Source organism: Micromys minutus (genome assembly GCF_963924665.1).
Source record: "Micromys minutus genome assembly, chromosome: 12".
NCBI lineage: Eukaryota > Metazoa > Chordata > Mammalia > Rodentia > Muridae > Micromys > Micromys minutus.
This window is the reverse complement of record NC_137981.1, coordinates 51851533-51995711: the sequence shown is the minus strand read 5'-3', so window position 1 is coordinate 51995711 and position 144179 is coordinate 51851533. Positions and strand designations below refer to the sequence as shown.

At 38.8% G+C, this 144179-nt stretch overlaps 1 protein-coding gene across 1 annotated transcript; it reads right to left on the bottom strand.

Annotated features, from left to right (window-relative positions):
- Nucleotides 1–45221: 45221 nt before the first annotated feature.
- Nucleotides 45222–132480, bottom strand: ADAM7 (ADAM metallopeptidase domain 7; the record flags this gene model as incomplete). The annotated part of the gene is made up of 23 exons (XM_080926759.1): nt 45222–45347; nt 101706–101762; nt 103315–103377; nt 106572–106671; nt 107038–107143; nt 107630–107708; nt 108425–108505; nt 110311–110497; nt 111411–111513; nt 111928–112123; nt 113310–113399; nt 114762–114936; nt 116804–116931; nt 118690–118774; nt 121339–121508; nt 122401–122472; nt 123060–123113; nt 124517–124706; nt 125676–125752; nt 126999–127077; nt 128333–128409; nt 131390–131493; nt 132429–132480. The coding sequence occupies 23 exons, from the start codon at nt 132478–132480 to the stop codon at nt 45222–45224; spliced, it is 2451 nt and encodes an 816-aa protein (XP_080782885.1).
- Between the last annotated feature and the right edge of the window lie 11699 nt (nt 132481–144179).

Here is a 144179-nt window from a genome sequence, read left to right as displayed (position 1 = left end):
ATGGGCTGCATGCGTTCAAGGGTGGCTATAAATGTAGCCCAATAAATTGGCAGATGACAGTATCCTATCCAGACATCAAAATGTTAGATGAAGCTTCAGTGCCTTGATGAAGGCTTCAGTGCCTCAGGATATAGGAAGAAATTCTTGTGTACCCAGCTTTATATATCCTGGATTCTCACACTGTGTTCTTACTCCAAGGCAGTGGTTCTTAGTGGATCCTGGGTTCTCACACTATACACTCACCTGAGCCTATGGTTCTTAGCAGTGCCGTTCACTCTTTTGGGGACTGGCCTCTTCAGTGTGCATTCTTTATGTCCCTAGGCCAGCCTCTTTGTGGCAAAGACCAGCAGAAGGGACAGTGACCAGGAGATGGTTTAAGAGGTCAGAAATCAAGGACTTCTCTGTCTGTACTGAATACATTTTCTACTATGACTGTGACTTTCTGAAATTCTTACCTCCCCTTTCTATTGTCATCTCTAGCATCTCTTCTGTTTGCTTAGGTTTCCGCACCAACTGTCTGCATTTGCTTTTATGAGATACCTATCCTGCCAAGAGAACTTAACTCTCATGATGTAATCATGCACAAGGTCTCACCTCTACATAGCACTACATTAAGACTGAGCATTCAGCATGAAAATTGAGGACACATCCAAATATTCACTCAGAGTCCCATCTTCCCACTATGTTCTTTTTATTTTAAAAAAATTAAAAGTTTAATTAAATTTTACTTTATTTTTGCAACTGTATCATTGACAATTTATCAATGATATCTTTATATCTTCTTATACCTTAAATATATTATTTGAGTAAATTTGACACAAGTTCTGCTTTATCAAATTTTTCATGCTTTTAAAGTCATTATCATGTTCTGGTTAAATGTTTGAAATTAGATTTCAGATGAACCCTGAGCTCTTTTTCTCTATTACTTGTCACAACCTGAGAAGTTTACTATTCTCTTGGGACTTTGGCTTTGCCTGTGTTAAAAAAATGAAATTATTCATAATGTTATAATTGCTTATTTTTATGTTCACAGTAGATAAAGGCATACCCTTGTCATGTATATGTTTAAAATCAACATTATTCTGTCATTCTGTGCCAGAGACATTTCTAATTGCAAAGTTTGCTTATCTTCCAAACAGGATTCTTATTTGAAATCTTATATGTTCTTTTTAGGGCTCTTTCCGTATTCATGTTATTTAATATAATTTTTAAAGAGATCTTCAGTCTAACATTCTACTACACTATGCGAAGCCCTTCTTGATATTGCTGGTTTGTTTAGAAGAAATCCTTAAAGCAATCATCACTGTGCCCAACACTCAGCAGAGTTTGTATGAATGAGATGTCTGTTCACTGAACTGGTAAATTGCAGTATGTACTGACTCCTGTTCAGTCGGACTTTATGTGGCATATTAATCTTTGAGTATTAGATAATGTAAGCCCTGAAGCAGTGGTATTTCAATTCTGTTCTCTCACTGTGGTAGTTCAGAAAACAGAAAATGGATAGTATTTAACTATTCACTATTCAGTGTGACTCTGGTTGTCTCTAAGCAGCTGACAAGATGCTGATCTAAGAAGGTGGAGAGGGTATCAGGAGTTTCTGAGATACGTGTGTGTGTGTGTGTGTGTGTGTGTGTGTGTGTGTGTGTGGTGTGAGGTGTGTATGTGTGTGTCTGAGCATGTGGAATGTGTGTGTGTGTGTGTGTGTGTGTGTGTGTGTGTGTGTGTGTGAGCATGTAGAGTGTGTGTGGTGTGTGCATGTGTCTACGTAGATACTTTTGGGCACAATAATTCACTGTGTAAAAGCTTCTGAGTGTGTACTTTCTATCAATTACTTTATGTCTCTACTAAGTTTTGAAGAACACAATTGCTTAACCCACTGTTAATAGATGTCCAAACCAAGGGATAGGGAGATGTCTCAGTCAATAAAGTTCTTGCCTGGTAAGCTACAAGTACTTGAGTTTGCATCTCAAAATTACTGTTGATTTTTTTTTAAAATATGTGTTGTGTTGCTTGTAATCTCAGCACTTTTGGGACTTGGTAGCTGTCCAGTCTAGACTACTTGGCAACCCAGGTCAGGATAAGACCCTGTTTTTTGTTTTGTTTTGTTTTTTATTAAAATGGTGTTTAATATCTGAGGAACAACACCAAAATGTCCTCTAGCTTCCACATGCATGTGCAGACATGTTCATGTGTACAGGCACACACACACACACACACACACACACACACATGCACACACAGAAAGAAAGGAAGTTAAAAGAAAGAGTGGAAAAGAAGAAAAAGGAAAAAATTTACACATAATAATTTGAATTTAGAGGACTTAACAAAAAATTCATCACCGTGCTTATTCATATTTAGCAATATTAGCTGATTATAACTAAAAAATAGTACCTCTTCATTAATCTTTTTATTTGTAGATATATTTATTTGCCATCGGGTTACAGTTGCCAACAGAGATCAATACAGTGCCACGGTACACAGCTTTGTAGTGTGTGCACAACAAACCATCCCATAAAGCTTTGCCTGTATCATTTGGGTTTGCATAAATGCACGGTGTGATGAGCCCACCTAAGGCTTCACCTTTATCAGCAAATTATGCTTTTTAAATGGGAGTATATAGTCTGCAGTTATTTTTGTGACTACATTCTTGCAACGTAAGTTACACTAGTGCAACATAACAGCGTTTCTAAGGTCAGTGTCTCTGAGGTTCACCTGTTCTGTGGTGCATGCCAGTAATTTGCCTCATTAATCACCATATAAGAGGTCACTGCAAAGAAACACAGATTTTATTTCGATAGTCATCCATCAGGGGACTCTCAAGCTGTCTGTGGTTTTGTGCTATGGTGAATAATGAACCTTAACGTACAAGAGTTTACTAATTTGTTTTCATTTCTCTTCAGTAGATACCTTGGACAAGTTACTGGCTCATGTGAACTCCACATGTTTAAAATTATGAGCTACCATCCAAAGCATTTTCCAAATAGTTGCCAGTGACTTTTCATTTTGTACAATGGTCATTAGTGACCCACCAGGCTTCATCCCTGACTTTTCCGTACCAGCTTACACTGATGATCACTCCTTTTGCTTAAAGTCTTTCCCACCTTAGTTTTTTATATTTGCTCACCCCACACCTGCACCTTGTCTTTTCCTAGATGCTTTCCTTTCGCATACGTTTTCTTTTTTGCTGGCTTCTGGCCCGTTCTCTCTACCTTAGCGTTTACTAAATGGTATTCCACTTTCTAGTTTTGTGGGTCTTTCTCTCCAATAGAGCACCACTGCGATTTCCTGGGTCCTGTTCCACCTTCTCAGCATCTTGTTCAAAGGGAGGCTGCGCAGAAGAGGGATCACTAAATGTTTTGCCAAACCAGTGTTTTTTTTCTCTCTCTCTTCCTCTCCTTCTCTCCTTCCCCCTCCCTCTCTCCTTCTCTCTTCTTCTCCCTCTCTCTTTCTCTCTGTCTTCCTCTTTCTCCCCCTCTCTCCCATCTCTCCGTTCCTCTTTTGCCCTCCTCTCTCTGTGTCTCTCTCTCCTTGCCTTGTGCTTTATCCTTACTGTTTCAACTCAACTTGAAACTTCAGTGCTCTTATGTTTTCCCTCTTCCTTACTCCTTATGCTCAGTGTTCCAACGCCTGCTTATTCGATGTGCCAATCAGCCCAGAGACAGATCCCTCTTCTGCACCACTTCCTTACCACACTGCCTCATTTATTTATCTTCCATATTTCTTCTCAGCTGTTCTACCTAATTATTTTATTTCCTTTTTTTTTTTCTATCACAGATGGAACATACTTGGAGTTAAGAAACTAACCTGGGCTCATAGGGGCTCACAGAGACTGAACTGTTCATCAGAGAGCATACATGACAGATTACATGTAGCCTTGTCCCCAGCATATGGAGACCTCAGATAGCAGGAACAGGGGCTGTCTCTGACTCTGTTACCTGCCTTTGGATCCCTTTCCCCTAACTGGGTGGCCTTGTCTAGCCTCTGTAGAAGATGAGCCCCATCCTGCTACACACAGCTTGATATGCCAAGTTGGGTTAGTATCCATGGGAGGTTTCTATTCTCTGAGGAGAAAGGGAGGGCATAGGGGGTTGGGGCTGGGATGAGAGGAGGGGACAGAAGCTCCAATCTGGGGTAAAGTAAATAGATTCATTAATGAAAAACAAGCAAACAAACAAAAGTGTTCAAGCACATTCCTCTGCCTTCTCTTTTGAAAATGTTCGGAGTTTCTGTGTTATCGTGTAAATAAAGATCCCCAGCTGTGCGGCATCCTTGCTGATGTGTTTACTCTTGGGTAATCAGTGGTGCTGGGGTGCATTTTCTGCTTCCAGCTTTGCTCACATCTCTCCCCGGGAAGCCCTACTGCTTTTCTCTACAAATCCATTACTCAAGGTCCAGATTCCATGTGTCCTTCTGCACATGGAACATCTATGTTCTCACTGACCCAACTTTATTACTTATTTCTTTCAAGGTTCCCAGAGTCATTTTCAATTATTTGTAACAATTGCTTTGTACCTATTTAATCATCCCTCCTGAAATCAATGGCCTTGAGGGTAGAAGCCACGTGATATACTTTATCACAATTAGAGAAGCTACTATATAGTTATTGTTAGGCACAATCTGAGCATCAAACTAAGTATTTTATAAGCGAATCTTCTGTAATTACAAAAAACCTTCAAGGTTCTCACCATTTTTTTTTGCCTTTTCAAGTTTTTATTTTTATACATTTTTTTGTATTAAAAAGAAAAGCATAATAATTACCACCAATTACATAGGACTAGAGCAGGACCAGAATAATGAATGAGTCACTTCAGCCTGGGAAGTAGACAGTCTCAATAATACTAATGTTATAATACAAGCTCATTCAAGTATTTTACATTTTTTTTTGTCCTGTTGAATGTGATATCCTAGCACATGGTAAAGACAATGTACGAGCGTTAAGGTGGAACCTGTTCTGCAAAGCCCATAAGAGTTTTCCTTATATGAGAACTGGGCTTAACATTTTTTTCTGCCTCTGCCATCGCCATGGCTGGAGAAGAGGGTGGGAGCTGGAGAGAACCTAGGGGCCCTTTAACAAGAGAGACTCTGGGGTCCCATCCAGGAGGACCAGACCAGGTAACCCAAGCCTCTAGCACTCCCCACCATTAGCCTTGTCTTCATGCCCTTTCCCCCATGTCCAGACCTTCCAAGCAGCTTGCTTGCTTTTGCAAATGTCATCAAAAAGGAGTGGGAAGGAGCTACAGAACAACACACTTAACCTGACACCATTTTAAATCATTTCATCAATGAGGAAGTTAATGTTTAAAGAAAACCTGTATCTTTCCTGAGGCTAAACATATACCTAAACAGCAAAGCTAGGATTTTAGCCCAGACTGGCTTCATTAAGTCCTATTCTTTTCTTCCCAGCACTTAATTTAGCAAGTGCCGATTAAATAAATAAAAAGACAGCCAATTGATAGTGCTCAAAAGAAGCATATGGCTTAGGAGTTAGGTATTGGCTCAAAACAGATGCTAACGCTCTCTTACATGAGGTATTTGTCACATGTGGTGTGTTCACTTATTTATAAGGTAGATGCTGAACCCATGAGGACAAGATGAGCTTGTGTACTCAGTGACGCCTGACAGGTAGCTATGTTAGGTGGCAAATGTCAGGCAATGACAAGAGAAATAAAACACTATATTTGCTGTTCATCCTTGGAATAGCAAGGTGAATGGGCAGCCATGCCACAAGCAGTAGCTGTAACAATGTCCAAAACCCAGTCTATCAGAGAAGGAAAATTTTGTTCATCATGAATCACCTGCAGTCTCTGACCTAGGATGAAAATACCAGAACGTGTGACCCTCCTCATGAGGGTTATTTTTAATTGATGTTTCTATCAGTTTCTATTTACCATCTGTCTGCCTAGCAACCATCTATATATGATTTGTGCAGTATTGTATCATTATTAGATGGGCAAGGTAAATCTAACCTCATGTTACTCAGAATCACATGCACATAGCTCAGTCTGCACTGGGACACTGACCTTCAAACCTAGATTTCCATTGTTTTCCCCTTTATATCACATGGTCTCAAACATGGAAAAGAGACATGATCCTCATTGTCCCAAATGCCAGTGTTTCCTAGAATAGCATCCTCACTGGTAAGGCCTTTTATCAAGGGAAAACATCAACTTATGGAATACTTACATTAAACTATAGTACTCTATTACTGTCATAAAATAAATGCCTTTGACTTTCAAATAAGCTCATCACTAATCAGTGGTTGAAAGAATACTGAGCCTTCTGTTCACATTTCCTATAAGGTGATCCTACGCTCAGCTTCCCATATCCCATGAAAGCAAATCTTGTTTAAAAGAGCTGTAAAGATGGAAGGTCGTTACACGGTGAGTAAGGTAGAGAAGGACAATTAATTTGATGCGGAAATATGAGAGTTAATTTTTTGGTTGATCTACTCCATCCAAATAAGGGTAAAGTTTGTTAAGATAACATCTTAAAGATGGACTTTACCAGTGTCTTCAGGTTTTAGAACTGTAGATGGAGAATTCTTGATGCAGTTTCTACTCCACTGGCATTCAGGGGGGTGAGGAGGAAAAGTGCTGTATCTATCTTTTTAAATCATAGTGCCATTTGCAATTCTTATGTGCTGTCTTGATTTATTTGTTTGAGTTTTATGTATTCTAATGGGAGCTCGAAAATTTAATGTCCATATCCAGGAAGCATTTCATAAGTGCAGGGTGCAATTTAAAATATTGTGTAATTTTTCAAAAGCTTTGCAGTTCAGGGGACTTTAGGACCACATCTGCAGTCAATTTTCTAATAAAAGTTATTTCAGAATTAGTAGTTAAGAATTAAATGTCATTTGCTCTCATCGCAAGGAGTTTTTGCTGGTACAGGGGACACTTTGCATGTTTAGAATTTCCCAGAAGAACACTGTTTCACTGATCTGGAGACGAGAACTCCCTGCAATGAACAGCAACTCAGGGTTGTTTGCTTTGCACTTAAGTCTTTGTCAGGTGCCCTATAGAGACATATATGCTGATCAGGCTGTAGGTGAGAAGGGATGGGGCCGAAGAATATGGCAGTCTTCTGATCTTTAAGGGCATCCCCTATCGGTAGTCCTGCAAACTTCACACCCCAATGTCTTCAGTAGAGAACAGTGAGCTCTAGTCCCACTCACCAGAATAGTAAAGACACATACTTAGGAACACACAGCTAGTTATTATTTAGCCAGACCTACCATGATTAAGCTACTTGTGCCATCATGGAGAAAGATTTCTCTCCCTGTCAGTGATTTAGACAGAGTCCTGTGAAAAGATAATGGCACCGTTAATGTAAGTTGTCAAACTGACACAACCCCAAGTCTCCTGGGAAAAAGGCAACCTCAGTCGAGGAGTTGCCTAGATCAGATTGGCCTGTGGCCATGTCAGTGAAGTCTTATCTAGGTTGCTATTTGATGTAGGACCTGCCATCCCTTGGCAAGTGGGCCTGGGTAGTGTGAGAAAGTTACTGAGCAAGTCAGGATGATCAAGGCAGTAAGCACAGTCCTCCATGGTGTCTGCCTAAGTTCCTGCCTTCAGTTTCCTGCTTTGAGTTCCTTCCTTGGTTTCTCTCAATGATGAACTGTGTGCCCTGTCAGCCGAATAAACTCCTTTTTACCCCCAAATTGGTTTTAAACAATGTTTTACCACAACATCCAAAAGCAAACGAGGACAAGTAATGAAATGTGGCAAATTCTTCTAAAGTTCGAGTTAGAACTAGGCTTCTTTTATATTTTGTTAGTGTTTTCGGTTGCACAGATAATCCACACTGTTGCTGACAGCAGTTTTGAGGTTTTTGTGCACAGGAATGAAATATGGATAGAAAATAGTCAGATCTAAGGGTAGCCAGCAGTCCACATCTAAGTTCTTGTTCCAGCTTAGCTCCTTGACTCAGTTTCCTTTGTCAGAAGTAGATGAAGCTGCTATTATTTCCCTCTGAAGTGGAAATGTAGATAACATTTACACACATTTATTAAGAAATTAAATTGGAAATTTGAAACTCAACCTCAAATCTTGATTCTGCACGAAGTAGGAGTAATAATCGCGCGTAAAGACAGATATTGTTGCGTGTGGAGTAAAACCCTCTGTGCACTGCAGCTGAGCTCTTACCTCACACACTGTTCAGTGGAGGGTGAATTGTGAGCTCTAAGCTGTTGAGTCTATTGGAAGGACTGTGGTTCTCCATAGCAAAATGCAGGAGGTTCTGTAAACATATGAAAGTTTTGATAGTAGCCTTATAAATAAGTTTTTGTTGAGATTGTTGCAACTTTGTGGGATAAGGAAAGCTCATCATAAAACTTAAATTTAAAATGGGAAGCATATTTTCTTTAAGGCATCATTTTTTCCCATTACTAGGAAGCCATCAAGGCTGTGCTCCTTCTAGTTTGCTTGCAGGAATTGGAATTGAAAATGTCTACTTCCAGAAGCATTGGCTTGCCAGCCTCAGACTGGAGATACTGCGGTGAATGGTGCAGCCACTTCCCCCAGGACACGCAGTCTGGATGGAGAGAACAGAGCGTGGCTCTGGAGTTATGATTTGGAATAGAGTTCCCTGATCTGTTTCTTCCCACAACCTTTTTTATCTGAGATTTATTCCATACGTATGCAAATAAAACACTTCTGCACAATCAACTGAAATAAATTTACTTATTTTTTAACAATTTCTTTGGCTTACATATAATTTTACTATTCACTAAAGAGAAAAATCATTTTTTTTTTTACAAATTTGATGTAATTATTTGTGCATCTTGACTTTAAAAATTAAGGATTGGCTGGGTACTAGAGACTGCAGGATATAGAACATATTTGACATTTTTCCAAGTTAACCAACGTTTTCATTTAATAATCATCAGTGCTGGGAATTCTACTGAACATATGCATGTTACACAAAATGGCATGATTATGCTTAGAGCCATTTTAGAAAGTATTAGAAAATTTCCAAAGCTGAAACTCATTTGACTATTTTTATGCAATTCAAGTCAATAAACTCAAACATCAAATTTTAAAAGGTTCTAATCCAATGTAATTTAAATACACACTAATTTAGTACTAATATATCAATGTATGACAGGAAGGAAATGTTGAGTATTTTTCTTTTCTATTATTAAACCACTATGCTTACACAAAGACAAAAAAAGCCTGCATTTCAAAAAAACGCCTATAACAGACAATATTCTTAAATAGATTCCTTAAGACTCGTGTATACGAAACTTACAAGGTTTAGGAAGCACAATTTACAAGTCTCTGGAAGCTCCTGAAACTTACAAAGCCCTATATATGTTTAAACAACCACTCTTAAGAGCAGGGGAGAGCAGGCTCCTTGACCACAGCAGAAAGGTTTTGGGCAGTGCCTATCAGTGTTATGCTGCATGGCCTCAAAGGATGTTCAGTGTGAAGTGCTGCTCACGATGTTTGTTCAGGGCCAAGGTTGCAACAAAGCTGTATGTACAGTGAGCAATGCTTGGAATATCTTAGATTCATAATGTCTTTAGTTTCTTATGTTTGAATAAGTTTTGGCTGTACTGCATTCAGAAACCTTGCACTGCTGTGTAAAATAAAACACTAGGCTTATAATCTTCTAGAGATGAGCTATCCAGAGAACTTTTCAGAATAGCAAAGAGTGAACTGCTTGGAGAACTGTCTCAAGCAGAAAACCGAGCAAGAGCTTTCTGGAGATCACCAGAGAAAGCAGAACGAAGGGAAATCAATCCGAAAAGCCATCTCGAGCAGGAAATGGCTCATCAGCTTGGACCCACAATTTGATTTGAGTCATTTGTTTACCACTCTCAAACACCCCTTCTCTCAGAATCCTCCAAGCTGTGGCTGGTCCTTGGCATACTGGTTTTGTGTTTGCTTTTTGATACTGAGAGAAAGGGTGGTAGTCTTATTCTGAGACTGTGCCCCTCAATAGACGGTTGTCTAGCGTCTTTGGGAAAATAACTTAGGCTTTATGTATACTGTCTTTTTTTTTCCTTTTTACAAACCTACTGAGTAAGGGTCATCATTGTCATGATTTTACACTTAAAGAAATACAAAGCATATAAAGAACAGTTAGTCTAAGGTCTAAGGGGGAGGATATCAGAGCTGAGGCTTAGACTTCATTTTCTGTTTCCTGCAGCAAATATCTCCCAGGGCTCACTCAGTTTTGGTTTGGAGAACATGTTAATATTTTAGACCTTAATTTGGTGGTGCAGTCTGGGATTCGTGAGCACTGCTCTGTTGGTTTGTCGTGTGTTAGTACACTGGAAATTATTTTGTTGCCCTAAGGAGAGCACGTGAGAGTCAGCCCCTGGTGTTTTTGGACCCTGTAGTCCTATTCGTATAGCATTTAGCAAGCTGTGAGTTCTTGTTTTACAATGTGTGAGCAGCAGTGTGTTTACACTTCTAGTACTGTGGCATCATGGTCCTCACTGCTACTTGTCCCTCTGGTCATTTGGTGACATTTTAGGAATGAAAGTGTCAGGGATGTTTTTATTCAAGATGGTACTATTTTAGGAAGTTCCTTAATCTCTTTTTAAAGTAGCTTTAAGGTATCTTAGTGAATCCCAGGTTCTACCATTTATTTTAAGATCTCAAGTTCTCAGCAGTGTACTGTTGAGTATTCTCTCGAATTTCCTCCTAGTACGTCATAATTCATCCTGGGAACTAGTTATCCCATGGGTTCCCTTCTTATTTTTGTAGGCAGGTGGCCAGTTTAGGCCTTTATTCTGCGTTGACATTTGAGTGGGAAAATATTGATGTTGGTTGTTGGTGCCATAGTTGAGAGAGAAGCTCACCAAGGTGCTAAGCCTTTATTTTCTGAAGAAACAGAAGGTTTCATCCTTCTTGGGAAGACAGACACCTGGCTAGCTCACTCCAGTTTCTTTACTCAAATATTATACAAAGTTAATTGGGTTGGGAAAGGTTCCAGATACCAAAGTTGTCTTTTTTTCACTGCCCGTGAGAATAGACAATCCACATCAATCTCAGTCTTTTTTTTTTTTTTTTCTTCTTTGATTATGGCTAGTCATAATCTCAAAACATTTTCTCAGCCTCTACTGATTAACCCAAGCATAGTGAAGGTTTTGTTCAAATATTTCACTCAAAGCTAGACACAAAAGCTTTGCTATACATTCCACACAAGAATTTTAATTAATTAATTAATTAATTTAAGGTCTTTCAAGTCAGAGTTTCTCTGTGTAACCTTGGCTGTTTTGGAACTCTGTAGACCAGGCTGGCCCCAAGCTCAGAGACCTGCCTGTGTCTGCATCCAGAGTGCTAGGATTAAAGGCCTCAGCCACAACTGCCCGGCCAGTGAGATTTTTTAAAAAGATGTTTAAAGAGCAATTTATATTCACAGTAGAATTAAGAGTTAAGATAGAGATTTATCATGTGTCATAATCCATGTCCCCCCCACCCCACACACCAGTCAATATGCCAGAGTGGTACAGTCTTGCAACTGATGGAATTACACTCCTGTACCCTTACTACTGACGGACTATAGTTCACACTATGGAGACTCATGGCAGGTATTGTTTATTTTATGGATTTTGGCAAAGTCACAATGACATGGATTTGGCATGACAGAATCACTTAGAATAGTGAGCCCCCCCAAATGTTCCCCTGGGCTCTGCCTGTTCAACTCAGTCTTTAATCTCTGGCAGCAATGGAGATTTCACTGTCTCAAGACTTCTACCTCTTCCAGAACGTCCTTTGGTAGGAAGTCACGTTTTTGAACAAATAAACAAATCTTCATTTGTTGGATAAATAATGGCAGTCTTTCAGTCTAATGCTTTTCAGACATGAAGATAACTTGCACAGGCAAACAGGCTCTCTCCTTATCTTTCCTCATCTTCGGATGATGGGACATCCATTTGGTTTATTATGAAAAACACTTAAAAGATAGACATTATTATCTAGTTGTATGACATGAGTGTCCTTTTGTTTCTTTCTATAAAATGAGGTGGTTGAGTTTTATTAGCTCTTCTTCCTTTCAAATTGCCTTAATTTTAGTTGTAAGAGATTAAATACGCTTATTTTGCCTCAAGCAAATGGAAAGAAATTGAATAGCGTTTCTGCTTAGGAAACTAGATAGCAAAAAAGGGAACAGTGCAGGCACAAATCTGCTTTGTGTAAAGAGTTACTTTATACCCCAATATTATATTTGAGTATCATAGACTGGCCATCTGGGAAACTTCTGTTCTAAAAGCCCACGGCCTTTAAAGGCTGTGGAAGAAAGGAATGAGGTGGAGACCAGCACACTTCCTTAGCATCTCTTGTACTCTTACTAATATAGATTTTCATTCTCCCTAAAAGCAGCCCTTAAACTCTGTGTAGCAGAAGATATTTGACAAGTCCTAAAAGGACTTTCACAACACACAAGGCTGATGTGAGAGGACAGAGAGTCTAGGTGAAATTAAACCTAGGTTGGGAAGCTGAAATTCATCATCAGCTGTTCTTGGAGCTTAACGCATTATAAATTTATGCTCTGCATATGGCGAGTGGGGGGTGGATTGGAGACTCTAGCAAGCCAGACTTCCTGCACACGAGCATATTCCTTTCCCTGCAGAGCAGCAAAGTATGTAAAGGAGTCGCTGAAAAAGCAGAAGCAGTTGCACTCGTCTGAGAATTAATTTCTGGGCTTGCGCGGACACTAAGATGTCCAAACATCTTTCCCCACAGTTGCCTCTTTCTTTGTGCTTGGTCCAGGAGGAATGCTCAAGGACATTCCAGGGGACTGCACAAAAACGGCTGAACAAGAGAAGAGTCTGCTTGGGTATATCCAGATCTCTTTGCAAATCAAAGTATATTAAATGCCCAAGTTTGGCAATAACAAAAAAAAAAAATCATGCATTAATGTAGACCAATATTTATATGAGGGAATGATTTAAAAAAAAAACAATCCCTGAACCTAAAATAATTTGAGGGCCAAGAAATAATGATTTGTCATTTGTGTCTCATTCTAATGAAAATGTGTAAGTGAGAGCTCCTGGGTGCATTTGATACCTTGAGGTCCTGCTGAGAATGCAGCTCCTGGTTCTCTATATAGACCCAATTCTGGAGCAGAGGGAATAAAACATGCACACCACAATAATGAGATTACTGGGACAGATCCCAAATTGAGACAGCTGAGCCAAATCGATAGATGCAATTTTTCTTTCCCTTAAAGTTGCTGAGCCCATTAGAAAGGCCAATATACTTCATGGTTAGACCCTGGGAGCTTTGAGAGCATGTGTCAAGCTCCCTCTTGCATTTTGCAAATTAAAAATTTAAATGCAGGGATGATTCCAAAACACAAGCACACCATCAAAATGATGGTTTCTCTAGAATAAGCACCCTTAGTTCTCATTTGAAAAAAAAAATGCCCTTACTCATTTTGAATGTGCAAACTGCAAAAACATGGGGGCTTCACTGGTCTGCCGCAGGAGGATGGGCCATCACATCCTCTAAAGCAAAGGGCAGAGAGTTGTGTGTACCATAGACTATAGATTAGAGGGAAGACCCCATCTGCACTGGCTGTGTTGACTCTGCAGAGTAAAATAAATGGATCTCCTTCCCTTCTGTGGAACACTGCAGAGCAGGGAAGGACAACATCTAGATGCTGTTTTAGAGAAATAATGACATGGATATATGTATTTAGTTCAAGGGTGTTCTCTTTATCACACTGACAGTTAAATTAAATTGCAACAATTGAAAAGCAATATTTACCGAGAAACGTTTGCTTAAATTAACTTTGGTAGGGTGAGCAAAACATGAAGATATACTTAGCTAAATTTACACTTACAGAACATTTCATGTGATGGAAAGAGACCCAGGATGTAGCATTGATTTCACAAATAAGCTGGAGAGATGACTCAGTGGCTACCAGCATTTACGGCTCTCGTAGAGGACCGAGATTTGGTTTCCAGCATCCACACCAGGCAGTTCAAGGCAAGTCACCTGTAACTAATTTTATAGCATCTGAGGCTGTCTTCTGAACCCTGAAGACCCCTACACAAGCCTGGTACATATAAACTAACACATAGACATAAATAAATAAACCTTTGCCAGGTCTCCTGCCACATGACTACAGCCTCAGTACTCTGGAGGCTGAGAAAAGTGTACCTCTGTGAATTTTAGACCAGCCTGGACAACACAGTAAAGCCTTGTCTTTAAAGGAATCTGTAATGCATGTGATGTGTGAGTTCTCACACTATGGTTTTATATATGGACATTTATGTATGAGGATTTTTTTTTTTTTTGATTTTACTGCTTTAGCTCCAGAATTAATTCTCTGTATGGGTCATACACAACACAGAGACACACACATGAACAAACACACACATAGAAAAGGCCATTAGCTAGGCATGGGTATCAAGTCAAGTGTGCACAGAAAGCATTTAATTAAACTGTGGCTATCTAAGCAGCATGTCTAAGGATCAGATTATTCCCTTGTTTCACCTCTGTCTTACTAAGGTCTCCTAGACCTTAGAATGTTTATAATACAGTTGAGTTCCTCCTCTACTCACACAATGAGGGATAGTTATCAATATCCCATAGACATAGAAACAGAAAATGTACATTTGTTGGCATTACCATTTCTGTCTATATAAAGTCCCATATTATAAAAACAAAGAGAACAAACGAGACACTTTCCCTGTGCCCAAACAATCTCTGATTTATGGAGTAGCATATATAAGAGGAGATGCTGCCTGTAATCTTAGCATGAAGATAAATGCCCAATCTCAGAGCTGGAAAGATGGCTCAGTAGTTAAGAGCAGTTGCTACTTTCATAAAGGACTGATATTTGGATCTCAGCACCCAAAGTGTGTTGGTGGGTCACACTACTTAGAATTCTAGCTCCAGGGGATTAGATGCATTCACTCCTCTAGTTTCTAAAGCTCCCCCTTCCACATTTACATGTGGAACACACACACACACGCACACGCACACACACACACACACACACACACACACACACACACACAAATAATTAAAAGAAAAATGAGCCCAGGACAGGATGGGAATCAGTCACCTGCCTTGTATCCATCCATGTAGTAAAAAAGCAGTAAGTATTTGTTTAGCTTCTATTCCAAAGTTCTCCCTCATTTGTCACAGCTGGGCCTGGCAGTGAAGAACATGGTCATAACTATCCACTGACAAATTAAAAATGCTTTTCTGTTGTTGTTGTTGTTTAAAAGACATGCCATGCATTTAAAAGGTCACTGTTTTAAAATTCCCTTCTATTTCCAAATGTGGATAAAATCATATAGACAGAAGTGACATTTAAAGTTCAAAAAAACCCCAAAACAATATTAAACCCAAAATATAAGCAATACCCCCAAATGCATCCTGCAGTTACAGTGCTCTCTCACGTATTCCAAGACTGTTTGCATTTACTTTAGCTTTTCATCAGTCTTGTGAGTCAGCAAAAAGCAACAGCATTCACTTCATTCAACTACTAATAAAAAAATGAAACACCTGGGGCCCAGTGACAGTCTTCAAAGCCACACAAGTGGCAAAACTGGTTTAGGATCCAGGCCTCTTAACCCCCAAACTGTCTTATCTCCATTCTATTCCAAATATATTTTAAGGTCTAGGATGATGTATCTGACTTTTACATTTGGAAATAATAACCGTGGGAGAAGACCTCCAGTTTTCAGTCTGGTTGAGAGAGGTTTCATTCAAAGCCATTTGGCTTTGTTAAGCCTGAATTGCAGGTTATCCCGCGCACCATGGCTTGCTGCATTTCACACACTGCTGGCTCATTCCCCTCCAAAGACATTCTGGAACACAGAGCACAGTTTAAGCACTTCCCATCTTTCTCATCTACTTTAGTACCAGAAGCTCACAGGAGCCTTTCTCTCTTTAATGCTCCAATGCCCTCTGACTGCACCTGAAAGCCTGCCTCTGTGGCTCCTTGGTATTCCTTGAAATGCTCCTCTTGTTTAGAGCACAAGAGGACAGCTTGTGAATAAAGTTGGAGCTCTCAGAAGCATAGGTGTGAAGCACATGCCCCAAGGCTGTTGGTAGATGATGATCACGGTAACATTGGCACCTCTGCTGGGATGCAGAGAATCTAGACTATTGTTTTCTTCCCTCTTTTCCAAACAGCAAAGACATGACTTTTGTTACAGCGGCTCCATGTAGGCAAAAGAGAGGACTATAAAGTTTACCATCCTCAAAGCTTGAATCACTTCAAAGTTACTTCCTTCTAAAGAAAATTCATTAATAAACCCAAGAATTTAAATATAATTTAAATGTGAAATTTTAATTTTTAATATTATAAGCTATTATTTTCATTAAACATGAAATCATTCTCTATAGAATTATAGTCCACCCACATAGATATTTTTATTAAAAATAGCACACATTAAAATTTTAATTTAAAACCATCACACATGCATATACTCATTAGCAATTTAATAGTAATTGATATATAAGTTTTAAAAAGCACAGAGAATAAGACAAATACTTGTAGCTATACTACAAAAGGGAAATTGTTAACTTTTAGATATTTTCAGAGGACATTTTATTTCTGTCAAGTCTTTTTATTTATTTATGCCTTGTTAAATATTATGTCCAAATTTGTATTTATAAAATCAGAAGCAAAATGTCTAATTTTATATTCTATTTTTATTTTGACATAGATTTTTTTCCCTTAGGCAGTGGTTGCTAATGGCATACTAGAGAGAACTGATCTTGGTGTTCTTAGTACAGAACACTAAACAGGATTGCTATTTTGACCCATATCCTATTTAGCATAATGTAAATTTTGGATGGCAATTTCTATCCAACTGAATTTGATATATTTAGCCTGTATTTATGAGTTCATGTGCCATTTTACAAAGTATCACATAGAACTGAATAGGCACACATGGAATTGTGTGTGTGTGTGTGTGTGTGTGTGTGTGTGTGTGTGTGTGTGCAAGCATGCATGGCTATGCTTGTGTATAACTTATTTTCTAATGCATAGATTTTCTCCGGAAGTCTCCATTGTATAACTTCTCTCTGTCTCTCTAACTTATTTTCTAGTGCATGAGTTGTTTTCTATGAGATCTTCCTTTACATTATTATACTGCTACTTACACATCCCCTTCTTCTCTCTCCCTGTTCAGCCAAGACTAATCTCTTATCGGGCTATACCAATTAAGTGTAGGCGTTTTGTCATGAGGAAGGAATCAAGTCGTTTTCTTTGGGTATAGTGATTGCAGATCAGAAAATCTCAAGCTGAAGTCTCAGCTCTGCTACTTAAAATTGGAGGCTCTAATTTGGGTATAGTTTGCCTTCGATCACCCCAAGCTGTATATTCACATGTTAGAATCTTGAATCTGAATGGTAAAACTGTTGTTAAGAGGTAGCACTCTGTAAGTGATTTGGTAGGTCACTAGGGGTACTGCCATTAGAAGAAGTTGATGTTAGCCTCATAGAATGGATTTACTCTTGGGTCGAGAAGACTGAGCCTGGGTTCTTCTGCTTCCTTAGTAACATGATCTCTTTGTCACACATCTTATTTTTACTGAGTCCCTCACCAGAGCCAAGCCCACACCAGTGGTGGCACATTCTTGATTCCTCTCAATTGTGAACCAATTGTTCTTTACAATGTATCCAGCACTAGTTGGAGGTCACCATTGCTAATGGAATGAGATAAGGTGTGGTCAGAGATCTTCCATGCCTTTGCATCTTTCCAATGGAAACATTAGCTTTATAGGATTTATGTAAAGATAATAAAGGCTATTTTAGGAGTTCAGTAGGTCAAACCCTTATTATAAACAAAACAATATATTAAACATACATAATTATCATTTTTTTGCAGTAAGGATATTTAAAATTTACTCTCTCTCTACATAGACAATTCATTCCTCTTAACCATAGTCTCCAAGTGTGATGGTTATTCTTAAATCTCAAGTCCATGGGACTTAGAATCATCATGGAAACACACTTCTAAATGCATCTATGAGGGTATTTACAGAAAGAGTTAAATACAATGAGAAGCCACACACTGAGTGTGGGTAGCACCATCCTGTATACTGCGACTCTGAACAAATATAAAGGAGAAAGTAAGATGACCACAAACATTCATCTCTCTGATTCCTGACCACAACTACACTATAACCAGATAGAACCAGCCACTTCACATTTCTGTTATGCTAGCTTCCCCATCATGATGGACTCTACACTCCATCTGTCTATGAGCCAAAGTAAACCATTCCTTTCTAAATTGCTTTGTAAAGGTATTTTGTCACAGCATTGGGGAAAGTCATGTGTAGACACTGACAACAACACAACTTTCTGAGCTACCCCCCATAACTGAGAATTTCTGTCTTTTGAACAACATTTCTACAACACGCTCTCCTACCCCATCTCTAGAAAACATGACTTTGCTCTATACTTTTAAGAACTGACTTTATTTTGATTTGACATATAAATGATGTTACATGGCTTTGTATTTCTGTATCCTATTTATATTTATCTATATGTGCATCTGTCTGTCTATTTGTCTATGTATCTATGTATCTATGTATCTATCTATGTATCTATCTATCTATCTATCTATCTATCTATCTATCTATCTATCTACTTACCTACCTACCTATCTACCTATCTACCTACCTACCTGTCTGTCTGTCTGTCTATCATCTATGTATCTATGTATCTATGTATCTATCTATCTATATACATACCTACCTACCTACCTATCTATCTATCTATCTATCTATCTATCTATCTATCTATCTATCTATCTATCTTTCTACCTACCTTTCTGTCTGTCTATCTATCTATCTATCTATCTATCTATCATCTATCTATCTATCTATTTCCCAGAATATCGTTTAGTAGTCTTTTCTGTAATAACATATGTTTCATATAGATAGCTATCAGGCCAATATGGAACACTTTTGATATATTTAATGGGTGACTCAAAGCCATTCTGGCATACAGATGAGAATTACCAGAACCAAGAAATGTATGAGTTGGTTGTTAAAGATGACTAATGGTCAAAATTAAATTATACATGCTTTAAAATTAAATCATATCTTTAAGAGAAAATACTCAACCCCCTAATCACTTTGCTATATTTCCTCTATTTTATATGTTTCTGAAGTTACTTATAAATCTTGTACTGACACCGTTGTAAAGGAATATGATGCTCTGTGTGTGTGTGTTGTCTACTGTGTGCATGGGTACATTGGCCAGTGAAAGAAAGTCTGACAAATTCCCTTTGCTCTTTCATTGCCCCATTAGCCAACAGATGTATTGCAATTATACTTGTTCAACAAATGTAAATCCAAGTGTAGGGTTAAAAGTGTCAGAGCTCAGAAAATTCAAGAAAACATCCTGGGGCCAGTAATGGAAATGAGGAATATTGTTTGAAAAAGTAAGCTACCCATAGCTATGGCAGATCTATTTATGTTTAAAACATTTGCATATATACAGTCATATCTTTTCAGAGACTTATAAAATCTTCACCGATTAAACATGGCTTATAGTAGAAACTTAGCAAAACACAGGTTAATGACAAAACATTTTTCATTGTTTAAAGATTTTTTAAATTTTAATTATGTGCATGGGGGTCACGGGGTAAGTGGAGTGTGTATCTGGGTACATGTGAGTAGAGGTACCTGTAGATTTCAGAAGAGAGAGTTAGATCCCCTGTATCTGGAGCTATAGGCAGTTCTGAACCTCCCTATGTGAGTGCTGGGAACTGAACTCAGATGCTCTGCAAGAGCCTTATATGCTTTTAACTGCTGAGCAACCTCTGAAGCCCTGACAAATGTTGACTCATGCTTCTACATGTTTCTTATCTTTCACAGAACATCCTTCTAACAAGAGCACTGGGATGCTGTAGTGATCCTGAGAGCCTGAAGGGGAGGAAAGAGCTGAACAACAGACTGCCTCATAAGAAGCTGAATTTGGAGATAGAAAGGGAGAGATAAGGGGTCCTCTTGTGTTTTTATTTTTCATGAAGATTTCATTTTATGAAGAGAGGCTTATTTACAAGCTGCCTTGAGTAACATTTATTCTAACTTGAACTTGATCTGTCCTCTTAATCATAGACTTTCATTTTGACTCTGGCATTAGGATGTGTCTTAACTTAGCTCTTTTGTCCACTCTTTTCCTTAGAAGCAAATTTGAATTGCCATATTTTTCTCCTTTGTATGGAAAAAATGTTTGCCTTATAAGCACTTGTGTTGAGTGTGTTGAGAAGACTCGTTTCAAAGGAAAATGGCTTGATCACGACTGTCCCCAATCTCTGGATTTTCCCTATGTGGCATGAGAAATATTCATTTGCTGAAACCACAGGCTATTATTGTAGGAGGTTCTCAGGGTACTGGTCATCTCATATTAAGTCAATAATATATGCTAAACAGAGAGTTAAGAGGGATGATTTCATCGCCTTCTAGTCTTGTTATCTTGAGTTTCTTTACATGTGTTGTGCTTCTATGACTATCTAAATAGATGATTTCAGTAGATGATTTCTTTTTCTTTCTTTCTTTCTTTCTTTCTTTTTTTTTTTTTTTTTGGATGGGGAGAAAACAATGACTGAGCCAAGCCTACCTTTCTCTTCCTCTGTGTTCCTTGTAGTAACCACTGTTCATTTATTTCTAGAATTTGAGTACATAAACTGAGAGAGGGGGAGAGAGAGAGAGGGAGAGATGGAGAGAGAGATGGGGGAGGGAGAGGGAAAGGGGAGAGGGAGAGGGGGAGGGAGAGAGAAGGGTCTGCAGTCTGCTTTCCTCAGGCCCTGTATGCAGACAGGTTTAATGAATTCTCACGCTAGCTCTGCAAACCTATCACTATGTATCCTTTCACAAGTGAGCTAAATGGAAACCAGGAAGATTACAGAGTGTAGGCCATGCTGAATGCGAACATAGCCTTCTTACGCCAAGGCTTGTTTGTCTTGTAAGAGCCACACTATAAGATTTCTTATCACTGTCTTTACTGTAAGGAATCAGCAAAATGAAGCAGAAAATAAACAACAACAATAAGCAAAAACTGTGTGTAGAGAATCAAGGGGCAGATTCGAACTGTCCACTCTAGAACCTGGCTCTTGAAAGACTCACTATTTTGGTAAATTCATGTAAAAATTTGTACTGGCAATACTTTTGCTAGTTGGGCATGCAAGCTAGAAGATGCTTGAATTTAATTGGCACTGCTGAAGTTTCCTTAAACGAGTTTCCTTATATTTCCATGTTTCTCCTAAGGAAATACTGCATGTTTCTTTCATGAAGAAAAATGGATGTAAGTAGCAAGCAAGCACCTCCAATCCCAGACTAACTCAGGAATTGATGAATGCTTGTCCTCTTGAGATGAAAAACTGATTGCATTTTGTTCCAAATTATGTTAGCACAACATTCTATCATCTTTCACTGTTTTGCACTGATTGATAGCAAGATACTGTTATCATCAGTAAATGGTATTTTTCCTTTACTGGAAAAAAGAAACAGGAAGGAAATGTAGTTTTCTGTATGGATGGGTCATCCTTGGGGTGAGTCTGTGTCCCCTCTTATTTATTACCATGGTTAGTTACCATGTTTCCTAACATGTATGTAGTGGAGAGCCAAGTGCCCTGTGCAGAGGAACAGCTGGGATGCTCTGACAAGGGCATGACCTCATCCTGGAGAGAGAGCCTAGAAAGAGCCATCAGTCTAATCAGGGATTGCTTCCCAGGCTGCAGAGTCAAACAATCTCCTAGAATTCTGCAAGAATTAATTCATCAAAGGAAGAGCAACCAACTACTGTGTGTGAGATCATTCTTCAGCAGTGAGAAATACTCTGTAAATTATCTTTGTTTTTGTATTTATGTAAACTCATAAGGTTTGTATTTGAGTCTACATATTGAACCATGAAGTTGCACCATGACTCCTGTATAAATCTTAGATTATCTCTGGAAGGATGCCCGAAACAGGGGTGGATCCTTAAGTTATCACTCAGCCAATTTGTAACTAATTGTATGGACTTTTGATTTTGTACCTGACACTTTCAATATGTTTTGATATAACTTATTTCCTTATTGTGTTTTAATAACAAACTTATATGTACACATATGTGTGTACGTGCGTGTGTGTGTGTGTGATTATTTTTAAATGAGGAAATTGAGCTAAGGTCCAAGTTCACTCAACTAGTAAGTGAGCAAACCAATGAATATTGCAATTTAGATATGTTGGACTCTGGAAGTTAACAATTGAACACAGCCTCAAGCTTCCTTTTTCATAAATTAATGTTCAAAGTTTGTGACTTATCCTGTGGTTGTCTTTCTCAATCCATCCTGGTTCACTCTTTCTCAGTCACTGTTTCAGCAGACAGTTTTATCTTCACTTGAATTCTTTGCAAATGTTTCTCATGTAGTGGTCTTTACACATTCATAAGACAGGAATCAGGCTGATTATTCCTTTCCTTAAGATCCTCCAATCTGACTGTCTAGCACTAGGCTTGCTCTTCAGTCTAGAGAACTCTTGAAGAACTCCAAGAGTAGTCTGCTTTTCCATGAAAACTTTCAAGTGCCCCAAGACTAACCAGTTTGGAAGCCTGTTCCACCAATTCCATCCCAACTGGATCTACCCACCATCAACCAGGGCATACACTTCAGAGTAGGGTCCACCCAGGATACGATCTACAGAGTGGGGTCTGCCTGAGGCACAGCCAGCAGAGTCAGGTACCCTGACCTCCATTGTCTGGCCCATGACTTCCTCCACCTTCCAGAGAAGACCTGCTACCATCAGGATCATCCAGCCAATGCTGGGAAAAACTAGATCCCCAAAGGACAGTGTAAAAACACAATCAACAAAACCCAGGGCAATATGGTACCACCAGAGCCCAGCTATCCTGCTACAACTAACCCTGGATGACCTAATGAAACTGAAGCAGAAGAAAAGGATCTTAAATATAATCTTATAACGACTACAGAGGATTTAAAGAGGAGATGAGTAAATCCCTTAAGGAAAGACAGGAAAATATATTCAAACAGTTAAAACATTAAAAGAGGAAAGAAACAAATATAAAGAAATATAAGAAAATACAGTCAAACAGGGGAAGAATACGAATAAAATCATCCAAGACCTGAAGAGAAAAATAGAAGCCATAAAGAAAACACTAACTGAAGTAATCCTGGCAAAGGAAACCCTAGGAAAGAGAACAGAAAGTACGGACATTAACGTCACCAGCAGAATAAAAGAGGTAAAGGGGAGCATCTCAGGTGTAGACATACAGTAGGAAAAAATCGATTTATCAGTCAAAGAAAATGCAAAATCTAAGAAGCACATGATACAAAACATCCAAAAAAATTGGGACACCATGAAAAGACAAACCTTAGAATAATAGGAATAGAAGAAGATTTCCAGCTCAAAGGCCCAGAAAATATCCTCAGCAAAATCACAGAAGGTAAGTTCCCTAACATTAAAAATAAAGATATTTATAAAGGTATAAGAAGCTTACACAACACCAAACAGACTGGTCCAGAAAAGAAAATCTCCTGCCACATAATAATCAAAACTCATAATATACAGAACAAAGAATTTTAAAAGAAGCAAGGGGAGAAGGCCAAGTACCGTATAAAGGCAGACCTGTCAGAATTGCACCTGATTTCTCATCTGAGAATCTAAAAGCTAGGTGGGTCTGTGAAGAGGTCTTGCAGACACTAAGTGACCACAGATGTCAGCACAGACGACTCTACATAGTAAGGCTTTCAGTCACCATAGGAAACCCAAGATATTCCATGACAAAACTGAAGCTAAACAATACCTTTCCACTAACCTAGTACTAAAGAGGATACTAGAAGGAAAACTCAAGCTCAATGAAACTAATTATATGCACAAAAAAGAAATAAATACTTTTACACTAGTAAAACCAATAGAAGAGAAATACACACATACACACTCAAACACACACACACACACACACACACATACCACTACTACCACCACCACCACCACCACCAAAATAATAGGAAATAAAAATAATTTCTATAGCATCAGTTGGGACTCTTCAGTGGAGGGATAAGGACAGCAACCCACCCATAAAACCTTCGATCCAAAATGTGTTCAGCTCGTAGGTCTTACGGAAGAGTTGGGAGAAGGATTGAGGAACCCAATAGGGCAGGGACTTTACAGGAAGACCACAGACTCAACAAACCTAGACCATTGGGAGTACCCAGAGACTTTATCATCATCCAAGGAGCAAGCACAGACTAGACCCAGAATCCCTGAACATATCTAGCAGATGAGTAGTTTGGTCTTCATGCGGGTGTCCCAACAATTACAGCAGAGGCTGTCCCTGAACCTGTTGCCTGCCTGCCTGTGGATCCTGTACTCCTAAATGTACCACCTTGTCTGGCCCCACAGGAACTTGATGTGTGGGGTTGGGAAGTGGGAGGGTGGATGGGGGTAGAGAAATGGAAGGTGGAGTGAGGGAGGACTTTCATGAGGGGATATTGGGAGGAGAGGAAGGGCTGATATCCGGTTGTAAAGTGAATAGATACATTCTTCAGTCTGAGGTGACTGTGCAGACAACAGTACAATCAAGTCCAAACTCAGCAGGCCATGTGACTATTTACAATGTAGCCACAGTTCTTCTTTATGTCCTTGCTCAGTAGTCACCGCCACTTTTTCCAAGAGAAGAAAAACAAACAAACTAAGAACAAAAACAAAGCCGGTGATCACATTTCCAAACACAGGAGCTTCCTGTCTTTTCATGAACTGTGAACTTTCCCACTCTTTACATTTTGGTGTCTGTACTTGAGGGGTCATGAGTCAGGAAACTATGTCAGAAGACTATAGCTCTTGTGGGAGAGCTATGGGGGGGATATTCTATTGTTTAATAAGGGAGGTATTGGGGGTGGGGGAGGGAAGCTACCTTTTTTTTTTTTAATTCTTATTTGTTCACTTGTTTAAAATGAAAGAAGGTCACTGGGCCAGGGACATCAGGAGAGATTTTTGCATGACATATTGATTCTAGCATAGCACTGTCAATGCAGATGTATGTAGGCCTGAGGTCTGTTATGTGTGTGCATTCAATAGACATGTAAAACAACAAAGCTCTGAGTGATGTTACAATTTGAGCCCCCAGATTAGCACGTGACCTTTTTCATTCTATTTATGGTAAGTTAAAGTATTCCATTTGGAGATTCGAGTGTTACTAGGAAAAGATGAGCGTGTGATGCTAGCTTGGACCTCCTGAGGACTCTAAGAACTGATGGTAACAGACAAGTGGAAGCCTCCTCTCACTATTTTACATGCCTTATTTTATCTGTGATGACATGTATTAGTTTCCTAGGCCTGACATAACAAAGCCCCGACTGGAGTAGTTTAAACAACAAGTTACTGTCATGAAGTTTAGAGCCTGGAACTTTGAGGACAAGTTATCAATAACTAGACTCCTGAAGTCTGTAGAAAGAAAGATATGGGCTCCAGATCTGTCATCTTGGCTTAAAAATGCCTATTGTCTCATGGTTTCTATTGCATTGCTGAAACACTATGACAAATGCAACTGAGGGAGATAGGGGCTTATATCAGCCATTGCTATAGTCTAGCATGGAGAGAAATCAAGGCAGAAACTCTAGGCAGGGATTTGGAAACGGGATCTGAAGCAGAAGCCAAAGGGCAACACTGCTCACTGACTTGATCGTTTTTGGCTTGCCCAGTCTGTTTTCTTACAGCATCTTGGACCATCTGCCCACAGGTGGTACCATCTATCATGATCTGGGCCCTTCCACATCATATTGTCCTAAAAATGACCTACTGGTTTGTCCATAGAAACATCTAGTAGGTGTATTTCTCAACTGAGATGTTCTTTTCACAAATGACTGTAGCTTACGTCAAGTTGAAATAAAACTATCCAGCATTCCTGTGTTCTGCTTTGCATGTCTGCATGCTGCCACCTCATTATTTATGTTTGCAATGTGTGTCATAAAAACAAAACAAAATATAGGTTCATCTGAATATATATGGAAACACCTCACATTCAAAATGAGTTGAGGATATGAGCAAAAATGGAACCAATATAAAAATTTTGAACTAATGTATAAGACCCAAGCCATTAATCAGATACATTTATATAATAAACATAATAAATATAATTGACCAGAAAATTTCTCTTGAGTTTTCTTTTAATTAAGATATTCATTCTTGCTTCCAATGAACACTGTACAGTAGCCCTTCTTGTTGCTATAAAGCAAAAATGCAATCCAAAGTTTTATGTTTTGAGCAGAAAGATACTGAACTCTATGTAATGTTGGTATTGGTTTCTAGAAAGGTTCTATGGATACAACTAAGTTCATAAGCAACTGTCAGTATTGTTTATTACAGAGTAAAAATAAACTCATTTAAGTATTTTGACATATGAAACCAAAGACATATATTCTTAAAAAACACAATTCATAATGGCTTCAAAAGTATTAACTTTTTGCACGTACATTTAAAGAAACCCATGAATGATATCTATACAGGAAATGAAATTATTATTGAATTTTGAAAGTTCTAAAGTTGGTATGCAATCCCCATTTGTATAATTAGAATGTTTTAAATATATCTATACCCCCAAATTGATCTATAGAACATATGCTATGTTAAAATCTCAGTAGTGGGACTGACAGGTTCACCAAAAAATTTATATGATTATTCAGAGCATAAGGGTAGCAGCTAAGGCAATTTTGAAAAATAACACCCTGGGTAAGATTATCTATAAAAATAAGCAGAGTAAAGCAGTGTGGCATTGGTACAAATTGGGACATTAGACCAGCGGAACAGGACGGAGTGCCTGAGATCATGTGCATTCATGTGCGTCTTGTTTATAGAATAATGATTGACAGGATCCGCCATCTCATTCTGTTTTCAAAGTACAAAGCTTTATCACCTCACTTTGTCAAACTTTAACAAATTTACATTTTTCTAGTCCTCTCAGACTTCTCAAATATTCATTCCTACCCGTAATCTACAACCTTTGAGTTATTAAAATATTGGTAGTTCTCTATCTGCACTCTAGCCTTGGTTCATTATATTGGTCCATTTTATACAGCTAATGATGATGATGATGATGATGATGATGATGGTGATGATGATAAAAGTCCACAGTGACAAGTGTTCTAACAGCCAACTGTAATTCTAAATACTTCAGACAGCACCTAAAGATGTGTTAATATATTTAATCTGGATGAGTAAATCTATTCCCCAATTCATTATGCAGATAATTTTCTCCACTAATGGTTTAAAAAGAATAATACAATCTATAAGATCGTATTCAGCAAGACTCAGTAATTATTATGTTAATATTTGCCCAAATGAAGCGAAGCCTGAATCTCATAAAAGATCACTCTGGTATATTAATTTTATTCATTTATTTTGCTACCCCATGCACATTTTTAAAGAACTTATATCTCAGTGACTTTAGTTATAAGGAACAATGCTCTTCCATTTATTGTTTAAGCAAACAGGGCACAGCTAAATGAAGTTTCCATTCTTCCTGTGGGGTTGCTGTGCCTGAGGAAGTAGGCTTGATACCTGACACTCCTCAGACATTTAATTTATCAGAAAGAATAATTCAGTTTTGGATTCCCTGACATAATGCAGGGATACATATGTATTTAGCTAAATATATTAGGTAAAAATATTTGAAGCCATTCTAAAGCTGATACATTTGTATGTGACATATGGCTTTCACATACCTGAGGTTGGGTTGGTGCAGGAATCGTGTCTACTGTATGTGACAGACCTGTTGGAGTCTCTCCTTATATTTTGAGATAAGGTTCAAACCTCAGCACATTTAAACCAGCAGAATTCTTCAGTAGGACCTCCCACACACTATGAATAAAAACTTATTAAAAGTGAATGCTTTAAAATTACAATCAATAATTGCAGAATTAAAAAAATGTAAATATTTGGAAATTCTTAGAACTCGTGTGCCCTTTCCAAAACCTTTGTGTACATGGCCTTTAATCTACAAAGATGATTCTGTCAGCTTGATCACCAGAGGCAATTTGAAGTTCTTAGCTCTGATGTGAATGGCTAAACATGGTAAGAAATGTGCATTTTCAAATTGGTTTTAGCCTTCGTTTGTTTCTTCTCCTCCGTACTATCTCCAATTGGCTGTTTGATGGCTGGGGTTAAAGGACATGTCTCCAAGTCCATGATAACAGCCATTCCCAATATAATTTATTTCCCTAGGTTTTCAAACACAAAGACTCACATCTGAGCTATTTCTTTCAACAGCCAACTTCAAGACTTTCTTTCAGGGTCACCCCTATGCAAAGGTAGAGGAGACAGGTGTTTCCAATACACCTTACTACAGGGTTGCTTATTCCAAGATACAATTTATTGTTCATAATGATGATATGAGTTAAGCTTCAATACTTCTGTTCCAGGCAACACCATTACACACAGTGCAGGCCCTGGTCAGTGTGCTTTGTGTCAATTGAGTCATTTAATTCTACAGTCATCACAGGGCACAGGCATCACGGTTCCTTCTGTTACTCAGTCTGAAGTACATTTGCAGTAAATCCTATCACAGTAGCTTCCTTTATTAACCTAGATCTCCAGTTCAGACAATTACCACTAGTCTGAGTTTTCCTTGGGGGCTCTTGGACTCTTGAGAGCTGATAAATCTTACTGGGCTCCTCCTCAGTCTATCAGAGACTCCATGAAATGAGAGAATTAGGTTCTTAGTCACTTTTCATACAAATTCTCTCTACCATGCGTTTTGTGACCTCGAGTCTGAAGGCTGGTTTCACTCAAGGGAACTGAAAGGAGTCATCTTTGTGGGTGAGTCGCAAGAATCAATTGCATTCTTCCACTGACTGATCAGGCCGTGATAGTGGGCTTTTCTTGCTGCACTCTTTTATGATTAGAAAGCACCTCATAGGTTGCTTTAAAAAAAAATATATATATATGGAGGAGAAGTCTGGAGCAAGTAAAAGGATTTCTTTATTTTTGATTTTTGATTTTTTTTAGCAAATAATAGCAATTTCACCATGGGTTGAATTCTAACCTTCAAATTCAGATGACCAAACCATAACTCCCAGCATATAGACTCACATGGAAAAAGGACCATTTCAAGTGTGTGGTTTAAGATGCTTTCACATTGGAGAAGGAATCCTAGTCCTAGTTCAAAATGATTGGTATTCTTATAGAAGTGAGAAACTAGGACACAGGCATGCCCACAGAAAGGACACCGTGAACTCAGCTATCTTTATGCCAATGAGAGAGAGAGAGAGAGAGAGAGAGAGAGAGAGAGAGAGAGAGAGAGAGAGAGAGAGAGAGGGAGAGAGAGACAGAGAGAGACAGAGAGAGACAGAGAGAGAGGGGGGGAGGGAGAGGGAGAGGGAGAGGGAGGGAGAGGGAGAGGGAGAGAGAGGGAGGGAGGAAGGGAGGGAGGGAGGGAGGGAGGGAGGGAGGGAGGGAAGGAGAGATTCTTGAAATGAATCTTTGTTTCCAGATCCCTGCCGATACATGCATCTCCCATCTTCATGATTTGTGATAGATTTGTGAAATACACGCTATCAAGTGTGTGCTATTTTGTCTTCAGAGCAAACAGATGCAGATCCCTGTTACATAGGTGCTTTAAGGACTTCTTGAATTCATAGTGGGTATGGAGTCCAGATTTCAATATTTCTGAAACTTCATCACATCCACACAGATAGCAAAAGTTAACAATATAGGGTTATATTAAGTTCATATCCTGAACTGCTTTACCAAGTTGAAAATGCCATCCCCGATGCTTCATTGTAACACACAGCCATTTCTCTTGAGGAAGTCAAGAAAAAATAATGATCAGATAGAAAAGATTTAAACAGAAATGGCAGTAGTGGCACATGGCTTTAATCCCAGTACTCTGGTGGCAGAGGCCTGTGGATCTCTGTGAGCATAAGGTTAGCCTGGACTACACAGTGAGTTCTGCAACAGTCAAGGCTGGATAGAGGAACTCGGTCTCCTAAAACTACAAAAGAAAAAAGGAAGAAGAGGAAGAAAAGATGCAAATTGAGAAGGCACATATGATGTTAAAGAAGTTTGGGGTTTTGTGATCGATCACAATATACAGCCTCCAGTAGACTCCAGAGAAGTAATCAATCCTCTGCCCTTCGAACACCCCCACTCCCAGTGTAGTTCAATGTGGTCCTTCTCTGAGCTCTTCAGAACCAACTCAGCTCTAGGCGTCCGCACCAGGATCTATTTTAACATTCACTTTGCCTACGTGAATGGAAAGTTTGCAGGATTCTTTTAGATTTACCCCAATTTAAAAAGCAGAGTAGGCGGAATGGTTCTCTTCTAAGAGAACCTGTCAAGATTCATAGATATTGTTTGTATTAATAACCAGGAGAACTTCATTTGCCTGAAAGTGTGAACATTGCAAACACAAGACAGCATGCTTGCATACCTCTGAATTGGGCCTGCAGACTCATTTACCACAGGAAATGAAGCAGCATCCTATGGGGCTTGTGTTCTACTGGAAGATTACCTATGTTGTTTGTGCTTTAATAAATCTACAACTAAAGAGACCAGATACTTTCCCTTTCATCCGTCTTCCCAGCCAGTCCCTGAAGTTGTTGTCCTAGGTATCATCTGCACATACTATTTTACTTTCTACAACTAAAAAAAAAAAATATAAGGAGAAGACACGTTTTATTTAAAAAATGCTATTTCAAACCTACTATACAATTTCATGTAGACAGCATTTGTGAAATAGTATAAATTTTGCAAACAGAGTCCTGTTACAGTGAAGGCACAAGGAAAACGTCTAGTCTGTAAAAGTCTAGCAACACAGAGTCTTCAGCAATTAGGGAAATTTGAGTGTCTTGATAGCGGTGGTAGTTGGTACCCTAGCCCGAGATTTTTGTTCTCTTGACCAGAAGGTACATGAGTGAGCTTGCGAAAGTTTGGCTCCTTCTGCCTTTGGCTCCCTTCTGCCTCTTAAACTTCCCCGTGTACATCTCTCTGTTCAAATGTGGATCTTTTTCAGAACCCAGGCTCTAAGGGCATCTAAGAGATTTTAGAGAGATTTGTATTTTTTTTTTTTTTACTTTCTATTCTTGTGACACAAACCTGAATATAGAATAGAGATGTAACTGGATGTCAAGTGCATTAACAATAGCTTTATCCTGGGTTGACTTCCCTTCAGAACAGCACTCCATCTAAATATACTCTCTCACTGCATCAGCTTAGTGGTTCGCCCGCCATCAGTCCCTGCGCAAACTGCAGTTCACCCACCGTTTCTCTTCTTTTTGATATACGCCAAGAACTTTTAAAAATAAAAAAATCGCTAATATGCTACTCTATCTATTGTCTGCCTTACCTCAAACCACAGTGTTACCTGAAATTTTGGCATGGTTCCTCTATGGTTACCAGAGGGTACCAATAAAAGTAAGTTCCCTTCTTACTAATAGAAAATAAAATTCAAGAGCTGACTAAAATGAAAATTAAAAGACATTTTAATTAGAGTTTAAAAGAAAAAAAAGTATGGTCAGCTATGAATCTCTGCAGCTATCTGGAGAAGGAGGATGGGAAGAAGGAAAAAAACTTAACAACCATGCTGTCTGAGTAGTTGGCTTGGAGATCAGTTTCCTGGAGACAGAAAGTCATATGACAAGGAAAAGGGCCTTAGATAACGTGTAAAGGAGCCCAAAATGTTAAAGTTCTAAATGCTTAGAAAAGACACGGAGAAAAGAAAGAAAGAAGGTAAGCTTTACTGAGAAATTAATAAAAGTGGGCAGATTTATGAAGCGGTTTAGCTGTGACTCTGAACGGTGCTAGGAGGTGGGAATCATGGGAAGGAAAAGCACAGCATCTTATTAGAGGGGATATCCTGCTTCTCCTGTTAGCAGTGCTTAAGGCAAGCTTATTTTTATAGGGGCCTTCCTGAGAGTGGTCGCTTGGCCAGGTGATTGACTAGCCCAGTTGGAATGTTAGGTCCTTGCCCTAGTCTTAGATTTCACTCTCTTGACCCGGATAATTTTCTCTCAATGGGTTTTCCTGATGCTGTGTCAACAGCTTTGTCACTGTCCTCCAGACATTCCATTTGTCTCTATGAATCAAACTTTTATTACAGTCTGCTTTCATCTCTCCTAGTCTTGCAATACATCTTGTTCAATCTGACATTTTTTTTTTTTAATCTTCTGATTCCTCCTTTTTGTAGACCTTTGGTTTTATGTTTCTTGAAAAAATTTACATTTCAAATGGTATCCCCTTTTTGTTTCCCCTCCAGAAACCCCCTATCCCATACTCCCTTCCCCTGCTTCTATGAGGGTATTCACCCACCCACCCCCTCCTGCCTTCCTTTATTTCAACCTTCTCCTTACTTGTCACTTGCTTCCTTGATTTTTTTTTAATTGCCAAAGATTAGCCAAGATGCTAGAGTTCTACAGTGCTGCCCGTTCATTCCACTGCATAAATGCTCTCTGTGATGCTTTCTAAAATTCAACTCAACACAAGCAAGAGTCACCTGGGAAGAGAGTCTCACTACAGGAATTTTCTAGATCAGTTGGCCTCTAGGCTTGTCTGTGGGGAATTGTCTTCATTATCTTGTTCGATATGTGAAGACCCATCCCAATGATGGGGGGAACCATTCCCTAAGCTTGGGGTCCTAGACTGTTATGAAGAGCAGCTGAGTCCTGGCATCCTAATAAGCAAGCAAGTGGATGCAGGGATTACTCCTCTCTCACCTTGATGGCCAATGTGATATGACTGGTTGTCTCAAGCTTCTGCCTTGGTAGCTTCCGCAGTGATCAGCTGATGCTTGGAACTGTGAGCTAAAATAAACCCTTCTCCTGTAAGTTGCTTGTTGTCCAGATGATTTTAATCATAACAACAGAAATGAAACTAGAACATCTTTTAAGTTTTTTTTTTACTAATATATCTACTTAGTTCTATATTCACCATACCTTTAGTGTACCCTTGACTTGCATTTCTACCTGGTTCAACTTAAAATTTTATCTCTAAGTATTTAACTTTAGTATTACAAAATATCTAACTGAGGTGCCATACTCAGTGCATGTTGGATTATATTTTTATGATATTTCTATATCTAGTTCCCAGACCATTCATCATTTTCCTATCAATACCTTTCTATTTTCATCTCATATTCATTCACCTGAGAACTTGAGACTAATCACTTGAAATATTTAAAACTCACCAACTCATTTTTCTCATTTTTCTCTCCCACCTATTTAATAAAACCCACAGTGAATGTGGAAAAACAGTAGATGGGAATGTGTCAACATCTAGCTCCATTTTATCAGTATCAGATTGTCTTCCTTATAGCATTTGTGAGCTACAGTCTCCCTATCCTTCAGCTCACTCAAGCCATGGATTCATCACTACTCTCTCCTCTACCTTATACAGTTTTAGGATCTCTTATTTTAAAACTGTAATTAGTATGTCAAGTTGTAGTAGCTAAACAGCTTTCTTGAGAAATGTACAGCTCTGAGAGTCTGTGAATGATATGACTTTGTTGACTTCTGGACTTCCAAGTTTGTTCTGTCAATTTCGTTAGATCTTATGATGCTAATTATTGTCTAAGGACAACAGAGCCCACAGGTACTTTCTGAACACGCTCCCTCTTTATAGCTGGCAGGGCTCTATAGATCAGTTATGGACTCAGCAGGAAGTTAAGCAGGACCTAGTTCTAACAGACCGTTGGCCTATCATACTTCCTGAGAAGCAAATAAGCACTGTGAAGATCTCACCCAAATATCTGTAGCAGTCTTCATTACAAGATACACTTCTTCATCACATTTTACATTTTAAATGTCTTAGCTGTAATATAGAGGTTCTCACTCTTCCATGCTGTGACCCTTTAATACAGCTCCTCATGTTGTGGTGACGCCCAGCCATAAAATTATTTTGTTGCTACTTCATAACTGTAATTTTTCTAGTGTTATGAATTGTAATGTAAACATCTGATATGCAGTGCATATATGTGATATGTAACCCTCAACGGGGTCACAACCCACAAGTTGAGAACCACTGCTTGAACATATACCTTTCTATTAGGGATAAAACAATTTCTTTTTAAATGATGGGTAACACAGGCCAATATTTAAAGTTAGTAACATGAAAAGAACTAAAAGGGTGAACTGTCCCTCAAATTTGTGAAACAACAGCTTCCTAAATAACACCAGGGTGGCAAGTGAGTTGGAAGTGGCTCTATTTTACCTGTTGTTATGTTGTGTTTTGTTAATGCTCACTATGACTTTAAGATTTTGTGACAACAGTTTTATCAGAATATATCTATTTTATAAAACAAAATACCCAGCCCAACCAAACAAAATACTCAACACAACTAGCCCCAAAACCAGAATGAGTCTCAGCTTTCTTAAAGTCAGACTTTCAGTTTATCCTAGGGAAGCACAAGGAGACAGACCCCAAAGTTAGCTCTGGTAAACATGCTTCTCCTGGAGTCTTCCTATACGGCATACCTTCAGCAGCTCATTGTTTTTATGATTTCAATTTCTTAGAAAACACTTATTGCCTAGTTAGCCTCAGCCCCTTCATGTGTTGTTCTTCTCTTAACCTTAAAGCTTTATTGTAGTGTGTTTAAACTATTACTGGTAGAAATTATTTGAAAAATAGATTTTCTTCCAGTAGGCATGCTAGTTCTCAAGTATTTCTATTTTGAGAATTATAAATTATTCATTTTGGCTTACAGCTTCAGAGGCTTTAGTGCATGGTTTTTCGTTCCCATGAGCTTGGGTAGAACTTTATGGCAGTGGGAGCATACATGAAACAAAATTTCCACTTCATGGTGGTCAGGAACAGATTAAAGCAGCTAACATGGCTGATAGGGACCAGAGTGAACAGGATACAGGAAGGGGCAAAAATAATAACAGGCCTCCAAGAACAGACCCTTAGTTGACTTACTTCTTTCAGCCAAGTAGAAAATTCAACAACTTCTCAATAATCTACTCACTTTTGTATCCATTAATGGTCATAGCCTTTGTAAGTGAATACTCACTGGAAACAATCTGATAGTCCAGCAGAGGTGTGTTTAATTATCTTCTAGGTATTTCTTAATGAATACAAATAGGATTGGTCATTACAGTAAGCTGGTCTTTCTCAAAGAACAACCCATTTGCTGCAAAGCAGTTGAGGCATTCTTGCTGTTAGTTTCAGTATATATATATGTATATCTCAGAATTGATAAACTACCAACAGTATAAGTACAGTCATATTTATATTTAAAAAAGCCAGGTTTGGGAATCAAAGTTTCTAATATATTCAGGCTGTGATTTGGGAAAAATTATTAACTTTTTAAAATTTTAATATTTTTATTAGGAAAGTGGATAAAAAGTATGATAATGCTCACAAAGACTAATGGAGATCAAATGATAAGAAGTGTGAAATGTTTTACAAATTGTAGTGGTCAGGAGTATTCGTTAGCCTCCAAGACTTGTGATTTCACTCTCTGGATTCTCTAGAAGTGCTATTTAGCTCATGCTATTTGCATGCTTGTTGTTTAGATGCTTTATTAAGGTCACATCGCCTACAACAGAAAACAGACCCAGAAGTTCAAGTTGCTATCAGGAGTAGTTCATCTGATGTGATTGATAGGCCATGTCAGTCTCGTTGGTTGAAATGATTTCATGGGAAATCATAGGATCCCTGATTTTCAAAATCACTGTTATATAAAAACAAATTGAGCCCGACTGGAGCAGGAGTTCTCTTCAAATCCATGTGATGCTGATTTGGATTTTTCCAGGAGCTGTTGCACAAATACTTTCAGATTCCAGCTGCTCCAACAGTTGCAGGGTCTACATCTTGGTCCTTCCAGTTGCTTTCAGTTTATTCTAATTTGATATGTCCTCCAGCTGCTTTGGGAACACTTTAAAACAAATAAAGCATTGCTGGAAGACCTCCAGGGAACCATCCTCTGTAGCATCACTGTTAAATCCTTCTTAGGAGATTTCCCCCTAACTAACCCAACTGTATTCTAATAATTTCTTTAATTCTTCTGCACTAGGGTTAATTTTCGTGTAATGGATCTGATGAGCAGTTTTACTCTGTTTTCTACTTTCCAATTTATTGCAATAAATTATGGATGGTACCTTGCTTAAACTACATGAGAGAATATTTATGAAATATCCAGTGGATCCCAGACAGCATTGAATGCCAACTGATTGGATACTCTCTTATTATCTAGGAGTTTATATTCTGCTTTAAAATGTAAGATATATATGTCACTAAATATTTAGCAAGATTTTATCAATATACAGGTCTCAGAGCTCAGGAAAATTATGTTGTCATTTAAGCCTACCATTAATATAGAAGGTAACACCACACATGGTTGATTAAAGAGTGGTGGAGAACAAACTTGAAATTCATGTTTTACATGTAACTACAACCACTGATAACAGAACACAACACATGTGAAAGCATAAATCAGTCATGTAATTGCAGTGAGGTTTGGATTTAATTCCATTGGACATTGAAAACAGATTTAACAACAGCTATCCCATACAGGAAAGAAACAAAAATGCCACCAGAGGCTGTCCCCTGACACACACCATTCTTCCCACAGCTCTGCCTGCCTTCTTGAGGAGTACTGCTGGAATCAGGAATTAATCTAGCCAATACCAAGGACAACCAGATGGCCAAAGGCCACACAATTAAGAAGAACACAATCAATAAGTAACATAACAATATGGCATCACCAAAGCCCAGCTATTCCACTGCATCAAGCCCTGGGTATCCTAACACAGCTGAAGCGCAAAAAGATGACCTTAAATCTAATCTTATAAAGATATAGAGGGTTTAAAAGAGAAAATAAAATAAAGAATGCCTCAAAGAAAGACAGAAAAATACAATCAAACAGGTGAAGGAAATGAATAAAACTATTCTATACTTGAAAATAGAAATAGAAGCAATAAAGAAAATACAAACTTAGGGAATCCTGGAGATAAAAAACCCAGGAAAGAGAACAGGAGCTACAGATACAAACATCACCAACAAAATACAAGAAATAAAAGAAATAATCTCAGGCACAGCAGATATGATTGAAGAAATCATTACATTGATCAATGAAAATGCTAAATATACAAAGTTTCTGACACAAAATGTTCAAGAATCTGGGACACTATGAAAAGACCAAATCTAAGGATAATAGAAAGAGAAGGACAAGATTCCCAGATTAAAGGCCAAGAAGATATTTTCAACAAAATCATGGAAGAAAATTTCATGACATGCCTATAAACTTACAAGAAGCTTATAGTGCAACAAACAGCATGGGCCAGAAAAAGAAATCCTCCTGTAACATAATAATCAAAATACTAAGTATAGTGAACAAAGACTACTGAAAGCTGGATGGTAAAAAGGACAAGGAATATATAAAGACAATCTTTCCTAATTATACCTGACTTCTCAACTGAGACTCTAAAAGCCAGAAGGGCCTGGGAAGATGTCTTGGAGACTCTAAGAGACCACAGATGTTAGACCACTAGACTACCACACCCAGCAAAACTTTCAATCACCACTGATGAAGAAAATAAGATATTCCATGATAAAATCAAATTTAAACACTATTCACAAATCAATGCCTATGGAAGATACCAAAGAAAAAACTCCAACCAAGAAGCTGACTACACCCAAGAAAATAGAGGAAACTAATAACCCCACATTAGCAAACCAAAGAAATGGAAACACACACACACACACACACACACACTACCATCAACAACATAAAAACAACAGGAATTAACAAACATTGGTTATTAATATTTTTCACCATCAATGAGCTCAATTCCCAATAAAAGGCATAGGCTGACAGAATGGATGTGAAAATAGGATTCACCATTCAGCTGGATACAAGGAATACATCTCAGCAATAAAGATAAACATTACCTCAGAGTATAAAATGATCTTCCAGGCAAAAGTACTCAAGAAGCAATCTGGAGTAGCTATTCTAATAGTTCTGTGACTCTAGAGAACCCTGAATAATATACCCCTCAACTTGCTTTGGTCAAAATGTTTTGTATGGGAATAGAAACCCCAACTAAGACATGAGTCCGTGAATACATTAAAAATATCATCCCATGATCTAGTAAACTTCATCCCAAGAATAAAGGTTGGTTCAATATATCAAAACCCATCAATAAAATCTAACTTATAAGCAATCCGAAGATGGGGGGACCCACATTAGATGATGAAAAATCCTTTGACAAAATCTAACACCTCTTCATGTTAAAAGTGTTAAAGAATCAAGGATACAAAGATATACATAAACAAAGTAAAGACAATATACAGCAAGCCAATAGCCAACATCAAATTAAATGGAGAAAATTTTAAGCTATTCCATCAACATCAAGGACAAGGCATGGCTGTCCACTCTCTTCCTATCTTTTCAATATATTATCTGAGGTTCTAGTTAGAGGAATAAGGCAACTGAAGGAGATCAAGAGGATAAAGTTTGAAAAGGAAAAAGTCAAAGTATCGCTATTTGCAGATGATATACATAAGTGACCCCCAAAATTCTACCAGAGAACTTCTTCAGCAAAGTGGCTGAATACAAAATTAAGTAAAAAAAAAAAAAAAATCAATAGCCCTTCTTTATGCAAATGATAAATGGGCTGAGAAATAAATTAGAAGAACAACACCCTTTACAATAGCTGCAAATAATTTAAAATATCTTTATGTACCTCTAATCAAGAAAGTGAAATATCTGTATGACAGGAACTTCAAATCTCTTTAGAAAGAAATTAAATAAGACATCAGAAGATGGATAGTTCACCCATGCTCACGGATCAGCAGGATTAACATAAGAACATGGCTAGCTTACCCAAAGCAATCTACAGAGTCAATGTAATTCCCACCAAAGTTTCAACACAATTCTTTATAGACTCTGAAGGAGCAATTACCAATTTCATATGGAAAAATTAAAAAGCCAGGATAGCTAAAGCAGTTATGTACAACAGAAGAACTTCTGGAGGTATTACTATCCCTGATGTCAAGTTGAACTACAGAACAATAGCAATAAAAATTGCATGGTATTTGCATAAAACAGGTCGGTCAATGAAAGTGAATCAAAGACCCAGAAATAAACACACACACATCCATAGAAACTTGTTTCTTTTTTTTTTTCAGGGATTTTTTTTTTGTTTATTGTTGACAAAGACAATAAAATCATACAATGGAAAAACAAGCATGCATAACAAATGGCCCTGGTCTGACTGGATGTCTGCATGCAGAAGAATGCAAATGTATCCATACTTATCACCCTGCACAAAGCTCAAGTCTAAGTGGATCAAAGACTGAAGTAAAGAAGCATATCCACTAAATCTAATAGAAGAGAAAATAGGGAAGTGCTTTGAAAACATTGGGATAGGAGACACCTTTCTGAACAGAACACCAATAGCTCAGGCACTAAGAATGACAGTTAATAAATAGGACCCCATGAAACTAAAAAGTTTCTGAAATGCAAAGGGTAACAATAAGACAAAACAGCAGCGGTCTACAGAATGGGAAAAGATCTTCACCAGTTCTACATCTGACAGAGGACTGATATTGAAAAAATATTTAAAAACTCAAGAAATAACACACCAGCAAACTAGATTAACCAATTAAAAGTGGGTACAGAGCTAAACAGAATTCTCAACAGAGGAATTTCAAATGGCTGAGGAACACTGAAAGAAATGTTGAATGCTCTTAGTCATCAGAGAAATGCAAATCAAAATGACTCTGTGATTCATTTTATATCAGAATGGCTAAGATCAAAACTCAAGTGACAGTACATGCTGGCAGGGAAGTGGAGCAAGGGGAACACTCTTCCATTGCTGGTAGGAGTGAAAACTTGTCAAAGCACTTTGGAAATCAACTTAGTGGTTTCTCTGAAAATTGGGAAGAATTCTAGCTCAAGGCACAGCTATATACACCTGGGCATAGACCCTAAAGATGCTCCACTTGTGGTAATAGGGACACATACTCAACTATGTTCAGATCAGCGTTACTCATAATAGCAAGAAACTAGAAACAGCCTAGATTTCCCTTAACAGAAGAATGGATATTGAAAATGTAGTATGCATACACAATGGATATTGCTCAGCTATTAAAAACAAAGACATCAGGAAATTTGTAGGCAAATGGATGAATAGAAAATATTATCCTGAGTAAGGTAACCTAGACCCAGAACGACACACATGGTATGCACTCACCTGTAAGTATGTATTAACCACCATAAAATACTGGATAAATACATTAAAATCCACAGACTTGATGAAAATAAATAAAAGGAGAGCCAATGGAAGATGCTTGAATCTCACTCAGAGGAGGAATCAAAATAGTCATTGGAGGTGGATGGAAGGAGGGAACTGGGTAAAAGGTGAAGGAGGAGGGAGGGAAGTGGGATGAGTATCAGGTGAGGTTCTATGGTAGAGTCTATGAGGGTGACTATAGCTGAGACTCCTAGCAGCTGAGGATATGGAGACAGAAGTGGCCACCTCCTTCAGCCAGGCAGAACCACCAGTGGAAGGTGGTGAACAATAACTCACTCACAAAAGCTTCAACTTACAATATGTCCTGCCGACAAGCTATTTAGGGATAAAGATGGAGCAGAGATTAAGGGAACGGTCATCCAATAACTGGTCCAACTTGAGACCCATACCATGGGAGGGAGCCAACCTCTGGCATTATTAATGATACTCTGCTATGCTTGCAGACAGGAGCCTAGCATAACTAATTCCCGAGAGGCTTCATCCAGCAGCAGATAGAAACAGATGCAGAGTCCCACAGCCAAACTTTAGATGGGGCTCTGAGGAGTCTTCTGGAGGAGTTGGGGAAGGACTGAAGAAGCTGGAAAGGACACCACAAGATGCATGGGTTGGATCCAGGCCCCTCCATATTTGTAGATGTGTTGCTTGGTTTCCATGTGCATCCCCTAACAATGAGAGGAGGAGCTGTCTCTGACTCTTTGCCTTCCTTTGGATCCCTGTTACCTAGCTGGGCTGCCTTGTCTGGCTTCAGTGGGAGAGGATGTACTTAGTCCTGATGCAACTTGATATGCCAGGGTGTGTTGGTACCTAGGGGTCCACTCTTCTCTGAGTAGAAGAAGAAGGAGTAATGGGGGAAATGTTTCTTGAGGACAGGACAGAGAGAAGAGAAGGAAGGGGGCTGTAGTCAGGAGCAAATTAATTAAAATTAACCAGTTAATTGATTAATGGAAATAAAAGAAATCTTTTCAAAAATTACCACCAGAAACAGTTGAATAGATGGTGATATATTATTGTTACCCAGTCAGCAATAATCTGTGAGGTTGGGTGTGTGGTGGGTTGTATTGGTGCCCTTGCTCATGGGTTATGTAATGTAAAGGAGGACTTGTCTTTGAAGCCACACATTAAAGAAATTGGATTATGGTTTATATCTTATTAGCTGGTCCATTTGGAAAATTTCTTTTCAACCTATTTTCTAAATTACTTTTCTGGCCCACATTCTTGTCTCTAAAATGAAGATGTTTATTCAGAGGATTTTTGAAAAAAAAAGTTAAGTAATACCACAAAGATATAGAAAGTATGCAAGAAGTGATAAGAATTTTATTTTGTTAAGGGGCCAGAGTGTTAGTTCAATGTTCACTATATTGGATTAACATGCAGGTATGTTTTTGGTCTCATGAGGTTATTGGAACAAAGTTTAATCATAACAAATAAGTAAAGAATAAGCCACAAACTTCTGTGCGTGGAAACGGAGCGGTTGGAGAAATCACTGTGGTCTCCATCCCCAGAAGAGACGTGGGAATGGGAGAGGCTATGAGGTCATTTTCACAGGCAGAATGGTGAACTCAGGCTAGAAGTTTCTGACACTTTACAGAAGGTTCCAGAACCCCCAAGAGTCAAGGCACAAAAGCTTCTTTGGGACCATTTTCAGGGGTGTTTTGGAATTAAACAATAAACAATCTAGATATATCAAGAGAGGACAAGATGAACTGAAGACACAGAAAGCAGATACCAAGCAAAGTGAATAAAGCTATACATCGTGTGTCCTGAAGTTTCTATTTAGTTCTCTAACTTACATATTGTACGGGGAGTTTGTCCTTGCACCATAAGTTTAAATCATCCATCTCTGGAGGTGGTGTGTAGGAGAGCATGAAGCATCTGGATCAGACAGGTTCAAAGTTCTGTTTCCTGATTCTCCTGTAACCATCTGACTTTGCAAGCTCTACCTGGCAGTTCACTCTGATTGATGCTTGGGCAGACACAACAGGTCCTTCTCATCCTCATCTACTGGAACCACTGGGGCTGGGGCTAGTGCCTGATAAGATCTGGGACATTCTTCTGAAATTTAGGCGTGAGTAGAACTATCCTTTTTCATTTTCGCTCTGCTGAAACGGTGTGAGAACGTGATCTTTTGAAATACAATTAACATATTAATATGAACCTGGAAACCCTGAGATGAGATTTTAGTTTTCTTTTAGAACTGTACATGTGTGTGTGTGTGTGTGTGTGTGTGTGTGTGTGGTATGGAGTGTGTATTGTTTATGTATGTATGTGTTCATGTGTGTGGATGTGTGTACAGTTGCTTTTATTGTATCTATGGACAACTGAAGTTTTAATAAGTCAAGCGATTTAGCCAATGTTATGCAATTTGTCTTTTTAAGTGTATGAATAGGTCACCCCCTTCTTTCCTAGTCCTTTAATCAAGCACCATTTTGCATTCTTCAAGATGCCTAGGATAATTGTTTCTACAAGCGTCCTTAAAAGCAATCTAGGTTGGCAATCGAACCCCCTAGTAGCTGAAGTAGTTTGGAACTTCTGTTGCTCTTGTGTGCTCTGTGATAATACTGAGATGGTAGATGTGAACTACCGTGCTACCACTCAACCAGTGAAGGTGGATCCCCAGCAATGGACTTAATTTTGATCTCTCCTGGGAAACAGAAATACGTGGGAGAACCCAGCATCCCAAAAGATTAGCTGTTCAGGGTGTGGAACGAAAGTCTCAGTGGTTTAGGACTTCCTCAAACTTGAAAGATAAATAACACTATATGACGTCATTTTGTTTTTGCCTAAAAGACAAAAATAGTTGACCTAAGTACACTATGAAGTCCATTAAGTTGTGAAGGTATCAAATGAGCATTTTAAAAATGTTCACTGGCAAGTTTTGTAATTCACACGAAGTGCTCTCCTGTGACCTGATTCTTACAAAGAAACGTTCCCTTTCTAAAGCTATCTGAAACCTTGTTGCTGGTCTCCGTGGGACATTTCTCAGTGCAACATTGCTCAGTGCTTCGGTCTTTCTTCCCTACTAGTAGTGTCTGGCACAACAATGCATTTCTTCAAACTATTTCATGAAGTTTCAAGGGGGAAACAATCAGCTAGGGTGATAAATGCAGTACCCCAACTTCTGGAGTGCTAACAATCTGTACCATGGCACCCCGTTTCAGGAAATGCTTTAAATACAACATTACATTTCAAGATTTTTGATTTGTAGAGGTGCAAAGCCGAATTGCTTCTGTCTATTTGCTCTGTCTGTACATTAGGAGATTACTCCAGGAGAACTTGGTTAAACCAAAAGGCCATTGATTTGGACTTTTTCATCAAATGGGCATATTAGGCTGAGGTTTTGGGTTTTATATTTCTGAAGAGAAATAAATTTATGCTTATTTTAGTAATATAAGAAATGTGAAGATTTGACTTGTCCTTGAAAAAGCACAAGGGATGTCTTGAGGAGGATTACACCAGGAAAGAGCTGTGGGGAAGAGAAGCAGTTTGTCTCACTCCTTGGGGCACACCGAGCCTCTGTTTACTTACATATGTTCCCATTATGTTCCTAGATCTAATGGCCACACTAGGGCAAATGACTGTTTGCTCCTTTACTGTGTAAAATGGTGCCTCACCATTTGAGGGTTAACAAATTGCTAAAGTTTTAAGGTCTCAAAGAGTAGCACAGATTTATCAGGAAGAGAGAAAGGGAGCTTCTGCTAACTAGGTCTCTAGTTAGCTCCACTGTCCACATTTGTGCTATACAATGAATACTCTGTGGTGTGGCAGAGGGGATGTTGTCTGTTTGTGGTTGAGCAGATAAAAAGATTAGTTCTATATTCACGGCTTCCTTCAATCATACCATATTTCAACCTGACATTTGTGGCACAATAAAAGTAAGGGCCACGGGGCATATAAATACCACTTTAACATTTCTGCCAGTTACTTTCATTGGCCAACGTAGTCAGAGATTTTTAAAAAGACAATGTACACACACACACACACACACACACACACACCACACAGGAGTAAGTGATTGCAATGAGTTAATGGTGGGATCCTGGATCTGTTGGTAACTGTGAAAAGAGTCCGGCTACTCTGGGGGATTGTAACAGAGCCTCATACAAGGGAGAGAAGGCAGACACAGGAGGTGGCAATAGAGATGACAGCTGAAGACAAGAAAAAGGTCACAGGTCCTGTAAGCGATAGACTGTAAAGCCCAGTCTAGGGAAAAGACTGATAGAAAAACGTAGACAGAACAAAACACCTTATACACTTAGTGACTAGGCGTTTCCCACAACTTCATACGCTGAGTCTTTTCGGAGATGTCAGAATGAGTCAAGAGTGATGGTAAAGACCAGATCACAAAGGGTTTTGAAAAAAAAAAGATTTATTTGCTTTAGGCTTCAGGGGAAGGGAGGTCTATGATAGCTATTGGAAACAAACAATTATAATTTGTATTTATATGTCTGCTAAGATTGTTGTCTATAACTAGAAAATATTAAAGGAAGTAGCTGGTAAGGCTCTACTGCAGCTGTACCCCTGAGGATGCTGAGGAGAGTGGTGTGGGTCCTGTGGGGGTGGGGGTGTGCTCACACTTGGGGTGTGCTCACACTTGATTAGTAGATGCAGGAGAGGGAGAAAGGACAAGATAAGTCAGTCAGGTGTGGAGATACAGGCTCAGGATGAGTGTGGTCTGAGTGTATGTATGTATGTATGTATATATATATATATATATATATATATATGTGTGTGTGTGTGTGTGTGTGTGTGTGTGTGTGTGTGTGTGTGTGTGTGTGTGTTGTATTCAATTACATTATATACATTATACTTCAGAGTCTTGATTAGATACAACATCCTCAGCCTGAAGTCTCTCACTCACAGTATAGGTATCACTGGTTATTACTACCCCTTTAGGAAATATTAGTAAGTTAACTCTCAGAAAATTAATGACATTTCAAAATATTACAGGTATAGAGACAGTTTCTGCAAGTCTGCACTAACTAAGGCCATCCTCCCGATTTATTTCACACTTCGCTTTATTATAGAGATTGCAGCAGGCAGTCTTTTCAGCTAACGTCATACCCATTCCAGCCATTTTTCTGTCCTTTGTTTCCTTCGCTCAGCAGATGCTGGATTCTCGTGCAGTAGCAGCTGTAGAACGATGTTCCAGGTGCCTGCATGAAGCCTGATTCCTACAATAACCACACGTTAAAGGTTTGCTGGTTTACATCACGGGCGTGTGCACACCTGCACTGTATGTGAATGTGCCCCATGTGTATGACAACTACAATTTTGGAACTACCTCTTTCCTTATCTTCCTGTCTTCCTGGAATATGTAGATCATGGCTAGTCACCTTGAATTCACAAGAATCTTTAGGAATCCTCAGAATATCACTGAACCTCTAAAACAGTCCTAATTATGGGGTAGAAGCAAAGCTTTTTGAAATTTCCCATTTGTTGATTTATCTTAATTTCGGGTATATGTATTCTTAGTTGACAACCACCATATAGAGCTTTAGATGAAAAATACAAATTGTGAACTACAAATACTAAAATCCCAGAAAATAACTAAATTTACTAAATAATTTAGAAAAAATCCCTCTCACAAGCAATCCCTGGTATTGATAAACACATGCAATAAAATTTGCCCCATGCAAACATGTGGACACATACCTATAGATGATCATGCATTTCTGTGGAGACCATAGATTGATGCTGAGTGACCTCTGCTTTCATTCTCTATCTGTTTTTGAGGCAGCATGTCTAAATGGACCCAACACAAAATAATTGGCAAGCCTTTATTATAAGGACAATTAAAGAAGCTGTGTTTTAACAATCTTAATTATTTATATCCATGTCTCTACTACCAACAGTGTTTCCCTAAAAGGCTGATCTTTGAAGGCACAAGTATTAGTTTCCCTTATACAATGATCTGACTTGACAGGTCATTGCCAAACTCTTGCTTGAAATAATACTTATGGGGCTGAAGGGATGCTCTGTGGACAAGGTGAATGTTGCAGAAACATAAGGATTTGAGTTTCTTCCTCCACACTCACATAAAAAAGCCAGGGGTTGTGGAGTGCTCTGGAGGTCCCAGGGGTGAGAGTTAGAGATAGGTAGATCTCTGGCCTCCATGTGAACACACACACACACACACACACACATACACACACACACATACACACACACACATACACACACAGACACACAGACACATACACACACACAGACACACACACACACATACACACACGCAGACACACACACACACACACACACACACCATACCACACCAAACCAACAAAACAACCCAAACCCAAGCCCAAAACTCCTTAATTTCTACAGATTAGCTTTTTAGTTTATCCAGGTTCACTGGGGCTTCTTCCATATGGCCAGCAGTAGTCGAACTGAGCAACTTTGGTTGCCCTAGCTGGACTTTCTCACAGTGTTGGGGCTTTGGCGGAAACAGCTGGACTGATTCAGGGCTGCTTTGTGTGGTGTGTTACCTTCCAGCAGATGACTTTGAAAAGAATCTTCTGGCATAGATTAATTTCCAACAGGAAATGAAAGAGTGGGCAACATGACTAGACTTCTAGCCTTGGCTCAGTGTTATGCTCATCACATTGTGTTGGCCAAAGGAAGTCACAAGGCTGGCCTATGAGTGAAGGAATAAATACCCAATGAATGGGAGATACTGCAAAGTTGTATGACGAAGGATATGGGTGTGAGGGGTCTTTCATTGATCATTGACTTTCGAAGTTACACACCGTAATAAAAGCATGAGTTAAGTGTTTTCTAGGAGCTCTGTTGTCAATTTTTTAATAGAAATAATAAAACTTGGAAGGTATTAACACTTCCCTTATCTCAGAATATTAGGTCCAGTAAGGTTGTTATTCTTCAGTGCCTTACAGAGAGGTAGTTATCACACGTTGCCATGGATACGCATGAGTGAGCATTTTACTTCTTGAAGTGATGTGCATTCATGTGTGTGTGTGTGTGTGTGTGTGTGTGTGTGTGTGTGTATGTGTGTGTGTGTGTGTGTGTGTGCGTGTGTAGGGACATATGGAAGTGTACATACACACCTCTTCTTTGCTGATTGTGGTTGTGTGTGGGACACAGAGGATGTGCATCTTGATGTGATTCAAAGTATGCCAGTCAGGTGTTGCCTTTCAATTGCTATCCCCCATAGAACATATTCTTGAAATGAGATCTGAGTAGAGAAATCCCATAGCTGTTGTACAGAGAATATAAAATACATTTTATTCCAAAAGTTCTGGTGTCAAATTGTATCAATAGTATCATTGTAATCATAGCCCAAGACTAACTCAGATTATAAGCAACCAGACTGGCCATAATGGATTTCTACAAATGGCGACCAACTTGTCAATGGGGTACAACTTAAATCAGCAAAATGTCTTTTATTTGTCATGGGTCTCTCTTCTTTAAGATCCCCTTCTACTCTCTACCTGTCAAACATAGCTGTTGGAATTCCACTGTTATTTATTCTGTGACATCTGCAAGATCACTCACTTAGTTCTTAATCTCTTAAATCCCCATACTTTATTGTCTGACCCGGCTACAAACCTTCATGGGCATTCCACTGTCAAAGTCAACCTTGCGATACCGAATGGGTATCAGTATCCTTAATGCATATGTGCTTAGCCTTGGTTTTCATGTTACTTATAAATTAGATTTTTTGAGAGCAAAGATGATGAATATCTGTAAATAACTCTACCTGTGGGTTTTGTGTGTTTTTTTTTTCTCTGCCATTTTCTTTGGTAATGAAGAAAGGAAAGGAAACTGTGGAAAGCCACATGCTTCCAAGGTCTTCACATATTCAGCTAAATAAAGATATGCATAGGGTGCAGGGATGTACAGCCAATTTGCTCTTGGTACCTTGAAAGGAATTCCCAGTCTTCATACTATGCCTCCACGCAGTCATGTGCCTATTTGCAGCCCCAAAGAGACGGTGTGAGGATGTCCCCCAGTCTACTGGTATTGCTTATTTTCATATTGTCGTTGATTCTCAGCTCAGAAGAGAGTTCTTCATTCCTCTGCCATTTGCATATCGGATGCATAGTGGTGCCATCCCTGTTGCTCTGTCTGCTTTACTGCATCCCACATGCATTCAAAGTTCAGAATGTTTTAAAGCTGTAAATCAGATATGCCGTTTTTCTTTGTGAATCCATTTTTGTTGAGGTGCTTGCAAACATTCTAATTTCAGATACGTGGCACATGTTTTTATTCTATTGGAATATTTAATAAGTACCTTCCTTGTAGTATTGTAACTTAGTGGGAATTTTAATGTAGAAAATCTTTTGTTCCCGTGGGAGCGTTCCTGTATTATCACTTTTCCTGATTTCTTCCAATTTTCTTTGTTCCACTTGACTTCCATTTTCTTCTATTTCATTTCTAGTTTACATTAGACAGTCTCTTCACTAGGAAGACTGAGATGAATCACGAGGAAGTTATTCCCAAACTGCATTCTGAGGACAGTGGTTTTAATGAGCTTCACTCTGGAGAGACTTTAACACACTTACCCATCTAATTAAGAGACAAGCTATGATAAATTTTAATTTTTCTTCTAGGTATCACTTGAGTAATTTCAATTGTCTCATTTCAAACTGTGGGCTTGCCAACAGTTTAACTTAAAAAAAATTACCTAGATATGTGCTCACACCATGCCCCTCTTTTGTAAAGCAGTGAAATAAATTGGGTTGTTAGAAGTGAGGGCAAAGTGCACGACAGTGTATATTTAGAAAGTAGGTCAGGCCCTACTTCTGTGTTGAGGATGTAGAAGATGAATCTCAGATTCATAAAGGGAATATTCAGTAATTGACACAAAGGGAAGGCTCCCCAAAGGCAGTAATTTTTCATTTGGTTGGTTATGGGATTCTGAAACTCTAATCAGCAACACCAACTCCAGGGAAGGCAACTCCCATCTGTTCCCTGTGGAATTTTGCATGATAAGAATTTTTAGTAATCAGTGAGAGTAAAAGAAAGGGGTGGAGAGAGAGAGAGAGAGAGAGAGAGAGAGAGAGAGAGAGAGAGAGAGAGAGAGAGAGAGAGAGAATGGAGTGGCAGGAAGATCACTGGTTCAGAAAGGAATCTTGAGTCTGCTCCTGGTAATAAAGAGGGCAAGATAAAAACTGTACCTTGGGGTTGGCCACAGAATAGGGACGTAACAAAAATTGTATTTTTGAGAAACATGTGCTATTATAAGCATTTATTTATTGAATAACACACAATTCCTGTAACATTGCATGAGCCATTGGCTTGCTTTATTTACTTAGTGTTCAGCTTAGAAAGCTTTGAAAATGAAACTGAAGCATTGGGAAGGAGAGAAAAGAAAGGCTTGCAAACACTGACCTGTGAAACTTAACAAGCTAGGTGAGAATTTGTGATGACTGCCCAGAGAGATGCTGATTTCTGCAAAGGTTGCTGTGACTCCCCCCTCCCCCCCAATAGATGCCAAAAACACATTAGTTTAATGTGTCAAAGACTTTTCACATTGTTCTTTGTATTCTCCTTTGTGATGAGTTAGGAGAAATTGTACCCCAGAAGCAAGTGTTTTACAAGTTAATATTTCTCAATTTTATTAAGAAATAAAAGATGGAATGTTAGCTAATGGGTAATAGTACTGAAGAAAATGTGAAGTTTTATTTATTGAATTAATGAATCCCTTGGTTGATATTACAATTCTGTGTGGTATCTAATTTAAGAGACTCTGGGGAGACTTCTAAAGATCGTTAGTAGAAAATAAGTTAGTGATAGCCTTCTGAATTATTTCCCAAGTACATTACATTTAGAATATTCAAGTATTTGAGATATACACCTCTGAGTATTTCTACCCAATTTTGCCTCTGGATAAATCCTCTTCCATTCCACACCAGCTGTTTTTATTCCTTTAGTATTTAGTATAAATGTTTAGTATCAATGTCATCCCTTAGGAAAACATTAACTGGTTGTCACTTTTGATTTAAACATAAACATTTATGTTTACATGCTATTACTCATATGACATGATACTTGTTATGTGTTTCCAGATCATACTTAGTCAGCTTCTGTTCTTTCATTGACTTATGCAGTCAAAACAGCAAGATTTTAGGATGTTTTCCCAGTTTCTGGCACGATCTCTGGCATGCAAGCTATTTAGGCCATCACTGAAATCAGTGAAAGCATGGATAGACATTGTCACTGGAAGACCTGCAATAATGGAGTCCTCATTCAGTTCACTTCCTGTCTTAGGTAGGGTTTCCATTGCCATGAAGAGACACTATGACCAAGGCAACTTTTGAAAAGGACAACATTTAATTAGGGCTGGCTTACAGGTTTTGAAATTCAGCCCCTTATCATTATGGCAGGAAGCATTGCTGCATACAGGCAGGCATGGTGCTGGAGGAGCTGAGAATTTTACATCTTCATCCAAAGGCAGCTAGGAGACAGGTCTTAAAGCCTCCACCTCCATAGTGAGACACTTCCTTCAACAAGGCCACACCCACTCCAACAAGACCACACCCATCCCATCAAGGCCACACCCCCTAGTAGCACCACTTTGTAAATATGGGCCGAGCATATTCATGTCACCACACTTCTATTTCTTACATTTTTGGATATTACTCCCTGAGTCCTCCAAGAATTTGTGAGATTCTTAGTTTTCTAAATTTCTCCTAGCTTCCTGCATCCTCTCAACTACCCCTTTCTTTCTGAAAAGGAGGGCCTCAGTTTGGAGCAAATAACCACACAACAGTAAGCAGTTATCATGAGGGTTTGAATGATAGCTTCTGAATTGGAAAGTCCACAAGAAAGCAGCTTGCTTTCCCTTTAATGCATTGGTGGAACTCAAAATGTAAGCAGGATGGGAGTCTGAAGAACCAAAGCCACATCTCAGATAAACAAAGTAGACCTTTCCACATTGCCCAGATACAAATGCTTAGTTGGAAGAGGCTGCCTTGGGGAAAAAAAATGAATGAAGCCTGGGATCCTCCAAAGAGAATGGATTTACAGAGATCTAACTCTGACACCTTTTCCAGGGACGGGGTTGTAGATGTGGTTAGAGCTTCACCCCGGTAGAAGATCATCACTATAGATGAAAAACAAAAAAGCAACTGGTGTTTGCTTAGAAACAGAGTGAGGATTATGGGATCCACGGATGGTCTTTATACACAGTGAGCACCCATCTCAAGATAACTGCCAACTTTTGATATGGCAGGTGGAGCTGAAGAACTGAGCTGCGAATCTATGAAAATCGGAGCAGAAATCCCTGGAGATTCTGATTGCTGGGAAGATAGGCACACGGGGATCTCCACTGGAAATCAAGAAGTTCTATCCCTTAGAAGCAAGTGCACACAAGAGGCTGGCAGAGTCCCAAGTGGTGTATGGTCAGAGTAAAGTGATCAGCCTTCTTCGAAGCATTTGGCAGAACAAAGTAGAAAGCTTTTCTTGTGTAAGGTGAAATCATTAGAAATGTCTGTGTTTATTCATTTATTTTTACTTCTCAGGGTTTGTTATTATTGGCATACACTTTGTATAGAGTACTGAAATTCACAATGAAGAAGTTTCCAAGTATGTAATGCATTTTGACCATATTCATTCTTCCTGCTTTTTCCCTGTGAGTCTCTCTCTTCTCTAAGTGGCCTTTTCTCTTTCAGACCTCATAAATATAGGAGCGTAGATGGAGGTGCATATCCTGGTGGGGAATGTAGTGTGTCTTTATGTAGCTATGTATAATTTTGGATCCACAGTTGATTAGAAATGGGTAATATCTGCCTTCCAAAATTTGTTTTATTTTGTACCAAATTTCTCAAAAATGAAAAAAAAAGTTTCTTTTTAACTGCTTCTTTATATGTTTTACACACACACACACACACACACACACACACACACACGCCTATCCATTTACAAACACCTTCACTGATTTGATAAGTTGCCTTTTTGGATGGTGTTAAAAATAAACACATTGGCTTTCTCTGTTGACTCTTCTCTGAGTACTCCGCCAAGAGTGGTACTGCTAGGTCTCATAGTGGTTCTATTTTTAGTTTTCTAAGGTTTTCATCATTGGCGGACCAGTTTGCATCCTTACCAGCAGTGTAACCCACCCAGCCTCACTATAACTGACTGTCTCAGCATATAAGAGCATTGTTTCGCAGAAACTCTTGAATTCTCCAGCTCTACAATCTTTTTACCTTCTTTTCTTTGTTGTCCTTTGGGTCTTGGGGGGAGTGATATAGTTGTTCTATTTATGGCTAAGCACCTCCTAGTCTTTTATTCTAAGCCTGCTGGCCAGCTTTGAGCCTCTGCATTAACCAGCACCCCCCACAAACAGCAGCAGTGCTAATATAAGAGAATTAACAGAAATATCTGAAGGACCCTTTCTTTGCTCCTGTGCCTATGTAGTGTAATATTAGTTATAAGCTGACATAGATCCAGTGACATCTCCAGCCATAAATTTTTGCACAACTTTACAGTGCCAGGTGTTTCTTTCCATAGAGCACACTTGGAATTCAATCAGAAAGTGGTTTGTTGCCCCCAAACGATCACACCATTTTGTCACTCATGGGAGCCTGTTGCTTGTCAGGGTGGTTTAATGATTCTTCAGACCCATAGCAAGGTAAGATCATTGATGCCATTTCTCCCTCAGAAGCATGCATATAGCACCCTCTGGATCTGTGAGTTCTTCCCAGTGGGTGGAGGCATCCAGTTTTAATCCGCCTTGATTCATCTTTGTGCTGCATTCCCTGCTTGTGGAGTCTTCAGCATTTCTTACCCATCACTTCCTGTGAGTGTGCAAGGTCAATGGCAACAGCATCAGTTTGTTTTGTGAGCCTCTGAGATGATAGAAGATCACTAAATAGTTTGCTTTGTATCGCCTTGACTGTTAAACCTACCACTTCCTTCATGTGCTTACTGAATATTTATGCTTCATGTTTTGAGAGCTATCTGTTCATTTCATTAGCTTGCTTATTGACTGAGTCATTTTATACGTACATGTATATGTGTGTGTATATATATATACATATATATATATACATATATATATAATGTTGGTATTTAGTTTTGTGTCAGTTATTTATATATCTGAGATATTGATATTTTGTCCGATGTATAGATTGTAAACCCTTTGCTGTGCAGAAACTTTTTCATTCCATACCTTCTCATTGATCAATTCTGGGTGTCATTTCCTGAGTGGCTGAGTCCTTTTTAGAACATCTTGCCTGTCCCTTTGTATTTTGACCTATCTTTTCCATGCTATTCTTACACACTTTAGGGTGAAGATCTATACTAATGTCTGATCAATTCTGTGTGTATTTTTGCACAACAAGAGTAGGGTCTAGTTGTATCCTTCTACACATGGCTGGCTGTTTTCCCCATTTGTCGAAGACTCTGTTTTCTACTTCATTTTTTGGGCATTATTGTCAAAACTATCTTATCAGAGCGCCGGGGTTTTATTCTGAGTCTTCTGCTCCCATCGGGAACCTGTGTCTGTTAGTGTGCAGGACCCATGCTGCTTTTATTGCAATGACTCTACAGTATAACTTGAAATGATGGATTGTAATATTTCCATCATTGCTCTTTTTGCTCAAGATTGCTTTGTCTAACTGGGGTATTTGAGGATTCCATATAAAATTTGGGGTTACTGTGTGTTATTTCTGTGAAGAATGTCTTTGGAATCTTTATGGATTTGGGATTGAATCCGTAAATCACTTAGCCATTTTCAATACATTAATCCTACCTATTTAGGAATGCGAGAAGGTCTTTTCAACCTCTAATATTACTTTCAATTTCTTTTTCTCTTGTTTTAAAGTTCTCATTGTACAGGGCTTTAACTTCTTTGATTAAGTTTATTCCTAAGCATTTTTGCTGTGTTGAACTTGTGAATAGATTGCTTTATTAATTAGTTTTTCAGTATGTTTACATGGAAAGCTATCAATTTTTATGTGTTGTACATCCTGGAAAAGTTCATCAGCTCTGAGAGTTTTCAAAAGGAGTTCTCAGGTCTGTTGTGTTTAGAATCAAATCATCGATAAAAGTGAAATTTCAATGTCTTTTTGTTCTGGGTGTATCCCTTTATTTCTTGTCTTATCTAAATTGTCTAAGTCAGAGAAAGTGGACACCCCTGTCTTACTCTTGATTTTAGTAGAAATGTTTTATTTTCTCCCTCTCTGTAATGTTTAGAACATATTTGTCATATTTGACCTTTGCTTTGTTGGGATATGTCTCCTCTATTTCACTGTCTTTGGGGCTTTGATATGTACAGATGTTAAACTTTGCCTTCTCAATGGCTGTTGATATGACCATGTGGTTTCTGCCCTTGAGTTTGTTAATTTCTGGTCTCACATTTGCATGGGTTAAATCATCCCCACTTTCATAAAATGAACCCACTTCCTTATGGTGAATGATAATTTTCATATTTTGATGAATTTGGTTTCCAAGGATCTGATTTAATTAAGAAATTGCATGCATTTTTAACAGGAAAATTAGCTTTTTTCCCTCTTGTTCCCTTACTCTGTTTTGTATTAGGGTAAAACTAACTTTATAAAATGTGTTTGATGGATTTCCTTCCATCTGTATTGTACTGGATGGTTTGAGGGGCATTGGTTTTCAGTCTCTAAAGATAAGTCTAATTCAGCAGTGAATCCAACTGGAGCTTGGGCTTTTTCCTTAGGAGATGTTCTTAAGTGACCATTTTAATCCTTTTGCTTGTTATAGATCTTTACAAATTGTTTGCATTCTTTTGCTTTTACTTTTATAAGCCATATATATCTTGAAATTGATCCATTTTATCTGTTTTAGGGGTGCTGGGATTTTTCAGTGTGTGCCTAAGGATTTTCTATATGTTTCTGGTATCTGTTAAGGTTTGCCAATCTTGTTTATTTTTTCAAATCACTAACGCAGACTCTGAATTCTGCAGATTTTTAGTATTGTTATTTTCATTTCTGTGCCATTCATTTCTTCCGAGGCCATTATTAACTCCTTTTATCTATTGGGTTTCAATTTGGGTTGTTTGTGTTTTTCTAAGATCTTAAAGGGCAGGATTAAGTCATTTCTTTCATTCATTTCTTATGTCTGGAAATGTTCCTCCTACAGTCATGTTCCTTGTGCCCCATGAGCTTTGGTGTGTAGTTTCCATTTTCATTCTAGATTAATTTGTTAAAGCTTCCTCCCTGATTTCCTTAAACGTGTGTGTTCAGTTTCCATAACCTTTTATGTGTATTATGAAGGGTGTAATGGTGTTGGCTTTAGTTTTGTTGTGTATAAGTAACACCTAAAATGTCTTACTCAGCATGTGACAATAATAAACGTTGCTGAGCATAAAAATCAAAAGGAACACAGGACCAAATTTTAGGACAAAAGTAGATAACAAAAGCAAATCATTAACTAATCCACACAATAGCAGCCATATTAGTAAATATAAACTAAAGGACATTTGGGCACATGAATATATTTTCCTAACTTTACATATAATATAATTTTGAGATGGGAAAATCATGAGCCATCAGAAACACACACACACACACACACACACACACACACACACACACACCAGTAACATGTTACTTTTAACGGAAACACTTGACAAAAGACTTTTTAAAAATTTTTGCTAAACTGATGGAAGTTAGACGAAAATACATGACATTTTCAAAGTGACAAAATGCTGAAAAATGTCAACCTAGACCTCTACATGCAGAAAATATGTCCTTCAAAGTCTAAAGTGAAAATGAAATATGGTCCCAAGAGAATTGAGTGAATTTGTCACTGCAAGCCTGCATTGCAGAAGAAATACAAGAGAGTTTGAAAAGAAAATAAATCAAATAGGGGTGGTTAAGGTAGGTTAGTGAGATGGCTCAGCAGGTACAGTCACTTGTCACAGTCGTCTGAAGATGCTAGTCTGAGTTTAAGGACATGACGCAAGGAAAAAAAAACATACAGAAGAAAAATAGTTTCTTAACTTTCAAACATGTGCATGCACACAGCTGGATTCTCAAATAGAGCATATACACAGGTACATAGCATGTCCATGCTCACGAATAAGAACAGAAGATTTTTTACAAAGGAAATTTAGTCATATAAAGAAGGGTGAGGGCCCATGTGTAGGTAAATGGATTGCAGTAAATGATTCATAATATTTTTAGGTCTAAACAAGCGCACAGAATTAATAAGTATGACAAGACAATATGAATGATAGGAGAAATATACATACAAGTTTTATCGTTATTGGAAAGTACAAAATGTTTTATTTATGTTATATTGGCCTAACTCAAAAATGCTTGTTATGATGAAATGTAATGCTTACTAAAACAATAAAAGTGGAAATAATAAATTAAAGGGGGAAAAACAGGTCCTTCAGGTCTGAACTTGTGCCCTGGGCAGACCTGGGACACTGGCTCTGTATCCAGTCTCACAACATCCAGAGGAAGCTCAACTCTCAGGTGCTCCTAACATGCCCAGGATCACAAGTGAGAAGGCCACAGCATCTGCCCCAACACCCAGAATAACTAGGTGCCCCAGGATCCAGAAACACAGGAACCATTGCCCAAGCCAGTGGTTCCTCCCAGCCTGAACCTGCACCCAGAGCAGACCTGGGGTACCGGCTCTGCATCCAATCTTACAACACCCAGAGGGAGCCCAAGTCACAGGTGCTCTAAAATGCCCAGATTCAAAGAATCCTAGGCTCACATGATCACAGAAAAAGCTTCACTCTCAGAAGCATTGGAACTGTAACACACCCAAGATCACAATTGAGGCCACAATATCTTTCCCAACATCCAGGATAACTGGGACCCACACAGGAATCAGGGAAACACAAACCCCCACCCAGACAGAAGCAAAACTTCCTTTCAGCTTGTACCTGTGCCCAGAGCCAACCCAGAGCTCTGGTTCACCACTCACTCTTGCAACACTCAGAGAAAGTTTGATTCCCAGGAGCTCTGACACAACAGGACCTCAAGAGCTTGGTCACAAGAGGATTTCAGGATCCCAGAGGCAGCTTGATTCCCAGGAGCTTTAGTACCCTCAGCATTGCAAGATCACAGAATCCCATAATCCCAGGATCACAAAGACAGCTGGACTCTGAGGAGTTCTGACACAACCTGGATAACAGGAGGGACAGACTCTAGTCAGAGACAACAAGGGCAGGTAGCACTAGAGATAACTAGATGGTGAGAGGCAAGCAGAAGAACTTAAGCAACAGAAACCAAGGCTACTTGACATCTTTAAAACCCAGTTCTCCCACTACAACAAGTCCTGAATACCCCATCACACCAGAAAAACAAGATTCAGATTTAAAAATCACATCTCATGATGATGATAGTGGACTTTAGGAAGGACATAAGTGACTCCCTAAAAGAAATACAGGAGAACACAGATAACAGGTAAGAAGCCCTTAAAGAGGAAACATAAAAATCCCTCAAAGAATTACAGGAAAACACAACTGAACAGGTGAAGTAATTGAACAAAACCATCAAAGTGATAGCTAGATTTTAGTAAACTATAGCTTATAGAATAAGTATATAATATTCTGTGTTTTCCTTTAATAAAATATTATTTGAAAATTGTATATATGGGTGTAATGTTTCTTGATTATGCACATCTCCTTCCAAGTCTATTACCTCTAACATTTCCCTTCCAACAGAGCTTCTGCATGTCTTGTGCAGGAAGAACAGCTACTGTGAGTTCATTTCTTCAATGGATATGCCACATGCCAAAAACAGCATTCCACAGCTCACAGCTCATCTCCCTTCTCCAGCTCTTACACTCTTTTTACTGTCTCGTCCATGATATTCACTAAGCCTTGGGTGTGAAAGTTGATATAGATCTGTGGCTGAGCACTCACAAGTATTTATTCTCAGTACTTTGAACAGTTATGAATCTCTGCATTAACCATTATCTACCACAAAAGAATCTCCGACTAGAATTGAGAATAATAAATCTATGAACAAAAACATATATTGGCATATATATGGCAGTTAGACAACAGTATTATTTTGCAGACCAACGTCAATAGAGTTGCTTAATGTCTCTGTGGGTATGTTTTTTTTTTTTTTTTAGCCATGTTTACAGTACCAGTCATGAATTCTATCACATAAAATCAAGGGAGCATTGGGTACACCCATTAACAGCTATGTGACTATTGCTTTGCTCTGGAAGGTTCACCTTTACAGGCATGTCTGCATTATAGCATGCAGAGGCCAGCACTAGTAAAACCTTTTCTTTAGCATCCATTTGCAATGTGCACTCCAGTACAATGAAAGCTAGCCAACAGGGAGAGAGCTTCTGGGTCAGTTCAAGATGGATTTCTCTATGTTCTATAACACAAGTATATTGTGGCATCTATTGTAGGGTCTTTCCATCTAAGTCTGGGTTAGTAACCACAAACAATTGCAGTAACCTGTGTCTGAGATGCCTCTGAGAACTCCCTGGTCAATAACTTGTAGTAAGGTGACACACTGGCACTGAGATTTTGATTTAGTAATCTATATCATCTGAGAGCAACATTGTTCCTCTACGTAAGACAGTTTTAGTCAAACTCTATTTTTTAATTATATTTGTACGTATATAAGAGACCCTAAAGTCTTTAACAAAATTCTTTAATATCTTTCAAACTTGAAGTTAATAAGGGCATTGTATCCTAGTATTTATAATAGATATAAAAACAAATGTGCTAACCTTAACTTAGCATAGTAAATACAATTAAAAGTAGAAAAAAAGGATATCTCTTGATTAAGCTAGTTTTATTATACATGTTCGAGAGTATAATAACTTGAAAATTAACCATTACATTTTGTACACTCTTAGAAAAATAAAGTTGTAGTAAATGTCACATAATTTTCTGTCTGTCTATCTATCTATCTATCTATCTATCTATCTATCTATCTATCTATCTATCTATCACAAAAAGCAAAAACACAAGGAAAACAGTTACAGCAAGCTAGAAATAGAAAAGCATTTCCTTGCTCTGGTAAGTACTGGTGAATTTGTTATTGTTTCAAAGTAAAGCCATGAAACAAAAATCGATAAAAATATATTAAATAAAGTTCAAAATCAAGGAAAAACAAGCTGTGCTGTTATAAGTCTTGTGTTTCTTGTTGTGCTTTCAGAACACAATACAGTGGGTTGTGTGACTTTAACAATAGAACTTTATTCTTTTCAGTTCTGGAGGCTGGAAGATCCGAGTTCAAAAGGTCAGCCAGGTAGATTTCAATGACATCTTCTTGTCTTCCCTTGGGTTGTAAGCTGCCACTATTTTATTCTGAGTTCACGTGCCATCTTCTTGATACATTTGTAGAATAGGAGACAAAGCCCTTTTGTGTCTTATAAAGTCACTTCATTCTGAATGTCCTACCTTTAGAACCTTTTCTAAACCTAATTATGTCCCAGAGGCCTCCTATGTCAATGGCATCACATTTGAAGACAAAGAATGAAGGTGTGAATGTGAAGGTAAGACAAAATGTTCATTGCTTCAGGAGGAGAGATAAGCTGTGGTGGAAAGTGAATTTATAGAATGCTGGTATGTTCTTCCTGAACAGATCACTGGTTACATGGACAGTGTTGTGTGTGTGTGTGTGTGTGTGTGTGTGTGTGTGTTTCTATTTGGAGTGACCTTCGAAAGCGTAGACCTAGTCTGGCAGTCTCAGCTACTAAGAAGAGACTTAGTACATGATAGCTCTGATCTGAGCAGTGAATTAGCCCAATTATGGATTCTTTACTTGATGGCGTTATTGGAAGGGGCTGGCAGAAGGAGCCAGTTCAGAGGAAGGGCGTATGAAAAATCATGACTATGAAGAATATCTTTTCCCTGACCTGCTTCCTTGCAGTCTTCATTCCCACATTCCTGAAGTCGATGAGAGGAGGTGTTTTACTCTCTCATACACTCCCGACCATAATGTGTCAGCCTCATGATGCTCCCAGAGAAAATGAAATTCAAAGACCATGTTGAGCCCTCAGACATTATGGGGTGCAAAATACACCTTTCCTCATTTTAAATTGCATTTTTCCTCATGTAGTTTATCATCACAATGAAAATGCTAACGTGTATTGCTCATGTAAAAAAAAGTCATGTGAAGAATTCTGTATGATATTATTTTCCATACTGTGGTGGTTTGAGTCAGTATGGCTCCCACAGAGAGTAGCACAATTAGAAACTTTGACCTTTTTGGAATAGGTACGGCCATTTTGGAGGAAATGTGTCACTGTGGGGGCAGGCTTTGAGATCTCCAGTGCCCAAGATAGGCCAAGTGTGGCACACACAGTCTCTCTTTGCTGCCTGGGGATCAAGATGTGGAACTCTGAGCTTCCCCTCTAGCACCATGTCTGCCTGCTCACTGCTGTGCTTCGACCATGACAGTAATGGACTGAACTGAAAGGGTAAGCCAGCCCCAAGTAAATGTTTTCTTTATAAGAGCCTCTGTGATGGTTTCTTTTCACAGCAATATATCCTAACTCACACACACACACACACACACACATATATATTATAATCTCATTGCTTCTTGCTTCTTTTTAGAACTGGGAAACCTGCCAGCATAATACACAGAAACTTTGATCAGTTTTTCTACCTTAAAATAGGCCTAGTTACCATTTCCTAACAGTTACCCAGCTTTCTCAATATAATGCTTATAATGCAATATAATGCTTTTAGCTTACAAAAAAAAAAAAAAGAACAAGATAGCAAGAACTTAACTTCTAGGTGACCTTTATGAAAGTATAAGACACCTCTCTCTGCATCTCTCTATTTCTGTCTTTCTGTCTCAGTGTCTGTCTGTGTCTCTGTCTGTTTCTCTCTCTCTCTCTCTCTCTCTCTCTCTCTCTCTCTCTCTGTGTGTGTGTGTGTGTGTGTATGTGTGTGTAATACCTATGACATGCATAGATACCTATAAGCTATGTCCTTGTTTCTCCTGGGAAACTGTAGACAATTTTGATTTATATTGTGCTTTTAGGATGAGGTCAAGTCTTGAGTGAACTGTTCTTGACCAGTCTGTGTGGACAACTCAAAAAAGAATTGAATGCAAGTCTTCTTGGGAATGATAAACAAGGGACTCTTCAAAAGGTAACTGAAAATTTCCCAAAGTTACATCTTTCTTTTTCTCATAAGGGAATGAATTCAGAAGTCTGCATTTCCAGGATACCTGACCACTGGCCTGTGCTGTTTATACACAGAGACTGGCTAGGGCAATCTCTGAGGAATGCTGTGTTTATTTTGCCCCATTTTCCAAAGCTTTCTTAATAAGTTTTGGAGCAAAAAGTTCTACATAAACCTTTGTGTGTGAAATTAAAACCTGATGCATGAAGAGATATTTCTTCTTTCTTAATGACACTAACCCAGCAGTTTAAATTAAATCGCTCTATTAATCACGAGTCAGATTTTCCAGATTGCCAAGTAAATATTTATGTTTTGTGACTGCAACATAATTGTGGAGGTCCCCATTGTCCTTTGAAGGAACATAACATGGTGGGTGTCTTAATACTTGCTTAACTGTTACTTTAACTCTTTACCTTAACTTTAGAAAAGATTTACTTTATTATTATTATTATTATTATTATTATTATTATTATTATTATTATTGTGTGTGTGTGTGTGTGTATGGGTGAGCGTGCATGCATGTGCATAAGCATATGTATCCACATGCTTTTGGGTTCTTAGAGGGCCCAGAAGGGCTAGCAGAGCCCTTGGACATGGAGTTAGATGGGTGCAGGGAATTGAACTTGGGTCCTTTAGAAGAGCACCAAATGCTCTTGACTGCTGTGCTCTTTTTCTGATTCTGAATCAAGGTTTCTTGTGTCCCTGTGTCCCTGTTCCATTACCTTCCTCTTAGCTCCCACTTTGCTTTCTTATTCTCCTGTGTGTGCATCTCTCTACTGGTTGTTATAGAATACAGATCTGAGAATGCCACTTTCTTCCTTACAATCTTTTTCTCTCATCCTCAGTATTTTTAGGGGGGGAGAATTCACCATCTGACTGGTACCTTTAGCATTTTTTGGCCCTTTATTATTTGGCTTATGGTGAATTACCAACATCAGTGACTTAGGCAAATTCATAGAACTGCGTGTCATAGTTTTCTCCCACTATAACATGGGGATGTGGTATTTCTGCTTCAAAGGGCTACAGTGAAGCTCTAAATGGGACAACGGATATACCAGGCTTGACTTCATGAATGACATGAAGTAAAAACTCAAGAGATACTGTTGCTATAGATATGTTCAAATCTCCTACCTTTTTGTCAAACTGCAATCTATGGTCTGACCTCTGTTAATGAATATAAATGCTATGCTTCCCACTAACCTGCGTTTGTAGCACAGTGGTATTCTCTAGGGCAGGAGCTGGGAGTAGGTGCCTGTGGATGAATAGGGAAAGCATCCACATAGGAAGGTTATGTGCAATAAAAGATTCAAGGGTCACAGGTGGCAAGCTGGAACAGAGACATACTCTGTCTAGAGAGACACCGAAATCTTGTTGGGAGTGTTTGGTCCCAACAGCTGGACTGTGGGTTGAACCTCAGTATGGCTCTTCTTGGATGAGCAGCTTCAAACTTGACATGGCCATGGCAGGGTGAGGAGGATGACACCATCTCCAGCTGTCCCGAGCAACAGCAGAGGCAACATCCAATGCCCTCAAGGGAGGCTCAGAGCTCCTGGCATTTCTAAATCATTTGCTGCAAAGGAAGGCACATTTAATCAGTGCAGATGAGATAAATCAGGCTGAGCTCATTGGAAGTGCAAACATCCCAGACAGCCTTGGCTGCAGTCATCTGCCAACAAGGGCGATTCATCTTGGCATCTGCTGATCAAGGAGAATCGGTGGATCCACATCCTTGCATGCCCTCTGCTTTTTTTTTCTTCTTTTCATCTATTCTCCTCTCATATAATGCATCCCAGAGGCAGTTTCTCTTCCTTGCTCTCATCCCAGTAACTCTGACCTATACCTCTCCTCACCCCACCCCCAGATCCACTGTTACCCTTCAGAAAAGAGCAGGTCTCCCAGGTGTACCAACCAAATGAAGCATAACAAATTACAATAAGACTAGGCACAAACTCTTATATCAAGATTGGATGAGGAAACCCAGTAGCAGAAAAAGGGTCCCAAGAGCAGATAAAAGATCCAGAGACACACTTATTCCCACTGTTAGGAGTCCCACAAAAACTCCAAGCTAATAACTATAACATATATGCATAGAACCTAGTAGCAGACCTATGAAGGCTCCGTGGTTGCTACTTCAGTCTCTATGAGGCCTCTTTAGTTGATTCTTTGGGCGGTATTCTCTGCTTTAGAGAAAGTGACCAACAGACAAGGTTGCTAACAAAGACTCATTCTGTCTTTCTGGGGTGGAGGGTAGGGGGGCTGGGACACAATGATCACAGTTCAAGGACAGCCTGAGTAACATACAGCCTATCTGAAAATAAAAACATGCTTTAAGAACATGCTGGAGGAGAGAGTTCAAAGGTAGGATATAATCAAATATGTGCAAGTCCCCGATCCTCAGCACAAAAAAAAATGAAGAAGAAAAAGAAGAAGAAGAAGAAGAAGAAGAAGAAGAAGAAGAAGAAGAAGAAGAAGAAGAAGAAGAAGAAGAAGAGGAGGAGGAGGAGGAGGAGGAGGAGGAGGAGGAGGAGGAGGAGGAGGAGGAGGAAGAGGAGGAGGAGGAGAAGGAGGAGGAAGAGGAGGAAGAGGAAGAGGAGGAGGAGAAGGAGGAAGAAGAAGAAGAAGAAGAAGATGACAAAGAAGAAGAAGAAGGTTAATAAAAAATTAAATATGACTAGGGAAAAGCCCTGAAACTGCAGCAAACTTATTTACTTCCATTGCTTAGGTATCCACCCAGCCTTCCTTATACCTCCCTATACCTTGATTTATTGTTACTGGAAGTTTTCATTTTCACTATCTTTTTTATTCTTTTAGAAAAATTTCACATAGGTTATGACTGCTTCTGTGGCCTACATGAAATCTTGTCATCTAAGCCCCAGATCACTTCTCTGGTCAACCATGGTGGGACTGATTCTTTCTATCTAGGCTGTACTAATATCCATGTCTCCTCACTAAGCCATAAGATCTTTGGCACATTTACTTTCATCTCCCTCTAAGTTTTCTTAGTCATCATATAAGGTTGAACCCCATATTACCACATTTGGCATGGTGCCTAAGACAAAGGCATGGGGCATATTCAGAACCAACAATTCAGGAAAATGACTTAAAATGTTTGGAGTCTCTAACCACATTTTTTATTTCCTTACTTAACCCTCTCAACATGCAAACAATCTATATAATTTTATCACTGAAGTATTAGAGAGAGCCAAGGGAGGTGCAGGCCAGCCCTAGCTATATAATAAGACCCTGTACCCAAGAATTGTATGAAGAAAGCACGTAACAGTTGGGAAGTGGCCAGTGTAACATCACAGAGCTTGTAGAGAAGGTTGGCAAATCTGAATCATATATAAAGGGTCTTAAGCTTAACCATTCATACTGTTCAGCTAGCCCTGAATTGGGGCATAGAATTTGTTCTAAAACAACATGATTCTAAATGATTCAATTGTAGAAATAGTATAGTCTTTTACAACACTGTATGGTCTTACCACTGGTGAAATAACCTATGGGACAAATTCTACACAAGAAAGTTGCCACCACATAAGCACACAAAAGTAAATCCTACCTGTAAATGTTCAAAAGGACTTGGGAAAAATGCTTTGTAGTATCTGTCTTAAGCTGTTGATACTGCCTTTAAAATATTTCTGTTAATTGTTGTGTATTTATCTAAACGTACCATTTTGGTGTGTCTCTGGTGAATTATAATCCTAGGCTATCTTAATTAGCCAATGAGAAACATTTCTTTCTTAAATGAGCAAAATAACGTGATCAATTGGATTTTTATCCAGAAAATAATATTATTAAAATGCTAACGATGGTAGTAGTTTCTGAAGTTTACTTCTAGCTCATCAGTAATGATAGGAGAACCCACCGCTGTAGTATTTTGAAGTGAGTAGTTATCTGCCACTGTGAATGGTGGCACTCCTTGCTTCTCGCACCTAGATTTTTCTGTCTGCTGTCTATCCATTCATATCAGATTTAGTATTGCTTATCATTCCTGTTCACTCCCCATTTCCTCCAGGGCCTGTGAGATGGCACAGAGGGTAAAGGTGATTGCTGCAAAAGCCTGGAAGCCTGAGTTCGATCCCAGGAACCCAGGAAAAGGTGTAAAGAGAGAACCAGCCCCATGAAGTAACCAAATAGGGTATCGTGCTTGTAATTACTGAGCAACATATGAAACCTCAACAAATATAAATTTGTGTGGATAAATATGTTGAGGCCATAGATAAATAATTGATACATACTAACAGTGTAAATTCTAGTTTTGAAATGTGAGTGGAATTTGGCTTTCCTTATGTAATAATGTCTTTGCCCAATTTGTACAAAGATCAGCTCATAATTAAGACAAACGAAGGACATTTATAAGTGTACAGTGTTGTAAAATTAAATAATATGCAAAGAATGTTTGAGACTATCAGAGTTTCAAAATTCTTCCAGGGAATCTAGAAAGAACCAGTTTCAGACACCATTATTTTAAAACACCATTACATGTATTAATTTTTGCTCCATCTTCTGGTCACCCCTCCAAGAGTCCTTCACCCCTCCCTCTTTTCCTTCACCTCTGAGAGTGCTCCTGGATCCCATCCTTCTTCCCTGTGGGAATCAAATCTCTACAGGAATAGGAGCATCCTTTCCCACTGAGGCCAGACAGGTCAGTCCTCTGCTACATATGTGTCTGGTGCCTCAGACCAGCCCATGTATGCCCTTGGATTGGTGGCTTAGCCTCTGGGAGCTCCAAGGATTCAAGTTAGTTGACACTGTTGCTCTTCCTATGGGGTTGCCATCTTCTTTAGCTCCCTCGATCCTTTCCCTAACTTTTCCATAGGGGTTGCTGACTTCAGTCTAACCATTGGTTGTAAGTGTCTGGATCTGCCCCAGTCAGCTTCTGGTAGAGCCTCTCAGAGAACAGTTATGCTAGGCTCCTATGTGCAAGTACAACACAGCATCAATAATATTGCCAGGGTTTGGTGCCCACCCATGGGATGAATCCCAAGTTTGGCTGGTCACTTCACTGGTCAATCATTCCTTCAGTCTCTGTTTGACTTTTGTCCCTGTATTTCTTTTAGATAGGAATAAATTTGGGTCAAAAATTTTAAAGGTGGTTTGGTGTGCTGGCTGATTTTATGTGTCAACTTGACACAAGCTGGAGTTATCGCAGAGAAAGAAACCTCAGTTGGGGAAATGCCTCCATGAGACCCAGCTGTAAGGCATTTTCTCAACTAGTGATCAAAGGGGGAGGGCCCAGCCCATTGTGGGCGGTGCCATCCCTGGGCTGGTAGACCTGGGTTCTATAAGAAAGCAAGCTGAGCAAGTCAGAGGAAGCAAGCCAGTAAGCAACATCCCTCCATGGCCTCAGCATCGGCTTCTGCTTCCTGACCTGCTTGGTTTCCAGTCCTGACTTCCTTTGGTGATGAACAGTGGTATGGAAGTGTCAGCTGAATAAACCCTTTTCTCCCCAACTTGCTTCTTGGTAATGATGTTTTGTGCAGGAATGAAAACCCTGACTAAGACAGTTGGTGACTCCATCCCTCCACTGGGGTCCCTATCTATCTACTGGAGGTGGGCTCTTCAGGTTCTGTCTCCCTTCATTCTTATTTCTTACACATTCTTTTTGATAATATTTCTCTTATTTGGGAGGGACTTAATTCAGGAGTGACTGTCTTGTGGTGAAGGTTTGGGGTCTGGCTGTTGCTTAGATCCATTTTTAGAGGAGTTGGCAGCATCCTTCCAGCCTTAACTGCTTGTATCTGGTTCGCTTGCAATTTACTGTTGCTATTTTAACTGTTCCCAGAAAACCATTAGAGAATTTTACCTAGAGTGTGCCTATGAATATTCACAGGCAGCTAGCCTCTGTATTGGAAACCACACCCACATCTCTGCAGTATCTGCAGCATGAATCAGAGCTTCCTCTGGGACTCACAAGGCTGCATGAAGACTTGATAGCAGCAGCCTGCAGAATGCACAAAAGGTCTGTTCTGCAAGATTGATTTTTTTAATAGGAAAAAGCCTTACTAATTTATTTTTATGCATGTCATGAAAAAAATTTTAAGCTTCCCTAATCTTCTTGGAATGACTCAGCTATCACAAGTGGCCTCACAAAATTAAAGCTATTATTTTCTGTAGCATTTGGGCACATACAGCAAAGGAACATTTTATGTCTAAACATGACAGTAAATGTAGAGGAGCAGTGACATGTAGACAGGAAAGATGGTTCACAGGAAGCATTTCAATGAGAGCATCATTCTGAATTTGAATAGGATGTGCAACTGCAGAGGCATATGCCTGCGTGTCAACGTGTGTATAAACATTAGTGACTTGCCTAGGACCCTAGCTAGCTAGACTCAGATGTGTTTCTTCATATGCCTCCTTGGTGTCTGGTATTGTATAACTGAGGACAACTGGAGCCTTCCTGCCCTTAGGGATGCAGGGAATCGTCCAGATAGTTTTTGTGTCCATTATAGAAACCTAATTTCCCATGAGCTCCTCTCGTCTATCTGATAAAGATGGTCTTTTAATTGTACTGAATAACTGAAAGTAGAAATGAATTGCTTTTTGAGAACTGGCCACTCCTCTTCCCTTTGCCAGACAATAAAGCCACAAAGAAAACATGCATGAATCTTGCACATCGACATCACTGAACTTTTGTTCCTTTTATGGAATCTTTGTCAAATTCCCCTCCCAGGTTCTCTCTGATCTCAATTCTTTTATAATCTCACACGTATTCATTTCTAATATATTTATTATTATACATTATTTATTTGTATATTGGTGTAAGCATGTCATAAAATACCTGTGGAAGTCAGAGGACAGCTTGCAGGAATCCTTCCACCAGTGCAGGTCCCGGAAATCCAACTCAGGGCCTCAGGCTAAGTTGCAGGCATCTTTAACATCTGAGCCACCTTGAGGCTCCATCTCTTATTAAAAAAAAAAAAAAAAAAAAAAAACCTAATTTTAATCCTTCTCTCTCTAATTTGCAGAGTAATTTAGCAAATTTGCACATCTCATTAACTCAATTCATTCTCTGTAGAAACAGTTGAGTGTGCATAAGGAAACCTAATCTTCACAATGTTTTGCATGCACCTCAACAGTTTGTGTTCTTTCAGAGTATACTTGCCTTGCTGTCTTTTCTTCTCCAGTGATTTAAACTCTTGTCTCTTTTACAATTGCAAATTCCTGTCTCCATATCTACCTCCTACTGTGCCACAAACCCACACAAAGATCTGAACACTAGCCTTGCCCTGTTCCTCACCAGATTCAGAGCCAATCACTCTGTGCCTCTTTTAGCTGAAATCTACAGTAATTTTCTCTATTCTGCTTATAATAGTTCATATCATTATTGCCTTATTAGACATTAGAGTCTTTATTAAGCTGCACTAGCTTCATGTACTTAACACAGATATGTTGAAGAAAACTGTCTATCTCTATAGTTTCTGTCCCCATGAAAGCTCTTTTCTTTGGCTAGCATTAATTCTCTCTACAGTATGTCTTATAGCTTATTCCCCACTTCAAATTACTCTGCAATTATTAACCTGCCCCTTGGTCTCTCCAAGTGAAGATCAATTCACTTGAGTTTATTTCTTCTGCATTTAGAGCAGTGTCTGGGGCAAGGACTGTGGGTGTCTGGGGTTTTTTGTTTGTTTGTTGGTTGGTTTTCATTAAATAATAAATGATTCATATTTGATTTTTGATACTTAGAGACAAATGTATTTCAGGTGAAGTCTTCTGATACCTTTTAAGAAGACAAAGATTATGTCTCCACGAAGCTTTAGTCAACCTTCTTTGAGTTGTCTTCCAGACATAGCCTGGCTCCTCTGCACTGTCAAAGCTTAACTTGGTCCACTTTTAGCAAGAATCTTGTTAATTCAGGTTAGCCATGATCCCTGTGATCTGGGTATCTCCTCTTTTGACTCTTTTCCTTTGCTACTCAATACTTACCTGTCTTTCCTTTGCTTTTGGAGGTCATCCCTTTCTCCTCTACTAGAACATTCTCAACACCCCAATAGTCCCAAACAAAATCTTTAATAGGAATCTGAATAACTTCCCTTTAACAAATATGCCCCCACGTGTTCTCCCATGTCACATGAATGTGGATTTTTGAAAGGTGGACTGATTCTTTTTTGAGAGTTTAAAAAATTCTAAATACCTAAAATCAATGAGTTACATCTCTATGAGTTACTAGTTAACTTGTTTCTGGAGACTAGCTTACTCATATGTCAGAACTTAACTGTCTACAGTTGGTGTAATAAATTGTAAGAAATGACATTTTCAAAATCATGCTATACCCATAGTATATACACCCATAAAGTAGTATACCTATGTTCACACATAAACACATTAGAGATTGGCTTTATATTGAATGTAATTTATTTCCAAGTTATTAATCAAGAGTCTCCAGCAAAACATAATAGTAGTTAAAGGTAGAGGTGGGAAATTTAGTATGGATATTTGACCAACTGACTATGAAGGCAAAAAGTCCCCAATATATGCCATGAGCATGCTGTATTCAGTCTGAGAATCGAAGGTGCACAATGCCAAGGCTTTCAAAATAGAAACATACGAAGGGATAGGGAGAGGTGAAGTAGCCTATGTGTCTGAGTTGCAGATGTTAGAAATAGTAGAAGAGGAAGTGGTTAGGGTTACCTAGGTCATGTTGGTATCAAATTACATAGTATCTCAATTTACAGTCCCTGGCATTTTTCTAGATTGCAGTCAGCAGAGATTTGGAGCAAAACAGTGATATAGCTCAGGACTGTAGAAGAATCACTCTAGTTTCTGTGTGAACTGTACAGGGGCAGAAGAAGCAGCAGCAAAGAGAATAGGAAGGATGTTGTTGCATCTGTTAGGGGATAGATAGACACAAACTTGACCAGAACAATAGCAGATGAAATGGTGAGAAAGAATCCAGATTTTAGATCTTTGTTAAGACTTGTATGGGATTTTTTTGATAGATTTGGAGTTGAATGGCAAGGAGTTTTGATTCAACAACAAACATTGCATTTAATAAGCTGGGAGTTAGTAAGACTCCTAGACATTTGCTTTTAAGTATTGGAAGATTTATAATAAGCATGCCATCTCAAATGAAGAATCAAATTCATTGTCTTCTTGCCAAGGTAGCAGGAGGCTCAGACTGGTTTGATTTATAGTGGGGTTGTGCGGTTAGATAGTTGGACACTGTAATGCTCATTTCTAAGGCCACTGGGCTGGAAGATGGGAGCTAAGACCCTCTGTGAAAGACCTCCTATTTCTATTTCGTGAACATAACAGCAACATTTGAGCTAGATAGTTAAGCCTTGAGGCAGTTTGGCTCACCTAAAGCTCTACCTAAAGAAACCTTGCATATTTCTCCCTAGCCGTGAGACAGAAGGTCTCCTCAGCTCCAGGGATGTTTTGCCATGGCTTCCTATGCATGCTTCTAAAGGCTGCTAACATTGTCTCTGAAAGAAGATGTTATTAGTGTCACCTTTCCTCAGAACACTTGAAAGTCAAGGCAGAAATGTACTTTCAGAGTTCTTGTACATACAGTATTTAACTAGATATCTTGCATACACACCCTATGAAGTTGATGGATCTGATTACTTAGTCTTTGTCACCAAAAGAAGGTAATGTCTTAAAGAAAGAAGAAACTAAAGAAATCAGCTCTCCCAACCTTCACGTAAGAGTGAAGGTCGGACAGTTAACTGAGTTGACTAAAGTTTTACTATAGTTCAATATTTTCCCATCATCGTATTCAAATATAATTATTGAGAATTTAAGGTTATTTTTCTCATTTTCTTATGTAGGTTTTCTTCTGGAACAACCAGAATTCATTGCAGTCGAGTTTATATTTGCGTGGTGTTGGGCAATAATTCAAGGAGGCTATTGGCAAGTTGCAGAGGGACTTGCTTTTATTGAGTGATCATAAAATACCTTATATAAGCAATTGGAGCCTATCCAGTTTTTTTTTTCCTGGTTGCAGAGAAACCAGTTGTCCTCCAACTCCTGGAGATAGGAATCTCAGACTCAACCAATTGTAGCTCAGTCATAAGGCATTACCTCATCAGAAGAGTTTTTCATTGGCTGCTTATTTTCCAAGGAGTTTTAATACAGTTTCTAATACTTTAACCCTTGTGGGTATAAACCTATGTAGTACAGTGTAGGAGCTAACTGCTAATGCTAAAGACCTTCTGAGGTATTCAGATACCATATGGCTATATCAAAGAAACAAATGGTGCTCCTTTCTATTCAAAATGTGTCAGCAGAACTGAGAACTTAAAATATAACTTACTTTTCTTCTTTTGCTGACTCATGCATGGTACATTCATTTACCTGCTAGAAACAGTAGGTCCTAAAAGAGAAAGAGCAAAGCTAACTATATTTTGCAGTCATGCTATATACCCCAAAGCCCACGGCTTCTGAAAGAACCACTATTTCCATGGATTATACCTTCTTGCCCACCTCTCTTCAGACAGCTGGAAGATAATATTGGTTTTAGTTGCTGAAAGAGAGTTAGGCATCTGTAGATGTGAGGGAAATGATCTGTATACCATAGACTTAATGGTATAAGAAGCCAGGAATGAGAGATCTCCTAGACTAAATCATGAGCAGGTCTTGACATCTGGTTCATGGTTTTTCTTCCCAACCCAACTGATCCTTAAGGTCAAAGTAAAATCTCTCATTTTTTACGGTTTACATTTATGTCACTTCCCACTCTACTGTGAACCCCTCTGGTGTGGTTTTTGTACTGAGACTTGAGAGTTGCACACCGAAGTTGTGATACGACTATATTGTTAGCTAATAAACTTTATTCTCAGTCACCATTGAGGTCTAAGACTCTGTAACTTCAAGATTTAAGAGTTACAAGTTTTTGCATTGTTTAGAACCTATCCTAACAGACCCCTGACAACAGGATAATGTGCAGATGATTCTACTCAGAGTCAGGAATAGGCCCAAAATTGATCATATTTCTTAATAGCTGAGAGGATGATGGATGGAAATCAGTCCAGAAAAGAAGTACTGTTTCCTTTGGAATCGAGGGACTTAGTTTCTCAGAATTAGAGCAGTGGGTGAGGTGTCAAAAGGGTTGGATTTGGCTACCTATGTCATTTCATGTCATAAGTCACTGAATTCTCATGGCATTGATTTTATTTGTTTATAAAACTAGACAAAAATGGGATCTAACTCACAGAGCAGTCAGCAAGTACTCTAGTCAGGTAGAAAAATGCCCCCCATCACTGTCTTCTTGCCCTCTATCTCTTATTTGCTCTGTGTCTGCTTGATTCATCTGTGCTTAGGAGTAATTTTTCTGGCCTTGCCCCTACTTTACTACTTTTGCTAGGGATTCTGTTGCTGGCTTGACCTCCTTCCCTGTCCAACTTCTCCTCCAAAGAGAAAGAAGCCCTTTGATGGCATCCAGCTTCTGACTTGAGGGGGTCTTGAGTTTCATTTGTCATCATTGAGCCTCTATATTTACAAATTTTGGAGTTCTCACTTCCACTTGGCCAAATCTCATTGTCCTGTTAAACTTTTGGCATCCATGATGAGGGGTGAGTCCTCATACTCAACTGTGGTTCATACAGTTAATATGTAAGCACTATTCCCACCATCTGCATCTCTTCAAGACAGAGGTGTGCTATCTTTGCACACAAGAACACGTGTTTTATGAAGCACAGCTTTGACTTGCTTATATATTACCTGGAGTAATTATCTACCACACCTATCACCTCTTTGTACATTTCTTTGTATTATTATAATGAACACATCTACCTCATTTCCTTCTGCCTTTTTCTATATTTCTGCATTTACATTTTTTGTCTGTGTGCACATAGCCCACTTTGTATCTTGCCTAAGCTCTATGATACAGAGATAGACAAATTAGCATTGTTTCCACTGATTTTGATCTGGCCATGTTTCAGCTTTACCTCAAACTGCATTTTTTCCCCAGCATGACTCATACATAAATCTGAATTATCCTTAAATGTTACCTATACTATTCATAGAAAAACGTATTCAACTGGGAAATGAAAATGTTAATAGTTTCCAATGCATATTTGTAAGTTTCCAGACATTTTAAATTTATCACTAAGCAAACTAAGAAATAATAGTTGTTGTAAAAGTTAGGAGACAGGCAGAGTAGGCCATGTGGAGCAATCTCCAGAAGTGTAGTTAAAACATTCACTGGCTTTCTTAGTAGCGTTAGAGAGTGGAACAAGCTTACTAGGATCCAGTTCTCTACAGGAACACTTTACATTAATAGATAGATGACTTGTTATGGGCTTAATCATGTTAATGGAAAGGATCAAAACCTTTCCAAATATTTTTTTGATTTTACTTTAAAAATCAATACCCTGCTTTCCATCAAATTACAATGAGAAATGAAGCCAATATATAGACTTTCCAAAATCTGCCAGAATGCCCATTTCAAATGATCTCATGCAGGTTAAATTACTCTAATATGCATTGTGATGCCCCAGAAATTAATCCACTGGCATTCAGACTCATGTTCATTGAGCTAAGCCTAGCAAGAACAGGGTACACCAATGACCTGTCTCTCTCTCTTTTCTTTCTTTCTTTCTTTTCTTTTTTTTTCTTTTTTTGGCTAGACTTGATATTACATCATATACATATTCTTTGCTATTCTGACCTTGGATCTGGTCTACAGAAGTGAGTCCGCATCCCTTTCAGAAACTCAGCCTCACATAAGGCCCCATTTACTCTCTGCCTGTTTCAGATCTATATACCTTCAAGTTTAAGGTGATGTTCTGTGCAGATGATGTATCTGAGCAACAAGTATTTGTTGAATAATTAAAACTCGGATTGTAATAATATCCAGACAATAGATATTTAGTAAGAAATTGTATTAAATATGGTGAATTATACTTAGAGAAGTATAATTCATGTGTGTTCAAGTAGTTAGGACTTTAGTTCTACCCAAACAATAGATTAATCACCAAGTTCACAACCAACTTCAGTGGGTTTCCCCACAGTATACTCTACCTATCAGAGTCTGTTCTTGAACACTGACTCCATAAATCCTGATTTGCTCTCCTGTCAGCTGCCTGTTCAGTTCTGCAGTCAGCTCCTGTTGCAAGACAACAACCTCCAGTAGGACTCAAAGAAATGACTTTGTCTCAGAGCTCACTCAGTTTCATACAAACCCAGTCCCAATATCCTGAGCAGACTGTTGTATAAGGCTAGCGACAGTCCTTACCATCTATCTTCCCACAGACCTTAACCGAGAACTGGCTTTCTCTACAGCTAAGGCAAGTCATTCCTTCCTAAGGGACAGTGAAATGCTTATTTAAGGAGCTGTCAATCTCTTACAGAGAACCCAATCTCCTTTACGACCATTGTTCTGTTTCCATCCTCAATGAATGTAAATAGTTATTCTCATATTAAAAATAAAGATAAAATGCAAGGATCAAAAAGACATAGTGTGTGGGAAGAATTCTTACTGCAATGCAGCATATGCACATAAAATAGCTTTATAAATGCTTTCCAAGGACTATTTCTGGAGTATGAAGAAGTGGTATTCACAACAAGAGGGATTTACATATGCCCAAGCCAAGTCAGATTTATTCTTTCTAGTAAATGAAGAGGTTGGGCTGGGTAGCTTTCTAGCAGTCCTGTGGACTCTTTGACCATCATTTCCTATCACTAATCATCTCTATTTATGTAATCAGTTCATAACCAGGTCCACTCACAATAGAAACTAATCACACAAATGCAGAAACAAGAAAACATACTGAGTATTTGTAGACATGTCCTGACTTAACACCTAGTATTGGGGTGTGTGTGAAGGGTTGATCAAAGTTGGCAGAGAAGCAGCATATGTAGAAAACTCTCAGTGCATTAAGTATTAAATAAACAACAACAAAATGAAGACTAGAACAAACTCCCAAGAGCTACCACAATTGCATCGTTTACCCTCATAAAAAAACATGTAAGATACACATAGGCGCCCATTGCCTTTCTGCACATGAAATACAGAAAACCTTGAAAGGTTTCATAATTTGGTCACAGCCAAGTACTGAATGGCTAGGATCCACACTCGAGTTAATGACACAGTGCAATGTAGCATTTCACTCTCCGCGCAAAACTAGCTGTTGAGAAGTTATGCATTCCTTACCAAATGATCCATCCACCGTGCTGGGGTGGAAATGAGAATGCAAAGGGTGTGCTGGTAACACTGACCAAGGACAACAGATACAGAACAGAAATGACCTGGGCCAATGGGAACTGTGACCTCTGTAACTATTGGAATTTTATTTCAACTTTGGAAAGAGGGATAAAAGAAGCATGCATTGATTTATAGTTGGATCCTGCCATTAAACCTAAGGTCATAGAACGGGGGCCCAAATGAGTATGTGAAAATGCCTATAGCCAATCTCTCCTCAGCTGTATGTAGGTTACCCAGATCATGATGGTGGATAGCAGCTACCACTTGACCTGTAGTTGAATCTTCATTTTCTAACTATGTCATAGTTGTCAAGTTATGCAGCGTGGCTTGGCTTGAGTTTTCTCATCGAAACAATAGGGAAATCACTAACACTGATGTAAAACGGTATTTCGAAATATACTCTCCACTCTTGCATTAGCTGAGTAAAATTATATTTTCCCCCTAACATTCAGAAACTTAATATCCTGACACTTAACAAAGAACAGCATTAGATACACAACTGTAGGTTTGGAGTTAGGAGATTCAGCTGAAGATCCAGATTCTCTGTGCAGTGGATCTTGGCAGATCACATGACACCGTTGCCTTTCAGCACCTCCTTTGTACAGATTGGATCTAATACCCACCCCCTCCTTGGGGTACATTCATCTTACAGAGTCATTATGTTGTTGCCATTGGCAACTTGCAAATACCTTTTGAGTTTTGAACCATGTTCTTACACTTACCTATAGCATAAGTGGTTAAGTACCACCCAAAGGTTTAGTTAAAAGCTAAAAATAAAATCAGAGCTGTCCGTTCATGTGAAGTTCACTGTGCTCAGAGTTTGTCTCTGGAGCCTAACGGTGGTCCTGAAAGCAATTAGTTACAAAATGTTCCTTATATCCAAGTCTTTGGTAAGCAGCAAGCTGGGCTATAACTATGTGTTCTAAGTCGCAACACTGAGACATGTTATAAATTGTTAAGCTGCAGCAGCAGCAGAGTCGCTCTGCCCGCAGGAGGCCTCTGCGGTGCATCAAAGGGGAATCCGAATGATGACAGATCGTGGTACAGAAGTCAGTTCCGAGGCCCTTTTGCTCTTGCTGGGGAGCAGCCCAAGGTACCCAGGTCACAGAGCCCAGAAACTGGCCAGAGAGATCCCAGGGCAACTTTTCAGGGGTGGGAGAAATCAGTCAGGAGAGATGAGAACCCCTCTGTTCTGCTTCATATGGCCACAAGATCCAGCTATAATACAGAGCATTTCAAGTGAGAATTCTGTTAAAGCAAATGTTCAAAAATGTATATTAAAAAAAAAACTTTCTATTTTGAAAGAACATAGTGACTGAAAAAGGAACAGTAGCCACTGACCTTGAATGAAATATGATAGTTTCCATGAGGATTCCTGGGGCTTGAGTAGACTCCTGATACTGTCACTGTGATGCCATTACCTGGATCTTTATCTCATCCACTAGGGTTAACTGCCCTGAGATCACAAACTGGTCAGTTGCAGGCTTCCTCTTTCCACTTAGTACCTCCCCTACTATCACCCAAGTGTTTCCAGAAGGGAGATTTCATAAAATGCACTTTAAACTTAAGTGATTGAAAGAGCTCATGGTTGCCTAGCAACAGGGCTTTCAGAGGTAAGCAGCATGACAGGCTGAAGGAAGCCTCTAGAGAGGAGGGGGACCTGGAGTTTCCCTGTAGCTTGCCTGCTGCAGTAAATGGGAAACCCATTTGAGCACTTGGCACAAAGAGCTGGAAAATGGCCTCAGGGGTTTGGATGATTATCATCACTGAGCATCGAGTTCCTTTTATTGTGGCATGTGTCAGAAATGACAGCCATCGAGTTCCTGAGGTCCCAGTCTCTGTGTATAGATCCTGCTTTTGCTTTGTTTTGCCTTTGTTTAAAACACGGACAAGAATCTTCAACCATTTCTGTCACATTCCCTATCTCGTTCTGTGTGATGCAGGTCCCTGCCACCATGTGGTCTTTCTGCACAATGACTTGTATTTCTAGAGTGAGCAGAGGTTTCCCAGGCTCATGACTGTGCTCAGGAAATGGGGTGAATAAGCCCCGTACACCATTTTCTGAGTCCTCGAAGTCTAGAAAGGACTAAAAATGCACACAAGTATCCTGAAAATGGGGGAAACACTTTCAAACCCTGAGCCACCATAGAGGTCCCTTAGCTAAGAGCCTTTTAATTGAATCCAGTTGCTCTCTAGTGATCTTGGAGACCTTTATTTGATGATAAGATTTAAATTATTATTAGTTCTGGAAAGTCTTATTAGTGTCCTGTATCCTGAGAAAAGAGAAAACCAAAACTCAGGTTGACCAACCTGAAACTGCTCAAGTCCAGCAGCAGATACGGGATTCAAACTCATGATTTCTGATTATATAGTATGCATTTCGGCGGGAGGGCTTAGCTTTAAGGAGAAAATAGATACATACAGTGTAGGAGCCATAAAGAGACAGTATCAGCAACAGTCAGGCACAGGCTAGAGACACAGCTCTTCCTGCAGCCCGAGGGGTTCATTGCAGAGACCTCCACCCAGTGGAAAGCCAGGAGCCTAAACTTCGCTGTTGAAAGGAATTTCACAAAGAGTTAGGGCTTATTAGAGTCAGAGTTTATGAAAAGGAGTCTAAGTGTAGAAAATAAAAAGAGAGGTGCTCAAAGAAAGGATGAGACACATCAATGTGTAGGTGTCACTTCTCAAAGAAGTGTTACCCTCAACTATTGACAATGGCTGCTTACATAATTTGCAAGGTTACATCTTTAAAGAATTGCTAAGAGACCTGGAAGACCTCATAGGCTGGTTTTTGAAGTGTACTAGACTGGATCATTGTGGTTGATGAGCTAAATCCCCAAACCCTAAGACCTGCACAAGAAGTTAGGATTTTCAGGATCAAAATTAATAGCCCTTGTGTGTGTGTGTGTGTGTGTGTGTGTGTGTGTGTGTGTGTGTGACATTTCTAGAAAATATCTTGGGAAGGAGAAATGTCATGCTAAGGTCTTATTACTCAGCTCATAAGAATTCAGTGTACCTTAACGTTCCTCAGAAAATATTTCTACGTGAAGGAAGATTGTCTCTACATCACCACAAATATTAATTGTGCTTCCTGGCAAGAAGCCCCAGTCAGACTCTGGAGTGAGGAACCCCTTTCTCTTCATCTGTTCCTTTACATTCTCCCATCAGTCTATCCTGCCTTTATAGTGGTAAATAAAGCAATAAAGCAGAAAGACACTATGACTGAAAAGAATGAGAAAAACAATTTAGGCACAAGGTGGTATTTGAAGTAGACGTTGTAGACTAAACACAATTAAGACTCAGGAGTTAAAGATGCCTCTAGACGAGGAATGGTTATAGTTATACAAAATAAAAATATTGATAGTAAGGTGATACAGAGAGAGTTGACAAAATCGAGTATGAAACTGATTCTGGGGAAGTAAAGACAGGGAGGTGGCAAAAGGGACACCTCCAGGAGCTTTGATTGTGCTGAGCAAGTCACCAAGAGTTCACAACAGCTTTGAAAATGAAGTGGCAGCGCTGTTTGTGGTTACTTAAGGGAGTTATATTTATACCGTGCAAAAAATGTAGTAGCTGTAATGACATTTTGTAGCTACTGTCATTGTCAAAAAAAAAAAAAAAAAAAAAAAAAAAAAAGGCATGAGGTGTCAGAGGGAATGGACTCCAGGCATTAGAGGCAGAAAACATGGAATTGTGGGATGGGACTATCCAGAGTGAGCATCATGTGCATGAAGCCAGGCTGACAGGCAAGGTGAGGATGCCAGAGATACAGCCTTAGATTGGCATCATCTGTCCACAGGAGAACATTTCTTGAGTGGAAGTAGATTAATGTTCAATAAAAATGATGGGTCTTATTTAAGAATCTGTAGCACTCAAATGAAAGAATGAGGTTCTGAATCATTTTAATGAGAATATAATATACATTTATTAACATATACAGAGCTCAGATCAGAAAATATCTTGAGAAGGGATGGCAGTATATCATAGAACTATGTTATATTTCATGCACTTCTCAATGGTTTGAAAATAGGTCTATATCATTAGAAGTACAAATGCAGGTTATGTCTATAATAGAACAAGGAGTCTACACACATACATATGAGTGTGTGCTTCTACAATCGGGGAAGGAGATACAATAGACTCTGCTGTGGGGTGTGGTGAGCCACAAAGAATCACTTACAGCTGTTCACCGAGGTGAAGAACATGCACATAGACACAAAGTAGAAAGACAACATCTGAACTCATGAATTGGGATGTAGCTCAGAGGCAGAGTTCTCACCTAGCTTCTGAGACCATAAACAAATATTAAGGAGAATATCTATAATCAACTTTAGTTAATTTTTGATCAGGGCTGTCACTTCTGTATAAGGATACCCAATGTAATAATGGCTCAAAATCAATAGAAATTTATGTAGTGTGCAGATGCCTTATCCAGTGAAAGCTATTGTCCAGCTGTTACATTTTGCTTAGAAAAAATATAAAACAAAGCAAGGGATAGAGAAAACATGTTTAATCCCCAAGACACATGCCAATGGAATTATATTGAAATCAATGGGTGTGCTTGATCTGTTTCTATTTGAGTTTGGTTTCAAGGGCCCATGGCATCAGGAAACACAGACATAAGACTAAAAGTGTGGTCTAGAAACTCATGGTAAAAACTAATGTCAGATTGCAACTCAGCCTTCAATCTGGGGATCCTGAGTGGCCACAGGACAAACTCAAGGCCGGTTAAATCCCACCCAGTCGTAGATCCCACACAAGCATGCAGGTCAGTTTCCCCCATGTCTTCCATGAGTCAATATGAAATGGTTCAGGACTAAGTTGGTGAGTTAACTTTTCTTAAGGGTGTGGCCCCTGGTCAGTGAAACACTGCATGGATTGCTACACACTCGAGAATATATAAACAGCATTAGTTGGATTACATAGGTTTTAAGAAAAAACGAGGACATAAAGTGGGTGGGTACCGAAAGGCAAGGTAGATCTGGAGGAGCAGAGGGATGACAGAGTTGGTAGATGCAAGATTAACTGTGATTAGGATTATTTCCCCGGAGAGATGGGTAAATTGAAGTGAGTGCTAGCTTTCATGACTCTCTGCTTCCAGTTTGCAGATGGAATGTGACCAGCTCTCTTAAGCTCCTGCTGCCATAACATTTTATATAGGTGGACTATACCCTCAAACTTCTAGTTGAAATAGTTTCTTTATCTCTTTCATTCCTATTGTTGTATTTTATCAAAGCAATAGCAAACATAACTGAGATTTCACAGTTTCCAAAAAAAAAAAAAAAATGCCTTTCTTTTGTAATTTCTCATAAACAACACTTTGTGTTTCAAGATGTAGCCTCCTGAAAGTACTTGAATTTGTTTGTTATAGACACGACAGCATGCTGAGGGATAGGAGGATGTGACCCCCTCCCATTTCTCTTTGATCATGCATTTTTTGCCTTCACTATCTGTCTCCTTCTCTGCACTCGTCCTTTTTAGGATTCACAGATGTCTAGACATAACATGCAGTCACTGATAATGGGATACTAACCCCAGAAAGCTCTGAACACCCCAGAAACAACCCACAGACTGTGTGAAGATCAAGAAAAAAAGAAAAAAAGAATATATTTTAATTAAAATAGAACTATATCACATCCCCCTTTCCTCCCTACAGCCCCTCCCAGTTTCTCTTTTATCTCCTCAAATCAAAAACCTCTTTTCCTATATTATTGTTACATATATACATATGTGTATGTATAGGTACCCACAAATACTTAACTACAACCTTATAAAAATGTATTTGTATATTTTTATGCAAAAAATGCTTAAAAATCTGTACATTTATCTTTGTTTTTTAAAATAAAGTTTAAAAAATGTCACAAAAAAAAGGAGAATAAAAATAAGAAAGTGTGGAGTTAAAGAAGGTCATTTTAGCATGATAAAGGTTACTAACTTGTTGTTCCAGGCTCTACCATAATTGCTAATGGATGGCTGTGGTTATAGGTACTTGCTGACAAGCTTGATAGTCTGATGACCTGAGTTCAATCTCCAGGGGCCTACATGTTATCAGAAGAGAACTAACTCTGACTTGTGCAAAATGTACATACACACACACACACACACACACACACACACACACACACACACACATACACACCATGACACCCGGGGGCTTGCAAACATAAGTAAATAAATACCTCTAATAAAAATAGCAATTATCAATGATTTAGGACATGGGTCCTAGTATTATAATTTACTTTTGAGAAAAAATGAAGCACAGAGAACTTAGCTTAACATCATTTATGTAAATAGCAGAGCTGAGAGTCACTGGCTGGCTTTCTCAGCCTAAAGTACCCACTGAGCTACCCCAGTCTGCTGCCCCTTATGACCTATAATAATGCAGGTAATGAAAGACCACATTCCAGTTTCTTAGATAAACCTCAATTTTGTCAATGTCTATAAATTATATACTCCTCTGCACAAGTTGTGATAAATCAGTGGCCTAAAGTGCAGATGCAGAAGTGTCCAAGATTAAACACCCAGGACTACAGAGTTGCTGTGGAAGGGGGAGTGTGCTCGATCGTGCTGACCACGAAGCTAAGAGCTTAATGCGGCTCCTCAGCTGCGCTGCTCTGCACACACATTATTGCTTCAGCTTTGCTCAGCTTATGTGTTCAGTTCCTTTGTTGCTACCCCATGCCTCATTTCTATCCTGCTCATGGTCCAAAGAGATTCCCACACTCCACCCATCTGTTTCTGGAGCTGGAGGTGAAAGAGAAGACAGACTCCTCATTCCAGACCATCCTGCAGAATCTCATTTGGCTTCTATACCATCCCCAAATTTCGATTCAGGGAGTTCCAAGACAGGAGTCTCTGGAAAGTAGATTGTGCTAACTCAAAGTCAATACGGTAAAAATCAGAACTACAGCCACACTGCATTTATACCAGGCACACAATCAATGAAACCAAACGAAATGAATGAGAAGCATGTGGTGTGTTGGAATTTAGGATTATCTCCTGCTCAGTGGGGTTTTCATACAGTGTAATACCAGAAGTCTTAAGGCTAAAGGTCCATTAGCCTGTGTGTTGGCATTGACATTTTAGTGATGCTAATGATACTTCATTCACCACAAGTATTAGTTTCTAAGACCCCCCCCAGACTTATCTTGTAATAGTTTTTATTTTGCTCCTTAACATGCACACTAGTTCTCCAGGACCATAACCATGCTATAGTGGGATGGAGGTGTTTATCAACCTAGGCTCTTAATAGTGTTTGGAAAACTATTTCATTTTAAGGATCATTTTATTTTTATTTATTTTTTAATTAAACAACTTTATTTTAAAAAACAAAGACAAATGTACAGCTTTTAAAAGCATTTTTGCATAAAAGTATATGAATATATTTTTGTCAGTACTTGATTTTTTTAAAGGTTTGATAGTATGAGCATAAAGTACATGTAAAACAAGATGTAACCTGGAAATAGTCAAAGTTTTCTGGTGTGTAAAGATTAAGCATAATGATTTTTCATCATTTTTTTTTTTTTTGGTCTTTGGAAAACTTTAATTCTTGATGTTAGTCCCTGTCTCTGTAGATATGCATTTTAAAATCGATGATGACTTGCAAAATCATTTTAATGATCTCCTTATTGAATAAGCAATAACAAAGAATGCAAACTCTCGGCACATGAAGAGCACCATCACAGTTCAGGGAGCGGTCTACTAATTGGGAGCCGCAAAATATGCACATTTGATTTGCCTGTATGGAAACACATTTTGATTGTTTTATTTAGGGTGCATTCAGTGAGCGACCTCATGTGGGTTTGGTTTCTGGCACCAGGGGTCATTTTCAGCTTTTCTGTTTATTAGTTAAGTGAGATGGAGTGATGACCTCTGACAGCCCCACTTTCCTATGTGATGGAGATAAATCCTCCCCCAATGTCTCTTCCCTTTTTCTCCCCTTGTAGATGGACTTGTAGGGTCTGAATGGGATAACCTAGGTGAAGTGTTCAGCATGAGTCTATCCTACAGTTTTCCTAAGTCTGTTAAGATAAATTGCTCGGAGAGGCTTGTTCAATGTAAGAGACAGACAACTGGTCCATTATGTTAAAAGTGCTATAAAGGGGAAGCCCCTCTGGTGCCAGCCCTTCTTGTCTGGCTCCTGTGCTTAGAACAAAATGTGCCTGGAACAGCAGTGAACATATCAGTCAGACTATTTTTGGAACCTGCTTTATAACAAGCCATTGCAGGAACCAGATATGGATGCCTTCTTAGAGGCTCTGCCAGAGTCATACAGATACAGTTGAACATACTTGCGGCTAACCATTGGACTGAACACAGGGACTCCAATGAAGGTGCTAGAGAAAGAACTGAAGGAGCAGAAAGGGTTTGCAACCTCATGGGAAAACAAACATTATCAACCACCCAAACTCTCCAAAACTCCCATGGACTAAAATACCAACCACTGAGCACACATGGAGAGACCCATGACTCCAGTTGTATATGTAGCAGAGGATAGCAGTGTCTGGCATCAACATGAGAAGAGACCTTTGGTCCAGTGAGGGTGTGTTTCCCCAGTGTAGGGAAATGCCAAGGCGGAGAGGAAGATTGGGAGAGGGAGCACCTTCGTGGAGACAAGTTGAGGGAAGGGGGGGATGTGAACGGGTCAGGGTGGTGATGGAAGGGGATAACATTTGAAATGTAAATACAGAGAATATCCTATAAAATAAAATAAAGCAAGTCATTGTGCGCTCATGGTAATAGGGAAATTTAACTGCAACAAGTATGAAGAAGTGTTGTACTGGAAACAACACAGGGTAAACATCAGCTCTTTAGGGCTGAGCTCTGACTGTTTGCTCTCCAGCAAGTCATGGAATGTCTCCCAGTGTTTGTCTCCTCATCTCCAAATGAGGAAAATGGCTCAATGACTTTCCCAGCTGGATCCACTGTTTATCTAGGAAGTCCAATTCCTGCATGAAACAGGGGATTCTGCAGTGCAGCAGATGAGCCTGCAGCCCTGGAGGAATCATAAGCTTTCACAAGAGGTGGCCACTCAGTCGCTACCATTTCCTAGATGGGTATTTAGCTTAGACAGTTATTGGGATCCCATGCTGATGGCAGGAAGGTGGAGGATTGCCAGTGAGTTATTTCCAAAGAGGTGAGCAACATAGCCAGCCCTATTTTTCTTACAGTATTGTTAATGTGCAAGCTCTTGGAGCTTTTATAATGGTTCATTTGAAGTGATTTGCCCGGTATCTACGCGCACCGACAAATCTATTTCACAAGCCATTTTTTAAAAAAGCTCTCTTTACACCCTGCGAATTTCAATGTGTTAATGAAGGAGTGGGCTTTCTTTTCATCCTGTGCCACATCAATGGCTTTCTTTTAGGACCCAGACTGAATGGCTCCTTAAAACCTGCAGCTGTCAATCAATATAATAACCAGTGATGACAAAGACCACTGGAGCATTGCTGTGTGAGTCAATAGAGAGTCACAGGAGGTGGCAGACACTCCGTCCACTGACACACAGGAAGGGATCTGAAGGTACAGAGCAGTGCTATATGGCCAAGTGACATCAGAAGGGAGTTTTCTTTCTCTGTACTTGAACCATCTCCTCTTCAAGTGAGGCCAGTGACAGCATAGGTAACTTAAAGGACATTTTTTTTTTTCAGTTCTAATTTCTGTGTTTTTAGTCAGTTTGTATACTGGGATTGTATATTGCCTCAAAGTTGTGCTTTGAAACTAAGCAGATTTAAGAAGCATGAAAGTGATTTCTTTGCTCAAAAAAATAGAACATGATTTATCAATGGCTAGATGTATTTTGGTCTCCTCAAATCTGGTGTTCAAATTCTTCACAACATGATGCAGTTTATGGTCACTTTGGAAATAAAATTTTAAATATACAATGCAGAACTTTAGAGGGCTGGTGAGATTTCTTGTTACATTTACCCACTCTTTCTGTTTGTAATGTCTGGCCCATGTCTGTAATCTAGCACTCCAGAAACTGAGGCAGGAGAACTGCTCTGACTTCAAGGTCAGCCTAAATGTGATAGCTAGCTATTCTTCCTTGTCAACTTGAATAAATCTGGAATTTTCTTTTTTTCTTGCAATATTTTAAAATTATTTTATTAGATATTTTCTGTATTTACAAATCAGGTGTCATCCCCTTTCCACCAATCCCATCCACCCTCCCCCTCCCATGGCCTCCATGAAGATGCTTCCTCTTCCAACCTCCCTTTCCCACCTCAGCACCTTGGCATTCTCCTGCACTGGGGAAACAAGTTTTTGCTGGATCAAAGTTCTCTCCTCTCATTGATGCCAGAGAGGGAAGAAGGGAGGGAAGGAGGGAGGAGGAAAAGGAGGAGGAAGAGGAGGAGGAAGAGGAAGAGAAGGAGGAGGAGGAAGAGGAAGAGAAGGAGGAGGAGGAAGAGGAGGAGGAGGAGGAGAAGGAGGAGGAGGAGGAGGAGGAGGAGGAGGAGGAGGAGGAGGAGGAGGAGGAGGAGGAGGAGAGAGGTTTCTCTATAGAGGAACTTTGACTACTACAACAGGCTACATAGTAAGACCCTGTCCTTTAAATGAACACACTGTCCATTTTTTTTTGCTGAAGTTTATGTTTATGTGTACATATGTTCTTTATTATTTTTCTTTTTCTTTAATTTTTTTTAATTTTCAAAATTCAAGGCAGGTTTATAATAAAATATGATCATATCCACCTGCCATCCCTGATTTCAGTTTTCTTCATATGCACCCCAGGATGTCATTCTCCCTACTAGATGCCAGGTTTGGTAAAGGCGATCACTCACCCAGTCTGTCAGTCTAGCAGTTTGACTAAGTGCCTTGTCATTAATTTGCTAATTTTATAATTAAGTAATTAACAGCTAATAACTTTCCTGTTAATTCCAGTAGGGTGAAGTTTCTCTGAATAGGGATGAGAGAATTTGAGGTCTCTGGGTATCAGCATAATTATTTAGAAGGCTTTTGACAGCATAAGCATTTGCAACACAACTATGAGAGACTCTACCCTATGGGAAATGGCTTCTTGAGCCATGGGCTCTTGACCAGGACTACAGCACCAGGCACAGAATTCTCCTCCTGTGAAGCAGGTCTTAAATGCAACCTGAAGGCAGTTATTTACCCCCATAATTTTCATGCCACTATTGCACAAGGAGGAACGCACATCTCGCCTGGCAGGTTGGTATTGTAATATGTAAGGACCAGCACTGGGAAAACCACTGGTGGGTTTCATCTTTCAGAATCTGTAGAGCACTGTGAGAGCCGGCCAGTATGAGGAGCACTGGGAGAGCCAGCCAGTATGAGGAGCACTGTGAGAGCCGGCCAGTATGAGGAGCACTGGGACAGCTATCCAACAAGGAGGAAGCCTCTGGCTTTGTTTGAGAACAAATAGTTGTTTTTTTTTTTTTTCCTTTAAGATTATGTAATGTGTGCCCTCTTTTATGGAACCATGTGTTATCTGCATGCAGTTTAATGCTTAGAAGGCTGTGTTAACCCTGCAACCTCTGGTCTCATAGGATTCCATGACAAGTAGAACTTCTGGGCAACTACTTTTGATTGTTTTCATGTCTTTATCCCCCTTTCTGTGCTTCTTTTAGACTGAGAAATCAAATATGTCATTACAAAGAGTCATTCATTATCCTCCGAGTTTTTGAGACATAACAATTAGGAAACTCTTTTGTAAGGCAGCCTCAGTCACATTGACAGATCTGTGGTTTCCAAGGGCAGAATGTGACCAGGACCTGTTCATCGGCCATCTCACCTCTACCCTGCAGAATGTCAGCAAAGTGACATGATTCTTGTAGGGCCCCTTTAAACAAAGATTTCAAGATCTCCACATGTGTTGCTTTGGAAGAATGGGCCTGGCTCATGTCCATACATCATCCTAAAAATTCATTATGGGCCTTATGAGAGAGAACTCACAAAATTTCAAGGTCTTGCTAAATTAATCAAAATTGTCAGGGTATATTTTCTGGTAGAGATCTATCAGAAGTCTTCTTGGGTCAGTTTTAGAACTTGGTGGTTTTTGGTTGTGGGCTACATGGAATCTAGATATTTCTGGCTGGCAAGTAAGATCTTGAGGGGAGTCACTCCCTCTTCTCAGTCAGCCTCATCTCTCCCCTGTTCCCCAGACCTGTTCTGCACAATGCTAATGACCTCTCTGGCTGTCTTTGCACAAATGTGACTCTTCTCTAAGACAACCTCTTACCCTCTTTCATCTTTCTAATCTGCCGAGGTTTTGTTAGTCTCATCATACCTAGGAAATCTTTTCTGAATTTTCCAATGTTTGCAAATTATATTTTTCTTGTTCTCTTTTTGCATCAGTTACTGGAGCTAGAATTTGCTGTTTGGTTGTGCAAATTCCTCTGAGTAACATAAAATACTCCCCTTGCCACAGCAGCTGCCAACCATAAGACTTGTGGGCATATATGAGAATCCACACAGAGCTCCCAGAAACAAAGAGGTTAAGTTTAGACAGAATGCAATATCCCTAAGTGCCAAATATGGGGAAACCCCAAAAGAACAAGTAATGGCCAAAGATATCTCAGTGGTACATGTCAGAGCCCGAAGTCTTACTCTCCTGGGGACTCAACAATCTTAATGACTTCACCCTCCTACTTCTAATCTGAAGTCACAGTAAGTGAATACTTGGGACATCTCAGGTATATGGCCCTTGTGTAGCTTTTCCTTGGAATTGAAACATTTGCTTTTGTAGGGAAAAAGGAGCTTTGTAAGATGCAGGGAGTACATGAAACTCACATGGCTGAGGATGACCTGAAAATTACAAGATTCACAGGGCATCTCCTCAAGGTTATAAAATGAGTGAACCGATGCTGATGCTGGGGAGGAGATTCTCTGTCCAGTTGGGCTGCCTGCCAGTCATGCAGAGATGCAGGAGATGCAGGGGCCTTTGAGTCACCCGTGCTGTTGTTGTAGCCCTTCACCATACACCAGGACATAATAATCCCAATGACACCAGTGATTCACCCATCTAGATATGAATTTATTTATCTATCTATTTATTTATTTATTTATTTTTGAGACATTATTGGAGCCTTATCTGAATTGAATAGATGTATATTCATGTCTCTCTTGGAAAAAGTCACACAACAACACTTATATTCTGTGTCCTAATGTACAGCCTTGAATGGCATGCTCTTATGTATTGGTAAATATTTTCATACTATAATTAGAAGGTAAGAGTCCCTTTTTCTTTTTATAGACCTGATGTGAGGTTAAGATGTTTAAAGTCTGCACAAATAGTAGCTATCAATTAAATATTTATTGATGGCTTCCAAAACTGGAATTTGAGGGCCAGAGATACGACTCAGCAGTTAAATCCATACTGCTCCCCGAGAGGACCCAAGTTTGGTTCTCAGCATCCATATGAGGCAGCTCACAATTGCCAGTAACTTCAGCTCTAGAGGATCTGAAGTCCATTTCTGACCTCTGAGGATACCCACACACATGTGGCATGCAGTCACACATACAATAAAAAATTTTAAATAAGCTAGAATTTTATAAAATAACTGTCTGGCTCTGGCTGTCTTTGCATGTATATCTTCTAATGACTGACATACAAGGGTGGCAATAGGAATAGTTACTGTGCCCCAATTTTTAAGTATCCATATATCCAACATTATGACAGCATAATACGGACTTTACATCTACCGTGTCTGGTAAACATGCTCACTGGCAAGGATGCTTGGATACCACACATGGGTGGGGTTACTCTGATGGTTATGTATAAAATGATCTAAAGGGAAAGTGACAAAGTGTGAGCTGATCATCCATATGGTGCACACATCTACACATAAACAGATGCACATGTACCCTCTGTAAATGAGCATTTCTACGTAGTTCAGTGCTAGAGCACGGATTAGGCTGCTACCATTCAGAGTTGGATAGTGAAACACAGAAAAAAAAAATAGCCTCAAACTGCACCCCAGTGAGATGCAGAAACCACTCTAATACACTCGGTGATGCTTCATATGTCCCTATAAACTGGGTTTTTTTTTTTTTTCTTATCTGGTGTAGAAGACAGAAGCCACACTTTCACACACCGGAGTGAGGTGTTTTTATCTGTGAGTCTCCTTGCCAGTAACCCAGGTATGTTGGGAGCCCCTCATAGCCTTTTAAGTAGAAGAAAGACGGGTAGTGGGGCTGAACCACATTTGATAAACCTGCCTTGTCAGGGGGGTGAGAGGGTAAAACCACACCACGCGAGCTCATTTATTGTAATTCTGACTGTCCAAGGCCCTCGGACAGTACTCTTAAAATGGTCAACTATCACATGGTTTTTCGATCTTAGAAAATGCAATGGTTATTTTAAGTTATAAAAGGGAGTTCAACTAAATAACTGTAAGCTTATAAAATGAAAATTTCAAACATCTTTAAAATTTACATTTGCTTATTTTTGTTTGGGTGTGGAAGACTGAGAAGTTAGAGGATAACTCCCTAAAGTCAAGTCTGTTTCCACCATGTGGGTCCTGGGGAATCAGGCTTAGTGGAGAGTGTCTTTACTCGCTGAACCATAGTTACCCTAAGATGAAATTTCAAAAATCTTTGTATTTTGTTTCTTTTTCTCTTCCTTGTGAGAATCAAGATAAAATGGGCTCAAGGCTCTTCACCTTCAAGCTCAGGAGAAACATAGCTCTTCCGGTTGCTCATCTACATCAGGACAGTCTGTACATGTGTCACTTGGGCTACTTGGGTTTTTTCCCTTCTGTGTGCATCTTCCCAAGTTGGGAGGATTTCTCTGAGGACAGGAGTGGATTTGAACATCTCTGTTTCCCTTCACAAGCCAAGCAGAACTCAGCCAGCACCAAGGTGAACCTCTGCAATTTCTACCCACACTCCCATGACCCACTGGAAGTACTGAAATGTTCTAGGCCATCATTAGTTTCATATATATATATATATATAAAAACAGTACCTAGTATGGTGGTTCATGCCCGTAATCCCGTCACTGAAGAGGTTGAGGCCTGAGGGTAGTGAGTTAGAGGTCAGCTTGAAGTTTACAGTGGGAGTCGGTCTCAAAACAACAACACATACGGAGACAGAGACAAGAGACAGGCAGAGACAGAGAGGCAGAGAAAGGAACAGACAGACAACACATACAGAGAGAGAGAGAGAGAGAGAGAGAGAGAGAGAGAGAGAGAGAGAGAGAGAGAGAGAGAGAACCCAAAGGTTATATCACTTTTATTTCTAGTAGGCTGCCAAATATAACTGCTTCAAGGAATAACTGTGTACCTTCTATGACCAAGGATAATACATGATAATATAATAATACATAATAATATAAAGATAATAATATAGTATATGTATCCTTGAAAATAAATTATGAATGAAGAAAGATTTTTAATCAAATGAAATTGTTAGGTATCATTAGCTTAGAATATTTTCCAGTTTTCATTTTAACATAACTATTCTTTAAGATGTCTGACTTCTCTTACACATGACCCATCTTGAAATCCACTAAAAAAATTAAGATGTCAGCAAATGAAGCAAAATTGCACAGTCATTATTTAAGAACTGTAGCATAGATCAAGATAAAAATCCTAAGAACTGTGTCTAATTAAAAGAGTAAATCATTTTAGAGCATCCTTGGATTATTACAGAAGCCTTGATTCTTGCAGCCTTCTGTTCGCCATGTTTCTTAAAGCAACAAGGGGCATGTATCCTCCATCACCAAGAAAAGAGACCTTCCCTACTCGATGCCAGTTAAGAGCGGCTACAGATACCTCATCAACAATCAGATTAATGTCTGTCATCAAGTTATGTTGCCTTGTTGCAGAGAACACCCCCCCCCACACACACACACAGAGAGAGAGAGAGAGAGAGAGAGAGAGAGAGAGACAGACAGACAGACAGACAGACAGACAGACAGAGAGGCAGAGAAAAAGAGTCAGACAAAGAGAGAGAGAGAGAGAGAGAGACAGAGTGACAGAGACAGAGAGACACAGAGAGAGACAGACTAGATAGAGAGTCAGAGAAAAAGAGTCAAACAAACAGAAAGACAGACAGACACACACACACTCAGTTTGTCTTCAATCCTGGAAGAAGGCTCACATTTCACTGTATTGGTATGTATCACAGAGAGCTTTTGTACGTCTGTGTGCTGTATGTATATGTATTTGTTTTACTGCTGAGCCCTCTCATCCTCTGACATATTAAAGCTTTCTCATACCCCATCTCCCAGAGCTGGATGGATTCACACATGCAAATAAATAAATGTACATAAAACATACACAGGAGCAGGTTGGCATGGTGGACATTTTGTCGTACCTCTGGGACTGCTCCTGACTACTTTCTTATTCATTCAGTTCACCTCAGCCAACTCTGATCAAATTGCCTTGCTCCCGAGTTCTGACTGCTAACCGTGTGTGAGTCTCGGATCCATCTGTGTTAGGTTTTAGGGCTCATGCTCTGCTGGCTTCTCTCCCTCAGCCTTTGCTTTGTTTCTCTCACAATTTTAGGTCAGTCTCTGGCACCACGTAGTGTTCATAAAGTCTGAGAGCTTCCAGTGACCTCAGGGACACAGCCCCTCAGCCTGTTCTCCTAAATTCTCCATTAGGGAAATTCAACTTTAAGTAATAGGGAAATAATTTTTAATGAAGGCTAGAAATATTGCCGTGTTTGGAGTTTCAATCTGAAAATAAAGACATCCAACTTGTCAAAATTGATCATTATTTACTCAAAGCAACACATTTTATTTCTAAGCCAAGTTTAGTACATCTACTTTATATTTCTTATATAAGGTTTTAAATATGGTATCTGCATAAGACTGTGTATGTGTGTATATACATACATATATATATATAATGTTACACATATAACATTATGTTACATATATAACGTATATGTGTTCTATCACACATGATATATATTATGTTACATATATAACATAACATGAATGTATGCCATATTATATATAACACTTATGCTTGGCTTCTACATTACATGAAGATTCCTAAGTATAGAGGAATTAAATGTGTTCACTATATTGTATTTGAAGTTGTCCTTGATTTCTACATGGCCAACAAATAGGCCAGGGCTGGGATTTGAGTTAGTGTTAGGGTTATGTTTAAGATTAGGGTTAAGGTTAGGGTTAGGTTTTGGGTTATATTTGTATTAAAGTTATAGTTAGAGTTATATTAGTTATGGTTAAGGTTAAGGTTGGAACTCAGGCTTAGAGTTGAGGCTAAGGTTGGACTTATTTTAAGGTTAGTGTTTGGGTTAGGTCAGGGATAGGATAGAGTTAAGGTCATATGACTTCTGGAACTGAAGATTGGGGTTAAAGTTAAGTTTAGTGGTGAAGATTATGGTGAAGATTAGTTGAGTTCGGGAAGTCAAGATTAAGATTAAGGTTAGAGTTAGGGCTAGGGTTTGAGTTGACCTTAAGGATAGGGCAAAGTGACCTTGGGAATTAAGGGTCATAGTTAGTATTAAGATTATGTTTGGGTTTTGGCTTCATTAGGTTTAGGGTTCAGGTTGTTTTAAGAGTTAGATGAGTTCTAGAAATCATGGTTAAGTGAGATCTGTAACTCAGGGTTATGGTTAGGTTTAGTGTTAGAGTTGTGTTAGTCTTAGGGTTATTTATATTGGGGTTATGATCAATGTTTGGAAAATTCTGTAACTGAATTTGATGCTTAATGTTGGGTTTAGGTGAGTTTAGTGTCACAGCCAAGTGACACCTATAAGTTAGGGTCATGGTTAGGGTTAGTGTTTTGTGGTTAGGGTTGAGTTGGCATTGAGGTTAGGGTTAGTGTTTGGTGACTTCTGGAACTTTGGATGATGGTTAGAGTTAGGGTTCAGTTAGCTGATTTCTATAGCCCCGGGTTAGGGTCAGGGTTAGGTTACTTCTGTAACTCAGGGTTAAGCTTAAGTTTAGGGCTGAGACTGGTGTTCAGATTAGGTTTCAATTTCAGATAAAATTAAAGATAGGGGTCTTTTGGAACTGAGGTTTAGGGTTAAGGTTAGAGTTAGGTTAAGTTATAGGGTAGGCCTAGGCTATGGGTTATAATTACAGTGAGGGTAGGGTTGAAATAAGCATTAGGGTTAATGTTAGGATTAAGTGTGGGTTATGTCAGAGCTTGGTGATGTCTTGTTCAGAATGACTGCTAGAGACTTTTCAGAGAAGACTGAATTAACATCCAGTCACCTCTTCTAGGGAATCGGGTGTTCTGCAGTCCTGAGTCAGGTCTTTCAAGAGAAGCAACTGCAGATTCTGGGTGTTGCTTGCTTGGTCGCTGTGATCCTTAGCTTTGATATCAAGATGCTAGATGACAGTATGATTCATATCATTTATTTACCTCTTCCATGAGATAAGCAGTGATTTTTGTTTTCTGTACTCAAGCCCAAAAGACAGTTGGACATTGGCATTTATCTTACCTCTGGGCTTGACTTTATCAAGCTAGAGGAAATTTGAAGATACAGTTGTTCTCTTGTTCCTTTGTAGAGACTACACGTGGAGTAAGGGAAGGCTGTGGTGTGCTGTCTGCTGGTTATCTCTTTTCAGTGTCAAAGCTTCTGTTCTCTGGGTACCACTCCTAAGGCATTTCATTGCCTGGGAAATCCATGGTCACATCAGTCAGCTCAGGAGTGGGATAAGTAATGGTTGCAATCATGACTTCGGTCTTCCCATTTATCATCTGTGAGATGCCATTTCATACCTGTGATCACAGAGGGCTAGGAAGTTTCGTGGATAAAAAATGAGGTTGAGAATAATGTCTATTAATTTTACTTGCACAAGTCTGAATGTGTGTGGGTGTGTGTCTTTGTATGTGTATGTGCTTGCACACATGCACGTGCATTTTGGCTCAAAGAATTGTATTTTGGTATCAGAGGACTGAAGCAAAGCATGTTTCTTAGGGCTAGACCTCTGAGTTTGAGGAGCTGGTTGCACTACTGATAAGTAATCTCTTGATATACTGTATGACTTGTTTTGTTACCAACTATCTTAAGCCACCAATTGAAAATAATAGTCATAGAGATGTTTTATGTTGTACAAAATAATGCAAATGATGTCTTTAGAGTAATGTTCTACATACAGCACAGGATAGGTAGATACGTTTTCCTTAAGGCGAATTTTTGATATCCTTAAGTAAGCAGTTCTAGCTTCTGAATTGTGTGAGATTTTATAAGACAGTTCTTATACACATTTTTTTCTCAGCTAGCATCCCTGTGTTCCCAAGAACTCCTTTCAGACCCTTGTTCCCTGAAGATCCCTGAAGTCTTAAAGTTATCTATATCTTCTTTGCTTAGCAATCAATACCCATTACACATAGCTCAGGATTACAGATGTCCTGTGAAAGACATTAATGGAGTCTGTCAAGACCAAGGCACAGACGTTTCCTTATAGAAAGTCTCTGAGTCTTTTAAAAGCCTGACCTTCAGTTAGAAAGTGATCAGGAAGCTTCCAATAAGCCTGAGAATCTGATCAATATTTCTCATTCTTTGGCCATGATTAGCAAAGGGACACCAGTTGTCACCAACAGTCTACCACAAGTCAGATAAATCACTCAAGTGTCCAGCTTCTTCTCCCATTGACCTTTCATTGCACATTCTTGGGGTGAGGGCAGAAAGGCTCTTCAGGTTTCCATGGCAGCAGAGGGCTATGTTAACTTGCTGACCTTCATAAAATTAAATGAACAGACAATACACAGCTAAAAAGCAAATAAATAAACTACATCTTCCTTTAGCACTTAGAAGACTGGATTATTTGGTTCTGCTGTGTTCCAGTGTCAAGAGATTCAGAGGTGAGAACAAAATCACTTACTTTTCTGGTTGGAAGTCTCCATTCAAAGGTGTCAGACTGGTAACTGTTTCTCCCTTTGTTTGATTTGGGTGTATATCTTCCATTTGACCCATTACCAAGAGAAAGAAATGGAAGCTGGAAAAATTCACACCGATTTCAATTTCTTTATTTTTCACATTTTTTTTTACCTGTTTATTTTATCATTTAGTCTGGCCTTTCATTCATTGAATGATATGCATTAACTACATATAGAATGACTTGTGCAATTATAACACTACGGATACAAACTTATTGTTCAGTCCTTCACTCACTATTATAAAGTACATATCCACTAAAGGACATGTGTTATCACAACAGTAAGAAAATACAATGCAAGTACCTAAGTGGAAGTAATAGTAATCTGACCAGAGATGGTTGACACTGAGCCTCTATACATCTTTCTTTTTTTTATTAAATTGAATAACATTATTTTAAAAAACAAAGATAAATGTATAGATTTTAAGCATTTTTGCATAAAAGTATATGAATACATTTTTGTCAGTACTTAATTTTTTTTAAAGGTTTGATAGTGTGCATTAAAATCTTACTAGTTACAATGAGCATAAGGTACATGTAAAACAAGATGTAACCTGGAAATAGTCAAAGTTTTCTTGGTGTGTAAAGATTAAGCATAATGGATTTTCATTTTCATTTTTTTTGACTTTTGTTTTTCTTGAACTTCATATAGTCTGTGAGTTGTTTCTGGGGTGTTCAGAGCTTTCTGGGGTTAGTATCCAATTATCAGTGACTGCATATTATGTCTGTTCTTTTGTGACTGGGTTACCTCACTCAGGATGATATTCTCTAGATGCATCCATTTTCTTAAGAATTTCATAAAGTCATTGTTTCTGATAGCTGAGTAGTACTCCATTGTGTAAATATACCACAATTTTTGTATCCATTCATCTACTGAAGGACATCTGGGTTCTCTCTACCTTCTGGCTATTATAAATAGAGCTTCTATGAACATTGTGGTGCATGTGTCTTTGTTGTATGTTGGAGCTTCTCTGGGGTATATGCCCAGAAGTGGAAGAACTGGGTTTTCAGGTAGTACTATGTTCAATTTCTAAGACCCGAGAGTGAACATTTCTATTAAGTTTATTTCAAGCCATCACTTGGAAAGTCTGGTAAAAACCCATTCACCTGAAATTTAGCTACCTCTGTCGCCATCTTGTGTTCCTTCATTGAACTTCATTGCAAGAAACTGTTTTCTGTTCAGAACTTTGAGAAGGTAGCTTCCCAATTGCAGAACATTTAACATGAGTCTTGAGTTCTGGAGTCATTGCCAGGATAGAACTGGAGAGAGGCCCACAGTGACAGGCATGCTGATTATATGTTCGGGATCCAGGTGAGGGCTTCACAAACGTGCATTTTGTTGTACTTTGTCATCAAGATAGCTACACTGATCATTTCTATAGTTTGTGTAGCAGTTTCATTGATGCCAAAGCTGACATAAAAACATATTTAGGATTCTTTAGCACCACAACATTTGGAAAACATGTAGATCCAGCCTTATGTGTCTGAGTGATTGAGAGGTGCCTGAGCGCTCCTCACGAAACCCTGTGACCCCATGTTTCCATAGTGAGCAGCCACTGATTTGTCTGATATTTCAACTCATTATATTTCATCCTACTTTTTCACGAGTTGCCCCCACGTCTGCACAGTTTTGAGGCCAGTGATTTGGACAGCATTTTACCCAAACCCTAGGGACCAGTGACATGACACCTCTGCAGCCACGGAGCATTGTCACTGCTCAGTTGGTTTTGAGTCTTCGCTCTCTCTGCTCTAGCTCCTGACCACACACTGAAGAATTTATGGATGAATGGTAGAAGCACCAACTCTTGGATTCATTCTCAGAGCTTCTCTCCATCCAGTGACCTCAGGTTGGTTCACTCCCTGCCTCACTTCAACCCACAAGCCCAATTTCACCGAGGTTCACTTTTGTTCCATTTTTCTCTGCTACAGAGTTTGATGCGTGTTCATGCAGAGGTCTTTTTTTTTCTCCTACAGCACGTTGAAGTTGAAGGCCAGTTAAAAATCACAGGGCTGGGGGTGTATCTTAACAGTTGAGTGTGTGTCTTGCAGATATTATGACCTGAACTAGATGCCCAGACTAGAGGAAGAAATAGTGATAAACATAGAGAAGAAATTAGTTGAAAGCAACGGAGACCTTGCAGGAGACAGTGCTAATGAGAGACGCAGAAACTTCAGCTTTCTCTACTTCCTGACAAACAGGACATGACTCATCAACAGAGGACAGTGTGATATCCACAGCACAACATCCCAGAGGACACTAAGAGCAGCAGCATTTGGAAGACTAGATGAAGTCACTGAGACATGAGATGATTCACTATGACAAGCTTGGAGGACTCTGGGTAAAATCCAAAAGCACTTGCCTTTGAGAAGACCCCAAGATTATTTGAAGAAAGAATAAGCAATTTAGAAGCCTAGAAAGTTTGTCTAATGGAAAAACCATGAGGCCAGAGCTTGAAGAAAGGCCACACATAATTATAATTAGAGAAAAGAAACTTGGGGAGCAAATGGCCAGATGTAGTAAATTGAAAGAGGAGATGTAGTAAATTGAAAGATAGAATAAGAGCTGTAGTAAGGTTTTAGAAGAGTTACTGTATAGACATCAAAGAAAAATACCAGGAGGGTGACACTTTTATAAGGAACTCAGATGATACTGTGTGTACTGTCCAGCAAAGGTCATTTTCAGGAGAATCTGAAAGTACGCCTTTCCCTTAATATTGTGTATTAGATTTTTGTCTGGTGTAGTAGAACTGAGAAGAACAGGCTGGGTTTATTCTGAGCTACTCTGTGCTATAGGAGATATCAGTGCAGGTTGTACATAGTCTAAAAGACTCCATTTTACAAATTCATAGACTTTACCCTAAGTTACTCCATTTTGAGAACAAGAAAGAGTGACTCTATATTTGGTTTTCAGTTGCAATGACCAGCCACACCAGCAAACCAGGAGGCACAGGCTAATCATTTGTACCAAGCACTAAGGACACCTGAAAATGTTTGATATTATGTTGAACAGTGGTCCCTGCATTTATCAGTCACACCAGAGAAAGCTTCCTTATCTTAGACTATAAATGGAACAACCCAAGACTGAAGCATGGTGGGTTAGCTGTCTTGTCATGAGTCTCACTGAAGAAAAGGGCTCTGGCTCCAACCACCAAGGCTGAGTTCAGCTTTTTCTGCTCAAGACATTCAGTCCACATCAAGATGACCTTTGCGGCCTTCTGTCAGTACCTGCATTTGATGTCTGACCTGAATGGCCCTGTACCCATGTAGCTAGATTTCTCCTCGGGCCTCATGTATGGTTCCTAAATGCCTGCGCCAGCTCTCTGCCTCTGCTCTCTGCTGCCTTACCAACCCATTTTTAGTCATTCTGTAAAACACATAACAGTAGATTATAGTGTATGATCTACAAGTTAATATTAGTAATTAATATAGAATGAAAGAGCCCGTGATTGCTAATGGCCAGGCCAGCTGTTAAGCCAAGTTATAGCCCATGAAACTGAAGTAGCACATGGATTTGCTGTTATTACATGAATTTTGAAATTGTGGAAAGAGACAAATATGTTTATACTTTTCACACAATGCACTCAGAGCTCTACCACTGAGATACATCAAAAATCCAGCCATTTTTTGAGACAGACTCTCCCTATGTAGCTGAGACTGCTTTGAGCTCACTACACAGAATAGCTGTCTTCAACTTTTTTAGTCTCTTTCTCCCAGAGTCTAGAATTTCCTCCTCATTCTCCTCTTCCTCCTCCTCTTCCTCTCCCTCCTCCTCCTTTGCTTCACCCTTCTCCTTCTCTCCCTACCTGATCTGTTCTCTCCTTCCCCTAGATCATCTCCTCTCCTATTGCCCCCTCATAAGCTAAAACCCTAAGCCAGCATCTTTTCTAAAAGAGTAAGCTTTGGTTTAAACGACTGTTGGGATGCTCTGGAAGGGTGATGTATGTGACGTGCTGTGTCACAGGGTTCTCACTGGCTCCTTCAGGAGAAAAAACTGCAGCAGTATGGCCACAGGCACACATGGCCAAGGCCAGCACACTCTGTTTCTCTCTAGCTTTTATTTTATCGACTCAAAATTTTTCATTTAGCGTTTGAGATCTTTATTTCAGGATAAGGGGAAATTATCTATTGATTTACAAGACTTAACAGCTCCCATTAAGAAAACAGAGACTGTGAGAGAGAGAGAGTGCTACCACCCACAGACATCTGTATAAGGAAACAACCCCACACAAGGCAACAAATCCATGGACCTGCAGTGATCTGCAGTAGAGAAAATGAACACTAGTCATACTCCCACTTGTGTTTCCTAAGGGCTCAGAGACTTCCCCCATGCACACAAGAAGGTGGAGTGAACTTTTTAAAGTTCCTATCACTTTCTTGGCTTCTTGCAAAACTCTAGAAAGACAGGTCTAGGAACTCAGAGCTTGTAGGAGCCCCTACACCCTGGGTAGTAGATGAGATGCTTTGTGATGGTGCTGTCATCTATGAGGCCATTCTTTTGTCCCCTCATCTTCTAATCACCTACAATAACTCTCTGCCCTGCCCTGGCCTCTCTGGCACTTCCATAGGAGACAATTTCATTGAAAGCACACTTCAGTGCTGTAGCTTGCAAATCAAAGTAGGCACACTGACATCTGTTCATATGCTATGATCTTTCTGGATTTTTGATTTGTTTTGTTTTTTAATTCTCGAGTTGGACCTAGGATGTCTCCCATTCCACTCCAATACCAGCTCTTTCCCTAATGTCTCTGGTGCATTTTTAAATTTTATGCTTTTGTTAAACAGTTCTCACCAAGTTTTTCAATCTTGACATGATTCCCCCCTCCTCTCTCTCCAGTCCATACAGACCCTGAACCTGTGATCCTCCTGCCTCAGCCTCCAGGGATAACAGTCCTGGACTCCTACATCTGACCTGTAAGTGAGTGCTTTTAAAATGATCCTAACAAAGTAACCAACAACTAGCCTTGTCTGTTCCTTGTATGTGAGGCTCTTAATGATCACTGTCCAAGTTTTTATTATTATAAAAGTAGGAAATTACTAGAGCAGAGAGACTTCCTATTTGGACATTGAATTAAAGCCCATTGGAAATTTTATATTCAATTTTCTGAAGCTTATATTTGTGCTACAAATTGTGGGTTCTATGACTTAATATTAACAGGAAGAAAACTATTTCTCTTAAACATTTTCTATCCAGGTAAAGAATACTTGGAAAACAACCAAACTTTGTTTAGCAGTCATTAAGGCAGTGATGATCTTCATAGAGGATATTCAGCCCAGCCTTGCCTGGCCACTTTGGATATCCAGCTTCAAATTCTAAACAGAAGCAGATGGGTAAGAATGAGTTGCTTTCTGTAAAATCTGTAAACTTTTATTTCAGACCCTCATACATACAAATTGGAATTAGGTTTGTGGATGCTGATTGACTGCTTTAAAATTATTCATTTGTGTGTGTGTGTGTGTGTGTGTGTGTGTGTGTGTGTGTGTGTGTGCGTGCTACTATATCTGAGACTTGGCTGTCCCCTTCCACGTGATCTCCTTCCACATGATCTACTTCCTAGGATGAAACTCGGGTGGTTGGATTTGCACAGCAAAAACCTTACCTTCTGAACCCTCTCACTAGCCTCACACCCATCTGATGGTAGGCCAAGGTTATTTATGCTCTAAAAATGAATGGGCCCAGCACAACAGAAAGATAGTGACTTATTCTATGACAAGATGCTACATAGCATGCTTGCTGGAGGGAGTGTCTCCACTGTCTGCTTACCTTTGTCACAGGGGAATAGAAGGATCATTAATAAATACCCTGCTTTGTCCATCCTAGCATGTGTCTGTACTAGTCAGAATTCTCTTCCAAAAAAGTCTGTAGTACAAAACACAGCGACCAATATACACTGCAGAAACTTCATGCAAACAAGTGAAGGAGAGGAAGCAGAAGCTCAGAAGTATAGGTATGATATAGAAGAAATAGTTGTCTGTTTCTTTGCCCCCCTTTAGATTTCTTTTCCAATAATAAAAGTAGTTATCCAAAATAGTTATCCAAATGGGGCAGTGCCCCTCACAGCAGTTGTTTGTTGGCTTGGTAAGAGAAGTCCTTTAATAAAGGAGCAGTTTGGTAAACAGAGGTTCCTTGTCACTCTAACAAATCCACCATGCCCTCTAAAATATACCAAGGAACTCCACCACATGGTTGTGACCAACAAAATCGGGGAGAAAACTGTTGTTTTCAATTTTTCTAGAAGAACATGTGAGTCGGACACTGTTTATTTTCAGCTTTCTTCTTTCCCAAAGTTTAAAGTCCTGGTGTAAATATGTATTATAGCATATTCTATAGAGATTGCAGAGAGTCCAGGAACACATTTTACCCATCCTACCTTCTGGTAAGTACAGAGGATGTCTCCAGACAGGGGATGGGTCAGTGAACACTGAAGAATGCCAGCATTTCAAAATTTAAACAGGGAGGTACTTCCTGTCACAGAAACCTACCTGTCACAGAAACCTACCGCGTTATCATTTTGCTTGGGGTCTGCAATTCCTCTTGGGTCCTTGCTGACCGATTTCTGTAACACATAAAGTATGCTTTAACAGGAACTGAACTAACTATTGCTAGAGGCACACACATTCACAGTGCATGCGCATGAATATACACATGCCAGGCCACTTCTTGATTCATGAGAAATCATCAAAGGCAATTCATTAATGAAAGGGGAGGCTGAGGACATTTCTGCTTATGAAAGATCCCAGGAGAAAAAACTAGTTCTTGTAAAGTATGTGACTCGCCTAGAATATGTCATATAAGAGATTTTTCAAGCTTGTCTACAAAACCCTATCAGAACTATCTTGGATATGGATGGCACAGGTTCTTCCAGGAATGCAGTTGGAAATTTGCATGCACAGCTTCTGTTAGGCACAAAATGGGGTCCTTTTCAGTGATAGTGAAGAATCCAGACAAAACTTCTCTGACCACAGCATCTCATTCATTCTTTCAGGGAGCACTGAAGATTTGAGAATCTTGACATGTCTTGTGCTTCTCCTAGCTCCAGGTATGAAGTGCCTTCCTGGGAGACTTTGAAGATGCACTTGGAATTGGGTCATTACTTGAGAATCTGCACTAATTCTTTGTTTTCACCATCTTGCTTAACTGAGAGTCCAGAGCCCTAGAGCTGATCAAGACCTCTGTGAAAAGTACAATCGTGTTTCTGCCCCTCAGAACTGGGGCCAGGATTAGGGTGACATGAGTAAAAAAGCCATTAAAAAAACAGAACTTTAATAATAAAGACAAACTCAATAATTACAGTGATGAATACCAACAAGACCACTTCCGGACAGACACCCAACTGACTCTAAACCATACCATAGGGGTTCTCAGACATCCATGTTTGATGTTCACTATTCCCAGTGACAAAAAAGGAGAATCAGCCTACATATCCTTCAACAGACAATGAAATGAAAACATTGTACTATACACAATGGAATCTTATTCAGCCGTACAGAAAAATAAAATCACAAAGCTGGCAAGGAGGTGGGTGGATCTGGAAATTAATCTGTTCAACGAGTTAACCCAAACTCGGTAGGACAAATATTTCATGTGTGTCTCCTATGTGAACCTTGGCTTCTTTTGCATTTTGGATGTGGCTATAAATCACAAAACTAGAAAGAGTACTTGAGAAAGGAAAAGTGTGCTTTAAGGAAAGCAGCGAGAGGAGATAGTAACAGAATATGTATGACACAAAAGCAGAGAAGAAACTGTTCCCTAGCAGTTAAAAGGGTACAAGAGGAATGGGAGGAATGAGGAAGAGAAACAAGGAAGGAAGATAAACAATGTATGCATGAAAATGCCACACTGAAACCTATAACCATGCATTTTAATTAAAAGTTGTCTTCTTTTTAAAATCACAGTTAATCGACAAGAGCTTATGACCAAATATGAACATTTTAAACAAAGGGTGTCCCCTAGAGTGCAGGCTCATGTTAATGCTAGAGTGAGTTAGTTATATTTCAACCCAATATCTGGGTGATGTTCCCAGGCCTTTTCAAGGAACTAATAGCAGTTGAGTAAGACAGAATGAGTTCCACACAAACGGACACAACCAACCAAGACACTAGACATACCAGTGTGATGTAGTGAGGACTTGAAAAGTTTGAAGGAACTCTTTCCAATGACTCTGCCATGCTCTGTGATGAAAAAATGTTAATAATCTCCAATTAATACTCAAGAAAGAATCACTCTTTCTAAGACCACAGAATATCCTTCTTAAACCAGGATAAAGACCCAGTAAAGAGATAAACAATAAAAGATGTAGAAACAGTAATTTTCCTTAGATTGCTGTCTTACAAATGAGTATACCTAAGGTCTTCTATAAAGAACATGCATGGGAGAAGATATTATCTTCTTAGTATGCCGTTGTGTGAGAAACGCCAGGTGGGTCTGCTAGTTTCCAAATCTCAAACACTGTTGGCATTGTGAAAGGCCATGGTCACTTATATTGATTTGGACCTTGAAGCTCTTTGGATCCTCCCAAACTGCCTATGAATATACAGATGTGCTTGACTGAGGTCCCCTTTTTAATTTACTTTATGCTAACTCCCTAGGAGATAGTAAAACAAATAGGAGGCATGGGCCAGCAGAAGCAAGACATTAGTCTGACACTTATTACAAAGAGAAAAACCCAGGTATCATTCATTATATATACATTTATATATGCATATATATTATTCATTTACATCATTATGTGTATATTATATACACATACAATAATTATGTTTTTTAATTATATATGTATAATAAATATATAATTCATTATATATTTTTATAAATTATATGGATATATGTAATTCATTTTATAGGTATATATTCATATGCATACATAATCTATACATATACATATAACTCATTATATAATAAATAAATATATATATAGTGAATATATATTTTAAATATGATGTTTTCTCCAAACCACAGTTTTGGTGAGGATTGACCTTCCATGGTAAGTTAATATGTCAAAAACTATTATTTAAACAATTATTATTTATACAATTCTATAACAAGTCATATAAGCCCTTAAATAGGACATTTGAGAGCTCAGAGCTCCCTGTAAAGTTCATAAAACTTTACCACTATGTGTGCATCTTCAACATTAAGCTCAATTATTCTGACAATCAGCAGGTTTCTTTTCTTAGAGTATTCCACTCAACCAAAAAAAAAAAAAAAAAAGTCAAAGAGCCATTAAGGAGCATGTAATATTGCTTGTTTTGTTACTGAGACAGGATCTCCCTTAGCTGAAGGTCTTGAACTCTACATCCTAGTACCTCTGTCTCTCAAGAGATGAGATCCCAGGAAAGTACAACCATCCCCAACCTAGACTTGCAGCCTTGACAAGGAACAAACAAGTCACAACTCTATGTAAATCTTTGGTGGCATCTCTGACAGTTCCCAACTTCCACCCCATGGTTTAGAGAACGTCAACTTCACTCTTAGCTTATGAAATGCACCTATCATAAGGAACTTGTAACAAGAAAAGCAACTGCAAAGCACATAAGATAAAGCAGATAATCAACATATAGGAAGTGCTAAGTATACATCAAACACTTTGTGTGCATAGATTTTGTTGTTTCAACCCAGGACCAACTATGTGAGATTGATACCGATATCACTTAGTTTCATGCCAGAAAATTCTCCATGTACATTTGGAAATTTTTCATACAGTATTTTCTGTTCATAAAAACAGACTATCAATATTTGTATTTAAGTATGTCAGGGTTAAAAATGGCGTAGCAAAAGGAATACACTGATAAAGAAGGTAATAAACTATCATATAGAAAGGTAAAGACAAATTATTCCCCTAAATATTCTAATGGAGTTCAGAAGATTTTTATGTGGTTGGTTGTTTTGTTTTGTTCTCAAGCGGCCTATGTGCATCATAAGGGTAGAGAGAAGATGTTTTGCAAATATTTAATGAAACTCTTAAGGTTTTGGAAGCAAAAGAGTTCAAAATATTTAGTCCTGTGCAACCAGGCTTCCTCCAAATACCTCAAAGGCACTGGCATCATTGGCTAGAGTGATGTCTCAGTGGTTGGAAGTGCTTGCTGCTCTTGGAGAGGATGGGGGTTTAGTTCCTAATACTGACATAGTCACTCACAACTGCATGTAGCTCCAACTTCAGAGCCTCCAATACCCTCTTCTGGCCCAGGAGGCACCAACACACACATGGTGCCTACACATACATGCATGAAAACACACTCATCAAATACAAACAAATACATCATTTCAAAAAGATTCATCACTTCATTTTTATTGTCAGTGTCTCCAGAGACAGTGACTAATATCAAAATTATTTGAGTCTCTCTGTCCTTTCCTAAGACTTGGATCCAAACAGACATTTTATCATTTGGTTAGGGTAATCTTACCTCACCAGTTGCAAACACAAAATGCCTGGCCAGGTATAATGGTGGCATCTGGCTTCCAGCGCTCAGGAGCATGAGGAATGAGAACAGTCTTAAATTTGAGGCTATCCTGGCCTAGGTGTTTCTCACTTGACATGGTAGTTACTTAGAGTTTCTGACAGAAGTTCCAATTAAGGTTTCTCTTTCTTGTCTCTTTCTGTTATTTTAATTTCTAATGCAATTATTATTTTGAGAATACAATTTCTATTGTCCTAAATTTAATTCAGTTTTTTTTATACCTTAGAAAACAATTTACAATACTAAACTTTTCCATTAGTACCCAAGGTACTGTTTTATTTAATCAGTGCCTTCTTCTCTGAAGTAAGTCTTGGTTATTGTTTAATGTGCATTTGCCACTGCCTTCCTCACATCCCCCATTTACGGACACAATGAAAACTTCACTTGTATGGGGCACCTTGTTAAATGCCTTCCACGCATCCTCCACTTGATTTAGCTTAGGCTTAGTTCCACATTGAAAACATATATTTGCCAGAGAGAAAAGCCAGTGAGATTGCTCAGTTTGCAAATATGCTTAGACTATCATGAGTCTAAGGATCTGAATTCAAGCCCACAAACCCACTTAAAGGTGAATGAAGAGAACTGACTCTATAAAGTTACCCTCTAACTGTTCTTTCTACACACACACACACACACACACATGCACACACATATACACACACAGACACATACACACATACACACACACATATATACACACACACACACACACACATATACACACACATATATACACACACAGACACACACACACTCATACACACACACTCACACAGACACACAGACACAGAGAGAGACTATATATATATATATATATATATATGTGCGTATATATATCACCCCAATAATAAAAATACATGAATATGCATGTGACAGTTCATCAACAGTCACACATGAAAATATCTCACATGAAGGGGATGGACATCTGTCAAGATCGGCTCACTCCTTGTCTGAAGCTCATCAGGAAAGTATCCTTTATTCTCTACTCCCTGTATTTCTCTAGGAGAGCTGTAAAGAGGGGAAATGGAACATTGGCATATGCTACGGGAATAGACAAATTACTATAATTAAACCACACGCAATAGTTTTAATTGATGTGTAGCTAGTACCTTGTAACAGTTCAATTACAGTATCTCAGAGAGTAAACAATATTCATATTTTAAAGAAAGAATTGTACAGGTTTTCAACATGTAACAAAGTTTGGGAACCACAGGGAGATGCACTTGGATATGAACAGGCATGTAAGAGTTTGATTAGGTATTCTGGTTGATCTTTAGTACTAGATTCAGGCCTCCCTGCATTGATAAGCTCTGTGGCTACAAGGTTAGTATGTACTTAGTGATGGCTCTCTTTACACAGACTGTGCAGACACACCTTTGAACTTGCTTCATCTTAATGCATTTCTGGTAACGGATTAGTAATATGACAAGTCCAATACCAATAATAACCATTACAAGCACAATGACCATGATGGAGACACCTATAACATAAAGACAAAGGAACATGGTTTCAGATGGGCATCACCTTTAGCACAGCAGAACGCTGACAATGGTTGTAGCTTCATCTCTTCCCTAAAGGACTTCCCCCCTACTTCCTCCAACATGACACAAATTACAATTTGTATTAAAAGTTAAAAACCAACTTTAAGGATCCATGATGCTTAAGGAAAGCCATAGATAGTCTGCATGAAAATGCCTGCGTGCTGGTTATTAACCAACTATAGAAAAAGTGCCATTGTGGTTTGGGTTGCAGAACTCATAAGCCACAGATGGCTAGGAAATAGGAAATGCATTAATGCTAAAAGACAAATGTAGTAAATTTATCTTGGATCTCCAAACATGTAAAATAGTAAGGTGGGACCATAAAAATTCACGCAGAAACACAACAACTACATGACCAATGGGAAAAGGTTTTTCTTGGTGGGAGACTTTGCATATGTGTGAGTGTTGTGTTCTAGACTGCTTACTGGTAAGGTTTAAGGCTTCTCCCCACTCCATAATTACTGATCCTTCCTCACACTGGCACTCAGGCTCGTTGTCATCCACCTGGAAGAGCAGTCAATCATGTATCATTATTGTCGTCATTGTTATTGTTATTGAATGACTGAAAAGCTATGCTTTGTAGTTCATCTACATTAGTATTAGTTTTGTATTAGGCCCACACATCCATATATACATCCATATATACATCCATATAAATACCTAGTACTTGAAAGAGTATTTGATAAATACACACACACACACATATATGTACACACACATATGTACACATACACACATACATACACACACACACACACACACACACACACACACACACACACACACACATGTAAACTTTATGTGGCCACCTTAGTTTAGGGGGAATGTTCTACCCAAATACAAACGGATAGTATTGAGCTGAAAATAAATTTAGAATTTGCATGTTTTTGCAAAAGCTTTGGGCCAATGTTGGTACAGGTATAATTTAACTGTAAATGGTATTAGGGGAAATTAAACCTTAAATTTCATGTTTAAGCCTTATATGTATGTATATAACTGGCTGTCTAAATTACCAATCCGATAATACATTTTTACTTGCAACATTAGCAATGTCTATGTGTAATAGTATCTTGGTTTGCTCTTTGCACTAATTTCACTGTCTATACATTAGGTGTAAATAAAATCTATTGCTCGTTAAAGGAGTCAGCATACTTCCACATAGGCTGAAGGTAAAGATATTGACAAGACACTAACTACCACATGAGGCAACAAAGCCTTACATCGTTTCCATCACACGGGGAGGAGCAGGTGGTTGAGTTGTAGGCCGTCTCCATTTGTACACATTCGCCATTGCTGCAAACCTAGAAAAGAAGGGACTGGTGTGAGAGATGCAGCTCGTGAGACATGGAGTTTCACACAGTCCCTTAGGAATTTACACATCCCCTTTTCTGCGGCTTAAGTGCACGTTCTGTGCAGCACTTGGGGGGGGGGGGGTTGTTCTCACAACCATGACACCCAAGTCAGTCTCTCTGTTCTCAAGCTCAACCCAGGATAATGCTGAGAAATGGCTTGCTTTGATTTCACCATCTTTGTTTAGCCAAAGGATAGAACCACAAAGACAGTTTTGCAGTTCCTCTAAGCCAATGCATGGAATGATCTCCCCCAGCCCCTTGTTCTTTCTCCTCTCCTCTCCTTGTTCTCCAGTTTTCTGCCATTCCTATCATCCCTCCTCTTCTCTTGGGCCTTGTTTTTTTTTTTTTTTTCTTTTAGGGATGAATTTTAACCAAGCAGATGGAAACCAAGGAGCCCTCAGTTGTGTTTAGGTAGGAATTTCCTTCTTAAAAAAAAAGATTTCTCTGTACTCTCATGTTTGCTGAAGAATTATCTATACTAAGATACTGACTCAATATAAATATATATATATATACATATATATATATATATCAATAGATAGATGAACAGAAAAGTGTGGCAAACATAATATGGAGTATAAAATATCTGGGAAATGAATCTGACATTTGTGGCACCTTGAATAAGTGTGGGAAGCAGGGTATGTGAGCTAAGGCAGGCACAGAGACAGGGAATTCTCAGTCATGCATGAGAGATAAAAATCCTTAATCTTATGGAAGCAGAAAACTGAATTTTGGCTTCCAGAGGCTGGTGACCTGGGGTAGCCAGGGAATGGAGAAAGTGGCACTAGTTGATAGGTTTTAATTTTCAATTAACCAGGAAGAATAACTTTTAGTGGTTCATGGTACAGCAAAATGATTGTAATTAATAATAGTTTATAGAATATTTTAATATAGTTAATAGGATTCTGATGTATCCAACATAAAGAAATGGTCACAGATTAAAGTGGCATCTGTCCTAATCTCTCAGTTTTGGTTACTCTCACTATATCTGTATGAGAAGATTATACTTTATTCAACAAATTTGCATGATAATTAACTATAGATCATAATAATTGTTAAAAACCAGAAGAGTTAAAAGCCTATCTGTACTAAATGGTTATACTGTACTCGGCAAACTTTCCTGATAATTAACTATAGATCATAATTGTTAAAAGCCAGAAGACAGAGTAAAAAGCCTGTGTTGTATTTTTTTTCTCTGTTAAAAAGTAAGTATATCAAGTCAAGCTGCAATCTGAGTAGTCACAATGCTCTGTGGGTAGTCAGCTCTCGTCCTTTAAATCAAGTATTATACTGGCTCTCACACCACCGGGAGAGCATTTCTGTTGGAAATGCTCTATGTATGACATTCTCGAGTACGCTGGTCTATAGACCATGGGAATCCAGCCCAATTACTGAAAGCCTATTACTTATCCAGTAAATATGATTGCATGGACAAAACAAAATGGAGGATGCTTGCCAACATCGGTAATAGTAGTCAGTATAGAAGCCCTGTGTGATTTCATTAGATGCCCAATTTAAGATACAAATTGAACAAATTTACAGCAATTACATCCAATTTAGTGTTGCTACAATTAAGCAAGAATAATATCCATATTGTTTCTACCCATTCCCTTAATAATTTATGGAAAAAGTTACCATTGTTTTTCCTGTTTATCCATACAGAAGCAAACCCCCTTTGAAACCAATGAAAATAGACAATGTTTGTGAGTCCCTGAGCCAAGAAATTTGGATCATATACAGAGTTTTCCTCTTACCATTCCCTCGCCACATTTTGTTCCAGAATTAACCAGGCCCATGTCTCTAGAATTGTGATATAGAAACATGGTTTTGCATTTGATGGATATATTCTGTTTCACATTCTTAAGGTTATAGGCTTTATCCTCTCCAAGGCGTATTGAGCGCTGGCCTCCTGTGCAGTATATCTTTCCACATTTGAGATCTCTGAAGGAAAAGCAGGACATTCTCAGATTTAGGACCAGTAACCAAAGCAACGGTGAAAGCCTAGACAATCAGCGCAGCCGCTCTCCTCTGAACCTGGTTTGCTGGCAGATTCCTGGTGAAGTAGGCTAAGAAAGCTCTCAAACATTTAAAGTTCCAGCCCTAAGAACTGGCAAGGATAAAGTATGCAGACGAATCACGGAAAGGTTTCTCCGTCCTTAAAACTCAGTGTTCAAGTACACCAAGAATATTTATTAGTAAATTGGATTCGCATAACTTGAATGGGAGCAGTGAGACCCACTCCATGTTTTGACATCAACTATGATATCTGGCAAGCCTGGGGGTTGCTGCTCTGGCAACATTCAATGCACAGTGGGGCGGCAGCTGAGAGTTACCGGGACGGAGGTGAAGGCTACTTCTTACCCACATAGTGTGAATGGAAGCAAAGGTGGACGTGGCTGAAGGTTTGGGGGTTTCCTTTCCAATCCACCCCCTACTTTCACACACGTGAAAAGCCGTGCAGAATGTCAGCAATACAGACCAGGAGAGGACCGTAACCATGTCGCTTAGTCTCCCTTCCAATCTCCTCTCTATACTGTCTCCTGTCTTTAAATGCCTCCACTGCTTTCCTTCACTCTTTTTTCTCCCTTTAAAAACACATTTTCCATTCCTCTTTACCCTGCTCTGGTAGAATTCTTCTCCCTTGCTCTTCCCCAGTCTTACCCCACCCTTGCTCTCTATTCTCCTGGACCCCAGCTAATAAACAGAGAGGAAATTTAGCCAAGGGAACCAGGAGTCTTTACTCTCCACTCTCTTCCTAATTCTCAGCAAACTTAGGGTAAAATCTGCCAGAACCAAAACCTTTGAAGGGGTTTCAATGCACTTCCATAGAGATCTGTTTGCGTTGGGCACTTACTTCTCTTCACAGGGAACAAATGTGTTGTGCTTGTTTTTGCAGTATCCAAATCTGTTTCCTTTTTTATTCATCCTGTAGCAAAGGCTGTGACTCTCTTCTGATCCTGGGGTTCGAAATTACATGGTAGGATTAAAAAAAAATTAAAACGTACTATTGAGAATGATGAAGCATTTCATTTCCTAACACAGTTAAGCTTTCTGAGTCACAGCACAAAAACGGCGCAGCAGAATGGAATCAATAAATAATGGAGAACTAGTGTACTGAGTTGGGAGAGCGTTCTAAGTCGGGATAGAGATATGTAAAAAGCGGTGTATGTATACCGGCTCTGATACAGATCTAATCAATTATACTGGAGGTAAAATTAGAAATAGAGGTTGCACCCAACAGATGCTAGGCGAAACCTTGAAGGACTGTCACAAGTTATATTATCTCCAATTATACTCCAAATTCTTAGACGATTGTAAGTAAGAAACTTGGACTGTTGTCTCGGTCACTCACTCCCGTGACTGTGTCTCACCACCAATGAACAGCTCCGAGCACTGGTCGTCCCGAGTGGGACACTGCCCCATAAAGCAGTAGCCTTCTCCATTCTTGCAGGGAGACCCGTTGGCTTGGAACTCGTCTTTAGGACACGCAGGGGAGTAGCCAGTACACACTTCAGAAATATCACATTCACTTTTCGCTGGTCTGCATACGGCCCCTCCTTTCTTCATCTGTTGAAGAGAGAGAAATGTGGAAATCTTTGACGGATGAGTCGACGAAACTGAGTACCGAGGTGGAAAGCTGATTTTCTTAACTTATCCATAAGAGACTGGCTCATAGCCTTCTTCTCGGTGCTAAGAATTATTACTATTTTTAGATGTCATAACTTTTATGGGACTCTAAGATAAGAAGATGGTGGGGTATTTTTAAAAGTGTTGTTTTATGTATGTATTTTGCCTTCCTACATGTATTCATGCCTGGTGCCCGCAGAGGTCAGAAGAGGGTGACACATCCCTGGAGCTTCAGTCACAGGCAGTCATGAACTGCCGCATGGGTGCTAGAAACCTAACCTGGGTCCTCCGCAAGAACAGACAGTGCTTATAACAGCGGAGCCTATTCTCTAGCTCAAGATGATGGTTTTGAAGTTGGTATTATGAAAGCCTTAGGCAGGGTAGACATAGGCACAAGATGGTAAAAAGGGATATTATCATTTACCTTGCTTTTGCTTCATACCTTGCTCCGCTGTACCGCCCCAGTGAATCCCCACCCATCTAATGCATAGCATGTACCAGACGCATAGCACAGAATCCCTGTCACCCACAGATCAGATTTCACATCACAAACCGTCACAATCCCCTGCCTCTCATTGCTCAGGAGATTAACCAAACACATTCTTTTAAATGTGTGTGGTCCCTGGAAAGAGTTGAAGATATATATATATATATAGACTCTTTGTGAGCTTGCAATCCATAGGAGCCAAATAAGTGTCAGCAAACCATTGGAGCCAACTGAATTTATGGTCATGTTTTTTCTCCCTCTAATCTTCAGTCACCTAGGGCCTGGGGTCTATGTATACTCTGTTCTTCTTTAGATAAACTATTGTTGGGGGATCAATTTTCCTCCCCAAGCTCTGGAGGTTAAACAGACCATTACTGATCTACACATGGGCAAGAATGGTGTTGGTCATGTGATTTCACCCCTAAAAACATCAAGCGACACTCAGCATCTTTATTTCTCACATCAGAGCACCACCTGGTTCAAACACCAGGACATTTCAGATTAAACATTGCTGGGGGTTTACAAGGACCACTCCGTCTTGGAATTAGTACTGCAGGACCATGCATGGACAGATAGTGCTTTGTTATTCCACACAGCTAAACCGAGAACACCGAAAAACTTGGGGGCCAAGGGTCTCACCTGACATGACTCACAGCACTCTCCTTCCACACAAGTGAATCCTGGCTTCAGGACACATTTGTGTGCGTCACAGCAAGGGTTGGTACATTCCTGGCAAAATGAAAAAGTGGACATCACAAAGGTTGGGGGAGGGACTCCTATTGGATGGTCTAATTAAACTTGTGCTTTTTCAAGAGCTTCATGTAATGCAGGACTCTTGGCTTTGGTGTGTGAATCAGATTACTGTGAGCTACCGGCATTGGGACTTACATTCTGTTGCCTTTTTTCATGCTCCTTCATGACTTCCCAGCTTATGAACTCTTACTGTCAGGAATAGAATCCAAAGACAGTGACCTTCCAGCTTCCCTATGATGTTCATCTTCCATTGCTTCCCTGTGCAGGTGTGATGTCATACAGTTTCTAAAATCTGACCTTAACATCTACAGCTAGGGATGCCATCAATTTCAACCTGAACTTTATTTCCTCTCTCTCCTTTCCCCTGTCAATGTATTATATCATACCCCTTAGGTGTCCTGCCTACTTGGAGAAAATGAAAACTTCAGAGGCAGGTGTCTGTCTGCATCAGCTACGGCTTTATACATTAGCACAGAGCTGTGGAATATTCCAAAATCTGCATAGGGAAAATGGATCTGTGGCCAAAGCCTTTTCTCATTGATCTCAGATGTTAAAGACTGGTTCTCAAGCTCTCTGAATAGATCAGTCCCACCCTCATTATAGAGTTTCTTGATTGTTGTCCTGTTGCAACACTTGGAACCGTGTAGTGTCTAGGGCTAGCACAGAAAATGTTGTTCTCAGACCACGGTCTCAGCAGATTGGTGAGGATTTAAACTGCAACTGCACTGGAGACCTAATATGTCTCAGATTTTAACGTATCCCCAGAGGTTTACATGCCCTTGTTCATTTGAGGCATAAGTAGTGGAGGATGCATATTTATTTGATGAGCTAAAAAAATAGCTTCTAAAAGCAGATTAAAAAATAATTGAAGATTTGCCTTCAAAGCTCTTATAAAATATTCCACACTTGAATGAGTATATGAAAAGTTTGAAGGCTATTTGTCTGCCTATTAAAAGAGACTTTTCTATAATTATAATTGCCCAGCTATGATCTAGACAAGCATCCAAAGGCTCTAAGTAAAAATTGACTGACTAGGAGATTTTTTTTTTTAAGGATAGCCACAACTTACTGTCTGTGGCTGAGGGATCAGATTTAGGGGTACTTCTCGCAAGATGTTAAGGTGTAGTAAGCCAGGCAAATGGAATGTTGCTGATTTCTAGCAAGATCACCACATATGACTTGGGTTTTCCTAACAAGGCTTGAAATGAGGGCTGCTCCAGAGCTGGTATCTGAATGAACAATAAGAACAGCCTCCCCCAGATTCAATGAGGGCTTGGTCATTTGCTGAGATTCCAGCTGAGAACAAGCTTTGTTAAAGAAGACATCACTTGCAAATACCTGTACTGGCCCACAGTCACATTCTTCTCCCTCATCCACCTTCTTGTTCCCACAGAACGGATAATCATTGAATTCTTCTGGAAGTGGGTTGTTGAGCATGCATGCTGGGTTTTGATCCTTCAGAAATTGCTGGTATTGGGTTTGGCTGCATTTGCTGAATTTTATGGCAGGGATGCTAGAGATGAGGTGAGGTGAAAATGAAGATGTGCAACAAGAAAGCTCATGTACATTTTTAATACAAAATTGGGAATAAAACACAATTGCTAACTACTGGGGCAGAGCCAGTAATAAACCCAGGTCAGGTTTATTGTTATTTATTAGTTGTGTTCCAAAAAACAGAACTACAAAATGCCATTTCATTGAAAACCTGTGGTTATGTGTCTTCCAACAAACCCTTTCTGAAGGCATCGGTTAGTTTGTTGTCTGTTTCCTGTTCCTATTTACCCCCTAATGTATCCCACTTATTTTAAAAATTATTTATATTATATGTTATGGTTGTTTTGCTTGTATGTATATCCTTGTACCATGTGTGTAGTGTCCACAGAATCGAGAAGAGGGATGCCCTGGAGCCAGAGTTAAAGATGGTTGAAAAAGCTAATGTAGATGCAGGCTACTGAACCCCAGTCCTTGGGAAGAGCATCAAGTGTTCTCAATAACTGAGCCATCTCTTCATCCCCTAATGTGCCCCCTCTTATCATACCCATGTAATAATACAAATCTGACTTATTATCTCTGAAAAATTATAAACCCCTCAACCAAGTCAAGGATGGTATCTTGTTCAGTTCTTTAAGAATAATCATGAGCTAACACAGTGTCTGGTATGGAGTAGTTCTATATTATATTATATTATATTATATTATTATATTATATTAATTTATTATATATGTCTATGTATTATACTTATATATTATAACATAATATATTTTATTATTTATATAATAAACAACATATATTTATTATATATAGTAATATATGTTACTATAGAAATAAATTCTGCAGCAATAAACATTGCTAGAACTTCTAAGTGCCCCCTTTAAAACTAACACTCCATTCTCTTTGCTTTTCCTTTGGTTTGATTCCCTTAAATGATTGCATATGGAAGAACTTTTGGAGACTTGCGTTCATTAAATGGGTTGATATGAACCTGAGAATATTACTGTTTTGATATCAGCTGCTGACTTCTACTCTGTGACAGCCAGTGCATTTTGAACTTTAGCAATTTTTCATTGTTTTAAAAATATTTGTTTTTCAATGACATGTATTTATGAGTGTTGATGTGGAGATGTGTGTACAGGTACCCATAGAGGTCAGAAGAAGGTATCAGATCCCTTGAAGCTGAGATTACAGGTGTGTGGGAGCTGCCCAGTGTGGATGCTACTACGCTCAGCTCAGGTCCTCTGCAAGAGCAGCATGGGCTTGATCTACTGAGCCGTCTCTCCAGAACTATGTCATTAAATCAATCACCATACTGAAGAAACCACTGATGTAAACATTCTTCTTACTCTTCCTGCCACAGAAGAGTCCAGACATGCCCAGGTCTGAAGCCTGACCACAAGGTAAGCCACTTGCTATGCATTGTGGAGCAATCTCTAATTGACATCTGCTTACAAGGGAAAAACGAGTTTTCTCCAAAGGAGTCTCCATGGGTGCATTAACCTCACTTAAGAGCAGGCTGTAAGCCCAGCAGTAAATGGAAAACAGAAAACCAACCAAATGGTGTTTTTGTAGACCGTTGTCTCCTATGGCTTTACCTGAACTTTTTTTTAAAAATTTTACTGGTTGTTTGCTTGTGTATTATAGTTTTCAGTTTTATATTATTATAGGTCTTAGAGTTGTGTGTGTGTAGGGGGTGTGTTTGTTGTGTTTTGACTATTTATGTATTGCCTGTTTATTTTTTAAAAAGGGAGAAAAGAAATAAGGTAGAGTTGTGTGGGTAGGAGGAAGTGGGAGGAGTTAGAGAAAGGGACCTGTGATTAAAATGTATTATATACATCTTTAAATGTACGAATCATAAATTTTCACATACATTATCAGAGCCTCACCTTCCACCGCCCATCACACATTTCCCCAAAGGACAGGTGCATGGAAAGTCATCATGCCGCATGCCCAGGCTGTGTCCCAGTTGATGTGCCATCCTGTTTCCAATTATATTGACATCTGGCAGAAGATCCTGATTGGAAAAAGCAGCAATAAGAGATGTCTATAAGAGACCTGTGAGCAGTATATAGGTATCATTTTTAATGAGTGGCTGAAAGGTTTGATTTCTACGTCTCAGTTTGTATGGATTGGGAAATGATAGACTTTATTACATCTCATCTATACTCAAGTCTATAAATATAATTTATAATGAAGCTGGGAAAGTGAATTTTTTTTTTACAGATTTCTAACTTTATAATTCAGTGTACAGCATACTCCTATTTGTTGTATTGGCAACTTTGTTTGTTCAAATAGCTAAAACCTAAATAATTAATGTTATATACCTGACTGCGGTGTCCCTCCAAAATTTATATTTTGAAGCCTTAAGCCCTAAGGACTACAATGTTTAGGCCAAGGGGACAAGGTTCCCAGCTGTGGTACCTGTGACCTAATCAAACAAGCTCAAGAGAAACAAGGTTTCAAGAGAAACCTCTGTACAATAGGAAACAGTCAGAAGCTGTCAACATTAAGCCAGGAAGTGGAATGTCACCAGATACAAATGGATCAGGTTCTTGGACTTCTCAGCTTTCAGATTTGTGAGAAACACATTTGTGTGGTTTACAGCCTGCTCAGTTTCCTGTATTTTGTTGCAGAAACCCATATGGACTTAATGCAAACCTCGGGTGCTGATATCTTACTATGCTAGATATTCAGGAGGCCTCAACAGAGAAGTTTGCTATATTCATTCTAGCCTGTCATTTAGTGTTACATAATCTTGGGAGAGAGTTTGTCTTATGAGAAAACTCTGAAAATCAGAAACATAAAATCCATGGCAGAATTTATTGTTGCCTTGCCTCACAGATCTAGTTCTTGCTTTAATAAACCTGAAAGAGAATAAGCCATGCAGTCATAATAAAGCTCATAGAATAGCTCTATTTTATTTTGTTCATATGAAGCTTCAAAGGCTTCTTTGTCTGGCTTAAATGGGATCATTGAAATCACAATCGCTTCGATTGGGGTAACTACCCTTTGTATGCAGGTCTTACGTCAATCAGATACTAAGGCAAACCTACAGTCACAAAAGTTATTATAAAGTAATCAGTTGGTAAGGTTATATGCATAACTTTTAAGGCTTTAAGTCTCAAAGTGACTAAGCTGGGGGCAGCATCACCCAGGAAAGGATAGCAAGAAAATACATGCAAACCTTCATGTTTTCAACTATGTCTCGAACAGAGTTATGAGAATAGTATTTACTGGAAGCTTTTGGGCTTGGAGAAAGGTCATCCAACCAAGATGAGACAATGATTAATAGGCTCTATACTTGCTAAACTCGATTTTCAAGGCTGTCTTGATATGGCACATTAAGTGCCTTTTGAACTTTTTTATTTCAGTTCAAAAACAATTAGGATGATTAAATCAAACTAAAATGCCATAGAACTTACTTGTCTTTATAAATTGTTATATTTAACACATAGAAGGGCTTTATAAATTGTTATATTTAATACATGAATAAATTTTACAACTATGGAATACACTGTGGTGGTTTCATATCTGTCCTCTGGAGCTTTGAACTGTAGTTTACTCTGTTTAACCACAGTTTTTCACAACTCACTATTTTGTTTTGTCCTGTTTGTTTTCATTTACTAAAGGGAATATAGGTCTTTTAATGACATACCTTGGAAATATAGGTCAAATACAGATTATATACAGCTTTTCAGAGTGATTCAGATAAATACAGAAAACCAATTCAAACACTGTGATTAAATGGCACAATGCTAGGCAACCAGCCTACCTTAACAACACTGCATGAACGAAGGGTCTGGCATATTCCTCCTGGGTAAGCAATTCCTTGCGTATATGTGTAGAGCCACTTCCCACTAAAACAAGATACAGAAATACTTATTCTTAATTTGACTGAACAATGTAATTAACAACAAATTCAAACTGCACTGAAGTACCACAGTGGTAACCCCTGTGCTATTGGAACAATCCTCTATGCTCTACACGTAATAGACATATGGATGACCCAAGTTGATCCTGGGCTCAATTTAAATCAAGAGGCACAGAGAAAATCCAATTATGGTGTTGGGATGAAACTGGAGAACACAGAATGAAATCTTTTCCTAAGGAAAAGAAAATTAGAGAAGAAGAATCTCATTTTTTTTCTTGTCCACCTTGTGCTCAACTCTGGATAAAATTATTTAAATGACAAAAACGAACACAAGCTACAATGGGGTAAATCAGTTAAACTTTAAAGTGTCTGGGAGGAAAATGCAAGAGTGGAAATATAATAAGAAAATATAGCATTAAGAATCACCTGATTGATAACACTGAACATTATTTATCAATCACAGACTAGATGGCCAGAGGAGCAATGATAGTTCTAATCCAAGATTGGAATCAACCCTTGTGTAAAGAAAAGTCTATACCCAACAGTCCCTAAAGGGATACATGTCGACACTGTAGGCAACCTAGCTTGCACTTGACTTGGGTGCTGCACTTAGAGCTGGGCCTTTGTAAACCAAACTATCACAAGCTAGAAGACAACACTTAGAATATCAGGAAATTCAAATACAAGAAAGAAGGCTATCTGGAGGGACCCCTTTGAGTCTTTTGCTTTCAGTTAAAAAAAATACACTCTGTTTCTATATTTGTGTTCTATGTGTCAGTGTTCTTAGAGGAGCTTAGTGTTCTGGGCTTGCCAAGCTCTGGAGATCCTGGAGGAACAGGATATATGTGAAGAACTGGAAAAGGACAGGTGAGAGGCTGACTCCTTTCATAGTTATCTGAGTTTAAACATCACACAAGGGCAATGTCATAGGCATTGTCTTTCTGCTTCTAAATCTATGTGACTATAGATGAAAGATATCTAGTAACTTTATGCATAGTTATTTATTTATTATTTATGCATCACGGACATGATGCCCAGGTGGGCATGAGCAGCCATTCACTTTAAGTCCCTGTTTGCAAACAACTTATTGATCTGAAGTTATATATGAAATAAGGAAAAAAAATATTGTTTGCTGTTCTTATTTAGATAGTGATAGATACCCTGAAATTTACATATGGCTTTGTGAAGTAGATGAGTGGGTATGGGTACCAGCCTCCAAGCCTGAAAATATGAGTTCAATCCCCAAAACCCACTTGGTGGAAGGAGAAAACTTACTCATGCAAGTTGTCTGATGATGTCCACAAGTGCACTGTGATGCTTATCTAACCCCCATGCACATCATAAATAATACGTATATACTTAAACATTAATGTAAAAACAGTGGTCTCCATCTCGCCCACAATGAAATTTATGGTGATATATAACTATGCTTTGCCTGCCATAATTTTTGGTCCTGACACTGTATGAATGTCTAAGTCCAAGACAGGCAGTTGCAATCCTGAGGAGAAATTCTGTGGATCTCTCAGATAAAAACTGACACTCAGGTTCACTAATCCACTAAGTGACTAGACTGGACTCATCACAGACTTTAGAAACTGCTTGCTTCTGAGCTCAGCCTGAAAGCTTTACCCTAGCTAACCCTGGAACAAGGATCCGTAAACTGCCTTTGCAGAACTCTGGAGAGATATAGGCATTATTGGAGGAGAAGTAGGAAGAGCAGGCACTTCTGTAACACAGTGACGTTATCATCATCTAAAGAGATGCTCAAAACTACTATTGTTCTCAAGTGGAAGGTGCTAATCACAGGGTCTATGAATTTCATTCCTATCCCTTTCCTCTGGGCTATGTATAATGCTAGGTACTTTGAGCAGAGGAATTTATAGTTAAATAGCTCCTCCCAAACTTTTATGTAGGAATATTGAAGCTATTGAAGGCTAAGCTTATCAGAGCAGATTGTCTAGAAAGCTAGGTTTTGGTGGAATATTAGAGAGGGGTTGGCCATAGATGGTGATAAGAAATGCCAATGGATCCTCAACTTAACCTGGGTTTAATGTATTTTCAATTCTGCACTAGACTATATAAATATAAATATATATTGTACAGTCTCATTAAAAATATTAAATATTCTACTTTGGAATTTTTCTATGTCCATAATTAACATTTTGTTTTTGTATAATTTCCAAAGTAAATAATTTTAAATGCTTTTGTGTTCTCTATTTTTATACTTTCTGTTCTCTTTTTCTTGTGTGAGTGTGTGTGTGTGTGTGTGTGTGTGTGTGTGTGTGTGTGTGTGTGTGTGTATGTGTCTGAGTTGCTTACATCAGCTGGGGCTGATGGCCAGCAAGCCATGTGATCTTCCTGTTGATTCATGGTGCTGAGATCACAGGCCCATGCATGGTCACACCTAACTTTCACATCATAGGTACTTTGGATTCAAATTCAGGCCCTTATATTTTCACTGGAAGTACTCTTACCCCCCAAAGTCATCTCCTGAGTCCTATTTTTTTAATTGTTTGTCTAATATGTGAAGGAAATAGAATAATCACATACCTCAATAAAATCACATGATCAAAGTCCTTTCTTTTTTTGAGAACTGTTTCTTGCCAAGTAGAAAAATGCAATAAGGTACTTTGTAGATTGTACACTATTTCTATCATGTCTCCAGCTGACCATATTTCAATGCCAGCCAAAGTCACATGAATGTTCAAGGCTTTATAAATCTGTTCAAAGAGGAAATAATTTTCACAAAATGAAATCATTAGATTTTTCTTTCATTATTGCCTATATTCCCCTGTATTAAAAACAATTTTAACTTGTTATATGCATTTTATATAGCACATCCCTTGTTTTGTAAATCAATATATTGACCTACAATGCAGACTATCATTAGATCATAGAGTACTGGGTGAATTTCCATAGATTTTAGTAAAACTAATATGGTAAAATGATGTTTGAAAATCCTCAATTTCAGCATAGAGTTGGCAATGATAAGCATGAATGAAAATACTAGAAAAAAAATCATACCTTTCATGAGCACATTAGAATGCAATGAATAATTAGGGGGAACCCTGCCGACTCAACAGTAATTACCCAAATAGAAATGCGAAGCATTGGAAAAATGAAACAAACAAAAGATAGGATTTCATGCATGCGTGTGTGTGTGTGTGTGTGTGTGTGTGTGTGTGTGTGTGCATGCGTGTTGTATTGTGGGAACAGGTGCATATGGCAACCACAGTTGTGAAAGTCTGAGAACAACTTAATGGTACCTCTCCTGTCTGGCCACAGTCATAGAGATTCCAGGGATTGAGCTCAGGCACAGCCCTTTTATGGTGTGCACCAAACACCTTTCTCTATTGACTGAGTCATCTCACTGATGGCCAAGTTTTAAAATTTACTTAGATATTAAATGTAATTTACTTAGTAAAACAAAACTTCTGTGCTGTGGTTTGTCGGTATGGTTGTTTTGAAGATATGTTTACTAACTAGTTAACCTGGTGGACCTGTGGTTCATGCTTGATCAATATCAAAACACCACAGTCCTTTCAGAAACCTGTCCCAAATAGTCTGTTGTCATTACACCTTCAGATTGATTTCGATTAAATCATAACTTACCATGTTGACAAAATTGACCATTCCCCAAATTCGTTTTCTTAGCTTGTTTTGGGGTTTACTGTTCCTCCGGTACTGGAGACACAAATGTGACATTTGTTACTTGTCATTATTGAAGGAAAAGCTCAGCAAAATATTTCCACTTTCTATAAAATATTGTAAAGAGCAAACAAACAAACAAAAAACCAAGGCAAAAACCAAAACAAACTAAAGAGACCTCTACAACAACAGCACCACTGGGAAATATAATCCCTTCCTTTGTTAGAATATTTAAGGCCCTAATTCTCTCTTCCTGTATGCTCCAAAGAACAGTAACACAACCTCTAAATTTCACTTCTTATTCAGATGAAAAGTTTCTCCTTAAGTTTTAGTATTTGAAAGTCATCAATTATCTTCTCTTGAGTTCAATCCTAAATTGCTGACATGTGTTTAAGCATTTATAAGTTAGTCAAAATTCCTATTTGTCACCATAGGAAGGGAGGTCTTATTTTCAATTAATCTGTTAGATTATGAAGAGACTCAAGAGTTTCTCATATACCTATGTTTTGAGGAGCTGAAAGCAGAAATGTGAATTTAGAATGGAATTAAGTGGAATTTCCTTCTTTCTAAATGAGAACAGTAACTATAGTTTTAAAGAGTATAGTGTCCATCTGAGAACTTACCACATATTCATCAGCAACAATGAACAGTTCAATGAATTTTTCTTTGTGATAGCCCTGAAAATACAGACTATTCAATGAAACTCATTATCAATTTAATAGAAAAACAACCCAATATTTTAATGCTAAAGAATGTATTTGAAGGTGAAGTAAATGAATGTATCTGATACATGGATGCATGTGATGATTTACATGTGCCCATCCCAGGGAGTGGCACTATTAGAAGGTGTGATCTTGTTGGAGGAAGTGTGTCACTGTGGGGGTGGGTTTAGAGGCTCTTTTCCTAGCTGCCTGAGGATGCTCAGTTTGTTCCTGGTTTCCTTTGGATAAAGATGTAGAACAATCAGCTACTCTTGCACCATGGCTGCCTGGATGTGGCCATGCTGCTGCCTTGATGATAATGGACTGAACCTCTGAACCCGTAGGCCAGCCCCAGTTAAATGCTGTCATTTATAAGACTTGCCTTGGTCATGGTGTCTGTTCATATTAGTAAAACCCTAACAAAGACAATGAACTTTTCTGACTAAAACATCTGGACCTACACATTACATTTTAATGAACCTTGAGTAGTATTGCACATTTGACTGTTTTGCCTTTTTTTTATTTAGACTTACAGCTCAAAATAAGAGCTATAAATTATTACAAGTGATTTATTTTTATATTTGAGGTTTTCTTTTTTCATTTACAGACAAAACAGCTTACTACTAAGCTTATGTGCTTCTAGCTCATATATTTGAATAATATTGATATCTATACATACACTCATGTATTTGCATATAGACATGTATGTCTAACTGTGAAATGACTGCCAAGAATACCCACATTTCCTCTACTTTTCCCTGGTACCCCCTATCCTTTTTACGGTGTGTTGTTCTCAATTCCAAGGACATTTATAAGCCTTTCCTTTATAGGAAACACAAATACCAGGATATTCTTCAAAATTTTGAACTTTATAGGACAAATGCATCCTCTGAGCAGTGCCCAAGGCCTCTCTTCAAAGATTTTAACTAAGTCAATTTTTTGCTTAACTATGTAATTATTTATTCATTAAGTTGTTCAACCAAGAAAGCATATAATGTTGTCAAAATTCACTGCCTAGACTATGAACATGAGGAGCAAAACAAGCCTGCAGGCTACCAGTTAGCATCAAGGGGAGTTCTGTGTTAGCCTGAAATCACTGAAAATCTCATAAGCAAGGGGGGCTGCTGGGGCTGATGTAAGAGGTAAGCCTGCTATGCCATCGACAACTTCCCTCCAAAATGATAAGGAAGACAAGGAAAACCCACATCAAAGATAGGATTCAGGATATGGCAATCTTCCTCTTCCAGTTGCTGACAGCCTTAATGCTGTTATTCTGTAGGGAGGGTGGAAGTCTTTTCTCTTCATTAAGATTGCTGGAACATTGTGAAGGAAATCAGAAGTGTTTTCTTCCCGAGGAAAAGAGGGATTAGAATACTCACTTCTTCTTGATGTTCTTCTATAACCTTAGCATCTTTCAGATCAGAATTCTTGGTCAAATTGAGCACCCCACAGGAGTAGTTGGTAGCATAGGATGACTTGACATTGTATTTGAACACCAAATGTTCTCCATCATCTGAGTATTTTACTGGTTCAATGAGATACCGCTGGTCATTCACCCTGAAGAAGCCCCTGTGAAAACAGCAACATGACATTATTCAAAATTTTAGCTATCCCACTCTATTCAATTAACACTAGCCTTTTCAGGAAAGGGCAACTATTGGGATCAAGACCTCCTGAGCATGGAGCTGGGTGATTTGGACAGCAAACGTGTAATACAGCATTGTGACCTTACAGTGAATTTGGTAATTTTAGGAGTCACTTTAATCGTTGTCTTCTAAAGCATGATTTTTGCTTGGAGCATAGGCTGAAAAGCAGTTTTTGACCCATGGTCACCTCAAAGTTTTTGCATAAATTTATTACATTCTTTGGGCACTAACAATAGAGTGTCTAACAAAACAAATACTGCTGTATAGTTTTGTCATAAAACTCATGTCAAGAAAGGTTCTCACTCATGTGAATTCTGCAAGCTACTCAAGGAAAGTCAAGCTGAATGAACACAGAACTTTTTTCTTTCTTCTGCCTTCCATCTTTCCACACATCTTCTACTTCTACCTTTATGTCTAAGACTTACAGAAAAATTATGAGCTTTATTTCTGACTTTATATTTTTAAGACCAGAATGGGTCTGCCACTGTAGACAGAAACAGTAACATCAGAGGAAGCCCAGATCTCAGAGACAGGAGACCTGTACTGATGAATCAGCCCCAATATTCACCAGTTCAGCATCCTTAAGCAATTGTGTAATTTCAGCATCATGGCCTGTACTATGAGAGTCCATGGTAGACAGTGTCCAAGAATCTTCTATCTTTAAACCCTTACAACCTGTGTTGAAGACCCACTATGTGGAAGGTTATCTGTTGGGTTTCTTGTTGGTGAACATGAACATAAACACAGTAGATAGTTCACACTCACTGATAAGAGCACATAGTGACCCCTCTTTCCATTAACTTTCATATTTATTATGGTTGGTGAATAGAAACCAGTCAAGTAGTTGTGGCTAAAACCTACACAAATGAATTAGAAAGCTACTTTGCCTTACCTCAGACCATCACAAGTGCTGATACTAGCAGCAGAATCGAATTCATGTATGATGGAGCCTTGGTAAAAACAGTGATCCTAAGAAAGAAGAGTCAATTAAATCAGGTATAAATACTGAGACTATATGAATATCGACAATTAATTATATTTCTGTCAAAAATAAATCAGTATAAGTGATGTTTGCCATGAATTTGTTTGTGACACTTATTAAGACATGTGATCTGCTTTAGGGACTTTTTATCCTAACCAAATGGTTGCTTTGAGTAAATGCTACATAAATTTTTTTCTCATAAGTTTGTCTATTGGTCCATGGGATCACTTTCAGATTTTACTCTTCTCTTATAACTTTGACTCCTTCCATCAATCTTATGACCCTTGAAGTATTGTCATCCCCCACTGCCTGTTAAACCAAGGAAGCTTTGGATGTTTCTAGAATAAGACCTTGCTCTCCAGTCACCTCCCCCTATGTCTGACTCTCTTCTTCCTCTGCTTCAATCCAGCTGGCATCTTCGGTGCTTCTGCTTAATGCATCACTCACAGTCCCTCCACCACGCAACCATTCTCAGTTCTTCTATCTGCCAACGAGCCCAGAGGCCACACTTCTATGGCCTCCTAAGACCTCATACTTGTTATTCTCTTCCTCTTTCCTAACTACATGGTGGCTTAGATCGTAGAGATATTTAATGTCATTTAAAATGAAGGAAATAGAGTCCTAAAGAACTCTTTTGTTCAGAAAGAGTGCTTTTGTTTAAGGGCTATAGGAAACCAGTTCTGTAAAGGCGAAGAAAAGGATAGATTCCATATTTCTAAAATACCAGCAATGCAAAGCTTCCTCTGCAGAATGTAGAAAAAAAAATCCTTAATGTGTGTGCATCAGAAGGGTGGACAGGGCTCATGTACATTGTAAGAGCCAGGTCATTGTAGATCTTGAAAACTGTTTCATATATTTAGATTTTACCCCTTTTACTTAAGTATAGCTTGAACAAGATGTAAAGTGTTTGTTCTGGCTCATGCCTCACCCTTCCTTCACTGACCACTGTAATGAATAAAGGGAAGCAAAATTAGCAAAAAACAAACCAAAACCAAAACCAAACTAACCCAATATGATGCCATCTTTGATCTGCTCATTAGGAAATGATCAGTTCCCCTCTGGGCTCAAAGGTTACTGTTTCCCATTTTACCACCATTTACTAAGACTAGTCAACTCAGGGCTTGTTCAATTAGACAAGTTTTGAAATAGCTTGTAAAACTGGTTTTACTGTTTAAAATCATACCAGGAAATAAAAGTTTCAGAGAGGAGACAAAGTAAGGTTTTGTAAGATACCAAGATCTGTGGATGCCTGGTGACCATTTCTCTCTTTATGTTGTAGTATGTCTCACTGTAATTTGAAGTGAGGAATTCCCTGAAAGAGAGAACAGAGCCAATGAGATGATCCACTCTAAGCCCCTCCACACACACAGAATCAGTTATGTGGTTGAGGAGCCTTGAAGATATCCTAAATCTCAGTCCTGTCATTCTTTAAAAAAAGAAAAAAGAAAAATAAAGCAAGCATTCTCATCAGACACTCCAAAAACTGAATCTCATACTATACTATTACACATACTACAGAAAAGTTAACAAACATTATGGTAATTCTAACAAAGCAGTATTTTTTTAAAAAAATAACTTCTGTAAAACAATTTATAAAGTGCAATTAGAGTTTTGACCTAGACATGCAAGGATTGTTCAAAATTTATATCCAAGAAATGTAAATATATTTGGAAACACTATAACTGTTTCCAAAAATATGTGTTCCAGATATGGCCCTATTATTTACAAATGTAACTTTTTCAATTCTTTCAATCCATCTTCATATCTTTGGCACATTGATCCACTTGTGTTAAGACAAAGAAATCTCAGGACATTTCTCAAGGGACTTCCTTAATCTGATATAGTAACTCCAGAACATATTGTTGGATAATAAATAAATGGAGTCATAATAAGAAACCTATTGGCCAGCCAAGCAGATCTTTCCAAATTGATTTATAGATTTTATAAAATCCCAAATAGTGGCAATAGATGGTATCATCAATAAACAAGATGAACTTAAATGTACACAGAAATGCATTATGACCTTATGCATGCTTTGCTGTTGTTGTTTTAATGCACACATTTTATATGTACCTACATAAAAGTGAGAAAGAACACTAAACAAAGACAAGTAGAAAATTCTCTCTTAATATTAGCTTCCCTCTTACTGAGGGTGAATGCTTACTCAGAGAAGTATTGGTGTACAAATATTCTACTTAGAGGGACTAGATGGTTCTCAAATGCTCCCAAGAATCAAATTAGTAACCAGAGAACAGAATCAAAACTCTTCTTGCTTCTGATATGGGATAGGTGTATATTTGAAGAGGACAATTTCATGATGACTTGGCAGTTTATACACAACCACGAGTATCATATGCACCTAACCCTGTAAGACATGCAACCACAATAGAACTTACCTTGATCTTAGCTGGGCATGGTGGTAGACACCTGTAATCCTAGCACTAGGGGTGAGCAGAAGCAGAGGGATAAGAAATTCAAAGTCATCTTTATCTACATAGTGAATTTGAGGATAGCTGGAGCTACAGAAGACCTTGTTGAAACAAAGCAAGACAAACAAAACCCCTTACCTTGTTTTCAGAAGGTGAAGGATTAAAGTTTTTCTGCTTAATTTTATTTCATACAACAATTCTTCTTCATATTCCTCCTGAAAAACAAGATCCTCTCTGAGAATTCCACATCTATTTAGTAGAAGGGAATGTCTTCAGGAGGGGGAGCGTTATCTGTCACAGTAAGTTTAAGGGATGAAATATTGACAAAGATGAACTTTAAGAGAGACAGCACTATAAAGATGATTTTATCAATTATATCTCAGTTAAAAAGACATTTCTACTAGTGAAACAAAATGAATAATGTATATTTGCTCCTCAATCAGAAACATACAAGTCACTTTTTGTTCACTTATACTTTTTCAAACCCTCAGATGTGTTTTAAAAAGTTTTGTACATATACTCCATATTCTTTCTCTCTACTTCCTAAATAATTACCATTTCCAATTATAAACAGTCTTATCTAGAAGGCGTTTTATATTTATCATATGTAATATTAAAAGATTGTAGTTTACTTAATCTATATTGATTATTGGAACTTAGTTTGGGATACTCATTGTAGCTAGAGTTGCATTGTACAGCATGGGCAAAATAAGTAAGGTTTGAAACACTTTAGCAAGAGGCTATGAAGAAAGTAACAACGATTTAGAAATTCTACCAGCCCAATCAATGGCAGCTCTGGTTGGATAGCCCAGCAATAGTGTTTATCAGTCATAGATGCTGTCAGTAATGAATGATAAAATTCTAACTTTCTCTCCTTTTTTATGATACAGCTATTTTCCTTGGGTTTAGTTATTACTGATTTGATGAGCTTCTGATTTATCGTGTTTGTTTGTTGAGAATTCTTTATAATGCTGGTTTACAGTTGTTCATGTGTTGCCCATTTTTAAGTGAATTCTTCACCTGTTTGATAAAACTGTTACTTCAGATACATTAACAGTAAAATCCATAGAGTAGATTTTAAAACCACCCAAGAAGAGAGGATTGAGTTCCCATCCAAGCTTCCTATCATCAATATATTATATAGTTATGTTTTTTACAACTCACAAGACAAGATTGTGTTACCATTAAAGACCACAATATATTTTTATTCTCTCAGTTTTACTGCCCGTCTCCTTCTTGTATGGTCCTAACCCTTTGCCTGGCTGCAGTTGCTCGTCCTGTCTCCTTGTCTTCTCAAGCCCAGAAGTTCTCTACATTCTCCTTGGTTTTGAAGGGTTTGACATTTCTGCCTTGTATTCATCTATTGTCTTACAGGGTTTTTGAATGCTTTTCCTTAAAGCTAGCTGCAGCTATGGCTTTCTTAACAAAAACCACTAAAGACAGTACCTCTGTGTCACTTTAAGAGTCCGTATGGTCACTCATCCATATTATAAATCACACTGACCCCGGCCTACTGGAAGACATCTTACTTATTTACAAATTTCTCTGTATAAAGTGATGCCTTCACCCCATGCCTCACTCTTTGGAACAAAATCATAGCATGAAACCCATGGTTAAGAAATGGGGACCTATACGATACCTCCTAAAGATAAAAGGGTGGATAGAAAGAATCAGTTCTGTATGGAGCGCTGGTATAGTCTCCCATGTGTGTGTTTATTCTTTCATTTATTTGCATCAGCAAAGCCTACTGGATCCTTCTGGATTATTTATATTGAGTGAAAAACCTGTCATTTATCTTATTATTCATATTGTGCCTTATTTTCTCTTGGAGGTTTCATAAGTTGAGTCCTGATCCCTTTTGATGTGTCCCCACCCATACAGATCCAGAGTTTAGGTCTTTTGTTGCAGGTATGACACCTTTCACTTCAGGCCACACACTCCTGAAGCCTTTCCCATGCCAATCTCTACATGAGTGAGTATCTGGTGACAGTCCTGCTTGGGGTCAATGACAGTGGAGAACACATCCAATGAGTCCCCATATTTCCCTTTTGGCCTTTAAATAAACATTTCCTATGTATTTTATTTGTTCTGTGTGATTGTTTGCATGAGTTTATGTGCATGTCATGTGTAGATATTGGTGACTAGATCTTGTCTGAACTGAAGGTACAAATGGCTGTGACCCATCATTTGGGTGCTTGTCCTCTGCGTGAGCACTGTGTGCCCTTAACTGCTGAGCCATCTCTGCAAGCCCAATAACTACATGAAGACTTTAGAAGATGAAGAAAGAGTTGAAGATCAAAATAATATTTGAAAAGAATCTTATTACAGGAAAATAGCCCAGGGTTGCCCCAAGAAGGAAGAGAGCAAAGAGCCCCTTCTGTTGCGTCATGCTATGAGACCACGAGAAAAGATGAAATGTTGCTTTCTAATTACTGAGAAACCTACGAGTAAGGTGAGAATTACTGAGAAACCTACAAGTAAGGATATAGCAAGCTAGTGGCTGCGGTGAGATGAGGAAGAAATGCCATGGCACAGGAAGTGTATTTTTTTGTGAACCCAAGTTTAAAACCTAGGTTGTAACGCAAATACCTAAGTATAACTCTCTAAGGACACCGATCTGAGATCTTCACAATCCTGGAAGTTGAACCAGTTATGGTGTTCCATCTTATGTGCGTTGTCTATCATCTACTGTAAGTATTCTTTAGAAAATAATATTGTAGGTATTTTTAAGTGGTAACACTTGAATGAAAACCTTTGTAAGGCCAAGCATTTTTTTTTTTTTTTTGTACCCATGGACGCTGTCCCATTGGGATGCAGAACATGTAAATCAAGCAATCCTGTACACTGAAAATTGACAAAAGGCAAATAAAGGCTTGAGGTAATCTAGGTCACCAGCTCAGAAAATAGAGGGTACATTGCATGAGTCTACAAAGACTTAGGGGAACTCCTCATCAAAACTGAAAGATAGAAAATAGCTCCTCCAAAGTTTGAGCGGTCTTTTTTTTTTTTTTTTTCCTTAACCTTTTTACTAACCCATTGAGGGTCACTTACCCATGAGTATACACTACAACCCAAATGGGAGGGTCAGTCTCCTACAAAAATGAATTGCTTCATATTTACTCCTTGGAGCCAGGGGAAGCTTTCTGCACATCCATGAAAGCCACTGAGTCATGTATACTAAGTCAAAATATATACCGGTATATCAGATTCATGGATGCGTTCAAGATCCCGTTTCTGTAGCAGGGGAAGCTTTTTAGGACGAACCAGCTCTTGACCCTCTACTCCAACAATCCCCCTTTCTAAAAGAAAACAAAGGAAAATGCATGTGTTATTACAAGCCACCTTTCAGTGAGTGACAAATGGGTTCATACCACTCTAATTTCTGTGTTTCCAATAACCAGCCATGCACTCATATAATCCTTAGCTGATGATGTGAGGAAGTTGAGATGGTTATTTACAGATCAGTGAGACATAAGGAAGGAGGCGGACAAAGACACAGCGTCCTTAGGCTATTTCCACCTTGCTCTGAATTACCACCTTTGTTATTTCTGTCCTCCACATTTATCTCCAGATGCTGCCGTCTGCCAAAGCCTGTACAGAAGTGACCTATTTCAACATTAAATAACTTTTTTCCCTCGGTGAATTTGCATTTGAAGTCTTAACTCCCATAGGTAAAGTCCAAAGCTTTCACTGCTTAAGATAATCTTAGGTGGCCCCATGTCAATACAAAGGATTCTTTTTATCATGTCCCGTCACAGTGACAGCTGTGAGTGCACTATGAACCACATGTAACAGTAAAGGTACAATAATATGGATTTGGGGGATGTACTCAGATTTGAATCAAGGGTTCGCCCATGTATGGACTGTGTGATCACTAGTGTCATAGTGAAGTATTTTCATATTCTTCATCACTAAAGAGGTACAATAGTAAAGGATTTCAAACCTCTGACATATGAAGTAGCTAAGGGCTAGCACAGTGCCTATACTTCTACACGTGTTTTATAAAAGCCTATCTCTTTTTCTTTCTCATGCTTGTTAGAGTTTGAGGGCTATATGACTTCTTATAGGCCCATCAAACCTCATGATCAGTTGTAATCCAGTGTAAGCCTGACATTGCTATCCTCAGACAAATCTCCAAGTTAGAGTTCTTGTAACCTAATTTTTAATCATCATAGCTAAAGAGATAACACCTCAGGTGTAGTAAATAAAAACCACAGAAAAGAATAACACATACCTTGCATCTGAGAAATAAGGACAGCCATCCAAAATACACCTGAGGGAAGCATTCTGAAGGCTTATTTGAGAAAAGATGCACCCTACTCCTTGCTTTTACTTCCACTGCAAGGATGCTCAGCCTAGTAGGTAGATGGGCAGTTTTGATCTGCCACAGGAAACACTCCTGGATGCAGTTTCACAACTCCTGCAAGGCTTGAGGTTAAAGTACAGGGGTGGACATCATGTACTAATTAACATCAGCAGTGGAGATAGTGGGGGTGGAAATGAACTTGGCACAGATTCTACTCTGTATCTAATATGATTATAGATGTATTAAAAGTCAAGATGAAGAAAAGTCAATGTCTTAGAGAAAAAGATCTCTGAAGTCTACTACTACACACACTTTGGTTGAAGTAAATGAAATAGAAAAACCACAGGTTTTTTTTTTTTTAATACACTGAGAACACTGGGAAAACAAACAGAAACGTTAAAAAATGTACACATTTACAAATTATGCATTAATTAAAATAAAAGATATGTTGAAATGAAAAATAAGATACTTTATAATAGTACACTGTTTCCAGACTAACACTGAAACAAAAGCACAGATAGAGATAAGTAAAAAGGGTCATTGACAAACCTCTTTACACATTGCACTGCCTTATAAGGTCAATGTCTCCCTCTGTCTCCATCTGGGATCCTGTCCCCTCTCCCAGTTTACATGGTACTTGTAATATTCCCCAGTTATTCTGCTTCCTTTGATCTAAAATCCCCATCATCCTCCCAGAAAATTCTACTCTGTCCACTTTGGGACAGCCATTGACTGTTTCTTTGTACTGTCTTTTCCTGACAACACCCCACAGGTTTATGTCTCTGTCCCTCAGTTGTCTTTCTGTACCCTTATCTGTTTAAACCTTTGGATTCAATCCCCATAGGAACTAATTCTTTACTTGAATGTTTGATATCTCAAATGGGAGTAAACTTCTGGGCATCCACTTCCACCCTTCCAACGAGGTGTCTTCATGGCCTCTGATATTTCCTCCTCCTATCCTGAGGACTGCAGCTCCCTCTGTTCAGCCACTTTCAGTTTCCTCTGACAACTTTTATCTCATCCATCAGCAAACCCAGTTGTCCTGAAGAGAGAGCTGATAATCTCACACAGTCTTCCGTGCTATTCCAAGACATCACTACGTCTACCATAGTTTTTTTTTTTAAATATCCTCCTAGTTTACCTGACTTTTCTCTCTGTCACACATTATGTACTTAAATAGAATTATTTTATCAATACACATCATACTGCATCTCTGACCACATCTTCTCAAGAACTGCTTATCTCAAAGTCAATGTCTGATACCCTTCAGGCTCTCCATGATTGCTGCTTGGTACTCTTTATTTCTTCATTTTACTATTTCCTTTCTCTGAGTCAACTGCCATGTTTTGTTGAGTACTCAGGGAGCATTGGATGTGGATAAACACATCCTCAGAGCCCTGTACCCAGATCAATTTTCAGCACTTCGACTTTCGGCAGCATGTTCTGTGGTTTCCTTCCCTCTTTGAACTCCAGAGGGTCTTACTGTTTCTTCACTGTGATGCACTACTGAAGGACCTCTGGTTATATTTGTCTCTCTACCTCTATCAGATAATTAGTAAAGTATGCAGTTTTTAATTGATTAAATGTGCTCTTTAACAGTTCCACACATGCATATAAAATATTCTGGTTACTTTCTAACAAGCCCATGCTCTCTTACCTCTCGTCCACCACCATGAACTCTGCTTCATTTGCATTTGTCCCTTTCTCAGACTCAGGTCTTGATGTTTTAATTGTGATAGATCTAGTTTAACCAGGGCCTTCTACAGTATCAAAAACAATCTATAGTTCTGACAAAATTCCTATCAAAGTGTCAACAATGCTTTTCACAAAAAATAAAAATAAAAAAGATAATTCTAAAATTCATACAGAACTATAAAACATTAGAAAGAAAACAAAGTTAATTGTATGAAAAGGACAAAGCAGAGGGTCTAATATTACTTGATTTAAAAATATTCTACAATATAATATGATCTACTCATAATGGTGTGGTATTAGCATAAAATCAGATAGCCAGTCGGTGATACAAAACAGAGACTCTACAACAATACTGACATGCACAGTCAAGGACACTGGAACACATACTGGACAGAGGCATTTACTTCAGTAAATGGTGCAGAGAAAGTGGGCCATCTATGTACAGAAGAAGGAAAGGAGGCTACTATCCCTCATTATTTAGAAAAAACAACCTCGCACAGATCAAAGCTCCAATCTGTGACCTGAAACCATGAAAGTAGTAGAAGAAAAGAAATGGCAAGAATCCAGAGCTTTGGGGTGAGAACTCTCCATGAGTAAGTCCTTACAAATGCTGGAGAGAAAGGATATTCATCCAAAAGGGATTCTATAAAGTGACAAAGGTCAGGACCATAAAGGAAACCAATATCAGAATGAAACAATAACCTTCAGAATTGGAGGAAACATTCGCAACTGGATAGTGGGTTAAAAAAAGATCTGCCCTTCTGACTTGAAAGTAAATTAAGTAGCCCAAAGCCCCACTAATGAAGGTCTGCTTGTAATTTTCTTTGTAGACACAGGGGCCAATGTCAGCATATTAATTATGCTTTGAGTGTACTGAAAAGAACATCACATTCAAAATTGGGAGCTGTGTGTTCTCCAGTAACAGATTCACCTACCCTTGGCAAGTCATTTATTTCTTTGGGCCACAATGTCTGATTTATAAATAGGGGCTATTATAGTAATGTTTAACCTTGAAGAGGGTTTTTATCGTCAAGATGCCATGTGTCTGGACCCTGACTCTGCATTCCTTTTACTAAGACCTACTTTGAGTAAAAAGTGTCACTTGAAAAAAATAAGAGATAATTGTGAAACATTAAGGATTAAAAATTACTTTGCATTTCACAAATGAGGCAAACACACGCAGATTTTTCCATTAACACACATAGACAATGTCTCTTATTAAATACAACAAAATGTGTAACTAGTAACACACTCTAATGCTCAAAGGTACAAGGGTATATGGAAGGCTCAGAGCACATAAAAGGCACTGTGCCACCTCTAATTCTAACAGACTCAACAGTTATCTATTATGACTTCAGATGATTTCTGTCCTTGAACACATTTTGGTCACTCTTCTGAGCAGATATCCTCTTCTAACAGCCTTGTCAGTTTTCAAAATTCTCAGAAAGGGTTTTCAAATGTCACTGTCCCAGATTCTCCCATTTTCTCTTTAAGATACTCCCTCAAGTTTTTGTCACTTCTCTGCAAAATTCTTTCATCAAGGTCACCAGCGAGTGACCTTCAGATCTTAAATATAACTTTTATCTATTGAATCACTCATTCTTGATTCTTGCTTACATGCTTGATAACCAGCTCTCTTCCCAAGCTTTTAGACATATTTTTTTTTCCTTGACTTACAGTTTAGGTTTTCCTCACACATTAATTCCTTTCTCTTACCCTTCTCAAACCTTTCTCTTCATTAACATTAGGGAGGCTCCAGGGCTCAGGCCTTTCACTGCCCTGTGTCTTCTGTCTACAAGTACTCAGACATCTCACAAACTGCCTATCTAAAAACTACTACTATATAATTTCTTGCCAAGTTCATGGAATTAAAAAAGACTCCTGTGATTTTGCTTTTGTTTCCTGAATTTTGATACATCATAGATAATACATGGACTATACTCATGATCTTCATCTCCAAAAGTCTTCCACCACATACTTTTATTTCAGAGAAATGGACACTGGCGGTCTAACAAGGCAAGCCAAAGACTGAAGTTATAAGGATCACCCTACTTTCTCTTATGCTCTACACATGATATATGAGGTAATTCTATTATCTCACTACTTACCATGGACTCAGAACGTAAGCACTTCTACCTCTTCCAATGGGACCACTCTGAGTGAACCCACAAGCAGCTCATGCTTGAATTTCTACAACTTCTTCATCTAGTCCACAATTGACACGTCGTTAAGTCAGTAAGAGACTGAATCCTATGTGGTTATAATGAAGCTAAAAATCACTATCATTATGAGACATTACAGCTGTGAGAACCATGGTGATATCTTAGCACATCCCTCTTGTATTTGTGGTGAGGCTACTCCTATCTTAAAGCAATGCCACTCATATAGAAATAATGCTTGGTGCTGAGAATAAGTATATGTTAGTAGGCTATACAAAAAAAGAAAAGATTTTTGCAGTGTATTAATTTGATAAGACTTGAATTTATAATCACCATTTTAAAGTATAATCTTGTTTGCAAAAGAAAGATGTTTATTCTAGAATAGCATTATATGATATGCTAGCATCGTACTTTGTGTGTGTGTGTGTGTGTGTGTGTGTGTGTGTGTGTGTGTGCGCATGCTGATGCTTACACAATGTAAAAAAATGACCTTGAGATACATCTCTTTAGTTTCTCTTCATTAAATGATGTATGAGTATTTGTGTTCCATCTGGTTCCTTGAATTATATGGCAATATAGATTTGTGTCACTTGCTACATCTCTAGCACCCATAATAGTCTCTCATAAGCAGCCAACTCTCATCAAATGCTTCTAGATAAGTCCCCATTTGCTTAAGAATTCATTCTTATAATTTCTGCTTTATTGTCAAGAACCCCTGTTTATTATAAAAAAATATACTTATTGATATCCCAGACTTTTTACCTTGATGCCCAGGATTTTCTAGCTGCCATGAATGGCCCAATAAATACTCAGGGTGTCATTCCCAGTTACTATTTTCCAAGTATTTTATTAGCACCATCATCAACAACAAATGAAGAGGTTTAGCTTTAGCCAACTGAATGAATATTTCTTCAGTTAGCCCACTTATTTCTTGGTACCCCATCTCTTTTATTGTCTGTGTGAATGCTCCTACATAGATGTCCTTTCTTTCATCTTCCTACAGCCTACCCCAAAGAGACTTTCAAGGCTGAACAGACAGAACCGAGAGCACCAGTTAGTCTTGGGTGGTAAAACCATATTCTTTACTTGATGCCAACTTTCTCCTTCAGCTTGGCAATGTGATAAGTCACTCTGGGACATGGGCTTCTCTACTGTCCACTTCCCAAACCCACACACCTGGCACCACATCTTCGTGATCATGCTGTTTTCCTCTGATCTCAAAAACATTGACCACCTCTGCCTTCCTGTCTGTTAGGATGTGAATACCTGTGAGTGCATTTTGTTGCTTCTCTTTTGCAGTGTGAACTTTTGATGTCAAGACCTTTGGTGTCTGGTAAGTTTCTACATTGGTGTAGACATGAGATCTAAACAAAGGGAGGTACCTGAAGGTGTGAGTCATTCCTCGTGACAGCCCCCAAACACTGGGAAGTCTAGGATAATTTTTTCTTTTATTTTATATTTGGAAGCAAACATGTGATTGTACCCCTGACTAATATTCATCTATTCCTTGAAGATTCTCCCACACAGAGATTCAGAATGCTGTTGAGGCTCAGTAAATAATGGTTTAAGAATTTGATTAGTATGAGTTTACCAGTATGAAAGCCGTTAATTTGTATGCCCATAAAAGTAGTTCAAAAAGAAATTAAATTTAAAAAGAATTTCAACAATTTATTTTATCTATTTTGTTGTATTTGGTTCATGGAATAATTGGCATTATATTATTACCCATAACTGAAGTCATGTCTGCAATGTTCAGTTCAGTAGACTTTATGACTTTCTATACTGACGCCAGCTTGCTTAATGGTCATAGAGTTGTCTGTGGAGAAGAGATATTTATCAACTATCAAATACTCCATGCAACTCCATATAACTTAATTATTGGGTTTGCATCTTATTCTAGGGTATGCCTGTCGATGATGCCCCCTAGTAGGTAGAAAGTGAATAGTGAATAATAACTCAGGCTCCATGCTGAAAACATGGAAATTTATCTTGTAAATAATTCCAATACATATTTTAGTCACAGAAACAGTGTTTTGAGAAGTGTTTTCTGGGTAAGAACATGAGATGATGAGGTTTCAGGGGATGGATAACTATTTAGATTGAGACAAACTATTAGCCAGAAAGAATAATTTAATTTTAATTTAGTTTTTTCTCATGACAGTTTATTTTATTTTTATTCTTAAGTTTATAGTATTTTGTTCCTAGGTATTTTTCTTATAAAGGAAGAATGTCCAGACTGTATTTAGTATGAGATAGGGTAAGATATAATAGTTTCCTACTGGTTTCCAACAGTTGGCTTATCTTTGTGATTTAGGAGACCTGCATTTTTTTTTTTTTTTTTTTTTAATTTTAAGAAATAGCACAAGGGGCTGGAAAGATTGCTTCGTGGTTAAAATCACATAATACTTTTTCAGATGGTCTTGGTTTGGTTCCTAGCACTCATGTGACAACTCACAACCACTCAAAACTCACAGTTCTAAGGGATATGACACCATCTTGTTGCCTCCATGGGCAACTGACATATGTCATACACATGAAAACAAAATATTCACATAAAATAAAAATAATAAAAAGCCATTGATTTTTTTAAATATGAAGAAAGGATAACCTACTGAACGAACCACAGTCAGCTTATTGAGATTTTGTTTGAACATAGCCTTGTACATTAATATTTTTTAATATACAAAAGAAAGACAACCTGTTAAGTTTCCTGATTCCACCACCTTTGCTTAAGCACCATCTCCCCCAACTACCATATAAAGAAATCAAGTTTTCAACACACTAACTGGGGTAGACTCAACCATAGCAGTTTTTCTGACCCTTCTGTTCAATACATTTTTCCATTAACTCGAAAAGTCGAAAGTGTAATATCATCATTTTATTTGTTTAAATTTTCTAATGGATTTATATCAGTCTGAAGGCAAAAGGCTTTCTCACTTGAGTCAGAAATCCTCCCTACTTAGACTTCTGTGTCCACACAGATGACCCCCTTTGAACCAGCTTAGCCACTGCTCTTTGTCCAGTGCTTTGCATATTTCTTATGTGTAGCAGGCAACACGTTTGCTCAACTGATGAAACTTAAAATGGCCAGTTAAGGTGATGAAACTGGGGTGCAGGCATCCACATCTACACTCTACCCCTGAGGCACTGCTACAGTGCTGTGTCCTGCCAATGCAAGGTCAGGAGCTACCAGTGTTGACTGTGAAGCAAGAACATATCCTCTCTCTCTCTCTCCCTCTCTCCTCACCCCTCTCTCTTGAGTATTTAATACTGTTTGTTTTTGTATTTCATACACATATACAATGAAATATGATCACATCGACTTTCTATTTTCTTCCTATACCCCTCCCTCTTACTAGTTTCCCATCACACTTCCATCTCAGTTTTGTCTGTTTGTCTATTTTTGTTATTGTTGGTTGTTTTTTTTTTTTTTCCCCTATTAATTCCAGTTCGAGCAACCCATATGTGCACGACTGTGGGGTCATCCACTGAAGTATAGGAACTCCCTTAAGAGAGGAATGATTGTTCCTCCCTCAGCAGCTATAGCTCCTCAGACCGCGTCATGTTCAGAAGACAGCATCTCAGACTGCTCTTTCCCATCCTTCATCCTTCAGATTCTTTCACACCTTGTGTAATGTTCCCTGAGTCTTGGAGGTGAGTTTAATTTCTATGTCTCTTTTAGAGCTCAGCATTCAGTAGCTCATTCTTGACCGTATACATTTCTGGATTGAGTGCTGCTCACTGAAAAAACAAGTTTTCCTGACCAGGGTTGAGAGCAGCCCTGGTCTATCACTACAAAACAGAGGGTTAGAAGACCAAGAACATCTTAATCATTTGTGACAGATAACCTTGACAGAAAACTCAGCACACCAGGACCAAGGGAGCTAACTAAGACTGAGTTGCCTCTATTGGACTGGCCTGTGGGTACATCTGTGGGACACTGTAAGAATAGAATTTTATTGCTGCCTTAAAACCAAGAGATTAATGTTTATTACCAATGCATTAAAACATTTTTTTTTGTTAATTGTGCATTTACTGTATCTGTTGCAGAGAACTGGGCGATGATTTTTATACATTCTCCTAACACCTGTAAATGATTATTGCTTAATATGAGTTTTTCATCTAGTAGATTAGGTATGGGTCCAATTTGAAGATGAAAAAATCTATTTCACTTTCTATTTTCGTACAGGTGGTAACTGGCAGTTTAAGGACTCAATTTCAAGTTTATTTCCTACAGAACAACGTCTTTCATATTGATTCTGTTAAAGGTAGATGATTATTATTATTTTAATCTTGTCTTTTTCCCCAGCCAAGCATTATCTTAAATAGTTATAAATTTCACTGGAGTCATATGAAAATTAAAAATTGGAAATACATACTCCTTGAGAAACACAAACCATCACTCCTAGGAATCAATATGTGCCCTAGTCATGACCTATTCTAAAATTAGCTCAAAATCCATTAAGGTTGTAGAGCTTGAAGGCGTCTTCTGACTCTAAAATGCTCTAGTCCTAATAAAGAAATCTGACCTCAGCTGTGGGCTCTGGCATTACTGAGAGAACGTTTCCAGGCAGCCTAACCAGATCCCCCTAATACACAACAGCTATTTCAGTTTTCTGATTCTGTGGATCTTATTTTAATTTCCCAAGTGGGAGTCAAACAAAAAGCAAAACAACATAGTTCTGGAACCTATTTTTTAAAGGAAAAAATGTGTTTTATTTTTTGATGTGTTTCTGTTATAAGCTTGTATGTAATTCTATTTAATCTTAGAGTGTATTAATCAGAAAATAGTTGATTTCTTGGATTTACTAAAAGATGGAAAGTTCAGAGATGTTACTAGAGCTGCTTAAACATAATCTTCTTAATGTTAATGGTTCTTAACATTATATTTTAGTATTTTACTATATATGTATGCATTATATATGTATGTATGTATGCATGCATGTATGTATGTATGTATGTATGTATGTATGTATGTATGTATGTATGGGGCATGTATGCGATGTGGAGATGGTGATTACATGCCATGATGTTACAGCTCTTTCTTCTATCATGTAGGTTCTAGCAAGTGCACTTAGGCATCAAGCTGACCGCAGGCCTTTGCCGGTCCATTTTTATGGTATGCAGAAAATAATTTCAGTGTCTGAATTTTTTTCTGAGTCAAATATGCAACCATTTTATATGCTGGCCAAAAAAAAAAACCTCAAAAAACAAAAAACAAACAAGGTTTATACTATTAACCAGTAACTAAATAAAAATAGTAGAAAGACTTGAGAAAATTTTATTCTGCTTTGAAGGTGTGCTTTTGTATTCTGGAGTAAAATGAGCCACTGATCCTTGGAAGCCAGGTTAGACAATCAAAGATGAAGGCACTGAGCTTTAGTGTGTACACTTCCATCCAAAAGATCAGGATGGAAATCGGAGATCTTTTTATTCTTCCTTGCATTTGGGAAAAAATAATACTTATATATTTCTCCAATATGTGAACAGATAAAAGTCATTTTCTTCCACTTATTCAAATAAGGGATTGTTTGGTTCTTCCTTATAGGAAGGACTGAAGCATCCACATTTTGATTTTTTTTAACTTTATAAGGTCTGTGAATTGTTTCTTAGGTATTTCGAGCTTTTGGTCTAATACACATTTATCAGTGGGTGCATACTAATGTATGTTCCTTTGTGACTGGGTTACACCACTCCATCCATTTGCCTAAGAATTTCATGAAGTCATTGTTTTTAGTAGCTGAGTATATGCCATTGTGTAAATGTGCCACATTTTCTGCATCCTTTCCTCTGATAAAGGACATCTGGGTTCTTTCCAGTTTCTGGCTATTATAAATAAGGCTGCTATGAACAGCTGCTAATGTCCTTGTTGTTTGTCAGAGCATCTTTTGGGTATATGCCCAGGGGTAGTATAGTTGGATCCTCAGGTAGTACTATGTCCAATTTTCTGAGGAACAGCCAGACTAATTTCCAGAGTGGTTGTACCAGCTTGCAATCCCACCAACACTCATGGGAGGAAATACAGGGACAAATACTGGAGTAGGGACTAAAGAAAAGATCATCCAGAGACTGCTTCACCTGAGGACAATGTGTCCTCATAGACAGTGAATAACAGTTTGGAATGTGCTTTTGACCTGCGCATAGCTATGCACATTCTAAATTTGTGTCTTGTAGGTTATTATATATGGTTCTAGTGACAGTCATTGGAAGTTAGTTTTATGTCACAGATTTGGAATAATAATGTTTAGGAAGAATAGTAGGGGAATGCCAAGACAATGGGGTGGAGGGGGTGATTAGGAGTGAGTACACCTTCCTGAAGATGTGGGGGGGGGCATGAGAGTGAGGTGGGGAAACAGGATAATATTTCAAATGTAAATACAGAGAGTATCCAGTAAAAAAAATAAATAAATTACCAAGTCATAGAATCTGGCTAAAATGTAAAAGGATCATGAGAAAAACAGACAGACAGACAATAACAATACACTCATAACAAAAGCAAACAAAACCCAAATGGAAAAACATAATAATGAGACATGGTTCTGGTCTCCCTGAGATCTTGAAGGAATTGGGAACTGATGCTTGTCAATTACAAAGTCCAAACACCATGCTATCATATAATTTCCCTCTTCCCTTCTTCTAAGGATGCAGAGTGAAGTAGAAAGAGTGATTTTTTTCTGAGTGGGAGCATACATGTTTATTGATCTTGACAGACTTAAAGAGCTTTCTTGTGTTTAAAAATCAGCATGTGGGGCTTGAGAGATGGCTCAGTGGGCAAGAGAGCTTGTTGCTCTTTAAGAAGATTCCAGCTTGGATTTCAGCACACATGTCAGGTGACTTATAATCACCTGTTACTAACTCTAGCTCTGGGGACTCTTAGACTTTCTCATGGTCTCCTGAAGCACCCTTACACACACACACACACACACACACACACACACACACACACACACACACACACATGCATATACAGTATGTCCTAGTCAGGGTTTCTATTCCTGCACAAACATCATGACCAAGAAGCAAGATTGGGGAGGAAAGGGTTTATTCAGCTTACACTTCCACATTACTGTTCATCACTAAAGGAAGTTGGGACTGGAACTCAGGCAAGTCAGAAAGGAGGAGCTGATGCAGAGGTCATGGAGGGATGTTACTTATTGGCTTACTTCCCCTGGCTTGCTCAGTCTGCTTCCTTATAGAACCCAGGTCTACCAGATCAGGAATGGCACCACCCACAATGGGCTAGGCCCTCCTGCCTTGATCACTAGTTGAGAAAATGCCTTACAGCTGGATCTCATGGAGGTTTCTCTGTGATAACTCCAGCTTGTGTCAAATTGACACAAAATTAGCCAGTACAATTGACCCCTTGTCAACTTGACACACAAACACAACACTATTAAGCCTCAACCCTTACTTTCTTATTTATCCCCAAGCTCTAAATAACCTTAAGAGTCCGTACAGTCTTTACAAAGTCTTACATATTAAAATAGCAATCCATTTAAAATACCTAGTCTCTTTTAAAAATCAAAATCTTTTTACAATTCAACATCTTTTAACTGTGGGTTCCACTTCTTCCTTCAAGAGGGAAAAATATCAGGGCACAGTCACAATCAAAAGCAAAATCAATCTCTAAACATCCAATGTATGGGAATCCACTTACAAACTTCTGAGCTCCTCCAAAAGCTTGGGTCACTTCTCCAGCTCTGTGCTTTGTAGCACACACCTTGTGTTCTAGGCTTCAGCTGCCTGCTCTCCACTGCCACTGCTGTCCTTCGTGGTCATTTCATGGCACTGGCATTTCCAAAACACTACTGTCAGTCCTGAGGCA